A 144,179-nucleotide genomic window follows, 5' to 3' on the forward strand; every position below is an offset into this window, starting at 1 on the left:
CAGTTTTGGGAGACCCCACAATTTGGCCGTTCCTTCCCCTAACTTTGGGCTTCAACCCTTCGATTTTGGGGGGGGCTCCCCCCCTCTTATTTTGGCCTTCCGCCCTAATATTAGGCCTAACCCCTAAGAACCTTGACCCCTAAGCCTATGGCAACCACGGATCTAACCCTAACCCCTACCCCAACAAACCCTAGAAACCGTAACCCTAAAAACCCTTGCAGCCCTAACCCGATAAAATTTACCACACTAAACCCCTGAAGACTGTTCTGGGGGGTCCACATCCAATTCTGGAATTTCACACTTCCATTTAAGTCTTCTTCCCCCCAATTTGGGTGGGGGTTCCTCCCCTAATTTGGGGGGACACAACCAATTTTGGGGGGGTCCCCCCCAATTTTAGAGTCCCCCACCCTCCTTTTTTGGGTTCCCCCCTAATATTAAAGAGTTCTTCCGCCCAATTTTGGGGGACCCCACAATTTGGCCGTTCCTTCCCCTAACTTTGGGCTTCAACCCTTCGATTTTGGGGGGGGCTCCCCCCTTCTTATTTTGGCCTTCCGCCCTAATATTAGGCCTAACCCCTAAGAACCTTGACCCCTAAGCCTATGGCAACCACGGATCTAACCCTAACCCCTACCCCAACAAACCCTAGAAACCCTAACCCTAAAAACCCTTGCAGCCCTAACCCGATAAAATTTACCACACTAAACCCCTGAAGACTGTTCTGGGGGGTCCACATTCAATTCTGGAATTTCACACTTCCATTTAAGTGTTCTGCCCCCCCAATCTGGGGGTTCGCCCACCCAATTTTGGGGGTTCCTCCCCTAATTGGGGGGGACACAACCAATTTTGGGGGGGACACAACCAATTTGGGGGGGGACACAACCAATTTGGGGGGTCCCCCCAATTTTAGAGTCCCCCACCCTCCTTTTTTGGGTTTCCCCCAATATTAAGAGCTCTTCCGCCCAATTTTGGGGGACCCCACAATTTTGACGTTCCTTCCCCTAAATTGGGGCTTCGACCCTTCAATTTTGGGGGGGGCTCCCCCCTTAGTTTGGCCTTCCACCCTAATATTGGGCCTTACCCCTAAGAACCCTGACCCCTAACACTACGGCTCCCACGGATCTAACCCTAACCCCTACCCCAAAAAACCCTAGAAACCCTAACCCTAAAAACCCTTACAGTCCTAACCCGATAAAATTTACCACACTAGACCTACGCCTAAAAGCCCTAACCCTAAAAATTAAGACCCTCTAAACCCTAACCCAAAACGTAAAGATTCTCAAAGCCCTAACGCTGGAGACCCTAACCTTAAAAAAAAAAAATAAGACCTTAAAACCCTAACCCTAAATACCTGACCATAACTAAAACCCTAAGACCCTAACCCTAAAAACCCTATCAACACTAAAACCACAAAATACTTTAAAACCTTAACACACTAACCCCCAAACCCTAACCCTTATAACTCCAACCCTAACAACCTTAAAATCCTAACCCTAAACCCTGGAAACCCTAACCCTGAAACCCAACCCTAGTGCCTTAGCCCTGAAACCTTAAAACCCTAACACCTTATTAGAAACACTCTGTAACCAATACCATAGGCTCAGGCAAGTATCTCAGTGAGGTAGCATTTTTATTCACGATTGCAATGGCAGGCGTCCCACAAGCCACCTACTAGTTCCATAACACAGTTTATATAATTTTTTTTTTCCTCTCGGTGACCAGGACCCTCCCCAGTTTCCCCATTGACTGGGTAATCCATGTTCACAATCTATCCAGTGCTTCACAGAAAATACACAGCTGCTGGCCTGTTACTAGTCAATTTTATTTTTTTCTTGACTGTTTTCCTCTTTGAGGTGGTAATGTTTCTTACACCGTGATTTCCACCCAATTGCTCTAAGGATTCTGGTTGTCTGCATTTTACAAGGTTGTCTGTTAAGCTTTCTTATCACTGCAAGCATATATCAATACCACCTTCCTTCCCTCTAAACGATGTAACTCTGTGCAAAAACATTTTTATTCCCACAACCTTGATCCCCTTACCCTAAAATCCTTATTCTCTTTAACCCTAACAACTCTAACCACAACCCGTAACCCTTCATATCAACCCCCGACGCTAATGACACTGACTAATGATCCAAACCCCAAACCCCAGGCAACCAACAAAGAAACAGACACAAAGCTGAAAACTACAAAAAAGGCAAAACCCTGGATACAGACCCCAAATCACAAACACGCTACCAAAATGCTACAGAAAAGCCCCAGACGCAGGCCCCAAGCACTACAGCTAGGCCCCAGAAGCTCTAGACACATCCCAAAGCCAAAATGCAATCCCCAAACACTACAGAAAAGCCCCCAAACACCAGACACAGGCTGCAGAAGTCTACAAGCAGGCCCCAGCCACACCCGGATGCAGACCCCAACTGTCCACAAGCAGCTCCCAACCCACCCCCCCCATGAACTGGACCCCCCCCCACCACCACCCAGATGCATGCCCCAGGCCCCAGGCCTCAGCCCCAGCCCCCACACCCCAGACTCAGGCCCCAAAGGTGTACAACCAGCTCCCAACTGCCCCCCTCAAAGGGAGGCCCCAAAGCCTGCCAGAGGACCCTAGAGCGTACAAGCAGCTCCCAAACCCCCGGCACAGGCCCCAACCCCCCCCCCAGACACAGGCCCCAAAGGTGTACAAGCAACTCCCCATCCTCCCCAGAGGCACGCCCCAAAGGTGTACAAACAGCCCCAACCCCCCAAGACCCAGACCCCTACAGCGTAGAAGCAGCTCCCAACCCCATGCCCCCAAGGCACATGCCCCAACCCCTCCCCCAAGGCAGGCCCTAACAGTGTACAAGCAGCTCCCACCCCCCCCCCCAGACGCAGGCCCCAAAGGTGTACAAGCAGGCCCCTACAGTATACAAGCAGCTCACAACCACCCCCCCAAAGGCAGGCCCCAACCCCCTCCAGATGCAAGCCCGAAAGGTTAAAACCAGCTCCAACCCCCCAACCCCCCCCCCCCCCGCCCCGCGCAGACGCAGGCCCCAAAGGTGTACAAGCAGTTCCCAACCCCTCCAAGGCAGGCCCCAAAAGTGTACAGGCAGGCCCCTACAGTGTAGAAACGCTCCAACCCCCCCCGCTTCCACCTCGAGGGAGGCCCTCCCCCCCCCAGTATACACGAAGCTCCCAACCCCCTCTCAGAGGAATGCCTAAAAAAGTATACAAGCAGCTCCTAACACCCCCCCCCCCCCCCAAAAGAGGCAGTCCCCAAAGGTGTACAAGCAGGCCCTCAAATCCCTTAGGTGTACAAGCAGGCCCTTCAAATCCCTTAGCCCCTGCGCCAGCTTTATTGGCGAGCAGCGAGGCTGGGGGGGGGAGGGGGGCAAGACAGCCTTAAATAAAATACAAATATAAAAAGTGTTATAAATGGCTGTTATAAATCCAAATAGGATTACAATCAAAGTTTACAATTTATTAAACGAATAGAGGCAAGCAAGCAGCGCTGGGTGCGCCGGGAGTCTCTGCTCCCCCAGGACGCACACCTGTTACGTAAGGCGGCTGGTTTTGATGCTCCCAGGCTAATACATATTCATTACTACTTCGAGAAGAGGCAGGGTTATTAGAATTGGTTTCCGGAATCCAAAACCCCTCCCAGGGGCGCCTGCGTACCAGTCTCTGGTGGTCTCTCGGGGCTTGCTCGGGCTGAATGCTGGTTGTCTTCCTCTCAGGCTTTTGTCCTTCAATTGTCCTTCAGCTCCCCCTTCCTCCTCGTTTGGGAGCCTCTGCGCCGGATTTCAGAAACTCTAGCAACATCCCCTGCAGTACTCAGCACTTTTCCCTAAAAACCCCTTTGTTCTCTTATCACCTAGACCCGGGCCTCGATGGTAACCCTTCAAATCCCTTAGTGACACGAATTGCTGGACCATTCCTTACAAAAGTAAGGATAAAATATGTAGAGGAGCAATGGCACACGCGAAAGCCCAGCGCCGCGGGCAGAGGCAGCGAAGGTTGACGGCAGAACAGTGCTCGGTTTGAACACGGAGAGGGAAAGCGAGGGGAAGGTGGCCGAAGCCGGCCGCAGTCTCTGAGCTCTCCTCCTCCTGATTGTTTTCTCTCAAAGCCATTTCTGTGTGTGTGCGGGCACCCGGAGCCGGCAGAAGTCCCCGTGAAGTCCTTCGGCAGGACGGAGGGCTGCGTGGGCTCCAGTGAGAGAGGGAGTTAGGAGAATCTTATCAAGTAGAGATAGAGCGCTGACGGCGTTAAACTAGGATGCTACTTAGCGTCTTTGCTAACTATGGTGCATTGTGCCAATTAACTAAAGCAAGAAGCCTTGGGCCCCTTACCAAGGTCAGTCTCCTAATAAGAGAGTGAGCCTGTCTTAAGAAACTGGGAGAAACTGGTCCTGCAGATGGACAAGAGCCAAGGAGCAACTGAGTCTGTGCAAAGACAAGAGGTCAACTAGCGGTGACGAGGAAGAGTCATCAATCTTCATGCCCACGACCTCCCGTGCTGCCCAGCGCTGAATAAACATACCTACTTTACAATCTCACTGATTGTGGAGTCCCTTTTCCGCAAGTCACTAGCAGCGGTTTCTTCCGCAGAGGTTTTCCCAGAGCCGCTTCAAAGCTTCCCTCGCGGAGCTGGGGCGTCGCAGGGGGTCGTCAAAGCACGCACACACACACACACACACACACACACAGGCGTTGTTGTCCAAACAGAAAGTATTTACAACAAATTCGACAAGCGGTTTTCCTCTGCCAGCAGCAAATGCCTGAGGGCCCCTACAGCTTCACAAATCATAGCACAAAGAGCCTAAAGTTCCTCTAAAATTTAGGGAAATGATTCAAAATAGATCTGCTAGGGGAAAACGATCACTGGCGGCAGGGTACACAATACACGCGAGTCTCAGCTCTCCTCCGCAGGGTCAGTGCCCACGCCCAAGTGCGACGCTGATGGCACCCGAACATTTGCTGTAGCAGGCAGCAGAGCCAGCAGCTCAGGGGAGCAATTTTAAAAACCAGGAGGCACTTAAACCAACCCTTAATTGACCCAGTTACTGCAGGAGAGTCCCGACTACTCGCCCTGGAGTCCTACTGTCACCAGCAAAAAGCACCAACCAAAGCTTGGGGGAACTTTGGTACAGCACAAGAGAAGGGAGTGGGGGGTAGCGTAGCCGTATCGCAGAGCTGCTGCTTTTCACACCATTTTATCATCCCTGATAATTGAAAGTAAGGCCGGGTGGGCTGACCCCACCACCACCACTCCTGGCAGCATGTTTGGTCCACAACGCTAGAATAATTATTTTGCTCCCTCCCGCCCTTACAGCTTCATCATCTGAAAAGATTACAGTCAAAACAATGGCATACACAAATAAAAGTCAAGAGTTGACATAGTAACTCCGGGATTTGGGTATCAACTGTCCGAGAAATCAGAACACCCAGGCTTCACAATGTGCCCAACATCGAGCTGTGCCAAGGGGGGGCGGAAGGAAGAAGCTTTCCGTTTAAGCCTTCAGAGCATCGCTCCATCACTACGTCAATTCACAGCCACCACAGCGTGCCGATGGACATCTTTCTGTGCCAAAAGAAACAAGTGTTTTGTCCTCTTGATATCAAAGGTAGCCACCTATACTTACGGAACTATGCACAAGACCTTAACTCTGACCAGCAGGAAAACTTAGGACAACTGAGTGCAGATCCTGCCAATTTCTACCAGTTCCAACTGTGCTTTAAGTCTCATTGCAAAGCCTCAGTTAGAAAAAGGATCACCTCAGGGTATCCAACAAGAAGAAGAGTTGGTTTTTTTTTTTTTTTTTTTTTTTTTTTTTAATATACCATAGGACTATGCAGTTCAATCATCAATCATCTTGGAAAGCTCAAGGAGGAGGTCATCCTCATCCTTCCCTGGGTCCAAGTCGAGCTCGGCTTCCAGTATGCCGTCTGAGAGTTCCCAAAGTAGCATCTCTAAATCCTCGTCTACAGATACGGGCGCGTTGCCTGTGGAACTCAGCCGGCGTGTCCTTGCTTCTTCTAGCTGGGAAGAAGCTGAAGTTGAGCTTGAGAACTCCATTGGCTCCACGGATTCTGCCTGGCTTCCAAGATGTGCTTCAGGTCTTGGCAGAGCAAGGAAGAGAACAATCAGTATATGCCATTTCTTAACGGGAAATCCCTTTTCTGCAAACCGGCTCTTAAAACCGTAGCCAACCCCTCCTGCACTTCAATCTTACCCAGGGATTGTTATTCAATTAACCCAGGGCTACATTTAGAGCCCAATATATTAGCAGGTACATTTTTAAGTTTGGGGGTTTCTCTGTGAAGCCAGAGCACCCGGAGTCTAGCAAAGATGGGAAACCAACATGGCCTCCCGGAAGCCCAGTGTCCGAGAACTACATCTCCCGGCATGCTCTGGGAAAACAATATGGACTCCCGGAAACCCGGTGGCCAAGAACTACATTTCCCAGCACTCCCCAGAAAATTGAGCCTCGCAGCGTGCCGTAGGACGCCATTTTTTGCTCTGTTACATTACCGGTTTCGTGTTTATGGAGGGTTTTCCCGCCGTTTTGGGGGGTTTCCCCTCAATTTCGGGTTTTCAGCTCTCCATTTCAGAGTTCTTCCCCGCAATTTTGGGGTTCCTTCCCCTAATTTGGTGCTTCGCCCCCCCCCCCACTTTTGGGGTTCCCCCTCCATTTTGGGGATTCCCCCCAATTCCAAGCCCCCCACAATTTTGGAGGCCCCCACCATCCTTTCTTGGCCTGCCACCCTAATATTAAGGTTCTTTCCCCCAATGTTGGGGTTCTCACCACATGTTTGAGGTTCCTTCCCTTAATTTGGGGCTTAGCTCCCCGGGATCTGGGGCTTTAACCCCAATTTTGGGGGTCCCCCCCAAGTTTGGGGATTCCTCCCCAGGTCTGGGGGGGGTCCACATTCAATTCTGGAATTTCACACTTCCATTTAAGTCTTCTTCCCCCCAATTTGGGGGTTCACCCACCCAATTTTGGGGGTTCCTCCCCTAATTTGGGGAGACCCGAGGGTCCCCCCCCAATTGTAGAGTCCCCCACCCTCCTTTTTTGGGTTCCCCCCTAATATTAAAGAGTTCTTCCGCCCAGTTTTGGGAGACCCCACAATTTGGCCGTTCCTTCCCCTAACTTTGGGCTTCAACCCTTCGATTTTGGGGGGGGCTCCCCCCCTCTTATTTTGGCCTTCCGCCCTAATATTAGGCCTAACCCCTAAGAACCTTGACCCCTAAGCCTATGGCAACCACGGATCTAACCCTAACCCCTACCCCAACAAACCCTAGAAACCGTAACCCTAAAAACCCTTGCAGCCCTAACCCGATAAAATTTACCACACTAAACCCCTGAAGACTGTTCTGGGGGGTCCACATCCAATTCTGGAATTTCACACTTCCATTTAAGTCTTCTTCCCCCCAATTTGGGGGTTCGCCCACCCAATTTTGGGGGTTCCTCCCCTAATTTGGGGGGACCCGACCAATTTTGGGGGTCCCCCCCAATTTTAGAGTCCCCCACCCTCCTTTTTTGGGTTCCCCCCTAATATTAAAGAGTTCTTCCGCCCAATTTTGGGGGACCCCACAATTTGGCCGTTCCTTCCCCTAACTTTGGGCTTCAACCCTTCGATTTTGGGGGGGGCTCCCCCCTTCTTATTTTGGCCTTCCGCCCTAATATTAGGCCTAACCCCTAAGAACCTTGACCCCTAAGCCTATGGCAACCACGGATCTAACCCTAACCCCTACCCCAACAAACCCTAGAAACCCTAACCCTAAAAACCCTTGCAGCCCTAACCCGATAAAATTTACCACACTAAACCCCTGAAGACTGTTCTGGGGGGTCCACATTCAATTCTGGAATTTCACACTTCCATTTAAGTGTTCTGCCCCCCCAATCTGGGGGTTCGCCCACCCAATTTTGGGGGTTCCTCCCCTAATTGGGGGGGACACAACCAATTTTGGGGGGGACACAACCAATTTGGGGGGGGACACAACCAATTTGGGGGGTCCCCCCAATTTTAGAGTCCCCCACCCTCCTTTTTTGGGTTTCCCCCAATATTAAGAGCTCTTCCGCCCAATTTTGGGGGACCCCACAATTTTGACGTTCCTTCCCCTAAATTGGGGCTTCGACCCTTCAATTTTGGGGGGGGCTCCCCCCTTAGTTTGGCCTTCCACCCTAATATTGGGCCTTACCCCTAAGAACCCTGACCCCTAACACTACGGCTCCCACGGATCTAACCCTAACCCCTACCCCAAAAAACCCTAGAAACCCTAACCCTAAAAACCCTTACAGTCCTAACCCGATAAAATTTACCACACTAGACCTACGCCTAAAAGCCCTAACCCTAAAAATTAAGACCCTCTAAACCCTAACCCAAAACGTAAAGATTCTCAAAGCCCTAACGCTGGAGACCCTAACCTTAAAAAAAAAAAATAAGACCTTAAAACCCTAACCCTAAATACCTGACCATAACTAAAACCCTAAGACCCTAACCCTAAAAACCCTATCAACACTAAAACCACAAAATACTTTAAAACCTTAACACACTAACCCCCAAACCCTAACCCTTATAACTCCAACCCTAACAACCTTAAAATCCTAACCCTAAACCCTGGAAACCCTAACCCTGAAACCCAACCCTAGTGCCTTAGCCCTGAAACCTTAAAACCCTAACACCTTATTAGAAACACTCTGTAACCAATACCATAGGCTCAGGCAAGTATCTCAGTGAGGTAGCATTTTTATTCACGATTGCAATGGCAGGCGTCCCACAAGCCACCTACTAGTTCCATAACACAGTTTATATAATTTTTTTTTTCCTCTCGGTGACCAGGACCCTCCCCAGTTTCCCCATTGACTGGGTAATCCATGTTCACAATCTATCCAGTGCTTCACAGAAAATACACAGCTGCTGGCCTGTTACTAGTCAATTTTATTTTTTTCTTGACTGTTTTCCTCTTTGAGGTGGTAATGTTTCTTACACCGTGATTTCCACCCAATTGCTCTAAGGATTCTGGTTGTCTGCATTTTACAAGGTTGTCTGTTAAGCTTTCTTATCACTGCAAGCATATATCAATACCACCTTCCTTCCCTCTAAACGATGTAACTCTGTGCAAAAACATTTTTATTCCCACAACCTTGATCCCCTTACCCTAAAATCCTTATTCTCTTTAACCCTAACAACTCTAACCACAACCCTAACCCTTCATATCAACCCCCCGACGCTAATGACACTGACTAATGATCCAAACCCCAAACCCCAGGCAACCAACAAAGAAACAGACACAAAGCTGAAAACTACAAAAAAGGCAAAACCCTGGATACAGACCCCAAATCACAAACACGCTACCAAAATGCTACAGAAAAGCCCCAGACGCAGGCCCCAAGCACTACAGCTAGGCCCCAGAAGCTCTAGACACATCCCAAAGCCAAAATGCAATCCCCAAACACTACAGAAAAGCCCCCAAACACCAGACACAGGCTGCAGAAGTCTACAAGCAGGCCCCAGCCACACCCGGATGCAGACCCCAACTGTCCACAAGCAGCTCCCAACCCACCCCCCCCATGAACTGGACCCCCCCCCACCACCACCCAGATGCATGCCCCAGGCCCCAGGCCTCAGCCCCAGCCCCCACACCCCAGACTCAGGCCCCAAAGGTGTACAACCAGCTCCCAACTGCCCCCCTCAAAGGGAGGCCCCAAAGCCTGCCAGAGGACCCTAGAGCGTACAAGCAGCTCCCAAACCCCCGGCACAGGCCCCAACCCCCCCCCAGACACAGGCCCCAAAGGTGTACAAGCAACTCCCCATCCTCCCCAGAGGCACGCCCCAAAGGTGTACAAACAGCCCCAACCCCCCAAGACCCAGACCCCTACAGCGTAGAAGCAGCTCCCAACCCCATGCCCCCAAGGCACATGCCCCAACCCCTCCCCCAAGGCAGGCCCTAACAGTGTACAAGCAGCTCCCACCCCCCCCCCAGACGCAGGCCCCAAAGGTGTACAAGCAGGCCCCTACAGTATACAAGCAGCTCACAACCACCCCCCCAAAGGCAGGCCCCAACCCCCTCCAGATGCAAGCCCGAAAGGTTAAAACCAGCTCCAACCCCCCAACCCCCCCCCCCGCCCCGCGCAGACACAGGCCCCAAAGGTGTACAAGCAGTTCCCAACCCCTCCAAGGCAGGCCCCAAAAGTGTACAGGCAGGCCCCTACAGTGTAGAAACGCTCCAACCCCCCCCGCTTCCACCTCGAGGGAGGCCCTCCCCCCCCAGTATACACGAAGCTCCCAACCCCCTCTCAGAGGAATGCCTAAAAAAGTATACAAGCAGCTCCTAACACCCCCCCCCCCCCAAAAGAGGCAGTCCCCAAAGGTGTACAAGCAGGCCCTCAAATCCCTTAGGTGTACAAGCAGGCCCTTCAAATCCCTTAGCCCCTGCGCCAGCTTTATTGGCGAGCAGCGAGGCTGGGGGGGGAGGGGGGCAAGACAGCCTTAAATAAAATACAAATATAAAAAGTGTTATAAATGGCTGTTATAAATCCAAATAGGATTACAATCAAAGTTTACAATTTATTAAACGAATAGAGGCAAGCAAGCAGCGCTGGGTGCGCCGGGAGTCTCTGCTCCCCCAGGACGCACACCTGTTACGTAAGGCGGCTGGTTTTGATGCTCCCAGGCTAATACATATTCATTACTACTTCGAGAAGAGGCAGGGTTATTAGAATTGGTTTCCGGAATCCAAAACCCCTCCCAGGGGCGCCTGCGTACCAGTCTCTGGTGGTCTCTCGGGGCTTGCTCGGGCTGAATGCTGGTTGTCTTCCTCTCAGGCTTTTGTCCTTCAATTGTCCTTCAGCTCCCCCTTCCTCCTCGTTTGGGAGCCTCTGCGCCGGATTTCAGAAACTCTAGCAACATCCCCTGCAGTAGTCAGCACTTTTCCCTAAAAACCCCTTTGTTCTCTTATCACCTAGACCCGGGCCTCGATGGTAACCCTTCAAATCCCTTAGTGACACGAATTGCTGGACCATTCCTTACAAAAGGAAGGATAAAATATGTAGAGGAGCAATGGCACACGCGAAAGCCCAGCGCCGCGGGCAGAGGCAGCGAAGGTTGACGGCAGAACAGTGCTCGGTTTGAACACGGAGAGGGAAAGCGAGGGGAAGGTGGCCGAAGCCGGCCGCAGTCTCTGAGCTCTCCTCCTCCTGATTGTTTTCTCTCAAAGCCATTTCTGTGTGTGTGCGGGCACCCGGAGCCGGCAGAAGTCCCCGTGAAGTCCTTCGGCAGGACGGAGGGCTGCGTGGGCTCCAGTGAGAGAGGGAGTTAGGAGAATCTTATCAAGTAGAGATAGAGCGCTGACGGCGTTAAACTAGGATGCTACTTAGCGTCTTTGCTAACTATGGTGCATTGTGCCAATTAACTAAAGCAAGAAGCCTTGGGCCCCTTACCAAGGTCAGTCTCCTAATAAGAGAGTGAGCCTGTCTTAAGAAACTGGGAGAAACTGGTCCTGCAGATGGACAAGAGCCAAGGAGCAACTGAGTCTGTGCAAAGACAAGAGGTCAACTAGCGGTGACGAGGAAGAGTCATCAATCTTCATGCCCACGACCTCCCGTGCTGCCCAGCGCTGAATAAACATACCTACTTTACAATCTCACTGATTGTGGAGTCCCTTTTCCGCAAGTCACTAGCAGCGGTTTCTTCCGCAGAGGTTTTCCCAGAGCCGCTTCAAAGCTTCCCTCGCGGAGCTGGGGCGTCGCAGGGGGTCGTCAAAGCACGCACACACACACACACACACACACACAGGCGTTGTTGTCCAAACAGAAAGTATTTACAACAAATTCGACAAGCGGTTTTCCTCTGCCAGCAGCAAATGCCTGAGGGCCCCTACAGCTTCACAAATCATAGCACAAAGAGCCTAAAGTTCCTCTAAAATTTAGGGAAATGATTCAAAATAGATCTGCTAGGGGAAAACGATCACTGGCGGCAGGGTACACAATACACGCGAGTCTCAGCTCTCCTCCGCAGGGTCAGTGCCCACGCCCAAGTGCGACGCTGATGGCACCCGAACATTTGCTGTAGCAGGCAGCAGAGCCAGCAGCTCAGGGGAGCAATTTTAAAAACCAGGAGGCACTTAAACCAACCCTTAATTGACCCAGTTACTGCAGGAGAGTCCCGACTACTCGCCCTGGAGTCCTACTGTCACCAGCAAAAAGCACCAACCAAAGCTTGGGGGAACTTTGGTACAGCACAAGAGAAGGGAGTGGGGGTAGCGTAGCCGTATCGCAGAGCTGCTGCTTTTCACACCATTTTATCATCCCTGATAATTGAAAGTAAGGCCGGGTGGGCTGACCCCACCACCACCACTCCTGGCAGCATGTTTGGTCCACAACGCTAGAATAATTATTTTGCTCCCTCCCGCCCTTACAGCTTCATCATCTGAAAAGATTACAGTCAAAACAATGGCATACACAAATAAAAGTCAAGAGTTGACATAGTAACTCCGGGATTTGGGTATCAACTGTCCGAGAAATCAGAACACCCAGGCTTCACAATGTGCCCAACATCGAGCTGTGCCAAGGGGGGGCGGAAGGAAGAAGCTTTCCGTTTAAGCCTTCAGAGCATCGCTCCATCACTACGTCAATTCACAGCCACCACAGCGTGCCGATGGACATCTTTCTGTGCCAAAAGAAACAAGTGTTTTGTCCTCTTGATATCAAAGGTAGCCACCTATACTTACGGAACTATGCACAAGACCTTAACTCTGACCAGCAGGAAAACTTAGGACAACTGAGTGCAGATCCTGCCAATTTCTACCAGTTCCAACTGTGCTTTAAGTCTCATTGCAAAGCCTCAGTTAGAAAAAGGATCACCTCAGGGTATCCAACAAGAAGAAGAGTTGTTTTTTTTTTTTTTTTTTTTTTTTTTTAATATACCATAGGACTATGCAGTTCAATCATCAATCATCTTGGAAAGCTCAAGGAGGAGGTCATCCTCATCCTTCCCTGGGTCCAAGTCGAGCTCGGCTTCCAGTATGCCGTCTGAGAGTTCCCAAAGTAGCATCTCTAAATCCTCGTCTACAGATACGGGCGCGTTGCCTGTGGAACTCAGCCGGCGTGTCCTTGCTTCTTCTAGCTGGGAAGAAGCTGAAGTTGAGCTTGAGAACTCCATTGGCTCCACGGATTCTGCCTGGCTTCCAAGATGTGCTTCAGGTCTTGGCAGAGCAAGGAAGAGAACAATCAGTATATGCCATTTCTTAACGGGAAATCCCTTTTCTGCAAACCGGCTCTTAAAACCGTAGCCAACCCCTCCTGCACTTCAATCTTACCCAGGGATTGTTATTCAATTAACCCAGGGCTACATTTAGAGCCCAATATATTAGCAGGTACATTTTTAAGTTTGGGGGTTTCTCTGTGAAGCCAGAGCACCCAGAGTCTAGCAAAGATGGGAAACCAACATGGCCTCCCGGAAGCCCAGTGTCCGAGAACTACATCTCCCGGCATGCTCTGGGAAAACAATATGGACTCCCGGAAACCCGGTGGCCAAGAACTACATTTCCCAGCACTCCCCAGAAAATTGAGCCTCGCACCTTGCCGTAGGACGCCATTTTTTGCTCTGTTACATTACCGGTTTCGTGTTTATGGAGGGTTTTCCCGCCGTTTTGGGGGGTTTCCCCTCAATTTCGGGTTTTCAGCTCTCCATTTCAGAGTTCTTCCCCGCAATTTTGGGGTTCCTTCCCCTAATTTGGTGCTTCGCCCCCCCCCCCCACTTTTGGGGTTCCCCCTCCATTTTGGGGATTCCCCCCAATTCCAAGCCCCCCACAATTTTGGAGGCCCCCACCATCCTTTCTTGGCCTGCCACCCTAATATTAAGGTTCTTTCCCCCAATGTTGGGGTTCTCACCACATGTTTGAGGTTCCTTCCCTTAATTTGGGGCTTAGCTCCCCGGGATCTGGGGCTTTAACCCCAATTTTGGGGGTCCCCCCCAAGTTTGGGGATTCCTCCCCAGGTCTGGGGGGGGTCCACATTCAATTCTGGAATTTCACACTTCCATTTAAGTCTTCTTCCCCCCAATTTGGGGGTTCACCCACCCAATTTTGGGGGTTCCTCCCCTAATTTGGGGAGACCCGACCAATTTTGGGGGTCCCCCCCCAATTGTAGAGTCCCCCACCCTCCTTTTTTGGGTTCCCCCCTAATATTAAAGAGTTCTTCCGCCCAATTTTGGGAGACCCCACAATTTGGCCGTTCCTTCCCCTAACTTGGGGCTTCAACCCTTCGATTTTGGGGGGGGCTCCCCCCCTGTTATTTTGGCCTTCCGCCCTAATATTAGGCCTAACCCCTAAGAACCTTGACCCCTAAGCCTATGGCAACCACGGATCTAACCCTAACCCCTACCCCAACAAACCCTAGAAACCCTAACCCTAAAAACCCTTGCAGCCCTAACCCGATAAAATTTACCACACTAAACCCCTGAAGACTGTTCTGGGGGGTCCACATTCAATTCTGGAATTTCACACTTCCATTTAAGTGTTCTTCCCCCCCAATATGGGGGTTCGCCCACCCAATTTTGGGGGTTCCTCCCCTAATTGGGGGGGGACACAACCAATTTTGGGGGGGACACAACCAATTTTGGGGGGGACACAACCAATTTTAGAGTCCCCCACCCTCCTTTTTTGGGTTTCCCCCAATATTAAGAGCTCTTCCGCTCAATTTTGGGGGACCCCACAATTTTGACGTTCCTTCCCCTAACTTTGGGCTTCAACCCTTCAATTTTGGGTGGGCTCCTCCCCTCTTATTTTGGCCTTCCGCCCTAATATTAGGCCTAACCCCTAAGAACCTTGACCCCTAAGCCTATGGCAACCACGGATCTAACCCTAACCCCTACCCCAACAAACCCTAGAAACCCTAACCCTAAAAACCCTTACAGCCCTAACCCAATAAAATTTACCACACTAAACCCCTGAAGACGGTTCTGGGGGGTCCACATCCAATTCTGGAATTTCACACTTCCATTTAAGTCTTCTTCCCCCCAATTTGGGGGTTCGCCCACCCAATTTTGGGGGTTCCTCCCCTAATTTGGGGGGGACACAACCAATTTGGGGGGGGACACAACCAATTTGGGGGGTCCCCCCAATTTTAGAGTCCCCCACCCTCCTTTTTTGGGTTTCCCCCAATATTAAGAGCTCTTCCGCCCAATTTTGGGGGACCCCACAATTTTGACGTTTCTTCCCCTAAATTGGGGCTTCGACCCTTCAATTTTGGGGGGGGCTCCCCCCTTAGTTTGGCCTTCCACCCTAATATTGGGCCTTACCCCTAAGAACCCTGACCCCTAACACTACGGCTCCCACGGATCTAACCCTAACCCCTACCCCAAAAAACCCTAGAAACCCTAACCCTAAAAACCCTTACAGTCCTAACCCGATAAAATTTACCACACTAGACCTACGCCTAAAAGCCCTAACCCTAAAAATTAAGACCCTCTAAACCCTAACCCAAAACATAAAGATTCTCAAAGCCCTAACGCTGGAGACCCTAACCTTAAAAAAAAAAAAAATAAGACCTTAATACCCTAACCCTAAATACCTGACCATAACTAAAACCCTAAGACCCTAACCCTAAAAACCCTATCAACACTAAAACCACAAAATACTTTAAAACCTTAACACACTAACCCCCAAACCCTAACCCTTATAACTCCAACCCTAACAACCTTAAAATCCTAACCCTAAACCCTGGAAACCCTAACCCTGAAACCCAACCCTAGTGCCTTAGCCCTGAAACCTTAAAACCCTAACACCTTATTAGAAACACTCTGTAACCAATACCATAGGCTCAGGCAAGTATCTCAGTGAGGTAGCATTTTTATTCACGATTGCAATGGCAGGCGTCCCACAAGCCACCTACTAGTTCCATAACACAGTTTATATAATTTTTTTTTTCCTCTCGGTGACCAGGACCCTCCCCAGTTTCCCCATTGACTGGGTAATCCATGTTCACGATCTATCCAGTGCTTCACAGAAAATACACAGCTGCTGGCCTGTTACTAGTCAATTTTATTTTTTTCTTGACTGTTTTCCTCTTTGAGGTGGTAATGTTTCTTACACCGTGATTTCCACCCAATTGCTCTAAGGATTCTGGTTGTCTGCATTTTACAAGGTTGTCTGTTAAGCTTTCTTATCACTGCAAGCATATATCAATACCACCTTCCTTCCCTCTAAACGATGTAACTCTGTGCAAAAACATTTTTATTCCCACAACCTTGATCCCCTTACCCTAAAATCCTTATTCTCTTTAACCCTAACAACTCTAACCACAACCCTAACCCTTCATATCAACCCCCCGACGCTAATGACACTGACTAATGATCCAAACCCCAAACCCCAGGCAACCAACAAAGAAACAGACACAAAGCTGAAAACTACAAAAAAGGCAAAACCCTGGATACAGACCCCAAATCACAAACACGCTACCAAAATGCTACAGAAAAGCCCCAGACGCAGGCCCCAAGCACTACAGCTAGGCCCCAGAAGCTCTAGACACATCCCAAAGCCAAAATGCAATCCCCAAACACTACAGAAAAGCCCCCAAACACCAGACACAGGCTGCAGAAGTCTACAAGCAGGCCCCAGCCACACCCGGATGCAGACCCCAACTGTCCACAAGCAGCTCCCAACCCACCCCCCCCATGAACTGGACCCCCCACCACCACCACCCAGATGCATGCCCCAGGCCCCAGGCCTCAGCCCCAGCCCCCACACCCCAGACTCAGGCCCCAAAGGTGTACAACCAGCTCCCAACTGCCCCCCTCAAAGGGAGGCCCCAAAGCCTGCCAGAGGACCCTAGAGCGTACAAGCAGCTCCCAACCCCCCCGGCACAGGCCCCAACCCCCCCCCAGACACAGGCCCCAAAGGTGTACAAGCAACTCCCCATCCTCCCCAGAGGCACGCCCCAAAGGTGTACAAACAGCCCCAACCCCCCAAGACCCAGACCCCTACAGCGTAGAAGCAGCTCCCAACCCCATGCCCCCAAGGCACATGCCCCAACCGCTCCCCCAAGGCAGGCCCTAACAGTGTACAAGCAGCTCCCACCCCCCCCAGATGCAGGCCCCAAAGGTGTACAAGCAGGCCCCTACAGTATACAAGCAGCTCACAACCACCCCCCCAAAGGCAGGCCCCAACCCCCTCCAGATGCAAGCCCGAAAGGTTAAAACCAGCTCCAACCCCCCAACCCCCCCCCGCCCCGCGCAGACGCAGGCCCCAAAGGTGTACAAGCAGTTCCCAACCCCTCCAAGGCAGGCCCCAAAAGTGTACAGGCAGGCCCCTACAGTGTAGAAACGCTCCAACCCCCCCCGCTTCCACCTCGAGGGAGGCCCTCCCCCCCCAGTATACACGAAGCTCCCAACCCCCTCTCAGAGGAATGCCTAAAAAAGTATACAAGCAGCTCCTAACACCCCCCCACCCCCCCCCCCAAAAGAGGCAGTCCCCAAAGGTGTACAAGCAGGCCCTCAAATCCCTTAGGTGTACAAGCAGGCCCTTCAAATCCCTTAGCCCCTGCGCCAGCTTTATTGGCGAGCAGCGAGGCTGGGGGGGGAGGGGGGCAAGACAGCCTTAAATAAAATACAAATATAAAAAGTGTTATAAATGGCTGTTATAAATCCAAATAGGATTACAATCAAAGTTTACAATTTATTAAACGAATAGAGGCAAGCAAGCAGCGCTGGGTGCGCCGGGAGTCTCTGCTCCCCCAGGACGCACACCTGTTACGTAAGGCGGCTGGTTTTGATGCTCCCAGGCTAATACATATTCATTACTACTTCGAGAAGAGGCAGGGTTATTAGAATTGGTTTCCGGAATCCAAAACCCCTCCCAGGGGCGCCTGCGTACCAGTCTCTGGTGGTCTCTCGGGGCTTGCTCGGGCTGAATGCTGGTTGTCTTCCTCTCAGGCTTTTGTCCTTCAATTGTCCTTCAGCTCCCCCTTCCTCCTCGTTTGGGAGCCTCTGCGCCGGATTTCAGAAACTCTAGCAACATCCCCTGCAGTACTCAGCACTTTTCCCTAAAAACCCCTTTGTTCTCTTATCACCTAGACCCGGGCCTCGATGTTAACCCTTCAAATCCCTTAGTGACACGAATTGCTGGACCATTCCTTACAAAAGGAAGGATAAAATATGTAGAGGAGCAATGGCACACGTGAAAGCCCAGCGCCGCGGGCAGAGGCAGCGAAGGTTGACGGCAGAACAGTGCTCGGTTTGAACACGGAGAGGGAAAGCGAGGGGAAGGTGGCCGAAGCCGGCCGCAGTCTCTGAGCTCTCCTCCTCCTGATTGTTTTCTCTCAAAGCCATTTCTGTGTGTGTGCGGGCACCCGGAGCCGGCAGAAGTCCCCGTGAAGTCCTTCGGCAGGACGGAGGGCTGCGTGTGCTCCAGTGAGAGAGGGAGTTAGGAGAATCTTATCAAGTAGAGATAGAGCGCTGACGGCGTTAAACTAGGATGCTACTTAGCGTCTTTGCTAACTATGGTGCATTGTGCCAATTAACTAAAGCAAGAAGCCTTGGGCCCCTTACCAAGGTCAGTCTCCTAATAAGAGAGTGAGCCTGTCTTAAGAAACTGGGAGAAACTGGTCCTGCAGATGGACAAGAGCCAAGGAGCAACTGAGTCTGTGCAAAGACAAGAGGTCAACTAGCGGTGACGAGGAAGAGTCATCAGTCTTCATGCCCACGACCTCCCGTGCTGCCCAGCGCTGAATAAACATACCTACTTTACAATCTCACTGATTGTGGAGTCCCTTTTCCGCAAGTCACTAGCAGCGGTTTCTTCCGCAGAGGTTTTCCCAGAGCCGCTTCAAAGCTTCCCTCGTGGAGCTGGGGCGTCTCAGGGGGTCGTCAAAGCACGCACGCGTGCACACACACACACACACACACACACACACACACACACACAGGCGTTGTTGTCCAAACAGAAAGTATTTACAACAAATTCGACAAGCGGTTTTCCTCTGCCAGCAGCAAATGCCTGAGGGCCCCTACAGCTTCACAAATCATAGCACAAAGAGCCTAAAGTTCCTCTAAAATTTAGGGAAATGATTCAAAATAGATCTGCTAGGGGAAAACGATCACTGGCGGCAGGGTACACAATACACGCGAGTCTCAGCTCTCCTCCGCAGGGTCAGTGCCCACGCCCAAGTGCGACGCTGATGGCACCCGAACATTTGCTGTAGCAGGCAGCAGAGCCAGCAGCTCAGGGGAGCAATTTTAAAAACCAGGAGGCACTTAAACCAACCCTTAATTGACCCAGTTACTGCAGGAGAGTCCCGACTACTCGCCCTGGAGTCCTACTGTCACCAGCAAAAAGCACCAACCAAAGCTTGGGGGAACTTTGGTACAGCACAAGAGAAGGGAGTGGGGGTAGCGTAGCCGTATCGCAGAGCTGCTGCTTTTCACACCATTTTATCATCCCTGATAATTGAAAGTAAGGCCGGGTGGGCTGACCCCACCACCACCACTCCTGGCAGCATGTTTGGTCCACAACGCTAGAATAATTATTTTGCTCCCTCCCGCCCCTACAGCTTCATCATCTGAAAAGATTACAGTCAAAACAATGGCATACACAAATAAAAGTCAAGTGTTGACATAGTAACTCCGGGATTTGGGTATCAACTGTCCGAGAAATCAGAACACCCAGGCTTCACAATGTGCCCAACATCGAGCTGTGCCAAGGGGGGGCGGAAGGAAGAAGCTTTCCGTTTAAGCCTTCAGAGCATCGCTCCATCACTACGTCAATTCACAGCCACCACAGCGTGCCGATGGACATCTTTCTGTGCCAAAAGAAACAAGTGTTTTGTCCTCTTGATATCAAAGGTAGCCACCTATACTTACGGAACTATGCACAAGACCTTAACTCTGACCAGCAGGAAAACTTAGGACAACTGAGTGCAGATCCTGCCAATTTCTACCAGTTCCAACTGCGCTTTAAGTCTCATTGCAAAGCCTCAGTTAGAAAAAGGATCACCTCAGGGTATCCAACAAGAAGAAGAGTTGGTTTTTTTTTTTTTTTTTTTTTTTTTTTTAATATACCATAGGACTATGCAGTTCAATCATCAATCATCTTGGAAAGCTCAAGGAGGAGGTCATCCTCATCCTTCCCTGGGTCCAAGTCGAGCTCGGCTTCCAGTATGCCGTCTGAGAGTTCCCAAAGTAGCATCTCTAAATCCTCGTCTACAGATACGGGCGCGTTGCCTGTGGAACTCAGCCGGCGTGTCCTTGCTTCTTCTAGCTGGGAAGAAGCTGAAGTCGAGCTTGAGAACTCCATTGGCTCCACGGATTCTGCCTGGCTTCCAAGATGTGCTTCAGGTCTTGGCAGAGCAAGGAAGAGAACAATCAGTATATGCCATTTCTTAACGGGAAATCCCTTTTCTGCAAACCGGCTCTTAAAACCGTAGCCAACCCCTCCTGCACTTCAATCTTACCCAGGGATTGTTATTCAATTAACCCAGGGCTACATTTAGAGCCCAATATATTAGCAGGTACATTTTTCAGTTTGGGGGTTTCTCTGTGAAGCCAGAGCACCCGGAGTCTAGCAAAGATGGGAAACCAACATGGCCTCCCGGAAGCCCAGTGTCCGAGAACTACATCTCCCGGCATGCTCTGGGAAAACAATATGGACTCCCGGAAACCCGGTGGCCAAGAACTACATTTCCCAGCACTCCCCAGAAAATTGAGCCTCGCACCTTGCCGTAGGACGCCATTTTTTGCTCTGTTACATTACCGGTTTCGTGTTTATGGAGGGTTTTCCCGCCGTTTTGGGGGGTTTCCCCTCAATTTCGGGTTTTCAGCTCTCCATTTCAGAGTTCTTCCCCGCAATTTTGGGGTTCCTTCCCCTAATTTGGTGCTTCGCCCCCCCCCCCACTTTTGGGGTTCCCCCTCCATTTTGGGGATTCCCCCCAATTCCAAGCCCCCCACAATTTTGGAGGCCCCCACCATCCTTTCTTGGCCTGCCACCCTAATATTAAGGTTCTTTCCCCCAATGTTGGGGTTCTCACCACATGTTTGAGGTTCCTTCCCTTAATTTGGGGCTTAGCTCCCCGGGATCTGGGGCTTTAACCCCAATTTTGGGGGTCCCCCCCAAGTTTGGGGATTCCTCCCCAGGTCTGGGGGGGGTCCACATTCAATTCTGGAATTTCACACTTCCATTTAAGTCTTCTTCCCCCCAATTTGGGGGTTCACCCACCCAATTTTGGGGGTTCTGATTCAAAGATCATAAATCCAATTTCTTTAAGTGATTTATTCTTTATTGACGGCGCCGGATGCACGGGGGATCTTTCCGCCTATCGTGCATCCCGAGGTGAAAAGTCGTCCCAAATTTATACATCACAGTGATTAATATTTTATTAACGCCTATACATATTCATTATCTAACCCCGCCTACTCTCGCTTCTCATGCTAATCAGTTTTTTGTGTCCTGCGCCTGCGCAGATCCTCTCAGTGGTCTTGGGCAGGGGTCGTCGAGCTGTGGTCGGTGGTCTCAGAGAGGAAGGCCATAAGTCTTCCTCACAGTGTACTTTTCACCCTTGGTCAGGATTCTGCTGAATTAGCTTTCTTCCTAACCGCAAGGACTGTTTTTTCTTCGAATCTTCTGCTCATTATTTTCTTATCTTGGATTCCAATGTCTTGTTCGAGATATATTGCCCGTATGTCCTATTTTGAGATACATTGTCCGTACATCTGCTTCCTGCCCTACACCTAATGTTCTGTTCTCCTTTAATAGTTTCATTCTTAACCCTTTCTTATCTGGAATCGCCTCAGCTTCCCTAATCAATCCCCCCTTTTCTTTTCCCCATGCAAATTCTTTTGCATTGCATGCCCTTATCATTAGCAGTATCGCAGTGACATACATACAAATATTCCTACTACCAATAACATAACCAGATCATTAAAAACTTGTTCTAACTATTGAAAGTTGGGTAACCATGAAGTTAACTTATTCCATATTTCCTCAAAGCCCCATGAAATGTTATCCTTACTAATCTTATACAGAACCTTTGTTTGTTTCTATATTTCCTCTATGTCAGTAGAGACCTTTCCGAATACAAAAATTCTTCTTCCCAGCCTCTACGATATGTATCTCTCAATACCTTGCCATGTACTTTCGTCAGGGAGGCTAATATTGCCATTCGTTGTAACAATTTCCAATTCCAAACAAGTATTACAAAAGACAATATTAAACTTATACCAACTAACATCAATAGAACAATAATTGGGTGACACAATGTGTTCAAAATCCCAGTTGCAGTTGACGACCATCCAAAGAGTTTGTCCCACCAGCTATGATCTGTGTCTTGTTTTACTCTTTGCAAAACTCTGTTTATTTCTTTTGTATCATGGTGGACAGTGATTAAAGTCTTCTCTCCATCTTCCTGAATGCCTTTTAAAATTTTGATCAGGTCTTGGTGTTTAAGTAATTGCTTCACTAGCGTGAGGTTCATCCCAATAGGTGTGGGTAATAACTTGTGATACATTGTGTGGTTGGACTTGATCAACTGGTGGGATACCACTGGTGCTGAATATAAAAAATCACACCCGATGATTCTAACAAAGTTACAAATACAAAAGTTAGAGCGATTTTTGCTAGGTAGAGTTATGTTTTCCTCATCTACTTCTACAAAAGCACAAGCAGTTCTTAAACACACACAGCCTTGACCAATATATACAAGCACAGTCTTTTGACTAGTATTTGGATGAATTTCAAAGTGGCAAACACCTTGCTCAGTGTCAAGACAGACATCCTGAGCATCAATTGTGTTGCTCTCACAAATAAATCCTTGTCGTTCCCGGGTAACACATGATTCTAGATTCACAGACTGCCATTTCCCGTTCTTCATCCGGGCCCAGGTTCTATGCTCCGAAGGATAGAGCACTGTTTCCTCATGATTTAACCCTAGTGCAACAATGGGGTGGATAACATAAACTGTAGCATTACGTATAGTAAGCACAAAGGCAGTAGCCATGTTAATAATGGGATCATAGGTAAAATTTACCAGAGTCCACCAAGATTGGAACTTCTTTTCGAAATCATTGGCATTGTCCCAAACAATCTTTCGGACTTCAGCCGGAAAAATGCCTTCACTTCCTTCCCTAATGATCAAGGCAGCCGTTGCCTGCATCCATAACTGTACCTGTATACAACTAAGAGCTAAAGATACATTATCTTGTGCCATACTAAGTGCATCTATTATTAGTCTGTGGTCCTGGTCTTCAGCCTTTTCCCATATTGGTAACACCTTTGAAACTTGCCATTGGCTAGTTCCCAATGCCAGTAAGGATGATTGCAGGGGCTGTTTTAGTTTTGTCAAATCGCTTGTTGCTGTGGCTAGCTTATTCATTAGTATTTCTGAATCAATTCCAGTTAAAACTCCTAATCCTGTTCCTAGCATTCCAGTTAAGTCTCTTTGTGTTCTGCCCCTGAGGTGTACTTGCTTTTGTGACCATATTGTCCAGCCTTCTAATGATGTCTTTAGGAAAGGAGAACAGGCTGGTTGAACTGCTGAGATGTTAATTTGTATTAGCAATTCAACACGCTTGAGATTAAATAACAATTGTTGTTGGCCTGTGTTCCTTACTACATATGGGCCTGTTTCATAAATTTTGGGTTCCAGCTTGACTGGGGCTTGGGCATAGGTTGTAGGGGAAGGAAGTGCAATAGGGGGTCTCACTGTCGTAGGAAGTATAGCATATATTGTAAAATTTATCATGAGGCTCTCGCCTTCCTTGATCTCGAGCTTTTGACCATTATTAGTCCAAAAACAGTTAACTGCTACAGTCTGTGTTAATATAAAATTATACCAACAATCTAATTTACCTGGGCGGATACAACCTTCTTGTTGGCCACTTTTGGAAGTCGGTTTTACTAAAATCCCCGTTGCTTTCTCGTGGGCTGTTCCATTAATCATTCGGCACCCTATTTCAATTTCGTCCCCTACAGTTCTTTGGTGTATCCACCCTTCCCCTAAATTTTGCCATTCTGATAATGCATGTAAATGATCACCATTTGTTCGCCAAATAACCACAACAGCTAACTTTCCATTAATGTTCTTATCCTCCGTGGTTACGGCTTCAGACCAAGGCCACCCACCATTCTCTATCATCATAGAAGCACCTTCCAATTCTTGAATCACAATTACAACTATAAGCCACAGAAATAAAACAATTCTGTTAACTAAATTTCTGCTAACTACATTACTAAATACTCCTGACCATAGTGTCTTCATTTTGCTTGACTGAACTTTAGTTTCAGTTCACCGTCACCCAGCGTTACTTTCCAGGGGGCTTTTGGAGCTTTCTTCACTCTCGAATAATGGATCCAGGCCGTTTGCTCCTTAATCTTGATGGCGGTATGTGTTGTCAGCAGCACCTGGTATGGTCCCGTCCACTTTTCTTCCAAAGGGCGACCTGCAAATGCTTTTACATACACATAATCCCCAGGTTTAAAGGGGTGGATTGGTTGGTCCAGCCCTCTAGCCCTGGTTCCTGAGACAACTTTAGATATTTGATCCAACTGTTTTTGGAGTCCTATTAAATAATTATACAAGTATCCCGACCCCAGTTGCGTCAGGTCCTCCCCGCTGAACAAAAACTGATAGGGTCTTCCGTATAATATTTCAAAAGGGCTTAGATTTTCCTTTGTCCGTGGTTTTACTCTAATTCTAAGTAAAGCCAAAGGGAGAGACTGAGGCCATGATAAATTAGTCTCTTGTCCTATTTTGGCTATTTGTTGTTTGATTAGATGATTCATCTTTTCCACTTGTCCGCTTGCCTGTGGTCTGTAAGGGGTATGGAGTTGCCAGTCTACCCCTAAGACCTTACTTACTTCTTGAACTATTTGCGCACAAAAATGAGAGCCTCTATCCGAGGACATTGCTGCCGGAATTCCGAAACGCGGTATTATCTCATTCAGTAAAACCTTAACCACTTCTCTTGCCTTGTTGGTTCGACAGGGAAAAGCCTCCGGCCTCCCGGAAAAAGTATCTGTCAAAACCAACAAGTATCGATACCCCCCTTTTCTTGGCAGTTCTGAAAAATCTATCTGCCATTGTTGTCCTGGATAGTTTCCTTTACTGATTATTCCGAACTTTACCCTATTTTCTGTATTAGGGTTATGATGCAAACAAATACTGCATTGCTGGGTTACTTGTTTTACCATAGTATACAGATTTCTTCCCACCAAGACTCGACTCAGATTTTTATATAAGGTGTCTGCTCCCCAATGAGTCTTATTATGTTCTGCCATGACCGTAGGCCATATTAAATTAGAGGGTAGTACAACCCTATTATCTTTCAGGTATACCCATCCATCACTCCTTGCTTTTCCTCCCAGGTCCCCAATTAACTTTTGATCTTCCTGTGTGTACCTAGGTTCCTGTCCTTCACCTAAAGTTTGTATTTTACCGTCTGGTATTAAAGTGAGCGCTTCTGCCTCAGCCAATCCGGCCACCCTTTTTGCTTCTTGGTCAGCCAGTCGGTTCCCTACCTCGAAGTCAGCGGTTCCTTTTTGGTGTCCCCGGCAATGTATAACAGCCACCTTCTCTGGGTGCTTTACCGCTTCCAACAACTTCAAAATCTCCTCAGCATATTTTATTTGTTTTCCTTGGGCCGTTAATAATCCTCGTTCCTTCCAGATAGCCCCATGTGCATGCACCACACCAAATGCATACTTAGAGTCTGTCCAGATATTTACTTTCTTTCCTGCTGCTAGTTCCAATGCCCGCGTAAGGGCAACTATTTCTGCTTTCTGAGCAGACGTCCCAGGGGGTAATGGTTTCGACTCAATTACCTGTTGAGTGGTCGTCACCGCATACCCTGCTTTGCATTGTCCTTGTTTCACAAAGCTGCTTCCATCAGTATACCATGATTCATCCGCGTCTTCCAAGGGCTCCTCCTTGAGATCTGGTCGGCTAGAATACAGTTTCCATAGTTTCGATACAATCGTGGACCACTGGCTCGTCAGGAGCGTTACTAAGGAAAGAAGCTGGGTTCACAATGTTAGTAACCACAATTTCTACGTCATCTTGCTCCACCAGTATTGCTTGGTATTTTAAAAATCTTTGAGGGGATAACCAGTGTGCCCCTTTCTGCTCCAAGACTGCCGAGACAGTGTGTGATACCAGCACGGTTATCTTCTGTCCCATAGTGAACTTCCGAGCCTCCTGTATATTCATGATGACAGCGGCCACCGCTCGAAGGCAACCCGGCCAACCTTTACTTACTTCATCCAGTTGTTTAGAGAAGTAGGCCACAGCTCTCCTGTAGGGGCCCAGCTTCTGTGCCAGCACCCCCAGAGCCATCCCTTGTCTCTCATAAGAGTACAACCAAAAGGGTTTAGACAAGTCCGGTAGACCCAAAGCTGGTGCTCGCATTAACTCCAATTTAAGCTTCTTAAAGGCAGCCCGTGCTTCCCCCGTCCAGACCAATTTTGATTGGTTATTCTTGATGAGGTCATATAGGGGTTTTACAATTAGTCCATAATTATTAATCCATAGACGGCACCAACCTGTCATCCCTAGAAAAGTTCGTAATTCCTTAATGGTCTGTGGTTCTGGAGTATGGCAGATAGTTTCTTTCCGTTCTGTTCCTAACTCCCTTTGTCCCCCTGAAATCTCAAACCCCAAGTAAGTTACACGTGACTGAATCAGCTGAGCCTTCTGTTGAGAGACTCGATACCCATTCAAACCCAAAAAATTAAGGAGACTTATTGTCCATTGCATGCAGCTGCTCCTATTCTCAGTGGCTATCAAAAGGTCATCAACGTATTGCAGCAGAACTCCTTCGGTGTTTGGGGCCTCCCAAACCTCAAGCTCTTTTGCTAGTTGATTCCCAAAAATCGTGGGGCTGTTTTTGAATCCCTGCGGCAATATGGTCCAGGTCAATTGAGCCTTTCGTCCTGAGTCTGGATTTTCCCATTCAAAAGCAAAAAGCTTCTGACTTTCTAGGGCTAAAGTCAGACAGAAGAAGGCATCTTTTAAATCCAGTACGGTAAACCAAACTAAATTATCTTTTAATTTAGTCAGTAATGTGTACGGGTTGGCTACCACAGGGTGTATATCTTCAGTGATCTTATTTATAGCTCTTAAATCCTGCACTAATCTATAGTTCTTCCCATCTGGCTTCTTAATTGGTAGTATAGGAGTATTATATTCAGATTCACACTCAACCAGCAGTCCATGTTTTAAAAACTTATCCACTATCCCCTTAATTCCTTTCCTGTCTTCTAATCTTAGGGGATATTGCTTAATCTTAACTGGCCTTTCCCCTGGCTTTAATCTCACCACTATCGGGGCTGCATTTTTGGCTCGCCCAGGGATGTCAGTAGCCCAGACTCCTGGGTAAACTTGGTCTAAAATCTCCGAAGGTACTTTACCGATGGGGTCTGCTTGTATCAGCATTAAGCTTAGCGCGGTTATCAGCTTTTCTTCTCTCACTTTTAACCCCACCTTCCCTTTTTCAAAGACAATTTCCGCTTCTAATTGTTCTAGTAAATCTCGCCCCAGCAAAGACTTCGGGGATCCTGGTAAATATAAAAACCTATGTATTCCCATCTGTTTCCCTAACTTATATTTTAAAGGCCTTAGGAAAAAGGCTTTCTCGTGCTGGCCTGTAGCTCCTATCACCGTCACAAAATCCTCATCCTCTGGTATCAATTTCTGGTTTAACACAGAATGAGTCGCTCCTGTGTCAATTAAAAACTCCACTTCCTGTCCTGATTTCCCTAGCTTAATTTTAACCAGCGGATCTGCTAGGGTAGAATCCCCCGGTCCACTTCATTGATCGGGAGATACACTAGCTACCATCAATCTGTTCTTCTCCCGTTGTTTCGGACATTCCCTTTTCCAATGACCCACTTCCCTACAATATGCACACTGATTCAGTCTCAGGGGAGGCTTTACTGACCTTCCCCTTATCCCATTCCCTCTTCCTTTTCCCCGAAAAGGTTCTTCTTGCCTCTGTAAGGCCGCAACAGTTGCCGCAGCAATAGCCCTACCCAGCCTTTGTTTCTCATTCCCTTCTCGATTCCTAAATACCCTCCATGCCTCTTCCACCAGCCTTTCTAAATCTCTCACATCCGGCTCTTTCATTTTCTGAAGCTTCCGCCTTATATCGTCCGCAGACTGACCCAAGAACAATGATACTAGCTGGACTTTACCTTCCTCAGAAGAGGGGTCTATCGTTGTAAATTTTTGCATTGCTGTCCTTAGTCGATCGAGAAATTCTGACGGGGTCTCAGTTTGCCCCTGTTTTATGGTATATAACCTAGACCATTTTACAGACTTTGGTATCGCACTTTCCAAGGCGATCCTAATCCATTCCTGATATCTTTTTAATAACCTATAATCACCCTCATCATTATAGTCCCAGTTTGGGTCCACTCTGGGCACATATACCTCCACAGTTCCAGGTAAAACTCCTGACGTTACCTGGGTCTGTACTTGAGTTTGTGCATTCTTAATTACCAGTTGCTTTTCCGTTTCCTATAATGCTGCCAGCATTATCTCTATATCTTTCCAATCGGGATCTAAATTCTTTACAATCAGCTCAAACCTCCGGGACACTGATTCTGGATCATCCCGGTATCCTTTCACAGCTTCCTTCCATGAATCTAACTCAGCAGTTGTGAAAGGTACTTTTATCCGAGCTGGTCCGTTAGCCCCCATAGCCTGTCGTAACGGGGCTTGAATAATGGGCCCGACCTTACTTCGGGTTCGAGCCGTGATCGGGGTAAAGTCTCCATTCCCCCAACTCTCATTTTTCTTATCTATTCTGCCGTTTCCTGAGCTCGCCCCCACGTCTCGTTCTGTTATCTGGGGCGGGAGGACATAATCCTCCATTCTCTCCTCTGACTCATTCAATTTCAAACATCTCTGCCCGATACTGCACGCCGAACAACATCTTTTCATTTTTCCTGCCCCTTCCTTCTTCATATCCTTTTCTATTGCCAGGATCAAAGGATCCTGTGGGGCTAAGTTAATTCCACACTCCTTCTGCCATTCCGGGTGGTTTCTCAAAGTGAAAAACATATCTGCGTATGACACCTCATCCCACTTTCCTTCTCTCCTTAGAAACAACATTAACTGTAGTAAAGTATTATAATTTAAGGTTCCATTCAGTGGCCATTTTTCCTCACAATCCAACTTATAAAGTGGCCACCATTGATTACAATATTTTATCAACGTTTTCTTATTTTCAGTTCCACCGGGGGATCCCCCTATATCTTTCCAGTGACTCAAGATACATCCCAACGGGCTTTTCTTTGGAATCCCACTACTCTGCTGCCCCCCCATGTTACAGTTCAGAATGTTTCTTGTTACACAATACAAGCCGGCAGCTTTCCACAATAACACCAAGATCCTAGTAACGTTATAAAGAGTATAATCAAAATCCCAAAGACAATAGCCAAGGTCAAGTTCCACATTTAAACACAACGTAATACCAACCTCGCATGCAAAGGTTACTTGTTTCCCAACAGCAACTGAGTGCTTTCCAAAAAACCAAATGCCGTCCTGCAGAAAACTTTTACTTTCCGACTTACAGACGACCCCAATTGACCGGTCAACCAAATAAACCAAAATAAAGAATATAATCACTTACAATGATGGGGTCCGTGTCTGCCTCCGCAGTGATCCGTTGAGTCGAGGAGTCCCTCCGGGAAATCCCGGGGGTACCCTAGGGAGTCCTGTTCCCAGCGGGTCCTGCGGTCCGACAGAGAAGAAGTCCCATCTGGGTCGCCAGATTGATTCAAAGATCATAAATCCAATTTCTTTAAGTGATTTATTCTTTATTGACGGCGCCGGATGCACGGGGGATCTTTCCGCCTATCGTGCATCCCGAGGTGAAAAGTCGTCCCAAATTTATACATCACAGTGATTAATATTTTATTAACGCCTATACATATTCATTATCTAACCCCGCCTACTCTCGCTTCTCATGCTAATCAGTTTTTTGTGTCCTGCGCCTGCGCAGATCCTCTCAGTGGTCTTGGGCAGGGGTCGTCGAGCTGTGGTCGGTGGTCTCAGAGAGGAAGGCCATAAGTCTTCCTCACAGTGTACTTTTCACCCTTGGTCAGGATTCTGCTGAATTAGCTTTCTTCCTAACCGCAAGGACTGTTTTTTCTTCGAATCTTCTGCTCATTATTTTCTTATCTTGGATTCCAATGTCTTGTTCGAGATATATTGCCCGTATGTCCTATTTTGAGATACATTGTCCGTACATCTGCTTCCTGCCCTACACCTAATGTTCTGTTCTCCTTTAATAGTTTCATTCTTAACCCTTTCTTATCTGGAATCGCCTCAGCTTCCCTAATCAGTTCCTCCCCTAATTTGGGGGGACCCGACCAATTTTGGGGGTCCCCCCAATTGTAGAGTCCCCCACCCTCCTTTTTTGGGTTCCCCCCTAATATTAAAGAGTTCTTCCGCCCAATTTTGGGGGACCCCACAATTTGGCCGTTCCTTCCCCTAACTTTGGGCTTCAACCCTTCGATTTTGGGGGGGGCTCTGATTCAAAGATCATAAATCCAATTTCTTTAAGTGATTTATTCTTTATTGACGGCGCCGGATGCACGGGGGATCTTTCCGCCTATCGTGCATCCCGAGGTGAAAAGCCGTCCCAAATTTATACATCACAGTGATTAATATTTTATTAACGCCTATACATATTCATTATCTAACCCCGCCTACTCTCGCTTCTCATGCTAATCAGTTTTTTGTGTCCTGCGCCTGCGCAGATCCTCTCAGTGGTCTTGGGCAGGGGTCGTCGAGCTGTGGTCGGTGGTCTCAGAGAGGAAGGCCATAAGTCTTCCTCACAGTGTACTTTTCACCCTTGGTCAGGATTCTGCTGAATTAGCTTTCTTCCTAACCGCAAGGACTGTTTTTTCTTCGAATCTTCTGCTCATTATTTTCTTATCTTGGATTCCAATGTCTTGTTCGAGATATATTGCCCGTATGTCCTATTTTGAGATACATTGTCCGTACATCTGCTTCCTGCCCTACACCTAATGTTCTGTTCTCCTTTAATAGTTTCATTCTTAACCCTTTCTTATCTGGAATCGCCTCAGCTTCCCTAATCAGTTCCTCCCCTAATTTGGGGGGACCCGACCAATTTTGGGGGTCCCCCCAATTGTAGAGTCCCCCACCCTCCTTTTTTGGGTTCCCCCCTAATATTAAAGAGTTCTTCCGCCCAATTTTGGGGGACCCCACAATTTGGCCGTTCCTTCCCCTAACTTTGGGCTTCAACCCTTCGATTTTGGGGGGGGCTCTGATTCAAAGATCATAAATCCAATTTCTTTAAGTGATTTATTCTTTATTGACGGCGCCGGATGCACGGGGGATCTTTCCGCCTATCGTGCATCCCGAGGTGAAAAGCCGTCCCAAATTTATACATCACAGTGATTAATATTTTATTAACGCCTATACATATTCATTATCTAACCCCGCCTACTCTCGCTTCTCATGCTAATCAGTTTTTTGTGTCCTGCGCCTGCGCAGATCCTCTCAGTGGTCTTGGGCAGGGGTCGTCGAGCTGTGGTCGGTGGTCTCAGAGAGGAAGGCCATAAGTCTTCCTCACAGTGTACTTTTCACCCTTGGTCAGGATTCTGCTGAATTAGCTTTCTTCCTAACCGCAAGGACTGTTTTTTCTTCGAATCTTCTGCTCATTATTTTCTTATCTTGGATTCCAATGTCTTGTTCGAGATATATTGCCCGTATGTCCTATTTTGAGATACATTGTCCGTACATCTGCTTCCTGCCCTACACCTAATGTTCTGTTCTCCTTTAATAGTTTCATTCTTAACCCTTTCTTATCTGGAATCGCCTCAGCTTCCCTAATCAATCCCCCCTTTTCTTTTCCCCATGCAAATTCTTTTGCATTGCATGCCCTTACCATTAGCAGTATCGCAGTGACATACATACAAATATTCCTACTACCAATAACATAACCAGATCATTAAAAACTTGTTCTAACTATTGAAAGTTGGGTAACCATGAAGTTAACTTAAAACTCCTAATCCTCTTCCTAGCATTCCAGTTAAGTCTCTTTGTGTTCTGCCCCTGAGGTGTACTTGCTTTTGTGACCATATTGTCCAGCCTTCTAATGATGTCTTTAGGAAAGGAGAACAGGCTGGTTGAACTGCTGAGATGTTAATTTGTATTAGCAATTCAACATGCTTGAGAGACCATTCTGGATTAAATAACAATTGTTGTTGGCCTGTGTTCCTTACTACATACGGGCCTGTTTCATAAATTTTGGGTTCCAGCTTGACTGGGGTTTGGGCATAGGTTGTAGGGGAAGGAAGTGCAATAGGGGGTCTCACTGTCGTAGGAAGTATAGCTACAGTCTGTGTTAATATAAAATTATACCAACAATCTAATTTACCTGGGCGGATACAACCTTCTTGTTGGCCACTTTTGGAAGTCGGTTTTACTAAAATCCCCGTTGCTTTCTCGTGGGCTGTTCCATTAATCATTCGGCACCCTATTTCAATTTCGTCCCCTACAGTTCTTTGGTGTATCCACCCTTCCCCTAAATTTTGCCATTCTGATAATGCATGTAAATGATCACCATTTGTTCGCCAAATAACCACAACAGCTAACTTTCCATTAATGTTCTTATCCTCCGTGGTTACGGCTTCAGACCAAGGCCACCCACCATTCTCTATCATCATAGAAGCACCTTCCAATTCTTGAATCACAATTACAACTATAAGCCACAGAAATAAAACAATTCTGTTAACTAAATTTCTGCTAACTACATTACTAAATACTCCTGACCATAGTGTCTTCATTTTGCTTGACTGAACTTTAGTTTCAGTTCACCGTCACCCAGCGTTACTTTCCAGGGGGCTTTTGGAGCTTTCTTCACTCTCGAATAATGGATCCAGGCCGTTTGCTCCTTAATCTTGATGGCGGTATGTGTTGTCAGCAGCACCTGGTATGGTCCCGTCCACTTTTCTTCCAAAGGGCGACCTGCAAATGCTTTTACATACACATAATCCCCAGGTTTAAAGGGGTGGATTGGTTGGTCCAGCCCTCTAGCCCTGGTTCCTGAGACAACTTTAGATATTTGATCCAACTGTTTTTGGAGTCCTATTAAATAATTATACAAGTATCCCGACCCCAGTTGCGTCAGGTCCTCCCCGCTGAACAAAAACTGATAGGGTCTTCCGTATAATATTTCAAAAGGGCTTAGATTTTCCTTTGTCCGTGGTTTTACTCTAATTCTAAGTAAAGCCAAAGGGAGAGACTGAGGCCATGATAAATTAGTCTCTTGTCCTATTTTGGCTATTTGTTGTTTGATTAGATGATTCATCTTTTCCACTTGTCCGCTTGCCTGTGGTCTGTAAGGGGTATGGAGTTGCCAGTCTACCCCTAAGACCTTACTTACTTCTTGAACTATTTGCGCACAAAAATGAGAGCCTCTATCCGAGGACATTGCTGCCGGAATTCCGAAACGCGGTATTATCTCATTCAGTAAAACCTTAACCACTTCTCTTGCCTTGTTGGTTCGACAGGGAAAAGCCTCCGGCCTCCCGGAAAAAGTATCTGTCAAAACCAACAAGTATCGATACCCCCCTTTTCTTGGCAGTTCTGAAAAATCTATCTGCCATTGTTGTCCTGGATAGTTTCCTTTACTGATTATTCCGAACTTTACCCTATTTTCTGTATTAGGGTTATGATGCAAACAAATACTGCATTGCTGGGTTACTTGTTTTACCATAGTATACAGATTTCTTCCCACCAAGACTCGACTCAGATTTTTATATAAGGTGTCTGCTCCCCAATGAGTCTTATTATGTTCTGCCATGACCGTAGGCCATATTAAATTAGAGGGTAGTACAACCCTATTATCTTTCAGGTATACCCATCCATCACTCCTTGCTTTTCCTCCCAGGTCCCCAATTAACTTTTGATCTTCCTGTGTGTACCTAGGTTCCTGTCCTTCACCTAAAGTTTGTATTTTACCGTCTGGTATTAAAGTGAGCGCTTCTGCCTCAGCCAATCCGGCCACCCTTTTTGCTTCTTGGTCAGCCAGTCGGTTCCCTACCTCGAAGTCAGCGGTTCCTTTTTGGTGTCCCCGGCAATGTATAACAGCCACCTTCTCTGGGTGCTTTACCGCTTCCAACAACTTCAAAATCTCCTCAGCATATTTTATTTGTTTTCCTTGGGCCGTTAATAATCCTCGTTCCTTCCAGATAGCCCCATGTGCATGCACCACACCAAATGCATACTTAGAGTCTGTCCAGATATTTACTTTCTTTCCTGCTGCTAGTTCCAATGCCCGCGTAAGGGCAACTATTTCTGCTTTCTGAGCAGACGTCCCAGGGGGTAATGGTTTCGACTCAATTACCTGTTGAGTGGTCGTCACCGCATACCCTGCTTTGCATTGTCCTTGTTTCACAAAGCTGCTTCCATCAGTATACCATGATTCATCCGCGTCTTCCAAGGGCTCCTCCTTGAGATCTGGTCGGCTAGAATACAGTTTCCATAGTTTCGATACAATCGTGGACCACTGGCTCGTCAGGAGCGTTACTAAGGAAAGAAGCTGGGTTCACAATGTTAGTAACCACAATTTCTACGTCATCTTGCTCCACCAGTATTGCTTGGTATTTTAAAAATCTTTGAGGGGATAACCAGTGTGCCCCTTTCTGCTCCAAGACTGCCGAGACAGTGTGTGATACCAGCACGGTTATCTTCTGTCCCATAGTGAACTTCCGAGCCTCCTGTATATTCATGATGACAGCGGCCACCGCTCGAAGGCAACCCGGCCAACCTTTACTTACTTCATCCAGTTGTTTAGAGAAGTAGGCCACAGCTCTCCTGTAGGGGCCCAGCTTCTGTGCCAGCACCCCCAGAGCCATCCCTTGTCTCTCATAAGAGTACAACCAAAAGGGTTTAGACAAGTCCGGTAGACCCAAAGCTGGTGCTCGCATTAACTCCAATTTAAGCTTCTTAAAGGCAGCCCGTGCTTCCCCCGTCCAGACCAATTTTGATTGGTTATTCTTGATGAGGTCATATAGGGGTTTTACAATTAGTCCATAATTATTAATCCATAGACGGCACCAACCTGTCATCCCTAGAAAAGTTCGTAATTCCTTAATGGTCTGTGGTTCTGGAGTATGGCAGATAGTTTCTTTCCGTTCTGTTCCTAACTCCCTTTGTCCCCCTGAAATCTCAAACCCCAAGTAAGTTACACGTGACTGAATCAGCTGAGCCTTCTGTTGAGAGACTCGATACCCATTCAAACCCAAAAAATTAAGGAGACTTATTGTCCATTGCATGCAGCTGCTCCTATTCTCAGTGGCTATCAAAAGGTCATCAACGTATTGCAGCAGAACTCCTTCGGTGTTTGGGGCCTCCCAAACCTCAAGCTCTTTTGCTAGTTGATTCCCAAAAATCGTGGGGCTGTTTTTGAATCCCTGCGGCAATATGGTCCAGGTCAATTGAGCCTTTCGTCCTGAGTCTGGATTTTCCCATTCAAAAGCAAAAAGCTTCTGACTTTCTAGGGCTAAAGTCAGACAGAAGAAGGCATCTTTTAAATCCAGTACGGTAAACCAAACTAAATTATCTTTTAATTTAGTCAGTAATGTGTACGGGTTGGCTACCACAGGGTGTATATCTTCAGTGATCTTATTTATAGCTCTTAAATCCTGCACTAATCTATAGTTCTTCCCATCTGGCTTCTTAATTGGTAGTATAGGAGTATTATATTCAGATTCACACTCAACCAGCAGTCCATGTTTTAAAAACTTATCCACTATCCCCTTAATTCCTTTCCTGTCTTCTAATCTTAGGGGATATTGCTTAATCTTAACTGGCCTTTCCCCTGGCTTTAATCTCACCACTATCGGGGCTGCATTTTTGGCTCGCCCAGGGATGTCAGTAGCCCAGACTCCTGGGTAAACTTGGTCTAAAATCTCCGAAGGTACTTTACCGATGGGGTCTGCTTGTATCAGCATTAAGCTTAGCGCGGTTATCAGCTTTTCTTCTCTCACTTTTAACCCCACCTTCCCTTTTTCAAAGACAATTTCCGCTTCTAATTGTTCTAGTAAATCTCGCCCCAGCAAAGACTTCGGGGATCCTGGTAAATATAAAAACCTATGTATTCCCATCTGTTTCCCTAACTTATATTTTAAAGGCCTTAGGAAAAAGGCTTTCTCGTGCTGGCCTGTAGCTCCTATCACCGTCACAAAATCCTCATCCTCTGGTATCAATTTCTGGTTTAACACAGAATGAGTCGCTCCTGTGTCAATTAAAAACTCCACTTCCTGTCCTGATTTCCCTAGCTTAATTTTAACCAGCGGATCTGCTAGGGTAGAATCCCCCGGTCCACTTCATTGATCGGGAGATACACTAGCTACCATCAATCTGTTCTTCTCCCGTTGTTTCGGACATTCCCTTTTCCAATGACCCACTTCCCTACAATATGCACACTGATTCAGTCTCAGGGGAGGCTTTACTGACCTTCCCCTTATCCCATTCCCTCTTCCTTTTCCCCGAAAAGGTTCTTCTTGCCTCTGTAAGGCCGCAACAGTTGCCGCAGCAATAGCCCTACCCAGCCTTTGTTTCTCATTCCCTTCTCGATTCCTAAATACCCTCCATGCCTCTTCCACCAGCCTTTCTAAATCTCTCACATCCGGCTCTTTCATTTTCTGAAGCTTCCGCCTTATATCGTCCGCAGACTGACCCAAGAACAATGATACTAGCTGGACTTTACCTTCCTCAGAAGAGGGGTCTATCGTTGTAAATTTTTGCATTGCTGTCCTTAGTCGATCGAGAAATTCTGACGGGGTCTCAGTTTGCCCCTGTTTTATGGTATATAACCTAGACCATTTTACAGACTTTGGTATCGCACTTTCCAAGGCGATCCTAATCCATTCCTGATATCTTTTTAATAACCTATAATCACCCTCATCATTATAGTCCCAGTTTGGGTCCACTCTGGGCACATATACCTCCACAGTTCCAGGTAAAACTCCTGACGTTACCTGGGTCTGTACTTGAGTTTGTGCATTCTTAATTACCAGTTGCTTTTCCGTTTCCTATAATGCTGCCAGCATTATCTCTATATCTTTCCAATCGGGATCTAAATTCTTTACAATCAGCTCAAACCTCCGGGACACTGATTCTGGATCATCCCGGTATCCTTTCACAGCTTCCTTCCATGAATCTAACTCAGCAGTTGTGAAAGGTACTTTTATCCGAGCTGGTCCGTTAGCCCCCATAGCCTGTCGTAACGGGGCTTGAATAATGGGCCCGACCTTACTTCGGGTTCGAGCCGTGATCGGGGTAAAGTCTCCATTCCCCCAACTCTCATTTTTCTTATCTATTCTGCCGTTTCCTGAGCTCGCCCCCACGTCTCGTTCTGTTATCTGGGGCGGGAGGACATAATCCTCCATTCTCTCCTCTGACTCATTCAATTTCAAACATCTCTGCCCGATACTGCACGCCGAACAACATCTTTTCATTTTTCCTGCCCCTTCCTTCTTCATATCCTTTTCTATTGCCAGGATCAAAGGATCCTGTGGGGCTAAGTTAATTCCACACTCCTTCTGCCATTCCGGGTGGTTTCTCAAAGTGAAAAACATATCTGCGTATGACACCTCATCCCACTTTCCTTCTCTCCTTAGAAACAACATTAACTGTAGTAAAGTATTATAATTTAAGGTTCCATTCAGTGGCCATTTTTCCTCACAATCCAACTTATAAAGTGGCCACCATTGATTACAATATTTTATCAACGTTTTCTTATTTTCAGTTCCACCGGGGGATCCCCCTATATCTTTCCAGTGACTCAAGATACATCCCAACGGGCTTTTCTTTGGAATCCCACTACTCTGCTGCCCCCCCATGTTACAGTTCAGAATGTTTCTTGTTACACAATACAAGCCGGCAGCTTTCCACAATAACACCAAGATCCTAGTAACGTTATAAAGAGTATAATCAAAATCCCAAAGACAATAGCCAAGGTCAAGTTCCACATTTAAACACAACGTAATACCAACCTCGCATGCAAAGGTTACTTGTTTCCCAACAGCAACTGAGTGCTTTCCAAAAAACCAAATGCCGTCCTGCAGAAAACTTTTACTTTCCGACTTACAGACGACCCCAATTGACCGGTCAACCAAATAAACCAAAATAAAGAATATAATCACTTACAATGATGGGGTCCGTGTCTGCCTCCGCAGTGATCCGTTGAGTCGAGGAGTCCCTCCGGGAAATCCCGGGGGTACCCTAGGGAGTCCTGTTCCCAGCGGGTCCTGCGGTCCGACAGAGAAGAAGTCCCATCTGGGTCGCCAGATTGATTCAAAGATCATAAATCCAATTTCTTTAAGTGATTTATTCTTTATTGACGGCGCCGGATGCACGGGGGATCTTTCCGCCTATCGTGCATCCCGAGGTGAAAAGTCGTCCCAAATTTATACATCACAGTGATTAATATTTTATTAACGCCTATACATATTCATTATCTAACCCCGCCTACTCTCGCTTCTCATGCTAATCAGTTTTTTGTGTCCTGCGCCTGCGCAGATCCTCTCAGTGGTCTTGGGCAGGGGTCGTCGAGCTGTGGTCGGTGGTCTCAGAGAGGAAGGCCATAAGTCTTCCTCACAGTGTACTTTTCACCCTTGGTCAGGATTCTGCTGAATTAGCTTTCTTCCTAACCGCAAGGACTGTTTTTTCTTCGAATCTTCTGCTCATTATTTTCTTATCTTGGATTCCAATGTCTTGTTCGAGATATATTGCCCGTATGTCCTATTTTGAGATACATTGTCCGTACATCTGCTTCCTGCCCTACACCTAATGTTCTGTTCTCCTTTAATAGTTTCATTCTTAACCCTTTCTTATCTGGAATCGCCTCAGCTTCCCTAATCAGTTCCTCCCCTAATTTGGGGGGACCCGACCAATTTTGGGGGTCCCCCCAATTGTAGAGTCCCCCACCCTCCTTTTTTGGGTTCCCCCCTAATATTAAAGAGTTCTTCCGCCCAATTTTGGGGGACCCCACAATTTGGCCGTTCCTTCCCCTAACTTTGGGCTTCAACCCTTCGATTTTGGGGGGGGCTCTGATTCAAAGATCATAAATCCAATTTCTTTAAGTGATTTATTCTTTATTGACGGCGCCGGATGCACGGGGGATCTTTCCGCCTATCGTGCATCCCGAGGTGAAAAGCCGTCCCAAATTTATACATCACAGTGATTAATATTTTATTAACGCCTATACATATTCATTATCTAACCCCGCCTACTCTCGCTTCTCATGCTAATCAGTTTTTTGTGTCCTGCGCCTGCGCAGATCCTCTCAGTGGTCTTGGGCAGGGGTCGTCGAGCTGTGGTCGGTGGTCTCAGAGAGGAAGGCCATAAGTCTTCCTCACAGTGTACTTTTCACCCTTGGTCAGGATTCTGCTGAATTAGCTTTCTTCCTAACCGCAAGGACTGTTTTTTCTTCGAATCTTCTGCTCATTATTTTCTTATCTTGGATTCCAATGTCTTGTTCGAGATATATTGCCCGTATGTCCTATTTTGAGATACATTGTCCGTACATCTGCTTCCTGCCCTACACCTAATGTTCTGTTCTCCTTTAATAGTTTCATTCTTAACCCTTTCTTATCTGGAATCGCCTCAGCTTCCCTAATCAGTTCCTCCCCTAATTTGGGGGGACCCGACCAATTTTGGGGGTCCCCCCAATTGTAGAGTCCCCCACCCTCCTTTTTTGGGTTCCCCCCTAATATTAAAGAGTTCTTCCGCCCAATTTTGGGGGACCCCACAATTTGGCCGTTCCTTCCCCTAACTTTGGGCTTCAACCCTTCGATTTTGGGGGGGGCTCTGATTCAAAGATCATAAATCCAATTTCTTTAAGTGATTTATTCTTTATTGACGGCGCCGGATGCACGGGGGATCTTTCCGCCTATCGTGCATCCCGAGGTGAAAAGCCGTCCCAAATTTATACATCACAGTGATTAATATTTTATTAACGCCTATACATATTCATTATCTAACCCCGCCTACTCTCGCTTCTCATGCTAATCAGTTTTTTGTGTCCTGCGCCTGCGCAGATCCTCTCAGTGGTCTTGGGCAGGGGTCGTCGAGCTGTGGTCGGTGGTCTCAGAGAGGAAGGCCATAAGTCTTCCTCACAGTGTACTTTTCACCCTTGGTCAGGATTCTGCTGAATTAGCTTTCTTCCTAACCGCAAGGACTGTTTTTTCTTCGAATCTTCTGCTCATTATTTTCTTATCTTGGATTCCAATGTCTTGTTCGAGATATATTGCCCGTATGTCCTATTTTGAGATACATTGTCCGTACATCTGCTTCCTGCCCTACACCTAATGTTCTGTTCTCCTTTAATAGTTTCATTCTTAACCCTTTCTTATCTGGAATCGCCTCAGCTTCCCTAATCAATCCCCCCTTTTCTTTTCCCCATGCAAATTCTTTTGCATTGCATGCCCTTACCATTAGCAGTATCGCAGTGACATACATACAAATATTCCTACTACCAATAACATAACCAGATCATTAAAAACTTGTTCTAACTATTGAAAGTTGGGTAACCATGAAGTTAACTTAAAACTCCTAATCCTCTTCCTAGCATTCCAGTTAAGTCTCTTTGTGTTCTGCCCCTGAGGTGTACTTGCTTTTGTGACCATATTGTCCAGCCTTCTAATGATGTCTTTAGGAAAGGAGAACAGGCTGGTTGAACTGCTGAGATGTTAATTTGTATTAGCAATTCAACATGCTTGAGAGACCATTCTGGATTAAATAACAATTGTTGTTGGCCTGTGTTCCTTACTACATACGGGCCTGTTTCATAAATTTTGGGTTCCAGCTTGACTGGGGTTTGGGCATAGGTTGTAGGGGAAGGAAGTGCAATAGGGGGTCTCACTGTCGTAGGAAGTATAGCTACAGTCTGTGTTAATATAAAATTATACCAACAATCTAATTTACCTGGGCGGATACAACCTTCTTGTTGGCCACTTTTGGAAGTCGGTTTTACTAAAATCCCCGTTGCTTTCTCGTGGGCTGTTCCATTAATCATTCGGCACCCTATTTCAATTTCGTCCCCTACAGTTCTTTGGTGTATCCACCCTTCCCCTAAATTTTGCCATTCTGATAATGCATGTAAATGATCACCATTTGTTCGCCAAATAACCACAACAGCTAACTTTCCATTAATGTTCTTATCCTCCGTGGTTACGGCTTCAGACCAAGGCCACCCACCATTCTCTATCATCATAGAAGCACCTTCCAATTCTTGAATCACAATTACAACTATAAGCCACAGAAATAAAACAATTCTGTTAACTAAATTTCTGCTAACTACATTACTAAATACTCCTGACCATAGTGTCTTCATTTTGCTTGACTGAACTTTAGTTTCAGTTCACCGTCACCCAGCGTTACTTTCCAGGGGGCTTTTGGAGCTTTCTTCACTCTCGAATAATGGATCCAGGCCGTTTGCTCCTTAATCTTGATGGCGGTATGTGTTGTCAGCAGCACCTGGTATGGTCCCGTCCACTTTTCTTCCAAAGGGCGACCTGCAAATGCTTTTACATACACATAATCCCCAGGTTTAAAGGGGTGGATTGGTTGGTCCAGCCCTCTAGCCCTGGTTCCTGAGACAACTTTAGATATTTGATCCAACTGTTTTTGGAGTCCTATTAAATAATTATACAAGTATCCCGACCCCAGTTGCGTCAGGTCCTCCCCGCTGAACAAAAACTGATAGGGTCTTCCGTATAATATTTCAAAAGGGCTTAGATTTTCCTTTGTCCGTGGTTTTACTCTAATTCTAAGTAAAGCCAAAGGGAGAGACTGAGGCCATGATAAATTAGTCTCTTGTCCTATTTTGGCTATTTGTTGTTTGATTAGATGATTCATCTTTTCCACTTGTCCGCTTGCCTGTGGTCTGTAAGGGGTATGGAGTTGCCAGTCTACCCCTAAGACCTTACTTACTTCTTGAACTATTTGCGCACAAAAATGAGAGCCTCTATCCGAGGACATTGCTGCCGGAATTCCGAAACGCGGTATTATCTCATTCAGTAAAACCTTAACCACTTCTCTTGCCTTGTTGGTTCGACAGGGAAAAGCCTCCGGCCACCCGGAAAAAGTATCTGTCAAAACCAACAAGTATCGATACCCCCCTTTTCTTGGCAGTTCTGAAAAATCTATCTGCCATTGTTGTCCTGGATAGTTTCCTTTACTGATTATTCCGAACTTTACCCTATTTTCTGTATTAGGGTTATGATGCAAACAAATACTGCATTGCTGGGTTACTTGTTTTACCGTAGTATACAGATTTCTTCCCACCAAGACTCGACTCAGATTTTTATATAAGGTGTCTGCTCCCCAATGAGTCTTATTATGTTCTGCCATGACCATAGGCCATATTAAATTAGAGGGTAGTACAACCCTATTATCTTTCAGGTATACCCATCCATCACTCCTTGCTTTTCCTCCCAGGTCCCCAATTAACTTTTGATCTTCCTGTGTGTACCTAGGTTCCTGTCCTTCACCTAAAGTTTGTATTTTACCGTCTGGTATTAAAGTGAGCGCTTCTGCCTCAGCCAATCCGGCCACCCTTTTTGCTTCTTGGTCAGCCAGTCGGTTCCCTACCTCGAAGTCAGCGGTTCCTTTTTGGTGTCCCCGGCAATGTATAACAGCCACCTTCTCTGGGTGCTTTACCGCTTCCAACAACTTCAAAATCTCCTCAGCATATTTTATTTGTTTTCCTTGGGCCGTTAATAATCCTCGTTCCTTCCAGATAGCCCCATGTGCATGCACCACACCAAATGCATACCTAGAGTCTGTCCAGATATTTACTTTCTTTCCTGCTGCTAGTTCCAATGCCCGCGTAAGGGCAACTATTTCTGCTTTCTGAGCAGACGTCCCAGGGGGTAATGGTTTCGACTCAATTACCTGTTGAGTGGTCGTCACCGCATACCCTGCTTTGCGTTGTCCTTGTTTCACAAAGCTGCTTCCATCAGTATACCATGATTCGTCCGCGTCTTCCAAGGGCTCCTCCTTGAGATCTGGTCGGCTAGAATACACAGTTTCCATAGTTTCGATACAATCGTGGACCACTGGCTCGTCAGGAGCGTTACTAAGGAAAGAAGCTGGGTTCACAATGTTAGTAACCACAATTTCTACGTCATCTTGCTCCACCAGTATTGCTTGGTATTTTAAAAATCTTTGAGGGGATAACCAGTGTGCCCCTTTCTGCTCCAAGACTGCCGAGACAGTGTGTGATACCAGCACGGTTATCTTCTGTCCCATAGTGAACTTCCGAGCCTCCTGTATATTCATGATGACAGTGGCCACCGCTCGAAGGCAACCCGGCCAACCTTTACTTACTTCATCCAGTTGTTTAGAGAAGTAGGCCACAGCTCTCCTGTAGGGGCCCAGCTTCTGTGCCAGCACCCCCAGAGCCATCTCTTGTCTCTCATAGGAGTACAACCAAAAGGGTTTAGACAAGTCCGGTAGACCCAAAGCTGGTGCTCGCATTAACTCCAATTTAAGCTTCTTAAAGGCAGCCCGTGCTTCCCCCGTCCAGACCAATCTTGATTGGTTATTCTTGATGAGGTCATATAGGGGTTTTACAATTAGTCCATAATTATTAATCCATAGACGGCACCAACCTGTCATCCCTAGAAAAGTTCGTAATTCCTTAATGGTCTGTGGTTCTGGGGTACGGCAGATAGTTTCTTTCCGTTCTGTTCCTAACTCCCTTTGTCCCCCTGAAATCTCAAACCCCAAGTAAGTTACACGTGACTGAATCAGCTGAGCCTTCTGTTGAGAGACTCGATACCCATTCAAACCCAGAAAATTAAGGAGACTTATCGTCCATTGCATGCAGCTGCTCCTATTCTCAGTGGCTATCAAAAGGTCATCAACGTATTGCAGCAGAACTCCTTCGGTGTTTGGGGCCTCCCAAACCTCAAGCTCTTTTGCTAGTTGATTCCCAAAAATCGTGGGGCTGTTTTTGAATCCCTGCGGCAATACGGTCCAGGTCAATTGAGCCTTTCGTCCTGAGTCTGGATTTTCCCATTCAAAAGCAAAAAGCTTCTGACTTTCTAGGGCTAAAGTCAGGCAGAAGAAGGCATCTTTTAAATCCAGTACGGTAAACCAAACTAAATTATCTTTTAATTTAGTCAGTAATGTGTACGGGTTGGCTACCACAGGGTGTATATCTTCAGTGATCTTATTTATAGCTCTTAAATCCTGCACTAATCTATAGTTCTTCCCATCTGGCTTCTTAATTGGTAGTATAGGAGTATTATATTCAGATTCACACTCAACCAGCAGTCCATGTTTTAAAAACTTATCCACTATCCCCTTAATTCCTTTCCTGTCTTCTAATCTTAGGGGATATTGCTTAATCTTAACTGGCCTTTCCCCTGGCTTTAATCTCACCACTATCGGGGCTGCATTTTTGGCTCGCCCAGGGATGTCAGTAGCCCAGACTCCTGGGTAAACTTGGTCTAAAATCTCCGAAGGTACTTTACCGATGGGGTCTGCTTGTATCAGCGTTAAGCTTAGCGCGGTTATCAGCTTTTCTTCTCTCACCTTTAACCCCACCTTCCCTTTTTCAAAGACAATTTCCGCTTCTAATTGTTCTAGTAAATCTCGCCCCAGCAAAGACTTCGGGGATCCTGGTAAATATAAAAACCTATGTATTCCCATCTGTTTCCCTAACTTATATTTTAAAGGCCTTAGGAAAAAGGCTTTCTCGTGCTGGCCTGTAGCTCCTATCACCGTCACGAAATCCTCATCCTCTGGTATCAATTTCTGGTTTAACACAGAATGAGTCGCTCCTGTGTCAATTAAAAACTCCACTTCCTGTCCTGATTTCCCTAGCTTAATTTTAACCAGCGGATCTGCTAGGGTAGAATCCCCCGGTCCACTTCATTGATCGGGAGATACACTAGCTACCATCAATCTGTTCTTCTCCCGTTGTTTCGGACATTCCCTTTTCCAATGACCCACTTCCCTACAATATGCACACTGATTCAGTCTCAGGGGAGGCTTTACTGACCTTCCCCTTATCCCATTCCCTCTTCCTTTTCCCCGAAAAGGTTCTTCTTGCCTCTGTAAGGCCGCAACAGTTGCCGCAGCAATAGCCCTACCCAGCCTTTGTTTCTCATTCCCTTCTCGATTCCTAAATACCCTCCATGCCTCTTCCACCAGCCTTTCTAAATCTCTCACATCCGGCTCCTTCACTTTCTGAAGCTTCCGCCTTATATCGTCCGCAGACTGACCCAAGAACAATGATACGAGCTGGACTTTACCTTCCTCAGAAGAGGGGTCTATCGTTGTAAATTTTTGCATTGCTGTCCTTAGTCGATCGAGAAATTCTGACGGGGTCTCAGTTTGCCCCTGTTTTATGGTATATAACCTAGACCATTTTACAGACTTTGGTATCGCACTTTCCAAGGCGATCCTAATCCATTCCTGATATCTTTTTAATAACCTATAATCACCCTCATCATTATAGTCCCAGTTTGGGTCCACTCTGGGCACATATACCTCCACAGTTCCAGGTAAAACTCCTGACGTTACCTGGGTCTGTACTTGAGTTTGTGCATTCTTAATTACCAGTTGCTTTTCCGTTTCCTATAATGCTGCCAGCATTATCTCTATATCTTTCCAATCGGGATCTAAATTCTTTACAATCAGCTCAAACCTCCGGGACACTGATTCTGGATCATCCCGGTATCCTTTCACAGCTTCCTTCCATGAATCTAACTCAGCAGTTGTGAAAGGTACTTTTATCCGAGCTGGTCCGTTAGCCCCCATAGCCTGTCGTAACGGGGCTTGAATAATGGGCCCGACCTTACTTCGGGTTCGAGCCGTGATCGGGGTAAAGTCTCCATTCCCCCAACTCTCATTTTTCTTATCTATTCTGCCGTTTCCTGAGCTCGCCCCCACGTCTCGTTCTGTTATCTGGGGCGGGAGGACATAATCCTCCATTCTCTCCTCTGACTCATTCAATTTCAAACATCTCTGCCCGATACTGCACGCCGAACAACATCTTTTCATTTTTCCTGCCCCTTCCTTCTTCATATCCTTTTCTATTGCCAGGATCAAAGGATCCTGTGGGGCTAAGTTAATTCCACACTCCTTCTGCCATTCCGGGTGGTTTCTCAAAGTGAAAAACATATCTGCGTATGACACCTCATCCCACTTTCCTTCTCTCCTTAGAAACAACATTAACTGTAGTAAAGTATTATAATTTAAGGTTCCATTCAGTGGCCATTTTTCCTCACAATCCAACTTATAAAGTGGCCACCATTGATTACAATATTTTATCAACGTTTTCTTATTTTCAGTTCCACCGGGGGATCCCCCTATATCTTTCCAATGACTCAAGATACATCCCAACGGGCTTTTCTTTGGAATCCCACTACTCTGCTGCCCCCCCCATGTTACAGTTCAGAATGTTTCTTGTTACACAATACAAGCCGGCAGCTTTCCACAATAACACCAAGATCCTAGTAACGTTATAAAGAGTATAATCAAAATCCCAAAGACAATAGCCAAGGTCAAGTTCCACATTTAAACACAACGTAATACCAACCTCGCATGCAAAGGTTACTTGTTTCCCAACAGCAACTGAGTGCTTTCCAAAAAACCAAATGCCGTCTTGCAGAAAACTTTTACTTTCCGACTTACAGACGACCCCAATTGACCGGTCAACCAAATAAACCAAAATAAAGAATATAATCACTTACAATGATGGGGTCCGTGTCTGCCTCCGCAGTGATCCGTTGAGTCGAGGAGTCCCTCCGGGAAATCCCGGGGGTACCCTAGGGAGTCCTGTTCCCAGCGGGTCCTGCGGTCCGACAGAGAAGAAGTCTCATCTGGGGTGCCAGATTGATTCAAAGATCATAAATCCAATTTCTTTAAGTGATTTATTCTTTATTGACGGCGCCGGATGCACGGGGGATCTTTCCGCCTATCGTGCATCCCGAGGTGAAAAGCCGTCCCAAATTTATACATCACAGTGATTAATATTTTATTAACGCCTATACATATTCATTATCTAACCCCGCCTACTCTCGCTTCTCATGCTAATCAGTTTTTTGTGTCCTGCGCCTGCGCAGATCCTCTCAGTGGTCTTGGGCAGGGGTCGTCGAGCTGTGGTCGGTGGTCTCAGAGAGGAAGGCCATAAGTCTTCCTCACAGTGTACTTTTCACCCTTGGTCAGGATTCTGCTGAATTAGCTTTCTTCCTAACCGCAAGGACTGTTTTTTCTTCGAATCTTCTGCTCATTATTTTCTTATCTTGGATTCCAATGTCTTGTTCGAGATATATTGCCCGTATGTCCTATTTTGAGATACATTGTCCGTACATCTGCTTCCTGCCCTACACCTAATGTTCTGTTCTCCTTTAATAGTTTCATTCTTAACCCTTTCTTATCTGGAATCGCCTCAGCTTCCCTAATCAGCTCCCCCCCTCTTATTTTGGCCTTCCGCCCTAATATTAGGCCTAACCCCTAAGAACCTTGACCCCTAACGCTATGGCAACCATGGATCTAACCCTAACCCCTACCCCAACAAACCCTAGAAACCCTAACCCTAAAAACCCTTACAGCCCTAACCCGATAAAATTTACCACACTAAACCCCTGAAGACTGTTCTGGGGGGTCCACATTCAATTCTGGAATTTCACACTTCCATTTAAGTGTTCTGCCCCCCCAATATGGGGGTTCGCCCACCCAATTTTGGGGGTTCCTCCCCTAATTGGGGGGGACACAACCAATTTTGGGGGGGACACAACCAATTTTGGGGGGGACACAACCAATTTTAGAGTCCCCCACCCTCCTTTTTTGGGTTTCCCCCAATATTAAGAGCTCTTCCGCTCAATTTTGGGGGACCCCACAATTTTGACGTTCCTTCCCCTAACTTTGGGCTTCAACCCTTCAATTTTGGGTGGGCTCCTCCCCTCTTATTTTGGCCTTCCGCCCTAATATTAGGCCTAACCCCTAAGAACCTTGACCCCTAACGCTATGGCAACCACGGATCTAACCCTAACCCCTACCCCAACAAACCCTAGAAACCCTAACCCTAAAAACCCTTACAGCCCTAACCCGATAAAATTTACCACACTAAACCCCCGAAGACTGTTCTGGGGGGTCCACATCCAATTCTGGAATTTCACACTTCCATTTAAGTCTTCTTCCCCCCAGTTTGGGGGTTCGCCCACCCAATTTTGGGGGTTCCTCCCCTAATTTGGGGGGGACACAACCGATTTTAGAGTCCCCCACCCTCCTTTTTTGGGTTCCCCCCTAATATTAAAAGTTCTTCCGCCCAATTTTGGGGGACCCCACAATTTTGACGTTCCTTCCCCTAACTTGGGGCTTCAACCCTTCAATTTCGGGGGGGGGCTCCCACCCTCTTATTTTGGCCTTCCGCCCTAATATTAGGCCTAACCCCTAAGAACCTTGACCCCTAACGCTATGGCAACCACGGATCTAACCCTAACCCTTACCCCAACAAACCCTAGAAACCCTAACCCTAAAAACCCTTACAGCCCTAACCCGATAAAATTTACCACACTAAACCCCTGAAGACTGTTCTGGGGGGTCCACATTCAATTCTGGAATTTCACACTTCCATTTAAGTGTTCTGCCCCCCCAATCTGGGGGTTCGCCCACCCAATTTTGGGGGTTCCTCCCCTAATTGGGGGGGACACAACCAATTTTGGGGGGGACACAACCAATTTGGGGGGGGACACAACCAATTTGGGGGGGTCCCCCCAATTTTAGAGTCCCCCACCCTCCTTTTTTGGGTTTCCCCCAATATTAAGAGCTCTTCCGCCCAATTTTGGGGGACCCCACAATTTTGACGTTTCTTCCCCTAAATTGGGGCTTCGACCCTTCAATTTTGGGGGGGACTCCCCCCTTAGTTTGGCCTTCCACCCTAATATTGGGCCTTACCCCTAAGAACCCTGACCCCTAACACTACGGCTCCCACGGATCTAACCCTAACCCCTACCCCAAAAAACCCTAGAAACCCTAACCCTAAAAACCCTTACAGTCCTAACCCGATAAAATTTACCACACTAGACCTACGCCTAAAAGCCCTAACCCTAAAAATTAAGACCCTCTAAACCCTAACCCAAAACGTAAAGATTCTCAAAGCCCTAACGCTGGAGACCCTAACCTTAAAAAAAAAAAATAAGACCTTAAAACCCTAACCCTAAATACCTGACCATAACTAAAACCCTAAGACCCTAACCCTAAAAACCCTATCAACACTAAAACCACAAAATACTTTAAAACCTTAACACACTAACCCCCAAACCCTAACCCTTATAACTCCAACCCTAACAACCTTAAAATCCTAACCCTAAACCCTGGAAACCCTAACCCTGAAACCCAACCCTAGTGCCTTAGCCCTGAAACCTTAAAACCCTAACACCTTATTAGAAACACTCTGTAACCAATACCATAGGCTCAGGCAAGTATCTCAGTGAGGTAGCATTTTTATTCACGATTGCAATGGCAGGCGTCCCACAAGCCACCTACTAGTTCCATAACACAGTTTATATAATTTTTTTTTTCCTCTCGGTGACCAGGACCCTCCCCAGTTTCCCCATTGACTGGGTAATCCATGTTCACAATCTATCCAGTGCTTCACAGAAAATACACAGCTGCTGGCCTGTTACTAGTCAATTTTATTTTTTTCTTGACTGTTTTCCTCTTTGAGGTGGTAATGTTTCTTACACCGTGATTTCCACCCAATTGCTCTAAGGATTCTGGTTGTCTGCATTTTACAAGGTTGTCTGTTAAGCTTTCTTATCACTGCAAGCATATATCAATACCACCTTCCTTCCCTCTAAACGATGTAACTCTGTTCAAAAACATTTTTATTCCCACAACCTTGATCCCCTTACCCTAAAATCCTTATTCTCTTTAACCCTAACAACTCTAACCACAACCCTAACCCTTCATATCAACCCCCCGACGCTAATGACACTGACTAATGATCCAAACCCCAAACCCCAGGCAACCAACAAAGAAACAGACACAAAGCTGAAAACTACAAAAAAGGCAAAACCCTGGATACAGACCCCAAATCACAAACACGCTACCAAAATGCTACAGAAAAGCCCCAGACGCAGGCCCCAAGCACTACAGCTAGGCCCCAGAAGCTCTAGACACATCCCAAAGCCAAAATGCAATCCCCAAACACTACAGAAAAGCCCCCAAACACCAGACACAGGCTGCAGAAGTCTACAAGCAGGCCCCAGCCACACCCGGATGCAGACCCCAACTGTCCACAAGCAGCTCCCAACCCACCCCCCCCATGAACTGGACCCCCCACCACCACCACCCAGATGCATGCCCCAGGCCCCAGGCCTCAGCCCCAGCCCCCACACCCCAGACTCAGGCCCCAAAGGTGTACAACCAGCTCCCAACTGCCCCCCTCAAAGGGAGGCCCCAAAGCCTGCCAGAGGACCCTAGAGCGTACAAGCAGCTCCCAACCCCCCCGGCACAGGCCCCAACCCCCCCCCAGACACAGGCCCCAAAGGTGTACAAGCAACTCCCCATCCTCCCCAGAGGCACGCCCCAAAGGTGTACAAACAGCCCCAACCCCCCAAGACCCAGACCCCTACAGCGTAGAAGCAGCTCCCAACCCCATGCCCCCAAGGCACATGCCCCAACCCCTCCCCCAAGGCAGGCCCTAACAGTGTACAAGCAGCTCCCACCCCCCCCCAGACGCAGGCCCCAAAGGTGTACAAGCAGGCCCCTACAGTATACAAGCAGCTCACAACCACCCCCCCAAAGGCAGGCCCCAACCCCCTCCAGATGCAAGCCCGAAAGGTTAAAACCAGCTCCAACCCCCCAACCCCCCCCCCGCCCCGCGCAGACGCAGGCCCCAAAGGTGTACAAGCAGTTCCCAACCCCTCCAAGGCAGGCCCCAAAAGTGTACAGGCAGGCCCCTACAGTGTAGAAACGCTCCAACCCCCCCCGCTTCCACCTCGAGGGAGGCCCTCCCCCCCCAGTATACACGAAGCTCCCAACCCCCTCTCAGAGGAATGCCTAAAAAAGTATACAAGCAGCTCCTAACACCCCCCCACACCCCCCCCCCCAAAAAGAGGCAGTCCCCAAAGGTGTACAAGCAGGCCCTCAAATCCCTTAGGTGTACAAGCAGGCCCTTCAAATCCCTTAGCCCCTGCGCCAGCTTTATTGGCGAGCAGCGAGGCTGGGGGGGGAGGGGGGCAAGACAGCCTTAAATAAAATACAAATATAAAAAGTGTTATAAATGGCTGTTATAAATCCAAATAGGATTACAATCAAAGTTTACAATTTATTAAACGAATAGAGGCAAGCAAGCAGCGCTGGGTGCGCCGGGAGTCTCTGCTCCCCCAGGACGCACGCCTGTTACGTAAGGCGGCTGGTTTTGATGCTCCCAGGCTAATACATATTCATTACTACTTCGAGAAGAGGCAGGGTTATTAGAATTGGTTTCCGGAATCCGAAACCCCTCCCAGGGGCGCCTGCGTACCAGTCTCTGGTGGTCTCTCGGGGCTTGCTCGGGCTGAATGCTGGTTGTCTTCCTCTCAGGCTTTTGTCCTTCAATTGTCCTTCAGCTCCCCCTTCCTCCTCGTTTGGGAGCCTCTGCGCCGGATTTCAGAAACTCTAGCAACATCCCCTGCAGTAGTCAGCACTTTTCCCTAAAAACCCCTTTGTTCTCTTATCACCTAGACCCGGGCCTCGATGGTAACCCTTCAAATCCCTTAGTGACACGAATTGCTGGACCATTCCTTACAAAAGGAAGGATAAAATATGTCGAGGAGCAATGGCACACGCGAAAGCCCAGCGCCGCGGGCAGAGGTAGCGAAGGTTGACGGCAGAACAGTGCTCGGTTTGAACACGGAGAGGGAAAGCGAGGGGAAGGTGGCCGAAGCCGGCCGCAGTCTCTGAGCTCTCCTCCTCCTGATTGTTTTCTCTCAAAGCCATTTCTGTCTGTGTGCGGGCACCCGGAGCCGGCAGAAGTCCCCGTGAAGTCCTTCGGCAGGACGGAGGGCTGCGTGGGCTCCAGTGAGAGAGGGAGTTAGGAGAATCTTATCAAGTAGAGATAGAGCGCTGACAGCGTTAAACTAGGATGCTACTTAGCGTCTTTGCTAACTATGGTGCATTGTGCCAATTAACTAAAGCAAGAAGCCTTGGGCCCCTTACCAAGGTCAGTCTCCTCATAAGAGAGTGAGCCTGTCTTAAGAAACTGGGAGAAACTGGTCCTGCAGATGGACAAGAGCCAAGGAGCAACTGAGTCTGTGCAAAGACAAGAGGTCAACTAGCGGTGACGAGGAAGAGTCATCAATCTTCATGCCCACGACCTCCCGTGCTGCCCAGCGCTGAATAAACATACCTACTTTACAATCTCACTGATTGTGGAGTCCCTTTTCCGCAAGTCACTAGCAGCGGTTTCTTCCGCAGAGGTTTTCCCAGAGCCGCTTCAAAGCTTCCCTCGCGGAGCTGGGGCGTCGCAGGGGGTCGTCAAAGCACGCACACACACACACACACACACACACACACACACACAGGCGTTGTTGTCCAAACAGAAAGTATTTACAACAAATTCGACAAGCGGTTTTCCTCTGCCAGCAGCAAATGCCTGAGGGCCCCTACAGCTTCACAAATCATAGCACAAAGAGCCTAAAGTTCCTCTAAAATTTAGGGAAATGATTCAAAATAGATCTGCTAGGGGAAAACGATCACTGGCGGCAGGGTACACAATACACGCGAGTCTCAGCTCTCCTCCGCAGGGTCAGTGCCCACGCCCAAGTGCGACGCTGATGGCATCCGAACATTTGCTGTAGCAGGCAGCAGAGCCAGCAGCTCAGGGGAGCAATTTTAAAAACCAGGAGGCACTTAAACCAACCCTTAATTGACCCAGTTACTGCAGGAGAGTCCCGACTACTCGCCCTGGAGTCCTACTGTCACCAGCAAAAAGCACCAACCAAAGCTTGGGGGAACTTTGGTACAGCACAAGAGAAGGGAGTGGGGGTAGCGTAGCCGTATCGCAGAGCTGCTGCTTTTCACACCATTTTATCATCCCTGATAATTGAAAGTAAGGCCGGGTGGGCTGACCCCACCACCACCACTCCTGGCAGCATGTTTGGTCCACAACGCTAGAATAATTATTTTGCTCCCTCCCGCCCTTACAGCTTCATCATCTGAAAAGATTACAGTCAAAACAATGGCATACACAAATAAAAGTCAAGAGTTGACATAGTAACTCCGGGATTTGGGTATCAACTGTCCGAGAAATCAGAACACCCAGGCTTCACAATGTGCCCAACATCGAGCTGTGCCAAGGGGGGGCGGAAGGAAGAAGCTTTCCGTTTAAGCCTTCAGAGCATCGCTCCATCACTACGTCAATTCACAGCCACCACAGCGTGCCGATGGACATCTTTCTGTGCCAAAAGAAACAAGTGTTTTGTCCTCTTGATATCAAAGGTAGCCACCTCTACTTACGGAACCATGCACAAGACCTTAACTCTGACCAGCAGGGAAACTTAGGACAACTGAGTGCAGATCCTGCCAATTTCTACCAGTTCCAACTGTGCTTTAAGTCTCATTGCAAAGCCTCAGTTAGAAAAAGGATCACCTCAGGGTATCCAACAAGAAGAAGAGTTGGTTTTTTTTTTTTTTTTTTTTTTTTTTTTAATATACCATAGGACTATGCAGTTCAATCATCAATCATCTTGGAAAGCTCAAGGAGGAGGTCATCCTCATCCTTCCCTGGGTCCAAGTCGAGCTCGGCTTCCAGTATGCCGTCTGAGAGTTCCCAAAGTAGCATCTCTAAATCCTCGTCTACAGATACGGGCGCGTTGCCTGTGGAACTCAGCCGGCGTGTCCTTGCTTCTTCTAGCTGGGAAGAAGCTGAAGTCGAGCTTGAGAACTCCATTGGCTCCACGGATTCTGCCTGGCTTCCAAGATGTGCTTCAGGTCTTGGCAGAGCAAGGAAGAGAACAATCAGTATATGCCATTTCTTAACGGGAAATCCCTTTTCTGCAAACCGGCTCTTAAAACCGTAGCCAACCCCTCCTGCACTTCAATCTTACCCAGGGATTGTTATTCAATTAACCCAGGGCTACATTTAGAGCCCAATATATTAGCAGGTACATTTTTCAGTTTGGGGGTTTCTCTGTGAAGCCAGAGCACCCGGAGTCTAGCAAAGATGGGAAACCAACATGGCCTCCCGGAAGCCCAGTGTCCGAGAACTACATCTCCCGGCATGCTCTGGGAAAACAATATGGACTCCCGGAAACCCGGTGGCCAAGAACTACATTTCCCAGCACTCCCCAGAAAATTGAGCCTCGCACCTTGCCGTAGGACGCCATTTTTTGCTCTGTTACATTACCGGTTTCGTGTTTATGGAGGGTTTTCCCGCCGTTTTGGGGGGTTTCCCCTCAATTTCGGGTTTTCAGCTCTCCATTTCAGAGTTCTTCCCCGCAATTTTGGGGTTCCTTCCCCTAATTTGGTGCTTCGCCCCCCCCCCCCCCCCACTTTTGGGGTTCCCCCTCCATTTTGGGGATTCCCCCCAATTCCAAGCCCCCCACAATTTTGGAGGCCCCCACCATCCTTTCTTGGCCTGCCACCCTAATATTAAGGTTCTTTCCCCCAATGTTGGGGTTCTCACCACATGTTTGAGGTTCCTTCCCTTAATTTGGGGCTTAGCTCCCCGGGATCTGGGGCTTTAACCCCAATTTTGGGGGTCCCCCCCAAGTTTGGGGATTCCTCCCCAGGTCTGGGGGGGGTCCACATTCAATTCTGGAATTTCACACTTCCATTTAAGTCTTCTTCCCCCCAATTTGGGGGTTCACCCACCCAATTTTGGGGGTTCCTCCCCTAATTTGGGGGGACCCGACCAATTTTGGGGGTCCCCCCCAATTGTAGAGTCCCCCACCCTCCTTTTTTGGGTTCCCCCCTAATATTAAAGAGTTCTTCCGCCCAATTTTGGGGGACCCCACAATTTGGCCGTTCCTTCCCCTAACTTTGGGCTTCAACCCTTCGATTTTGGGGGGGGCTCCCCCCCTCTTATTTTGGCCTTCCGCCCTAATATTAGGCCTAACCCCTAAGAACCTTGACCCCTAACGCTATGGCAACCACGGATCTAACCCTAACCCCTACCCCAACAAACCCTAGAAACCCTAACCCTAAAAACCCTTACAGCCCTAACCCGATAAAATTTACCACACTAAACCCCTGAAGACTGTTCTGGGGGGTCCACATTCAATTCTGGAATTTCACACTTCCATTTAAGTGTTCTGCCCCCCCAATCTGGGGGTTCGCCCACCCAATTTTGGGGGTTCCTCCCCTAATTGGGGGGGACACAACCAATTTTGGGGGGGACACAACCAATTTTGGGGGGGACACAACCAATTTTAGAGTCCCCCACCCTCCTTTTTTGGGTTTCCCCCAATATTAAGAGCTCTTCCGCTCAATTTTGGGGGACCCCACAATTTTGACGTTCCTTCCCCTAACTTTGGGCTTCAACCCTTCAATTTTGGGTGGGCTCCTCCCCTCTTATTTTGGCCTTCCGCCCTAATATTAGGCCTAACTCCTAAGAACCTTGACCCCTAAGCCTATGGCAACCACGGATCTAACCCTAACCCCTACCCCAACAAACCCTAGAAACCCTAACCCTAAAAACCCTTACAGCCCTAACCCGATAAAATTTACCACACTAAACCCCTGAAGACTGTTCTGGGGGGTCCACATTCAATTCTGGAATTTCACACTTCCATTTAAGTCTTCTTCCCCCCAATCTGGGGGTTCGCCCACCCAATTTTGGGGGTTCCTCCCCTAATTTGGGGGGGACACAACCGATTTTAGAGTCCCCCACCCTCCTTTTTTGGGTTCCCCCCTAATATTAAAAGTTCTTCCGCCCAATTTTGGGGGACCCCACAATTTTGACGTTCCTTCCCCTAACTTGGGGCTTCAACCCTTCAATTTCGGGGGGGGCTCCCACCCTCTTATTTTGGCCTTCCGCCCTAATATTAGGCCTAACCCCTAAGAACCTTGACCCCTAACGCTATGGCAACCACGGATCTAACCCTAACCCCTACCCCAACAAACCCTAGAAACCCTAACCCTAAAAACCCTTACAGCCCTAACCCGATAAAATTTACCACACTAAACCCCTGAAGACTGTTCTGGGGGGTCCACATTCAATTCTGGAATTTCACACTTCCATTTAAGTGTTCTGCCCACCCAATATGGGGGTTCGCCCACCCAATTTTGGGGGTTCCTCCCCTAATTGGGGGGGACACAACCAATTTTGGGGGGGACACAACCAATTTTGGGGGGGACACAACCAATTTGGGGGGGTCCCCCCAATTTTAGAGTCCCCCACCCTCCTTTTTTGGGTTTCCCCCAATATTAAGAGCTCTTCCGCCCAATTTTGGGGGACCCCACAATTTTGACGTTTCTTCCCCTAAATTGGGGCTTCGACCCTTCAATTTTGGGGGGGGCTCCCCCCTTAGTTTGGCCTTCCACCCTAATATTGGGCCTTACCCCTAAGAACCCTGACCCCTAACACTACGGCTCCCACGGATCTAACCCTAACCCCTACCCCAAAAAACCCTAGAAACCCTAACCCTAAAAACCCTTACAGTCCTAACCCGATAAAATTTACCACACTAGACCTACGCCTAAAAGCCCTAACCCTAAAAATTAAGACCCTCTAAACCCTAACCCAAAACGTAAAGATTCTCAAAGCCCTAACGCTGGAGACCCTAACCTTAAAAAAAAAAAAATAAGACCTTAAAACCCTAACCCTAAATACCTGACCATAACTAAAACCCTAAGACCCTAACCCTAAAAACCCTATCAACACTAAAACCACAAAATACTTTAAAACCTTAACACACTAACCCCCAAACCCTAACCCTTATAACTCCAACCCTAACAACCTTAAAATCCTAACCCTAAACCCTGGAAACCCTAACCCTGAAACCCAACCCTAGTGCCTTAGCCCTGAAACCTTAAAACCCTAACACCTTATTAGAAACACTCTGTAACCAATACCATAGGCTCAGGCAAGTATCTCAGTGAGGTAGCATTTTTATTCACGATTGCAATGGCAGGCGTCCCACAAGCCACCTACTAGTTCCATAACACAGTTTATATAATTTTTTTTTTCCTCTCGGTGACCAGGACCCTCCCCAGTTTCCCCATTGACTGGGTAATCCATGTTCACAATCTATCCAGTGCTTCACAGAAAATACACAGCTGCTGGCCTGTTACTAGTCAATTTTATTTTTTTCTTGACTGTTTTCCTCTTTGAGGTGGTAATGTTTCTTACACCGTGATTTCCACCCAATTGCTCTAAGGATTCTGGTTGTCTGCATTTTACAAGGTTGTCTGTTAAGCTTTCTTATCACTGCAAGCATATATCAATACCACCTTCCTTCCCTCTAAACGATGTAACTCTGTGCAAAAACATTTTTATTCCCACAACCTTGATCCCCTTACCCTAAAATCCTTATTCTCTTTAACCCTAACAACTCTAACCACAACCCTAACCCTTCATATCAACCCCCCGACGCTAATGACACTGACTAATGATCCAAACCCCAAACCCCAGGCAACCAACAAAGAAACAGACACAAAGCTGAAAACTACAAAAAAGGCAAAACCCTGGATACAGACCCCAAATCACAAACACGCTACCAAAATGCTACAGAAAAGCCCCAGACGCAGGCCCCAAGCACTACAGCTAGGCCCCAGAAGCTCTAGACACATCCCAAAGCCAAAATGCAATCCCCAAACACTACAGAAAAGCCCCCAAACACCAGACACAGGCTGCAGAAGTCTACAAGCAGGCCCCAGCCACACCCGGATGCAGACCCCAACTGTCCACAAGCAGCTCCCAACCCACCCCCCCCATGAACTGGACCCCCCACCACCACCACCCAGATGCATGCCCCAGGCCCCAGGCCTCAGCCCCAGCCCCCACACCCCAGACTCAGGCCCCAAAGGTGTACAACCAGCTCCCAACTGCCCCCCTCAAAGGGAGGCCCCAAAGCCTGCCAGAGGACCCTAGAGCGTACAAGCAGCTCCCAACCCCCCCGGCACAGGCCCCAACCCCCCCCCAGACACAGGCCCCAAAGGTGTACAAGCAACTCCCCATCCTCCCCAGAGGCACGCCCCAAAGGTGTACAAACAGCCCCAACCCCCCAAGACCCAGACCCCTACAGCGTAGAAGCAGCTCCCAACCCCATGCCCCCAAGGCACATGCCCCAACCCCTCCCCCAAGGCAGGCCCTAACAGTGTACAAGCAGCTCCCACCCCCCCCCAGACGCAGGCCCCAAAGGTGTACAAGCAGGCCCCTACAGTATACAAGCAGCTCACAACCACCCCCCCAAAGGCAGGCCCCAACCCCCTCCAGATGCAAGCCCGAAAGGTTAAAACCAGCTCCAACCCCCCAACCCCCCCCCGCCCCGCGCAGACGCAGGCCCCAAAGGTGTACAAGCAGTTCCCAACCCCTCCAAGGCAGGCCCCAAAAGTGTACAGGCAGGCCCCTACAGTGTAGAAACGCTCCAACCCCCCCCCTTCCACCTCGAGGGAGGCCCTCCCCCCCCAGTATACACGAAGCTCCCAACCCCCTCTCAGAGGAATGCCTAAAAAAGTATACAAGCAGCTCCTAACACCCCCCCACACCCCCCCCCCCCCAAAAAGAGGCAGTCCCCAAAGGTGTACAAGCAGGCCCTCAAATCCCTTAGGTGTACAAGCAGGCCCTTCAAATCCCTTAGCCCCTGCGCCAGCTTTATTGGCGAGCAGCGAGGCTGGGGGGGGAGGGGGGCAAGACAGCCTTAAATAAAATACAAATATAAAAAGTGTTATAAATGGCTGTTATAAATCCAAATAGGATTACAATCAAAGTTTACAATTTATTAAACGAATAGAGGCAAGCAAGCAGCGCTGGGTGCGCCGGGAGTCTCTGCTCCCCCAGGACGCACGCCTGTTACGTAAGGCGGCTGGTTTTGATGCTCCCAGGCTAATACATATTCATTACTACTTCGAGAAGAGGCAGGGTTATTAGAATTGGTTTCCGGAATCCGAAACCCCTCCCAGGGGCGCCTGCGTACCAGTCTCTGGTGGTCTCTCGGGGCTTGCTCGGGCTGAATGCTGGTTGTCTTCCTCTCAGGCTTTTGTCCTTCAATTGTCCTTCAGCTCCCCCTTCCTCCTCGTTTGGGAGCCTCTGCGCCGGATTTCAGAAACTCTAGCAACATCCCCTGCAGTAGTCAGCACTTTTCCCTAAAAACCCCTTTGTTCTCTTATCACCTAGACCCGGGCCTCGATGGTAACCCTTCAAATCCCTTAGTGACACGAATTGCTGGACCATTCCTTACAAAAGGAAGGATAAAATATGTCGAGGAGCAATGGCACACGCGAAAGCCCAGCGCCGCGGGCAGAGGCAGCGAAGGTTGACAGCAGAACAGTGCTCGGTTTGAACACGGAGAGGGAAAGCGAGGGGAAGGTGGCCGAAGCCGGCCGCAGTCTCTGAGCTCTCCTCCTCCTGATTGTTTTCTCTCAAAGCCATTTCTGTCTGTGTGCGGGCACCCGGAGCCGGCAGAAGTCCCCGTGAAGTCCTTCGGCAGGACGGAGGGCTGCGTGGGCTCCAGTGAGAGAGGGAGTTAGGAGAATCTTATCAAGTAGAGATAGAGCGCTGACAGCGTTAAACTAGGATGCTACTTAGCGTCTTTGCTAACTATGGTGCATTGTGCCAATTAACTAAAGCAAGAAGCCTTGGGCCCCTTACCAAGGTCAGTCTCCTAATAAGAGAGTGAGCCTGTCTTAAGAAACTGGGAGAAACTGGTCCTGCAGATGGACAAGAGCCAAGGAGCAACTGAGTCTGTGCAAAGACAAGAGGTCAACTAGCGGTGACGAGGAAGAGTCATCAATCTTCATGCCCACGACCTCCCGTGCTGCCCAGCGCTGAATAAACATACCTACTTTACAATCTCACTGATTGTGGAGTCCCTTTTCCGCAAGTCACTAGCAGCGGTTTCTTCCGCAGAGGTTTTCCCAGAGCCGCTTCAAAGCTTCCCTCGCGGAGCTGGGGCGTCGCAGGGGGTCGTCAAAGCACGCACACACACACACACACACACACACACACACACAGGCGTTGTTGTCCAAACAGAAAGTATTTACAACAAATTCGACAAGCGGTTTTCCTCTGCCAGCAGCAAATGCCTGAGGGCCCCTACAGCTTCACAAATCATAGCACAAAGAGCCTAAAGTTCCTCTAAAATTTAGGGAAATGATTCAAAATAGATCTGCTAGGGGAAAACGATCACTGGCGGCAGGGTACACAATACACGCGAGTCTCAGCTCTCCTCCGCAGGGTCAGTGCCCACGCCCAAGTGCGACGCTGATGGCACCCGAACATTTGCTGTAGCAGGCAGCAGAGCCAGCAGCTCAGGGGAGCAATTTTAAAAACCAGGAGGCACTTAAACCAACCCTTAATTGACCCAGTTACTGCAGGAGAGTCCCGACTACTCGCCCTGGAGTCCTACTGTCACCAGCAAAAAGCACCAACCAAAGCTTGGGGGAACTTTGGTACAGCACAAGAGAAGGGAGTGGGGGTAGCGTAGCCGTATCGCAGAGCTGCTGCTTTTCACACCATTTTATCATCCCTGATAATTGAAAGTAAGGCCGGGTGGGCTGACCCCACCACCACCACTCCTGGCAGCATGTTTGGTCCACAACGCTAGAATAATTATTTTGCTCCCTCCCGCCCTTACAGCTTCATCATCTGAAAAGATTACAGTCAAAACAATGGCATACACAAATAAAAGTCAAGAGTTGACATAGTAACTCCGGGATTTGGGTATCAACTGTCCGAGAAATCAGAACACCCAGGCTTCACAATGTGCCCAACATCGAGCTGTGCCAAGGGGGGGCGGAAGGAAGAAGCTTTCCGTTTAAGCCTTCAGAGCATCGCTCCATCACTACGTCAATTCACAGCCACCACAGCGTGCCGATGGACATCTTTCTGTGCCAAAAGAAACAAGTGTTTTGTCCTCTTGATATCAAAGGTAGCCACCTCTACTTACGGAACCATGCACAAGACCTTAACTCTGACCAGCAGGGAAACTTAGGACAACTGAGTGCAAATCCTGCCAATTTCTACCAGTTCCAACTGTGCTTTAAGTCTCATTGCAAAGCCTCAGTTAGAAAAAGGATCACCTCAGGGTATCCAACAAGAAGAAGAGTTGTTTTTTTTTTTGGTTTTTTTTTTTTTTTTTTTTTTTTTTAATATACCATAGGACTATGCAGTTCAATCATCAATCATCTTGGAAAGCTCAAGGAGGAGGTCATCCTCATCCTTCCCTGGGTCCAAGTCGAGCTCGGCTTCCAGTATGCCGTCTGAGAGTTCCCAAAGTAGCATCTCTAAATCCTCGTCTACAGATACGGGCGCGTTGCCTGTGGAACTCAGCCGGCGTGTCCTTGCTTCTTCTAGCTGGGAAGAAGCTGAAGTCGAGCTTGAGAACTCCATTGGCTCCACGGATTCTGCCTGGCTTCCAAGATGTGCTTCAGGTCTTGGCAGAGCAAGGAAGAGAACAATCAGTATATGCCATTTCTTAACGGGAAATCCCTTTTCTGCAAACCGGCTCTTAAAACCGTAGCCAACCCCTCCTGCACTTCAATCTTACCCAGGGATTGTTATTCAATTAACCCAGGGCTACATTTAGAGCCCAATATATTAGCAGGTACATTTTTCAGTTTGGGGGTTTCTCTGTGAAGCCAGAGCACCCGGAGTCTAGCAAAGATGGGAAACCAACATGGCCTCCCGGAAGCCCAGTGTCCGAGAACTACATCTCCCGGCATGCTCTGGGAAAACAATATGGACTCCCGGAAACCCGGTGGCCAAGAACTACATTTCCCAGCACTCCCCAGAAAATTGAGCCTCGCACCTTGCCGTAGGACGCCATTTTTTGCTCTGTTACATTACCGGTTTCGTGTTTATGGAGGGTTTTCCCGCCGTTTTGGGGGGTTTCCCCTCAATTTCGGGTTTTCAGCTCTCCATTTCAGAGTTCTTCCCCGCAATTTTGGGGTTCCTTCCCCTAATTTGGTGCTTCGCCCCCCCCCCCCCCCCCACTTTTGGGGTTCCCCCTCCATTTTGGGGATTCCCCCCAATTCCAAGCCCCCCACAATTTTGGAGGCCCCCACCATCCTTTCTTGGCCTGCCACCCTAATATTAAGGTTCTTTCCCCCAATGTTGGGGTTCTCACCACATGTTTGAGGTTCCTTCCCTTAATTTGGGGCTTAGCTCCCCGGGATCTGGGGCTTTAACCCCAATTTTGGGGGTCCCCCCCAAGTTTGGGGATTCCTCCCCAGGTCTGGGGGGGGTCCACATTCAATTCTGGAATTTCACACTTCCATTTAAGTCTTCTTCCCCCCAATTTGGGGGTTCACCCACCCAATTTTGGGGGTTCCTCCCCTAATTTGGGGGGACCCGACCAATTTTGGGGGTCCCCCCCAATTGTAGAGTCCCCCACCCTCCTTTTTTGGGTTCCCCCCTAATATTAAAGAGTTCTTCCGCCCAATTTTGGGGGACCCCACAATTTGGCCGTTCCTTCCCCTAACTTTGGGCTTCAACCCTTCGATTTTGGGGGGGGCTCCCCCCCTCTTATTTTGGCCTTCCGCCCTAATATTAGGCCTAACCCCTAAGAACCTTGACCCCTAACGCTATGGCAACCACGGATCTAACCCTAACCCCTACCCCAACAAACCCTAGAAACCCTAACCCTAAAAACCCTTACAGCCCTAACCCGATAAAATTTACCACACTAAACCCCTGAAGACTGTTCTGGGGGGTCCACATTCAATTCTGGAATTTCACACTTCCATTTAAGTGTTCTGCCCCCCCAATCTGGGGGTTCGCCCACCCAATTTTGGGGGTTCCTCCCCTAATTGGGGGGGACACAACCAATTTTGGGGGGGACACAACCAATTTTGGGGGGGACACAACCAATTTTAGAGTCCCCCACCCTCCTTTTTTGGGTTTCCCCCAATATTAAGAGCTCTTCCGCTCAATTTTGGGGGACCCCACAATTTTGACGTTCCTTCCCCTAACTTTGGGCTTCAACCCTTCAATTTTGGGTGGGCTCCTCCCCTCTTATTTTGGCCTTCCGCCCTAATATTAGGCCTAACTCCTAAGAACCTTGACCCCTAAGCCTATGGCAACCACGGATCTAACCCTAACCCCTACCCCAACAAACCCTAGAAACCCTAACCCTAAAAACCCTTACAGCCCTAACCCGATAAAATTTACCACACTAAACCCCTGAAGACTGTTCTGGGGGGTCCACATTCAATTCTGGAATTTCACACTTCCATTTAAGTCTTCTTCCCCCCAATTTGGGGGTTCGCCCACCCAATTTTGGGGGTTCCTCCCCTAATTTGGGGGGGACACAACCGATTTTAGAGTCCCCCACCCTCCTTTTTTGGGTTCCCCCCTAATATTAAAAGTTCTTCCGCCCAATTTTGGGGGACCCCACAATTTTGACGTTCCTTCCCCTAACTTGGGGCTTCAACCCTTCAATTTCGGGGGGGGCTCCCACCCTCTTATTTTGGCCTTCCGCCCTAATATTAGGCCTAACCCCTAAGAACCTTGACCCCTAACGCTATGGCAACCACGGATCTAACCCTAACCCCTACCCCAACAAACCCTAGAAACCCTAACCCTAAAAACCCTTACAGCCCTAACCCGATAAAATTTACCACACTAAACCCCTGAAGACTGTTCTGGGGGGTCCACATTCAATTCTGGAATTTCACACTTCCATTTAAGTGTTCTGCCCACCCAATATGGGGGTTCGCCCACCCAATTTTGGGGGTTCCTCCCCTAATTGGGGGGGACACAACCAATTTTGGGGGGGACACAACCAATTTTGGGGGGGACACAACCAATTTGGGGGGGTCCCCCCAATTTTAGAGTCCCCCACCCTCCTTTTTTGGGTTTCCCCCAATATTAAGAGCTCTTCCGCCCAATTTTGGGGGACCCCACAATTTTGACGTTTCTTCCCCTAAATTGGGGCTTCGACCCTTCAATTTTGGGGGGGGCTCCCCCCTTAGTTTGGCCTTCCACCCTAATATTGGGCCTTACCCCTAAGAACCCTGACCCCTAACACTACGGCTCCCACGGATCTAACCCTAACCCCTACCCCAAAAAAACCCTAGAAACCCTAACCCTAAAAACCCTTACAGTCCTAACCCGATAAAATTTACCACACTAGACCTACGCCTAAAAGCCCTAACCCTAAAAATTAAGACCCTCTAAACCCTAACCCAAAACGTAAAGATTCTCAAAGCCCTAACGCTGGAGACCCTAACCTTAAAAAAAAAAAAATAAGACCTTAAAACCCTAACCCTAAATACCTGACCATAACTAAAACCCTAAGACCCTAACCCTAAAAACCCTATCAACACTAAAACCACAAAATACTTTAAAACCTTAACACACTAACCCCCAAACCCTAACCCTTATAACTCCAACCCTAACAACCTTAAAATCCTAACCCTAAACCCTGGAAACCCTAACCCTGAAACCCAACCCTAGTGCCTTAGCCCTGAAACCTTAAAACCCTAACACCTTATTAGAAACACTCTGTAACCAATACCATAGGCTCAGGCAAGTATCTCAGTGAGGTAGCATTTTTACTCACGATTGCAATGGCAGGCGTCCCACAAGCCACCTACTAGTTCCATAACACAGTTTATATAATTTTTTTTTTCCTCTCGGTGACCAGGACCCTCCCCAGTTTCCCCATTGACTGGGTAATCCATGTTCACAATCTATCCAGTGCTTCACAGAAAATACACAGCTGCTGGCCTGTTACTAGTCAATTTTATTTTTTTCTTGACTGTTTTCCTCTTTGAGGTGGTAATGTTTCTTACACCGTGATTTCCACCCAATTGCTCTAAGGATTCTGGTTGTCTGCATTTTACAAGGTTGTCTGTTAAGCTTTCTTATCACTGCAAGCATATATCAATACCACCTTCCTTCCCTCTAAACGATGTAACTCTGTGCAAAAACATTTTTATTCCCACAACCTTGATCCCCTTACCCTAAAATCCTTATTCTCTTTAACCCTAACAACTCTAACCACAACCCTAACCCTTCATATCAACCCCCCGACGCTAATGACACTGACTAATGATCCAAACCCCAAACCCCAGGCAACCAACAAAGAAACAGACACAAAGCTGAAAACTACAAAAAAGGCAAAACCCTGGATACAGACCCCAAATCACAAACACGCTACCAAAATGCTACAGAAAAGCCCCAGACGCAGGCCCCAAGCACTACAGCTAGGCCCCAGAAGCTCTAGACACATCCCAAAGCCAAAATGCAATCCCCAAACACTACAGAAAAGCCCCCAAACACCAGACACAGGCTGCAGAAGTCTACAAGCAGGCCCCAGCCACACCCGGATGCAGACCCCAACTGTCCACAAGCAGCTCCCAACCCACCCCCCCCATGAACTGGACCCCCCACCACCACCACCCAGATGCATGCCCCAGGCCCCAGGCCTCAGCCCCAGCCCCCACACCCCAGACTCAGGCCCCAAAGGTGTACAACCAGCTCCCAACTGCCCCCCTCAAAGGGAGGCCCCAAAGCCTGCCAGAGGACCCTAGAGCGTACAAGCAGCTCCCAACCCCCCCGGCACAGGCCCCAACCCCCCCCCAGACACAGGCCCCAAAGGTGTACAAGCAACTCCCCATCCTCCCCAGAGGCACGCCCCAAAGGTGTACAAACAGCCCCAACCCCCCAAGACCCAGACCCCTACAGCGTAGAAGCAGCTCCCAACCCCATGCCCCCAAGGCACATGCCCCAACCCCTCCCCCAAGGCAGGCCCTAACAGTGTACAAGCAGCTCCCACCCCCCCCCAGACGCAGGCCCCAAAGGTGTACAAGCAGGCCCCTACAGTATACAAGCAGCTCACAACCACCCCCCCAAAGGCAGGCCCCAACCCCCTCCAGATGCAAGCCCGAAAGGTTAAAACCAGCTCCAACCCCCCAACCCCCCCCCGCCCCGCGCAGACGCAGGCCCCAAAGGTGTACAAGTAGTTCCCAACCCCTCCAAGGCAGGCCCCAAAAGTGTACAGGCAGGCCCCTACAGTGTAGAAACGCTCCAACCCCCCCCCTTCCACCTCGAGGGAGGCCCTCCCCCCCCAGTATACACGAAGCTCCCAACCCCCTCTCAGAGGAATGCCTAAAAAAGTATACAAGCAGCTCCTAACACCCCCCCACACCCCCCCCCCCAAAAAGAGGCAGTCCCCAAAGGTGTACAAGCAGGCCCTCAAATCCCTTAGGTGTACAAGCAGGCCCTTCAAATCCCTTAGCCCCTGCGCCAGCTTTATTGGCGAGCAGCGAGGCTGGGGGGGGAGGGGGGCAAGACAGCCTTAAATAAAATACAAATATAAAAAGTGTTATAAATGGCTGTTATAAATCCAAATAGGATTACAATCAAAGTTTACAATTTATTAAACGAATAGAGGCAAGCAAGCAGCGCTGGGTGCGCCGGGAGTCTCTGCTCCCCCAGGACGCACGCCTGTTACGTAAGGCGGCTGGTTTTGATGCTCCCAGGCTAATACATATTCATTACTACTTCGAGAAGAGGCAGGGTTATTAGAATTGGTTTCCGGAATCCGAAACCCCTCCCAGGGGCGCCTGCGTACCAGTCTCTGGTGGTCTCTCGGGGCTTGCTCGGGCTGAATGCTGGTTGTCTTCCTCTCAGGCTTTTGTCCTTCAATTGTCCTTCAGCTCCCCCTTCCTCCTCATTTGGGAGCCTCTGCGCCGGATTTCAGAAACTCTAGCAACATCCCCTGCAGTAGTCAGCACTTTTCCCTAAAAACCCCTTTGTTCTCTTATCACCTAGACCCGGGCCTCGATGGTAACCCTTCAAATCCCTTAGTGACACGAATTGCTGGACCATTCCTTACAAAAGGAAGGATAAAATATGTCGAGGAGCAATGGCACACGCGAAAGCCCAGCGCCGCGGGCAGAGGCAGCGAAGGTTGACGGCAGAACAGTGCTCGGTTTGAACACGGAGAGGGAAAGCGAGGGGAAGGTGGCCGAAGCCGGCCGCAGTCTCTGAGCTCTCCTCCTCCTGATTGTTTTCTCTCAAAGCCATTTCTGTCTGTGTGCGGGCACCCGGAGCCGGCAGAAGTCCCCGTGAAGTCCTTCGGCAGGACGGAGGGCTGCGTGGGCTCCAGTGAGAGAGGGAGTTAGGAGAATCTTATCAAGTAGAGATAGAGCGCTGACAGCGTTAAACTAGGATGCTACTTAGCGTCTTTGCTAACTATGGTGCATTGTGCCAATTAACTAAAGCAAGAAGCCTTGGGCCCCTTACCAAGGTCAGTCTCCTAATAAGAGAGTGAGCCTGTCTTAAGAAACTGGGAGAAACTGGTCCTGCAGATGGACAAGAGCCAAGGAGCAACTGAGTCTGTGCAAAGACAAGAGGTCAACTAGCGGTGACGAGGAAGAGTCATCAATCTTCATGCCCACGACCTCCCGTGCTGCCCAGCGCTGAATAAACATACCTACTTTACAATCTCACTGATTGTGGAGTCCCTTTTCCGCAAGTCACTAGCAGCGGTTTCTTCCGCAGAGGTTTTCCCAGAGCCGCTTCAAAGCTTCCCTCGCGGAGCTGGGGCGTCGCAGGGGGTCGTCAAAGCACGCACACACACACACACACACACACACACACAGGCGTTGTTGTCCAAACAGAAAGTATTTACAACAAATTCGACAAGCGGTTTTCCTCTGCCAGCAGCAAATGCCTGAGGGCCCCTACAGCTTCACAAATCATAGCACAAAGAGCCTAAAGTTCCTCTAAAATTTAGGGAAATGATTCAAAATAGATCTGCTAGGGGAAAACGATCACTGGCGGCAGGGTACACAATACACGCGAGTCTCAGCTCTCCTCCGCAGGGTCAGTGCCCACGCCCAAGTGCGACGCTGATGGCACCCGAACATTTGCTGTAGCAGGCAGCAGAGCCAGCAGCTCAGGGGAGCAATTTTAAAAACCAGGAGGCACTTAAACCAACCCTTAATTGACCCAGTTACTGCAGGAGAGTCCCGACTACTCGCCCTGGAGTCCTACTGTCACCAGCAAAAAGCACCAACCAAAGCTTGGGGGAACTTTGGTACAGCACAAGAGAAGGGAGTGGGGGTAGCGTAGCCGTATCGCAGAGCTGCTGCTTTTCACACCATTTTATCATCCCTGATAATTGAAAGTAAGGCCGGGTGGGCTGACCCCACCACCACCACTCCTGGCAGCATGTTTGGTCCACAACGCTAGAATAATTATTTTGCTCCCTCCCGCCCTTACAGCTTCATCATCTGAAAAGATTACAGTCAAAACAATGGCATACACAAATAAAAGTCAAGAGTTGACATAGTAACTCCGGGATTTGGGTATCAACTGTCCGAGAAATCAGAACACCCAGGCTTCACAATGTGCCCAACATCGAGCTGTGCCAAGGGGGGGCGGAAGGAAGAAGCTTTCCGTTTAAGCCTTCAGAGCATCGCTCCATCACTACGTCAATTCACAGCCACCACAGCGTGCCGATGGACATCTTTCTGTGCCAAAAGAAACAAGTGTTTTGTCCTCTTGATATCAAAGGTAGCCACCTCTACTTACGGAACCATGCACAAGACCTTAACTCTGACCAGCAGGGAAACTTAGGACAACTGAGTGCAAATCCTGCCAATTTCTACCAGTTCCAACTGTGCTTTAAGTCTCATTGCAAAGCCTCAGTTAGAAAAAGGATCACCTCAGGGTATCCAACAAGAAGAAGAGTTGGTTTTTTTTTTTTTTTTTTTTTTTTTTTAATATACCATAGGACTATGCAGTTCAATCATCAATCATCTTGGAAAGCTCAAGGAGGAGGTCATCCTCATCCTTCCCTGGGTCCAAGTCGAGCTCGGCTTCCAGTATGCCGTCTGAGAGTTCCCAAAGTAGCATCTCTAAATCCTCGTCTACAGATACGGGCGCGTTGCCTGTGGAACTCAGCCGGCGTGTCCTTGCTTCTTCTAGCTGGGAAGAAGCTGAAGTCGAGCTTGAGAACTCCATTGGCTCCACGGATTCTGCCTGGCTTCCAAGATGTGCTTCAGGTCTTGGCAGAGCAAGGAAGAGAACAATCAGTATATGCCATTTCTTAACGGGAAATCCCTTTTCTGCAAACCGGCTCTTAAAACCGTAGCCAACCCCTCCTGCACTTCAATCTTACCCAGGGATTGTTATTCAATTAACCCAGGGCTACATTTAGAGCCCAATATATTAGCAGGTACATTTTTCAGTTTGGGGGTTTCTCTGTGAAGCCAGAGCACCCGGAGTCTAGCAAAGATGGGAAACCAACATGGCCTCCCGGAAGCCCAGTGTCCGAGAACTACATCTCCCGGCATGCTCTGGGAAAACAATATGGACTCCCGGAAACCCGGTGGCCAAGAACTACATTTCCCAGCACTCCCCAGAAAATTGAGCCTCGCACCTTGCCGTAGGACGCCATTTTTTGCTCTGTTACATTACCGGTTTCGTGTTTATGGAGGGTTTTCCCGCCGTTTTGGGGGGTTTCCCCTCAATTTCGGGTTTTCAGCTCTCCATTTCAGAGTTCTTCCCCGCAATTTTGGGGTTCCTTCCCCTAATTTGGTGCTTCGCCCCCCCCCCCCCCCCACTTTTGGGGTTCCCCCTCCATTTTGGGGATTCCCCCCAATTCCAAGCCCCCCACAATTTTGGAGGCCCCCACCATCCTTTCTTGGCCTGCCACCCTAATATTAAGGTTCTTTCCCCCAATGTTGGGGTTCTCACCACATGTTTGAGGTTCCTTCCCTTAATTTGGGGCTTAGCTCCCCGGGATCTGGGGCTTTAACCCCAATTTTGGGGGTCCCCCCCAAGTTTGGGGATTCCTCCCCAGGTCTGTTCTGGGGGGTCCACATTCAATTCTGGAATTTCACACTTCCATTTAAGTCTTCTTCCCCCCAATTTGGGGGTTCACCCACCCAATTTTGGGGGTTCCTCCCCTAATTTGGGGGGACCCGACCAATTTTGGGGGTCCCCCCCAATTGTAGAGTCCCCCACCCTCCTTTTTTGGGTTCCCCCCTAATATTAAAGAGTTCTTCCGCCCAATTTTGGGGGACCCCACAATTTGGCCGTTCCTTCCCCTAACTTTGGGCTTCAACCCTTCGATTTTGGGGGGGGCTCCCCCCCTCTTATTTTGGCCTTCCGCCCTAATATTAGGCCTAACCCCTAAGAACCTTGACCCCTAACGCTATGGCAACCACGGATCTAACCCTAACCCCTACCCCAACAAACCCTAGAAACCGTAACCCTAAAAACCCTTGCAGCCCTAACCCGATAAAATTTACCACACTAAACCCCTGAAGACTGTTCTGGGGGGTCCACATTCAATTCTGGAATTTCACACTTCCATTTAAGTGTTCTGCCCCCCCAATCTGGGGGTTCGCCCACCCAATTTTGGGGGTTCCTCCCCTAATTGGGGGGGACACAACCAATTTTGGGGGGGACACAACCAATTTTGGGGGGGACACAACCAATTTTAGAGTCCCCCACCCTCCTTTTTTGGGTTCCCCCCTAATATTAAAAGTTCTTCCGCCCAATTTTGGGGGACCCCACAATTTTGACGTTCCTTCCCCTAACTTGGGGCTTCAACCCTTCAATTTCGGGGGGGGGCTCCCACCCTCTTATTTTGGCCTTCCGCCCTAATATTAGGCCTAACCCCTAAGAACCTTGACCCCTAACGCTATGGCAACCACGGATCTAACCCTAACCCCTACCCCAACAAACCCTAGAAACCCTAACCCTAAAAACCCTTACAGCCCTAACCCGATAAAATTTACCACACTAAACCCCTGAAGACTGTTCTGGGGGGTCCACATTCAATTCTGGAATTTCACACTTCCATTTAAGTGTTCTGCCCCCCCAATCTGGGGGTTCGCCCACCCAATTTTGGGGGTTCCTCCCCTAATTGGGGGGGACACAACCAATTTTGGGGGGGACACAACCAATTTGGGGGGGGACACAACCAATTTGGGGGGGTCCCCCCAATTTTAGAGTCCCCCACCCTCCTTTTTTGGGTTTCCCCCAATATTAAGAGCTCTTCCGCCCAATTTTGGGGGACCCCACAATTTTGACGTTTCTTCCCCTAAATTGGGGCTTCGACCCTTCAATTTTGGGGGGGGCTCCCCCCTTAGTTTGGCCTTCCACCCTAATATTGGGCCTTACCCCTAAGAACCCTGACCCCTAACACTACGGCTCCCACGGATCTAACCCTAACCCCTACCCCAAAAAACCCTAGAAACCCTAACCCTAAAAACCCTTACAGTCCTAACCCGATAAAATTTACCACACTAGACCTACGCCTAAAAGCCCTAACCCTAAAAATTAAGACCCTCTAAACCCTAACCCAAAACATAAAGATTCTCAAAGCCCTAACGCTGGAGACCCTAACCTTAAAAAAAAAAAATAAGACCTTAAAACCCTAACCCTAAATACCTGACCATAACTAAAACCCTAAGACCCTAACCCTAAAAACCCTATCAACACTAAAACCACAAAATACTTTAAAACCTTAACACACTAACCCCCAAACCCTAACCCTTATAACTCCAACCCTAACAACCTTAAAATCCTAACCCTAAACCCTGGAAACCCTAACCCTGAAACCCAACCCTAGTGCCTTAGCCCTGAAACCTTAAAACCCTAACACCTTATTAGAAACACTCTGTAACCAATACCATAGGCTCAGGCAAGTATCTCAGTGAGGTAGCATTTTTATTCACGATTGCAATGGCAGGCGTCCCACAAGCCACCTACTAGTTCCATAACACAGTTTATATAATTTTTTTTTTCCTCTCGGTGACCAGGACCCTCCCCAGTTTCCCCATTGACTGGGTAATCCATGTTCACAATCTATCCAGTGCTTCACAGAAAATACACAGCTGCTGGCCTGTTACTAGTCAATTTTATTTTTTTCTTGACTGTTTTCCTCTTTGAGGTGGTAATGTTTCTTACACCGTGATTTCCACCCAATTGCTCTAAGGATTCTGGTTGTCTGCATTTTACAAGGTTGTCTGTTAAGCTTTCTTATCACTGCAAGCATATATCGATACCACCTTCCTTCCCTCTAAACGATGTAACTCTGTGCAAAAACATTTTTATTCCCACAACCTTGATCCCCTTACCCTAAAATCCTTATTCTCTTTAACCCTAACAACTCTAACCACAACCCTAACCCTTCATATCAACCCCCCGACGCTAATGACACTGACTAATGATCCAAACCCCAAACCCCAGGCAACCAACAAAGAAACAGACACAAAGCTGAAAACTACAAAAAAGGCAAAACCCTGGATACAGACCCCAAATCACAAACACGCTACCAAAATGCTACAGAAAAGCCCCAGACGCAGGCCCCAAGCACTACAGCTAGGCCCCAGAAGCTCTAGACACATCCCAAAGCCAAAATGCAATCCCCAAACACTACAGAAAAGCCCCCAAACACCAGACACAGGCTGCAGAAGTCTACAAGCAGGCCCCAGCCACACCCGGATGCAGACCCCAACTGTCCACAAGCAGCTCCCAACCCACCCCCCCCATGAACTGGACCCCCCACCACCACCACCCAGATGCATGCCCCAGGCCCCAGGCCTCAGCCCCAGCCCCCACACCCCAGACTCAGGCCCCAAAGGTGTACAACCAGCTCCCAACTGCCCCCCTCAAAGGGAGGCCCCAAAGCCTGCCAGAGGACCCTAGAGCGTACAAGCAGCTCCCAACCCCCCCGGCACAGGCCCCAACCCCCCCCCAGACACAGGCCCCAAAGGTGTACAAGCAACTCCCCATCCTCCCCAGAGGCACGCCCCAAAGGTGTACAAACAGCCCCAACCCCCCAAGACCCAGACCCCTACAGCGTAGAAGCAGCTCCCAACCCCATGCCCCCAAGGCACATGCCCCAACCCCTCCCCCAAGGCAGGCCCTAACAGTGTACAAGCAGCTCCCACCCCCCCCCAGACGCAGGCCCCAAAGGTGTACAAGCAGGCCCCTACAGTATACAAGCAGCTCACAACCACCCCCCCAAAGGCAGGCCCCAACCCCCTCCAGATGCAAGCCCGAAAGGTTAAAACCAGCTCCAACCCCCCAACCCCCCCCCGCCCCGCGCAGACGCAGGCCCCAAAGGTGTACAAGCAGTTCCCAACCCCTCCAAGGCAGGCCCCACAAGTGTACAGGCAGGCCCCTACAGTGTAGAAACGCTCCAACCCCCCCCGCTTCCACCTCGAGGGAGGCCCTCCCCCCCCAGTATACACGAAGCTCCCAACCCCCTCTCAGAGGAATGCCTAAAAAAGTATACAAGCAGCTCCTAACACCCCCCCACCCCCCCCCCCCCCCCCCCAAAAAGAGGCAGTCCCCAAAGGTGTACAAGCAGGCCCTCAAATCCCTTAGGTGTACAAGCAGGCCCTTCAAATCCCTTAGCCCCTGCGCCAGCTTTATTGGCGAGCAGCGAGGCTGGGGGGGGAGGGGGGCAAGACAGCCTTAAATAAAATACAAATATAAAAAGTGTTATAAATGGCTGTTATAAATCCAAATAGGATTACAATCAAAGTTTACAATTTATTAAACGAATAGAGGCAAGCAAGCAGCGCTGGGTGCGCCGGGAGTCTCTGCTCCCCCAGGACGCACGCCTGTTACGTAAGGCGGCTGGTTTTGATGCTCCCAGGCTAATACATATCCATTACTACTTCGAGAAGAGGCAGGGTTATTAGAATTGGTTTCCGGAATCCGAAACCCCTCCCAGGGGCGCCTGCGTACCAGTCTCTGGTGGTCTCTCGGGGCTTGCTCGGGCTGAATGCTGGTTGTCTTCCTCTCAGGCTTTTGTCCTTCAATTGTCCTTCAGCTCCCCCTTCCTCCTCGTTTGGGAGCCTCTGCACCGGATTTCAGAAACTCTAGCAACATCCCCTGCAGTAGTCAGCACTTTTCCCTAAAAACCCCTTTGTTCTCTTATCACCTAGACCCGGGCCTCGATGTTAACCCTTCAAATCCCTTAGTGACACGAATTGCTGGACCATTCCTTACAAAAGGAAGGATAAAATATGTCGAGGAGCAATGGCACACGCGAAAGCCCAGCGCCGCGGGCAGAGGCAGCGAAGGTTGACGGCAGAACAGTGCTCGGTTTGAACACGGAGAGGGAAAGCGAGGGGAAGGTGGCCGAAGCCGGCCGCAGTCTCTGAGCTCTCCTCCTCCTGATTGTTTTCTCTCAAAGCCATTTCTGTCTGTGTGCGGGCACCCGGAGCCGGCAGAAGTCCCCGTGAAGTCCTTCGGCAGGACGGAGGGCTGCGTGGGCTCCAGTGAGAGAGGGAGTTAGGAGAATCTTATCAAGTAGAGATAGAGCGCTGACAGCGTTAAACTAGGATGCTACTTAGCGTCTTTGCTAACTATGGTGCATTGTGCCAATTAACTAAAGCAAGAAGCCTTGGGCCCCTTACCAAGGTCAGTCTCCTGATAAGAGAGTGAGCCTGTCTTAAGAAACTGGGAGAAACTGGTCCTGCAGATGGACAAGAGCCAAGGAGCAACTGAGTCTGTGCAAAGACAAGAGGTCAACTAGCGGTGACGAGGAAGAGTCATCAATCTTCATGCCCACGACCTCCCGTGCTGCCCAGCGCTGAATAAACATACCTACTTTACAATCTCACTGATTGTGGAGTCCCTTTTCCGCAAGTCACTAGCAGCGGTTTCTTCCGCAGAGGTTTTCCCAGAGCCGCTTCAAAGCTTCCCTCGCGGAGCTGGGGCGTCGCAGGGGGTCGTCAAAGCACGCACGCGTGCACACACACACACACACACACACACACACACACAGGCGTTGTTGTCCAAACAGAAAGTATTTACAACAAATTCGACAAGCGGTTTTCCTCTGCCAGCAGCAAATGCCTGAGGGCCCCTACAGCTTCACAAATCATAGCACAAAGAGCCTAAAGTTCCTCTAAAATTTAGGGAAATGATTCAAAATAGATCTGCTAGGGGAAAACGATCACTGGCGGCAGGGTACACAATACACGCGAGTCTCAGCTCTCCTCCGCAGGGTCAGTGCCCACGCCCAAGTGCGACGCTGATGGCACCCGAACATTTGCTGTAGCAGGCAGCAGAGCCAGCAGCTCAGGGGAGCAATTTTAAAAACCAGGAGGCACTTAAACCAACCCTTAATTGACCCAGTTACTGCAGGAGAGTCCCGACTACTCGCCCTGGAGTCCTACTGTCACCAGCAAAAAGCACCAACCAAAGCTTGGGGGAACTTTGGTACAGCACAAGAGAAGGGAGTGGGGGTAGCGTAGCCGTATGGCAGAGCTGCTGCTTTTCACACCATTTTATCATCCCTGATAATTGAAAGTAAGGCCGGGTGGGCTGACCCCACCACCACCACTCCTGGCAGCATGTTTGGTCCACAACGCTAGAATAATTATTTTGCTCCCTCCCGCCCTTACAGCTTCATCATCTGAAAAGATTACAGTCAAAACAATGGCATACACAAATAAAAGTCAAGAGTTGACATAGTAACTCCGGGATTTGGGTATCAACTGTCCGAGAAATCAGAACACCCAGGCTTCACAATGTGCCCAACATCGAGCTGTGCCAAGGGGGGGCGGAAGGAAGAAGCTTTCCGTTTAAGCCTTCAGAGCATCGCTCCATCACTACGTCAATTCACAGCCACCACAGCGTGCCGATGGACATCTTTCTGTGCCAAAAGAAACAAGTGTTTTGTCCTCTTGATATCAAAGGTAGCCACCTCTACTTACGGAACCATGCACAAGACCTTAACTCTGACCAGCAGGGAAACTTAGGACAACTGAGTGCAGATCCTGCCAATTTCTACCAGTTCCAACTGTGCTTTAAGTCTCATTGCAAAGCCTCAGTTAGAAAAAGGATCACCTCAGGGTATCCAACAAGAAGAAGAGTTGGTTTTTTTTTTTTTTTTTTTTTTTTTTTTTTTAATATACCATAGGACTATGCAGTTCAATCATCAATCATCTTGGAAAGCTCAAGGAGGAGGTCATCCTCATCCTTCCCTGGGTCCAAGTCGAGCTCGGCTTCCAGTATGCCGTCTGAGAGTTCCCAAAGTAGCATCTCTAAATCCTCGTCTACAGATACGGGCGCGTTGCCTGTGGAACTCAGCCGGCGTGTCCTTGCTTCTTCTAGCTGGGAAGAAGCTGAAGTCGAGCTTGAGAACTCCATTGGCTCCACGGATTCTGCCTGGCTTCCAAGATGTGCTTCAGGTCTTGGCAGAGCAAGGAAGAGAACAATCAGTATATGCCATTTCTTAACGGGAAATCCCTTTTCTGCAAACCGGCTCTTAAAACCGTAGCCAACCCCTCCTGCACTTCAATCTTACCCAGGGATTGTTATTCAATTAACCCAGGGCTACATTTAGAGCCCAATATATTAGCAGGTACATTTTTCAGTTCGGGGGTTTCTCTGTGAAGCCAGAGCACCCGGAGTCTAGCAAAGATGGGAAACCAACATGGCCTCCCGGAAGCCCAGTGTCCGAGAACTACATCTCCCGGCATGCTCTGGGAAAACAATATGGACTCCCGGAAACCCGGTGGCCAAGAACTACATTTCCCAGCACTCCCCAGAAAATTGAGCCTCGCACCTTGCCGTAGGACGCCATTTTTTGCTCTGTTACATTACCGGTTTCGTGTTTATGGAGGGTTTTCCCGCCGTTTTGGGGGGTTTCCCCTCAATTTCGGGTTTTCAGCTCTCCATTTCAGAGTTCTTCCCCGCAATTTTGGGGTTCCTTCCCCTAATTTGGTGCTTCGCCCCCCCACCCCCCACTTTTGGGGTTCCCCCTCCATTTTGGGGATTCCCCCCAATTCCAAGCCCCCCACAATTTTGGAGGCCCCCACCATCCTTTCTTGGCCTGCCACCCTAATATTAAGGTTCTTTCCCCCAATGTTGGGGTTCTCACCACATGTTTGAGGTTCCTTCCCTTAATTTGGGGCTTAGCTCCCCGGGATCTGGGGCTTTAACCCCAAATTTGGGGGTCCCCCCCAAGTTTGGGGATTCCTCCCCAGGTCTGGGGGGGGTCCACATTCAATTCTGGAATTTCACACTTCCATTTAAGTCTTCTTCCCCCCAATTTGGGGGTTCACCCACCCAATTTTGGGGGTTCCTCCCCTAATTTGGGGGGACCCGACCAATTTTGGGGGTCCCCCCCAATTGTAGAGTCCCCCACCCTCCTTTTTTGGGTTCCCCCCTAATATTAAAGAGTTCTTCCGCCCAATTTTGGGGGACCCCACAATTTGGCCGTTCCTTCCCCTAACTTTGGGCTTCAACCCTTCGATTTTGGAGGGGGCTCCCCCCCTCTTATTTTGGCCTTCCGCCCTAATATTAGGCCTAACCCCTAAGAACCTTGACCCCTAAGCCTATGGCAACCACGGATCTAACCCTAACCCCTACCCCAACAAACCCTAGAAACCGTAACCCTAAAAACCCTTGCAGCCCTAACCCGATAAAATTTACCACACTAAACCCCTGAAGACTGTTCTGGGGGGTCCACATTCAATTCTGGAATTTCACACTTCCATTTAAGTGTTCTGCCCCCCCAATCTGGGGGTTCGCCCACCCAATTTTGGGGGTTCCTCCCCTAATTGGGGGGGACACAACCAATTTTGGGGGGGACACAACCAATTCTGGGGGGGACACAACCAATTTTAGAGTCCCCCACCCTCCTTTTTTGGGTTTCCCCCAATATTAAGAGCTCTTCCGCTCAATTTTGGGGGACCCCACAATTTTGACGTTCCTTCCCCTAACTTTGGGCTTCAACCCTTCAATTTTGGGTGGGCTCCTCCCCTCTTATTTTGGCCTTCCGCCCTAATATTAGGCCTAACCCCTAAGAACCTTGACCCCTAAGCCTATGGCAACCACGGATCTAACCCTAACCCCTACCCCAACAAACCCTAGAAACCCTAACCCTAAAAACCTTTACAGCCCTAACCCGATAAAATTTACCACACTAAACCCCTGAAGACTGTTCTGGGGGGTCCACATCCAATTCTGGAATTTCACACTTCCATTTAAGTCTTCTTCCCCCCAATTTGGGGGTTCGCCCACCCAATTTTGGGGGTTCCTCCCCTAATTTGGGGGGGACACAACCGATTTTAGAGTCCCCCACCCTCCTTTTTTGGGTTCCCCCCTAATATTAAAAGTTCTTCCGCCCAATTTTGGGGGACCCCACAATTTTGACGTTCCTTCCCCTAACTTGGGGCTTCAACCCTTCAATTTCGGGGGGGGCTCCCACCCTCTTATTTTGGCCTTCCGCCCTAATATTAGGCCTAACCCCTAAGAACCTTGACCCCTAACGCTATGGCAACCACGGATCTAACCCTAACCCCTACCCCAACAAACCCTAGAAACCCTAACCCTAAAAACCCTTACAGCCCTAACCCGATAAAATTTACCACACTAAACCCCTGAAGACTGTTCTGGGGGGTCCACATTCAATTCTGGAATTTCACACTTCCATTTAAGTGTTCTGCCCACCCAATATGGGGGTTCGCCCACCCAATTTTGGGGGTTCCTCCCCTAATTGGGGGGGACACAACCAATTTTGGGGGGGACACAACCAATTTGGGGGGGGACACAACCAATTTGGGGGGGTCCCCCCAATTTTAGAGTCCCCCACCCTCCTTTTTTGGGTTTCCCCCAATATTAAGAGCTCTTCCGCCCAATTTTGGGGGACCCCACAATTTTGACGTTTCTTCCCCTAAATTGGGGCTTCGACCCTTCAATTTTGGGGGGGGCTCCCCCCTTAGTTTGGCCTTCCACCCTAATATTGGGCCTTACCCCTAAGAACCCTGACCCCTAACACTACGGCTCCCACGGATCTAACCCTAACCCCTACCCCAAAAAACCCTAGAAACCCTAACCCTAAAAACCCTTACAGTCCTAACCCGATAAAATTTACCACACTAGACCTACGCCTAAAAGCCCTAACCCTAAAAATTAAGACCCTCTAAACCCTAACCCAAAACGTAAAGATTCTCAAAGCCCTAACGCTGGAGACCCTAACCTTAAAAAAAAAAAATAAGACCTTAAAACCCTAACCCTAAATACCTGACCATAACTAAAACCCTAAGACCCTAACCCTAAAAACCCTATCAACACTAAAACCACAAAATACTTTAAAACCTTAACACACTAACCCCCAAACCCTAACCCTTATAACTCCAACCCTAACAACCTTAAAATCCTAACCCTAAACCCTGGAAACCCTAACCCTGAAACCCAACCCTAGTGCCTTAGCCCTGAAACCTTAAAACCCTAACACCTTATTAGAAACACTCTGTAACCAATACCATAGGCTCAGGCAAGTATCTCAGTGAGGTAGCATTTTTATTCACGATTGCAATGGCAGGCGTCCCACAAGCCACCTACTAGTTCCATAACACAGTTTATATAATTTTTTTTTTCCTCTCGGTGACCAGGACCCTCCCCAGTTTCCCCATTGACTGGGTAATCCATGTTCACAATCTATCCAGTGCTTCACAGAAAATACACAGCTGCTGGCCTGTTACTAGTCAATTTTATTTTTTTCTTGACTGTTTTCCTCTTTGAGGTGGTAATGTTTCTTACACCGTGATTTCCACCCAATTGCTCTAAGGATTCTGGTTGTCTGCATTTTACAAGGTTGTCTGTTAAGCTTTCTTATCACTGCAAGCATATATCAATACCACCTTCCTTCCCTCTAAACGATGTAACTCTGTGCAAAAACATTTTTATTCCCACAACCTTGATCCCCTTACCCTAAAATCCTTATTCTCTTTAACCCTAACAACTCTAACCACAACCCTAACCCTTCATATCAACCCCCCGACGCTAATGACACTGACTAATGATCCAAACCCCAAACCCCAGGCAACCAACAAAGAAACAGACACAAAGCTGAAAACTACAAAAAAGGCAAAACCCTGGATACAGACCCCAAATCACAAACATGCTACCAAAATGCTACAGAAAAGCCCCAGACGCAGGCCCCAAGCACTACAGCTAGGCCCCAGAAGCTCTAGACACATCCCAAAGCCAAAATGCAATCCCCAAACACTACAGAAAAGCCCCCAAACACCAGACACAGGCTGCAGAAGTCTACAAGCAGGCCCCAGCCACACCCGGATGCAGACCCCAACTGTCCACAAGCAGCTCCCAACCCACCCCCCCCATGAACTGGACCCCCCACCACCACCACCCAGATGCATGCCCCAGGCCCCAGGCCTCAGCCCCAGCCCCCACACCCCAGACTCAGGCCCCAAAGGTGTACAACCAGCTCCCAACTGCCCCCCTCAAAGGGAGGCCCCAAAGCCTGCCAGAGGACCCTAGAGCGTACAAGCAGCTCCCAACCCCCCCGGCACAGGCCCCAACCCCCCCCCAGACACAGGCCCCAAAGGTGTACAAGCAACTCCCCATCCTCCCCAGAGGCACGCCCCAAAGGTGTACAAACAGCCCCAACCCCCCAAGACCCAGACCCCTACAGCGTAGAAGCAGCTCCCAACCCCATGCCCCCAAGGCACATGCCCCAACCCCTCCCCCAAGGCAGGCCCTAACAGTGTACAAGCAGCTCCCACCCCCCCCCAGACGCAGGCCCCAAAGGTGTACAAGCAGGCCCCTACAGTATACAAGCAGCTCACAACCACCCCCCCAAAGGCAGGCCCCAACCCCCTCCAGATGCAAGCCCGAAAGGTTAAAACCAGCTCCAACCCCCCAACCCCCCCCGCCCCGCGCAGACGCAGGCCCCAAAGGTGTACAAGCAGTTCCCAACCCCTCCAAGGCAGGCCCCAAAAGTGTACAGGCAGGCCCCTACAGTGTAGAAACGCTCCAACCCCCCCCGCTTCCACCTCGAGGGAGGCCCTCCCCCCCCAGTATACACGAAGCTCCCAACCCCCTCTCAGAGGAATGCCTAAAAAAGTATACAAGCAGCTCCTAACACCCCCCCACCCCCCCCCCCCAAAAAGAGGCAGTCCCCAAAGGTGTACAAGCAGGCCCTCAAATCCCTTAGGTGTACAAGCAGGCCCTTCAAATCCCTTAGCCCCTGCGCCAGCTTTATTGGCGAGCAGCGAGGCTGGGGGGGGAGGGGGGCAAGACAGCCTTAAATAAAATACAAATATAAAAAGTGTTATAAATGGCTGTTATAAATCCAAATAGGATTACAATCAAAGTTTACAATTTATTAAACGAATAGAGGCAAGCAAGCAGCGCTGGGTGCGCCGGGAGTCTCTGCTCCCCCAGGACGCACGCCTGTTACGTAAGGCGGCTGGTTTTGATGCTCCCAGGCTAATACATATTCATTACTACTTCGAGAAGAGGCAGGGTTATTAGAATTGGTTTCCGGAATCCGAAACCCCTCCCAGGGGCGCCTGCGTACCAGTCTCTGGTGGTCTCTCGGGGCTTGCTCGGGCTGAATGCTGGTTGTCTTCCTCTCAGGCTTTTGTCCTTCAATTGTCCTTCAGCTCCCCCTTCCTCCTCGTTTGGGAGCCTCTGCGCCGGATTTCAGAAACTCTAGCAACATCCCCTGCAGTAGTCAGCACTTTTCCCTAAAAACCCCTTTGTTCTCTTATCACCTAGACCCGGGCCTCGATGTTAACCCTTCAAATCCCTTAGTGACACGAATTGCTGGACCATTCCTTACAAAAGGAAGGATAAAATATGTCGAGGAGCAATGGCACACGCGAAAGCCCAGCGCCGCGGGCAGAGGCAGCGAAGGTTGACGGCAGAACAGTGCTCGGTTTGAACACGGAGAGGGAAAGCGAGGGGAAGGTGGCCGAAGCCGGCCGCAGTCTCTGAGCTCTCCTCCTCCTGATTGTTTTCTCTCAAAGCCATTTCTGTCTGTGTGCGGGCACCCGGAGCCGGCAGAAGTCCCCGTGAAGTCCTTCGGCAGGACGGAGGGCTGCGTGGGCTCCAGTGAGAGAGGGAGTTAGGAGAATCTTATCAAGTAGAGATAGAGCGCTGACAGCGTTAAACTAGGATGCTACTTAGCGTCTTTGCTAACTATGGTGCATTGTGCCAATTAACTAAAGCAAGAAGCCTTGGGCCCCTTACCAAGGTCAGTCTCCTGATAAGAGAGTGAGCCTGTCTTAAGAAACTGGGAGAAACTGGTCCTGCAGATGGACAAGAGCCAAGGAGCAACTGAGTCTGTGCAAAGACAAGAGGTCAACTAGCGGTGACGAGGAAGAGTCATCAATCTTCATGCCCACGACCTCCCGTGCTGCCCAGCGCTGAATAAACATACCTACTTTACAATCTCACTGATTGTGGAGTCCCTTTTCCGCAAGTCACTAGCAGCGGTTTCTTCCGCAGAGGTTTTCCCAGAGCCGCTTCAAAGTTTCCCTCGCGGAGCTGGGGCGTCGCAGGGGGTCGTCAAAGCACGCACGCGTGCACACACACACACACACACACACACACACACACACACAGGCGTTGTTGTCCAAACAGAAAGTATTTACAACAAATTCGACAAGCGGTTTTCCTCTGCCAGCAGCAAATGCCTGAGGGCCCCTACAGCTTCACAAATCATAGCACAAAGAGCCTAAAGTTCCTCTAAAATTTAGGGAAATGATTCAAAATAGATCTGCTAGGGGAAAACGATCACTGGCGGCAGGGTACACAATACACGCGAGTCTCAGCTCTCCTCCGCAGGGTCAGTGCCCACGCCCAAGTGCGACGCTGATGGCACCCGAACATTTGCTGTAGCAGGCAGCAGAGCCAGCAGCTCAGGGGAGCAATTTTAAAAACCAGGAGGCACTTAAACCAACCCTTAATTGACCCAGTTACTGCAGGAGAGTCCCGACTACTCGCCCTGGAGTCCTACTGTCACCAGCAAAAAGCACCAACCAAAGCTTGGGGGAACTTTGGTACAGCACAAGAGAAGGGAGTGGGGGTAGCGTAGCCGTATCGCAGAGCTGCTGCTTTTCACACCATTTTATCATCCCTGATAATTGAAAGTAAGGCCGGGTGGGCTGACCCCACCACCACCACTCCTGGCAGCATGTTTGGTCCACAACGCTAGAATAATTATTTTGCTCCCTCCCGCCCTTACAGCTTCATCATCTGAAAAGATTACAGTCAAAACAATGGCATACACAAATAAAAGTCAAGAGTTGACATAGTAACTCCGGGATTTGGGTATCAACTGTCCGAGAAATCAGAACACCCAGGCTTCACAATGTGCCCAACATCGAGCTGTGCCAAGGGGGGGCGGAAGGAAGAAGCTTTCCGTTTAAGCCTTCAGAGCATCGCTCCATCACTACGTCAATTCACAGCCACCACAGCGTGCCGATGGACATCTTTCTGTGCCAAAAGAAACAAGTGTTTTGTCCTCTTGATATCAAAGGTAGCCACCTATACTTACGGAACCATGCACAAGACCTTAACTCTGACCAGCAGGGAAACTTAGGACAACTGAGTGCAGATCCTGCCAATTTCTACCAGTTCCAACTGTGCTTTAAGTCTCATTGCAAAGCCTCAGTTAGAAAAAGGATCACCTCAGGGTATCCAACAAGAAGAAGAGTTGGTTTGTTTTTTTTTTTTTTGTTTGTTTTTTTAATATACCATAGGACTATGCAGTTCAATCATCAATCATCTTGGAAAGCTCAAGGAGGAGGTCATCCTCATCCTTCCCTGGGTCCAAGTCGAGCTCGGCTTCCAGTATGCCATCTGAGAGTTCCCAAAGTAGCATCTCTAAATCCTCGTCTACAGATACGGGCGCGTTGCCTGTGGAACTCAGCCGGCGTGTCCTTGCTTCTTCTAGCTGGGAAGAAGCTGAAGTCGAGCTTGAGAACTCCATTGGCTCCACGGATTCTGCCTGGCTTCCAAGATGTGCTTCAGGTCTTGGCAGAGCAAGGAAGAGAACAATCAGTATATGCCATTTCTTAACGGGAAATCCCTTTTCTGCAAACCGGCTCTTAAAACCGTAGCCAACCCCTCCTGCACTTCAATCTTACCCAGGGATTGTTATTCAATTAACCCAGGGCTACATTTAGAGCCCAATATATTAGCAGGTACATTTTTCAGTTTGGGGGTTTCTCTGTGAAGCCAGAGCACCCGGAGTCTAGCAAAGATGGGAAACCAACATGGCCTCCCGGAAGCCCAGTGTCCGAGAACTACATCTCCCGGCATGCTCTGGGAAAACAATATGGACTCCCGGAAACCCGGTGGCCAAGAACTACATTTCCCAGCACTCCCCAGAAAATTGAGCCTCGCACCTTGCCGTAGGACGCCATTTTTTGCTCTGTTACATTACCGGTTTCGTGTTTATGGAGGGTTTTCCCGCCGTTTTGGGGGGTTTCCCCTCAATTTCGGGTTTTCAGCTCTCCATTTCAGAGTTCTTCCCCGCAATTTTGGGGTTCCTTCCCCTAATTTGGTGCTTCGCCCCCCCCCCCCACTTTTGGGGTTCCCCCTCCATTTTGGGGATTCCCCCCAATTCCAAGCCCCCCACAATTTTGGAGGCCCCCACCATCCTTTCTTGGCCTGCCACCCTAATATTAAGGTTCTTTCCCCCAATGTTGGGGTTCTCACCACATGTTTGAGGTTCCTTCCCTTAATTTGGGGCTTAGCTCCCCGGGATCTGGGGCTTTAACCCCAATTTTGGGGGTCCCCCCCAAGTTTGGGGATTCCTCCCCAGGTCTGTTCTGGGGGGTCCACATTCAATTCTGGAATTTCACACTTCCATTTAAGTCTTCTTCCCCCCAATTTGGGGGTTCACCCACCCAATTTTGGGGGTTCCTCCCCTAATTTGGGGGGACCCGACCAATTTTGGGGGTCCCCCCCAATTGTAGAGTCCCCCACCCTCCTTTTTTGGGTTCCCCCCTAATATTAAAGAGTTCTTCCGCCCAATTTTGGGGGACCCCACAATTTGGCCGTTCCTTCCCCTAACTTTGGGCTTCAACCCTTCGATTTTGGGGGGGGCTCCCCCCCTCTTATTTTGGCCTTCCGCCCTAATATTAGGCCTAACCCCTAAGAACCTTGACCCCTAAGCCTATGGCAACCACGGATCTAACCCTAACCCCTACCCCAACAAACCCTAGAAACCGTAACCCTAAAAACCCTTGCAGCCCTAACCCGATAAAATTTACCACACTAAACCCCTGAAGACTGTTCTGGGGGGTCCACATTCAATTCTGGAATTTCACACTTCCATTTAAGTGTTCTGCCCCCCCAATCTGGGGGTTCGCCCACCCAATTTTGGGGGTTCCTCCCCTAATTGGGGGGGACACAACCAATTTTGGGGGGGACACAACCAATTCTGGGGGGGACACAACCAATTTTAGAGTCCCCCACCCTCCTTTTTTGGGTTTCCCCCAATATTAAGAGCTCTTCCGCTGAATTTTGGGGGACCCCACAATTTTGACATTCCTTCCCCTAACTTTGGGCTTCAACCCTTCAATTTTGGGTGGGCTCCTCCCCTCTTATTTTGGCCTTCCGCCCTAATATTAGGCCTAACCCCTAAGAACCTTGACCCCTAACGCTATGGCAACCACGGATCTAACCCTAAACCCTACCCCAACAAACCCTAGAAACCGTAACCCTAAAAACCCTTACAGCCCTAACCCGATAAAATTTACCACACTAAACCCCTGAAGACTGTTCTGGGGGGTCCACATCCAATTCTGGAATTTCACACTTCCATTTAAGTCTTCTTCCCCCCAATTTGGGGGTTCGCCCACCCAATTTTGGGGGTTCCTCCCCTAATTTGGGGGGGACACAACTGATTTTAGAGTCCCCCACCCTCCTTTTTTGGGTTCCCCCCTAATATTAAAAGTTCTTCCGCCCAATTTTGGGGGACCCCACAATTTTGACGTTCCTTCCCCTAACTTGGGGCTTCAACCCTTCAATTTCGGGGGGGGCTCCCACCCTCTTATTTTGGCCTTCCGCCCTAATATTAGGCCTAACCCCTAAGAACCTTGACCCCTAACGCTATGGCAACCACGGATCTAACCCTAACCCCTACCCCAACAAACCCTAGAAACCCTAACCCTAAAAACCCTTACAGCCCTAACCCGATAAAATTTACCACACTAAACCCCTGAAGACTGTTCTGGGGGGTCCACATTCAATTCTGGAATTTCACACTTCCATTTAAGTGTTCTGCCCCCCCAATCTGGGGGTTCGCCCACCCAATTTTGGGGGTTCCTCCCCTAATTGGGGGGGACACAACCAATTTTGGGGGGGACACAACCAATTTTGGGGGGGACACAACCAATTTTGGGGGGTCCCCCCAATTTTAGAGTCCCCCACCCTCCTTTTTGGGGTTTCCCCCAATATTAAGAGCTCTTCCGCTCAATTTTGGGGGACCCCACAATTTTGACGTTTCTTCCCCTAAATTGGGGCTTCGACCCTTCAATTTTGGGGGGGGCTCCCCCCTTAGTTTGGCCTTCCACCCTAATATTGGGCCTTACCCCTAAGAACCCTGACCCCTAACACTACGGCTCCCACGGATCTAACCCTAACCCCTACCCCAAAAAACCCTAGAAACCCTAACCCTAAAAACCCTTACAGTCCTAACCCGATAAAATTTACCACACTAGACCTACGCCTAAAAGCCCTAACCCTAAAAATTAAGACCCTCTAAACCCTAACCCAAAACGTAAAGATTCTCAAAGCCCTAACGCTGGAGACCCTAACCTTAAAAAAAAAAAATAAGACCTTAAAACCCTAACCCTAAATACCTGACCATAACTAAAACCCTAAGACCCTAACCCTAAAAACCCTATCAACACTAAAACCACAAAATACTTTAAAACCTTAACACACTAACCCCCAAACCCTAACCCTTATAACTCCAACCCTAACAACCTTAAAATCCTAACCCTAAACCCTGGAAACCCTAACCCTGAAACCCAACCCTAGTGCCTTAGCCCTGAAACCTTAAAACCCTAACACCTTATTAGAAACACTCTGTAACCAATACCATAGGCTCAGGCAAGTATCTCAGTGAGGTAGCATTTTTACTCACGATTGCAATGGCAGGCGTCCCACAAGCCACCTACTAGTTCCATAACACAGTTTATATAATTTTTTTTTTCCTCTCGGTGACCAGGACCCTCCCCAGTTTCCCCATTGACTGGGTAATCCATGTTCACAATCTATCCAGTGCTTCACAGAAAATACACAGCTGCTGGCCTGTTACTAGTCAATTTTATTTTTTTCTTGACTGTTTTCCTCTTTGAGGTGGTAATGTTTCTTACACCGTGATTTCCACCCAATTGCTCTAAGGATTCTGGTTGTCTGCATTTTACAAGGTTGTCTGTTAAGCTTTCTTATCACTGCAAGCATATATCAATACCACCTTCCTTCCCTCTAAACGATGTAACTCTGTGCAAAAACATTTTTATTCCCACAACCTTGATCCCCTTACCCTAAAATCCTTATTCTCTTTAACCCTAACAACTCTAACCACAACCCTAACCCTTCATATCAACCCCCCGACGCTAATGACACTGACTAATGATCCAAACCCCAAACCCCAGGCAACCAACAAAGAAACAGACACAAAGCTGAAAACTACAAAAAAGGCAAAACCCTGGATACAGACCCCAAATCACAAACACGCTACCAAAATGCTACAGAAAAGCCCCAGACGCAGGCCCCAAGCACTACAGCTAGGCCCCAGAAGCTCTAGACACATCCCAAAGCCAAAATGCAATCCCCAAACACTACAGAAAAGCCCCCAAACACCAGACACAGGCTGCAGAAGTCTACAAGCAGGCCCCAGCCACACCCGGATGCAGACCCCAACTGTCCACAAGCAGCTCCCAACCCACCCCCCCCATGAACTGGACCCCCCCCCACCACCACCCAGATGCATGCCCCAGGCCCCAGGCCTCAGCCCCAGCCCCCACACCCCAGACTCAGGCCCCAAAGGTGTACAACCAGCTCCCAACTGCCCCCCTCAAAGGGAGGCCCCAAAGCCTGCCAGAGGACCCTAGAGCGTACAAGCAGCTCCCAACCCCCCCGGCACAGGCCCCAACCCCCCCCCAGACACAGGCCCCAAAGGTGTACAAGCAACTCCCCATCCTCCCCAGAGGCACGCCCCAAAGGTGTACAAACAGCCCCAACCCCCCAAGACCCAGACCCCTACAGCGTAGAAGCAGCTCCCAACCCCATGCCCCCAAGGCACATGCCCCAACCCCTCCCCCAAGGCAGGCCCTAACAGTGTACAAGCAGCTCCCACCCCCCCCCAGACGCAGGCCCCAAAGGTGTACAAGCAGGCCCCTACAGTATACAAGCAGCTCACAACCACCCCCCCAAAGGCAGGCCCCAACCCCCTCCAGATGCAAGCCCGAAAGGTTAAAACCAGCTCCAACCCCCCAACCCCCCCCGCCCCGCGCAGACGCAGGCCCCAAAGGTGTACAAGCAGTTCCCAACCCCTCCAAGGCAGGCCCCAAAAGTGTACAGGCAGGCCCCTACAGTGTAGAAACGCTCCAGCCCCCCCCCGCTTCCACCTCGAGGGAGGCCCTCCCCCCCCAGTATACACGAAGCTCCCAACCCCCTCTCAGAGGAATGCCTAAAAAAGTATACAAGCAGCTCCTAACACCCCCCCACCCCCCCCCCCAAAAAGAGGCAGTCCCCAAAGGTGTACAAGCAGGCCCTCAAATCCCTTAGGTGTACAAGCAGGCCCTTCAAATCCCTTAGCCCCTGCGCCAGCTTTATTGGCGAGCAGCGAGGCTGGGGGGGGAGGGGGGCAAGACAGCCTTAAATAAAATACAAATATAAAAAGTGTTATAAATGGCTGTTATAAATCCAAATAGGATTACAATCAAAGTTTACAATTTATTAAACGAATAGAGGCAAGCAAGCAGCGCTGGGTGCGCCGGGAGTCTCTGCTCCCCCAGGACGCACGCCTGTTACGTAAGGCGGCTGGTTTTGATGCTCCCAGGCTAATACATATTCATTACTACTTCGAGAAGAGGCAGGGTTATTAGAATTGGTTTCCGGAATCCGAAACCCCTCCCAGGGGCGCCTGCGTACCAGTCTCTGGTGGTCTCTCGGGGCTTGCTCGGGCTGAATGCTGGTTGTCTTCCTCTCAGGCTTTTGTCCTTCAATTGTCCTTCAGCTCCCCCTTCCTCCTCGTTTGGGAGCCTCTGCGCCGGATTTCAGAAACTCTAGCAACATCCCCTGCAGTACTCAGCACTTTTCCGTAAAAACCCCTTTGTTCTCTTATCACCTAGACCCGGGCCTCGATGTTAACCCTTCAAATCCGTTAGTGACACGAATTGCTGGACCATTCCTTACAAAAGGAAGGATAAAATATGTCGAGGAGCAATGGCACACGCGAAAGCCCAGCGCCGCGGGCAGAGGCAGCGAAGGTTGACGGCAGAACAGTGCTCGGTTTGAACACGGAGAGGGAAAGCGAGGGGAAGGTGGCCGAAGCCGGCCGCAGTCTCTGAGCTCTCCTCCTCCTGATTGTTTTCTCTCAAAGCCATTTCTGTCTGTGTGCGGGCACCCGGAGCCGGCAGAAGTCCCCGTGAAGTCCTTCGGCAGGACGGAGGGCTGCGTGGGCTCCAGTGAGAGAGGGAGTTAGGAGAATCTTATCAAGTAGAGATAGAGCGCTGACAGCGTTAAACTAGGATGCTACTTAGCGTCTTTGCTAACTATGGTGCATTGTGCCAATTAACTAAAGCAAGAAGCCTTGGGCCCCTTACCAAGGTCAGTCTCCTGATAAGAGAGTGAGCCTGTCTTAAGAAACTGGGAGAAACTGGTCCTGCAGATGGACAAGAGCCAAGGAGCAACTGAGTCTGTGCAAAGACAAGAGGTCAACTAGCGGTGACGAGGAAGAGTCATCAATCTTCATGCCCACGACCTCCCGTGCTGCCCAGCGCTGAATAAACATACCTACTTTACAATCTCACTGATTGTGGAGTCCCTTTTCCGCAAGTCACTAGCAGCGGTTTCTTCCGCAGAGGTTTTCCCAGAGCCGCTTCAAAGCTTCCCTCGCGGAGCTGGGGCGTCGCAGGGGGTCGTCAAAGCACGCACGCGTGCACACACACACACACACACACACACACACACACAGGCGTTGTTGTCCAAACAGAAAGTATTTACAACAAATTCGACAAGCGGTTTTCCTCTGCCAGCAGCAAATGCCTGAGGGCCCCTACAGCTTCACAAATCATAGCACAAAGAGCCTAAAGTTCCTCTAAAATTTAGGGAAATGATTCAAAATAGATCTGCTAGGGGAAAACGATCACTGGCGGCAGGGTACACAATACACGCGAGTCTCAGCTCTCCTCCGCAGGGTCAGTGCCCACGCCCAAGTGCGACGCTGATGGCACCCGAACATTTGCTGTAGCAGGCAGCAGAGCCAGCAGCTCAGGGGAGCAATTTTAAAAACCAGGAGGCACTTAAACCAACCCTTAATTGACCCAGTTACTGCAGGAGAGTCCCGACTACTCGCCCTGGAGTCCTACTGTCACCAGCAAAAAGCACCAACCAAAGCTTGGGGGAACTTTGGTACAGCACAAGAGAAGGGAGTGGGGGTAGCGTAGCCGTATCGCAGAGCTGCTGCTTTTCACACCATTTTATCATCCCTGATAATTGAAAGTAAGGCCGGGTGGGCTGACCCCACCACCACCACTCCTGGCAGCATGTTTGGTCCACAACGCTAGAATAATTATTTTGCTCCCTCCCGCCCTTACAGCTTCATCATCTGAAAAGATTACAGTCAAAACAATGGCATACACAAATAAAAGTCAAGAGTTGACATAGTAACTCCGGGATTTGGGTATCAACTGTCCGAGAAATCAGAACACCCAGGCTTCACAATGTGCCCAACATCGAGCTGTGCCAAGGGGGGGCGGAAGGAAGAAGCTTTCCGTTTAAGCCTTCAGAGCATCGCTCCATCACTACGTCAATTCACAGCCACCACAGCGTGCCGATGGACATCTTTCTGTGCCAAAAGAAACAAGTGTTTTGTCCTCTTGATATCAAAGGTAGCCACCTCTACTTACGGAACCATGCACAAGACCTTAACTCTGACCAGCAGGGAAACTTAGGACAACTGAGTGCAGATCCTGCCAATTTCTACCAGTTCCAACTGTGCTTTAAGTCTCATTGCAAAGCCTCAGTTAGAAAAAGGATCACCTCAGGGTATCCAACAAGAAGAAGAGTTGGTTTGTTTTTTTTTTTTTTTTTTTTTTTAATATACCATAGGACTATGCAGTTCAATCATCAATCATCTTGGAAAGCTCAAGGAGGAGGTCATCCTCATCCTTCCCTGGGTCCAAGTCGAGCTCGGCTTCCAGTATGCCGTCTGAGAGTTCCCAAAGTAGCATCTCTAAATCCTCGTCTACAGATACGGGCGCATTGCCTGTGGAACTCAGCCGGCGTGTCCTTGCTTCTTCTAGCTGGGAAGAAGCTGAAGTCGAGCTTGAGAACTCCATTGGCTCCACGGATTCTGCCTGGCTTCCAAGATGTGCTTCAGGTCTTGGCAGAGCAAGGAAGAGAACAATCAGTATATGCCATTTCTTAACGGGAAATCCCTTTTCTGCAAACCGGCTCTTAAAACCGTAGCCAACCCCTCCTGCACTTCAATCTTACCCAGGGATTGTTATTCAATTAACCCAGGGCTACATTTAGAGCCCAATATATTAGCAGGTACATTTTTCAGTTTGGGGGTTTCTCTGTGAAGCCAGAGCACCCGGAGTCTAGCAAAGATGGGAAACCAACATGGCCTCCCGGAAGCCCAGTGTCCGAGAACTACATCTCCCGGCATGCTCTGGGAAAACAATATGGACTCCCGGAAACCCGGTGGCCAAGAACTACATTTCCCAGCACTCCCCAGAAAATTGAGCCTCGCACCTTGCCGTAGGACGCCATTTTTTGCTCTGTTACATTACCGGTTTCGTGTTTATGGAGGGTTTTCCCGCCGTTTTGGGGGGTTTCCCCTCAATTTCGGGTTTTCAGCTCTCCATTTCAGAGTTCTTCCCCGCAATTTTGGGGTTCCTTCCCCTAATTTGGTGCTTCGCCCCCCCCCCCCCCACTTTTGGGGTTCCCCCTCCATTTTGGGGATTCCCCCCAATTCCAAGCCCCCCACAATTTTGGAGGCCCCCACCATCCTTTCTTGGCCTGCCACCCTAATATTAAGGTTCTTTCCCCCAATGTTGGGGTTCTCACCACATGTTTGAGGTTCCTTCCCTTAATTTGGGGCTTAGCTCCCCGGGATCTGGGGCTTTAACCCCAAATTTGGGGGTCGCCCCCAAGTTTGGGGATTCCTCCCCAGGTCTGGGGGGGGTCCACATTCAATTCTGGAATTTCACACTTCCATTTAAGTCTTCTTCCCCCCAATTTGGGGGTTCACCCACCCAATTTTGGGGGTTCCTCCCCTAATTTGGGGGGACCCGACCAATTTTGGGGGTCCCCCCAATTGTAGAGTCCCCCACCCTCCTTTTTTGGGTTCCCCCCTAATATTAAAGAGTTCTTCCGCCCAATTTTGGGGGACCCCACAATTTGGCCGTTCCTTCCCCTAACTTTGGGCTTCAACCCTTCGATTTTGGGGGGGGCTCCCCCCCTCTTATTTTGGCCTTCCGCCCTAATATTAGGCCTAACCCCTAAGAACCTTGACCCCTAAGCCTATGGCAACCACGGATCTAACCCTAACCCCTACCCCAACAAACCCTAGAAACCCTAACCCTAAAAACCCTTGCAGCCCTAACCCGATAAAATTTACCACACTAAACCCCTGAAGACTGTTCTGGGGGGTCCACATTCAATTCTGGAATTTCACACTTCCATTTAAGTGTTCTGCCCCCCCAATCTGGGGGTTCGCCCACCCAATTTTGGGGGTTCCTCCCCTAATTGGGGGGGACACAACCAATTTTGGGGGGGACACAACCAATTTTGGGGGGGACACAACCAATTTGGGGGGGTCCCCCCAATTTTAGAGTCCCCCACCCTCCTTTTTTGGGTTTCCCCCAATATTAAGAGCTCTTCCGCCCAATTTTGGGGGACCCCACAATTTTGACGTTTCTTCCCCTAAATTGGGGCTTCGACCCTTCAATTTTGGGGGGGGCTCCCCCCTTAGTTTGGCCTTCCACCCTAATATTGGGCCTTACCCCTAAGAACCCTGACCCCTAACACTACGGCTCCCACGGATCTAACCCTAACCCCTACCCCAAAAAAACCCTAGAAACCCTAACCCTAAAAACCCTTACAGTCCTAACCCGATAAAATTTACCACACTAGACCTACGCCTAAAAGCCCTAACCCTAAAAATTAAGACCCTCTAAACCCTAACCCAAAACGTAAAGATTCTCAAAGCCCTAACGCTGGAGACCCTAACCTTAAAAAAAAAAAATAAGACCTTAAAACCCTAACCCTAAATACCTGACCATAACTAAAACCCTAAGACCCTAACCCTAAAAACCCTATCAACACTAAAACCACAAAATACTTTAAAACCTTAACACACTAACCCCCAAACCCTAACCCTTATAACTCCAACCCTAACAACCTTAAAATCCTAACCCTAAACCCTGGAAACCCTAACCCTGAAACCCAACCCTAGTGCCTTAGCCCTGAAACCTTAAAACCCTAACACCTTATTAGAAACACTCTGTAACCAATACCATAGGCTCAGGCAAGTATCTCAGTGAGGTAGCATTTTTATTCACGATTGCAATGGCAGGCGTCCCACAAGCCACCTACTAGTTCCATAACACAGTTTATATAATTTTTTTTTTCCTCTCGGTGACCAGGACCCTCCCCAGTTTCCCCATTGACTGGGTAATCCATGTTCACAATCTATCCAGTGCTTCACAGAAAATACACAGCTGCTGGCCTGTTACTAGTCAATTTTATTTTTTTCTTGACTGTTTTCCTCTTTGAGGTGGTAATGTTTCTTACACCGTGATTTCCACCCAATTGCTCTAAGGATTCTGGTTGTCTGCATTTTACAAGGTTGTCTGTTAAGCTTTCTTATCACTGCAAGCATATATCAATACCACCTTCCTTCCCTCTAAACGATGTAACTCTGTGCAAAAACATTTTTATTCCCACAACCTTGATCCCCTTACCCTAAAATCCTTATTCTCTTTAACCCTAACAACTCTAACCACAACCCTAACCCTTCATATCAACCCCCCGACGCTAATGACACTGACTAATGATCCAAACCCCAAACCCCAGGCAACCAACAAAGAAACAGACACAAAGCTGAAAACTACAAAAAAGGCAAAACCCTGGATACAGACCCCAAATCACAAACACGCTACCAAAATGCTACAGAAAAGCCCCAGACGCAGGCCCCAAGCACTACAGCTAGGCCCCAGAAGCTCTAGACACATCCCAAAGCCAAAATGCAATCCCCAAACACTACAGAAAAGCCCCCAAACACCAGACACAGGCTGCAGAAGTCTACAAGCAGGCCCCAGCCACACCCGGATGCAGACCCCAACTGTCCACAAGCAGCTCCCAACCCACCCCCCCCATGAACTGGACCCCCCACCACCACCACCCAGATGCATGCCCCAGGCCCCAGGCCTCAGCCCCAGCCCCCACACCCCAGACTCAGGCCCCAAAGGTGTACAACCAGCTCCCAACTGCCCCCCTCAAAGGGAGGCCCCAAAGCCTGCCAGAGGACCCTAGAGCGTACAAGCAGCTCCCAACCCCCCCGGCACAGGCCCCAACCCCCCCCCAGACACAGGCCCCAAAGGTGTACAAGCAACTCCCCATCCTCCCCAGAGGCACGCCCCAAAGGTGTACAAACAGCCCCAACCCCCCAAGACCCAGACCCCTACAGCGTAGAAGCAGCTCCCAACCCCATGCCCCCAAGGCACATGCCCCAACCCCTCCCCCAAGGCAGGCCCTAACAGTGTACAAGCAGCTCCCACCCCCCCCCAGACGCAGGCCCCAAAGGTGTACAAGCAGGCCCCTACAGTATACAAGCAGCTCACAACCACCCCCCCAAAGGCAGGCCCCAACCCCCTCCAGATGCAAGCCCGAAAGGTTAAAACCAGCTCCAACCCCCCAACCCCCCCCGCCCCGCGCAGACGCAGGCCCCAAAGGTGTACAAGCAGTTCCCAACCCCTCCAAGGCAGGCCCCAAAAGTGTACAGGCAGGCCCCTACAGTGTAGAAACGCTCCAACCCCCCCCGCTTCCACCTCGAGGGAGGCCCTCCCCCCCCAGTATACACGAAGCTCCCAACCCCCTCTCAGAGGAATGCCTAAAAAAGTATACAAGCAGCTCCTAACACCCCCCCACCCCCCCCCCCCCCCCAAAAAGAGGCAGTCCCCAAAGGTGTACAAGCAGGCCCTCAAATCCCTTAGGTGTACAAGCAGGCCCTTCAAATCCCTTAGCCCCTGCGCCAGCTTTATTGGCGAGCAGCGAGGCTGGGGGGGGAGGGGGGCAAGACAGCCTTAAATAAAATACAAATATAAAAAGTGTTATAAATGGCTGTTATAAATCCAAATAGGATTACAATCAAAGTTTACAATTTATTAAACGAATAGAGGCAAGCAAGCAGCGCTGGGTGCGCCGGGAGTCTCTGCTCCCCCAGGACGCACGCCTGTTACGTAAGGCGGCTGGTTTTGATGCTCCCAGGCTAATACATATTCATTACTACTTCGAGAAGAGGCAGGGTTATTAGAATTGGTTTCCGGAATCCGAAACCCCTCCCAGGGGCGCCTGCGTACCAGTCTCTGGTGGTCTCTCGGGGCTTGCTCGGGCTGAATGCTGGTTGTCTTCCTCTCAGGCTTTTGTCCTTCAATTGTCCTTCAGCTCCCCCTTCCTCCTCGTTTGGGAGCCTCTGCGCCGGATTTCAGAAACTCTAGCAACATCCCCTGCAGTAGTCAGCACTTTTCCCTAAAAACCCCTTTGTTCTCTTATCACCTAGACCCGGGCCTCGATGTTAACCCTTCAAATCCCTTAGTGACACGAATTGCTGGACCATTCCTTACAAAAGGAAGGATAAAATATGTCGAGGAGCAATGGCACACGCGAAAGCCCAGCGCCGCGGGCAGAGGCAGCGAAGGTTGACGGCAGAACAGTGCTCGGTTTGAACACGGAGAGGGAAAGCGAGGGGAAGGTGGCCGAAGCCGGCCGCAGTCTCTGAGCTCTCCTCCTCCTGATTGTTTTCTCTCAAAGCCATTTCTGTCTGTGTGCGGGCACCCGGAGCCGGCAGAAGTCCCCGTGAAGTCCTTCGGCAGGACGGAGGGCTGCGTGGGCTCCAGTGAGAGAGGGAGTTAGGAGAATCTTATCAAGTAGAGATAGAGCGCTGACAGCGTTAAACTAGGATGCTACTTAGCGTCTTTGCTAACTATGGTGCATTGTGCCAATTAACTAAAGCAAGAAGCCTTGGGCCCCTTACCAAGGTCAGTCTCCTGATAAGAGAGTGAGCCTGTCTTAAGAAACTGGGAGAAACTGGTCCTGCAGATGGACAAGAGCCAAGGAGCAACTGAGTCTGTGCAAAGACAAGAGGTCAACTAGCGGTGACGAGGAAGAGTCATCAATCTTCATGCCCACGACCTCCCGTGCTGCCCAGCGCTGAATAAACATACCTACTTTACAATCTCACTGATTGTGGAGTCCCTTTTCCGCAAGTCACTAGCAGCGGTTTCTTCCGCAGAGGTTTTCCCAGAGCCGCTTCAAAGCTTCCCTCGCGGAGCTGGGGCGTCGCAGGGGGTCGTCAAAGCACGCACGCGTGCACACACACACACACACACACACACACACACACACAGGCGTTGTTGTCCAAACAGAAAGTATTTACAACAAATTCGACAAGCGGTTTTCCTCTGCCAGCAGCAAATGCCTGAGGGCCCCTACAGCTTCACAAATCATAGCACAAAGAGCCTAAAGTTCCTCTAAAATTTAGGGAAATGATTCAAAATAGATCTGCTAGGGGAAAACGATCACTGGCGGCAGGGTACACAATACACGTGAGTCTCAGCTCTCCTCCGCAGGGTCAGTGCCCACGCCCAAGTGCGACGCTGATGGCACCCGAACATTTGCTGTAGCAGGCAGCAGAGCCAGCAGCTCAGGGGAGCAATTTTAAAAACCAGGAGGCACTTAAACCAACCCTTAATTGACCCAGTTACTGCAGGAGAGTCCCGACTACTCGCCCTGGAGTCCTACTGTCACCAGCAAAAAGCACCAACCAAAGCTTGGGGGAACTTTGGTACAGCACAAGAGAAGGGAGTGGGGGTAGCGTAGCCGTATCGCAGAGCTGCTGCTTTTCACACCATTTTATCATCCCTGATAATTGAAAGTAAGGCCGGGTGGGCTGACCCCACCACCACCACTCCTGGCAGCATGTTTGGTCCACAACGCTAGAATAATTATTTTGCTCCCTCCCGCCCTTACAGCTTCATCATCTGAAAAGATTACAGTCAAAACAATGGCATACACAAATAAAAGTCAAGAGTTGACATAGTAACTCCGGGATTTGGGTATCAACTGTCCGAGAAATCAGAACACCCAGGCTTCACAATGTGCCCAACATCGAGCTGTGCCAAGGGGGGGCGGAAGGAAGAAGCTTTCCGTTTAAGCCTTCAGAGCATCGCTCCATCACTACGTCAATTCACAGCCACCACAGCGTGCCGATGGACATCTTTCTGTGCCAAAAGAAACAAGTGTTTTGTCCTCTTGATATCAAAGGTAGCCACCTCTACTTACGGAACCATGCACAAGACCTTAACTCTGACCAGCAGGGAAACTTAGGACAACTGAGTGCAGATCCTGCCAATTTCTACCAGTTCCAACTGTGCTTTAAGTCTCATTGCAAAGCCTCAGTTAGAAAAAGGATCACCTCAGGGTATCCAACAAGAAGAAGAGTTGTTTTTTTTTTTTTTTTTTTTTTTTTTTTTTAATATACCATAGGACTATGCAGTTCAATCATCAATCATCTTGGAAAGCTCAAGGAGGAGGTCATCCTCATCCTTCCCTGGGTCCAAGTCGAGCTCGGCTTCCAGTATGCCGTCTGAGAGTTCCCAAAGTAGCATCTCTAAATCCTCGTCTACAGATACGGGCGCGTTGCCTGTGGAACTCAGCCGGCGTGTCCTTGCTTCTTCTAGCTGGGAAGAAGCTGAAGTCGAGCTTGAGAACTCCATTGGCTCCACGGATTCTGCCTGGCTTCCAAGATGTGCTTCAGGTCTTGGCAGAGCAAGGAAGAGAACAATCAGTATATGCCATTTCTTAACGGGAAATCCCTTTTCTGCAAACCGGCTCTTAAAACCGTAGCCAACCCCTCCTGCACTTCAATCTTACCCAGGGATTGTTATTCAATTAACCCAGGGCTACATTTAGAGCCCAATATATTAGCAGGTACATTTTTCAGTTTGGGGGTTTCTCTGTGAAGCCAGAGCACCCGGAGTCTAGCAAAGATGGGAAACCAACATGGCCTCCCGGAAGCCCAGTGTCCGAGAACTACATCTCCCGGCATGCTCTGGGAAAACAATATGGACTCCCGGAAACCCGGTGGCCAAGAACTACATTTCCCAGCACTCCCCAGAAAATTGAGCCTCGCACCTTGCCGTAGGACGCCATTTTTTGCTCTGTTACATTACCGGTTTCGTGTTTATGGAGGGTTTTCCCGCCGTTTTGGGGGGTTTCCCCTCAATTTCGGGTTTTCAGCTCTCCATTTCAGAGTTCTTCCCCGCAATTTTGGGGTTCCTTCCCCTAATTTGGTGCTTCGCCCCCCCCCCCCCCCACTTTTGGGGTTCCCCCTCCATTTTGGGGATTCCCCCCAATTCCAAGCCCCCCACAATTTTGGAGGCCCCCACCATCCTTTCTTGGCCTGCCACCCTAATATTAAGGTTCTTTCCCCCAATGTTGGGGTTCTCACCACATGTTTGAGGTTCCTTCCCTTAATTTGGGGCTTAGCTCCCCGGGATCTGGGGCTTTAACCCCAATTTTGGGGGTCCCCCCCAAGTTTGGGGATTCCTCCCCAGGTCTGTTCTGGGGGGTCCACATTCAATTCTGGAATTTCACACTTCCATTTAAGTCTTCTTTCCCCCAATTTGGGGGTTCACCCACCCAATTTTGGGGGTTCCTCCCCTAATTTGGGGGGACCCAACCAATTTTGGGGGTCCCCCCCAATTGTAGAGTCCCCCACCCTCCTTTTTTGGGTTCCCCCCTAATATTAAAGAGTTCTTCCGCCCAATTTTGGGGGACCCCACAATTTGGCCGTTCCTTCCCCTAACTTTGGGCTTCAACCCTTCGATTTTGGGGGGGGCTCCCCCCCTCTTATTTTGGCCTTCCGCCCTAATATTAGGCCTAACCCCTAAGAACCTTGACCCCTAAGCCTATGGCAACCACGGATCTAACCCTAACCCCTACCCCAACAAACCCTAGAAACCGTAACCCTAAAAACCCTTGCAGCCCTAACCCGATAAAATTTACCACACTAAACCCCTGAAGACTGTTCTGGGGGGTCCACATTCAATTCTGGAATTTCACACTTCCATTTAAGTGTTCTGCCCCCCCAATCTGGGGGTTCGCCCACCCAATTTTGGGGGTTCCTCCCCTAATTGGGGGGGACACAACCAATTTTGGGGGGGACACAACCAATTCTGGGGGGGACACAACCAATTTTAGAGTCCCCCACCCTCCTTTTTTGGGTTTCCCCCAATATTAAGAGCTCTTCCGCTGAATTTTGGGGGACCCCACAATTTTGACATTCCTTCCCCTAACTTTGGGCTTCAACCCTTCAATTTTGGGTGGGCTCCTCCCCTCTTATTTTGGCCTTCCGCCCTAATATTAGGCCTAACCCCTAAGAACCTTGATCCCTAACGCTATGGCAACCACGGATCTAACCCTAACCCCTACCCCAACAAACCCTAGAAACCCTAACCCTAAAAACCCTTACAGCCCTAACCCGATAAAATTTACCACACTAAACCCCTGAAGACTGTTCTGGGGGGTCCACATTCAATTCTGGAATTTCACACTTCCATTTAAGTGTTCTGCCCCCCCAATATGGGGGTTCGCCCACCCAATTTTGGGGGTTCCTCCCCTAATTGGGGGGGACACAACCAATTTTGGGGGGGACACAACCAATTTTGGGGGGGACACAACCAATTTGGGGGGGTCCCCCCAATTTTAGAGTCCCCCACCCTCCTTTTTTGGGTTTCCCCCAATATTAAGAGCTCTTCCGCCCAATTTTGGGGGACCCCACAATTTTGACGTTTCTTCCCCTAAATTGGGGCTTCGACCCTTCAATTTTGGGGGGGGCTCCCCCCTTAGTTTGGCCTTCCACCCTAATATTGGGCCTTACCCCTAAGAACCCTGACCCCTAACACTACGGCTCCCACGGATCTAACCCTAACCCCTACCCCAAAAAACCCTAGAAACCCTAACCCTAAAAACCCTTACAGTCCTAACCCGATAAAATTTACCACACTAGACCTACGCCTAAAAGCCCTAACCCTAAAAATTAAGACCCTCTAAACCCTAACCCAAAACGTAAAGATTCTCAAAGCCCTAACGCTGGAGACCCTAACCTTAAAAAAAAAAATAAGACCTTAAAACCCTAACCCTAAATACCTGACCATAACTAAAACCCTAAGACCCTAACCCTAAAAACCCTATCAACACTAAAACCACAAAATACTTTAAAACCTTAACACACTAACCCCCAAACCCTAACCCTTATAACTCCAACCCTAACAACCTTAAAATCCTAACCCTAAACCCTGGAAACCCTAACCCTGAAACCCAACCCTAGTGCCTTAGCCCTGAAACCTTAAAACCCTAACACCTTATTAGAAACACTCTGTAACCAATACCATAGGCTCAGGCAAGTATCTCAGTGAGGTAGCATTTTTATTCACGATTGCAATGGCAGGCGTCCCACAAGCCACCTACTAGTTCCATAACACAGTTTATATAATTTTTTTTTTCCTCTCGGTGACCAGGACCCTCCCCAGTTTCCCCATTGACTGGGTAATCCATGTTCACAATCTATCCAGTGCTTCACAGAAAATACACAGCTGCTGGCCTGTTACTAGTCAATTTTATTTTTTTCTTGACTGTTTTCCTCTTTGAGGTGGTAATGTTTCTTACACCGTAATTTCCACCCAATTGCTCTAAGGATTCTGGTTGTCTGCATTTTACAAGGTTGTCTGTTAAGCTTTCTTATCACTGCAAGCATATATCAATACCACCTTCCTTCCCTCTAAACGATGTAACTCTGTGCAAAAACATTTTTATTCCCACAACCTTGATCCCCTTACCCTAAAATCCTTATTCTCTTTAACCCTAACAACTCTAACCACAACCCTAACCCTTCATATCAACCCCCCGACGCTAATGACACTGACTAATGATCCAAACCCCAAACCCCAGGCAACCAACAAAGAAACAGACACAAAGCTGAAAACTACAAAAAAGGCAAAACCCTGGATACAGACCCCAAATCACAAACACGCTACCAAAATGCTACAGAAAAGCCCCAGACGCAGGCCCCAAGCACTACAGCTAGGCCCCAGAAGCTCTAGACACATCCCAAAGCCAAAATGCAATCCCCAAACACTACAGAAAAGCCCCCAAACACCAGACACAGGCTGCAGAAGTCTACAAGCAGGCCCCAGCCACACCCGGATGCAGACCCCAACTGTCCACAAGCAGCTCCCAACCCACCCCCCCCATGAACTGGACCCCCCACCACCACCACCCAGATGCATGCCCCAGGCCCCAGGCCTCAGCCCCAGCCCCCACACCCCAGACTCAGGCCCCAAAGGTGTACAACCAGCTCCCAACTGCCCCCCTCAAAGGGAGGCCCCAAAGCCTGCCAGAGGACCCTAGAGCGTACAAGCAGCTCCCAACCCCCCCGGCACAGGCCCCAACCCCCCCCCAGACACAGGCCCCAAAGGTGTACAAGCAACTCCCCATCCTCCCCAGAGGCACGCCCCAAAGGTGTACAAACAGCCCCAACCCCCCAAGACCCAGACCCCTACAGCGTAGAAGCAGCTCCCAACCCCATGCCCCCAAGGCACATGCCCCAACCCCTCCCCCAAGGCAGGCCCTAACAGTGTACAAGCAGCTCCCACCCCCCCCCAGACGCAGGCCCCAAAGGTGTACAAGCAGGCCCCTACAGTATACAAGCAGCTCACAACCACCCCCCCAAAGGCAGGCCCCAACCCCCTCCAGATGCAAGCCCGAAAGGTTAAAACCAGCTCCAACCACCCCCCCCCCGCCCCGCGCAGACGCAGGCCCCAAAGGTGTACAAGCAGTTCCCAACCCCTCCAAGGCAGGCCCCAAAAGTGTACAGGCAGGCCCCTACAGTGTAGAAACGCTCCAGCCCCCCCCCACTTCCACCTCGAGGGAGGCCCTCCCCCCCCAGTATACACGAAGCTCCCAACCCCCTCTCAGAGGAATGCCTAAAAAAGTATACAAGCAGCTCCTAACACCCCCCCACCCCCCCCCCCCCAAAAAGAGGCAGTCCCCAAAGGTGTACAAGCAGGCCCTCAAATCCCTTAGGTGTACAAGCAGGCCCTTCAAATCCCTTAGCCCCTGCGCCAGCTTTATTGGCGAGCAGCGAGGCTGGGGGGGGAGGGGGGCAAGACAGCCTTAAATAAAATACAAATATAAAAAGTGTTATAAATGGCTGTTATAAATCCAAATAGGATTACAATCAAAGTTTACAATTTATTAAACGAATAGAGGCAAGCAAGCAGCGCTGGGTGCGCCGGGAGTCTCTGCTCCCCCAGGACGCACGCCTGTTACGTAAGGCGGCTGGTTTTGATGCTCCCAGGCTAATACATATTCATTACTACTTCGAGAAGAGGCAGGGTTATTAGAATTGGTTTCCGGAATCCGAAACCCCTCCCAGGGGCGCCTGCGTACCAGTCTCTGGTGGTCTCTCGGGGCTTGCTCGGGCTGAATGCTGGTTGTCTTCCTCCCAGGCTTTTGTCCTTCAATTGTCCTTCAGCTCCCCCTTCCTCCTCGTTTGGGAGCCTCTGCGCCGGATTTCAGAAACTCTAGCAACATCCCCTGCAGTAGTCAGCACTTTTCCCTAAAAACCCCTTTGTTCTCTTATCACCTAGACCCGGGCCTCGATGTTAACCCTTCAAATCCGTTAGTGACACGAATTGCTGGACCATTCCTTACAAAAGGAAGGATAAAATATGTCGAGGAGCAATGGCACACGCGAAAGCCCAGCGCCGCGGGCAGAGGCAGCGAAGGTTGACGGCAGAACAGTGCTCGGTTTGAACACGGAGAGGGAAAGCGAGGGGAAGGTGGCTGAAGCCGGCCGCAGTCTCTGAGCTCTCCTCCTCCTGATTGTTTTCTCTCAAAGCCATTTCTGTCTGTGTGCGGGCACCCGGAGCCGGCAGAAGTCCCCGTGAAGTCCTTCGGCAGGACGGAGGGCTGCGTGGGCTCCAGTGAGAGAGGGAGTTAGGAGAATCTTATCAAGTAGAGATAGAGCGCTGACAGCGTTAAACTAGGATGCTACTTAGCGTCTTTGCTAACTATGGTGCATTGTGCCAATTAACTAAAGCAAGAAGCCTTGGGCCCCTTACCAAGGTCAGTCTCCTGATAAGAGAGTGAGCCTGTCTTAAGAAACTGGGAGAAACTGGTCCTGCAGATGGACAAGAGCCAAGGAGCAACTGAGTCTGTGCAAAGACAAGAGGTCAACTAGCGGTGACGAGGAAGAGTCATCAATCTTCATGCCCACGACCTCCCGTGCTGCCCAGCGCTGAATAAACATACCTACTTTACAATCTCACTGATTGTGGAGTCCCTTTTCCGCAAGTCACTAGCAGCGGTTTCTTCCGCAGAGGTTTTCCCAGAGCCGCTTCAAAGCTTCCCTCGCGGAGCTGGGGCGTCGCAGGGGGTCGTCAAAGCACGCACACACACACACACACACACACACACACACACACAGGCGTTGTTGTCCAAACAGAAAGTATTTACAACAAATTCGACAAGCGGTTTTCCTCTGCCAGCAGCAAATGCCTGAGGGCCCCTACAGCTTCACAAATCATAGCACAAAGAGCCTAAAGTTCCTCTAAAATTTAGGGAAATGATTCAAAATAGATCTGCTAGGGGAAAACGATCACTGGCGGCAGGGTACACAATACACGCGAGTCTCAGCTCTCCTCCGCAGGGTCAGTGCCCACGCCCAAGTGCGACGCTGATGGCACCCGAACATTTGCTGTAGCAGGCAGCAGAGCCAGCAGCTCAGGGGAGCAATTTTAAAAACCAGGAGGCACTTAAACCAACCCTTAATTGACCCAGTTACTGCAGGAGAGTCCCGACTACTCGCCCTGGAGTCCTACTGTCACCAGCAAAAAGCACCAACCAAAGCTTGGGGGAACTTTGGTACAGCACAAGAGAAGGGAGTGGGGGTAGCGTAGCCGTATCGCAGAGCTGCTGCTTTTCACACCATTTTATCATCCCTGATAATTGAAAGTAAGGCCGGGTGGGCTGACCCCACCACCACCACTCCTGGCAGCATGTTTGGTCCACAACGCTAGAATAATTATTTTGCTCCCTCCCGCCCTTACAGCTTCATCATCTGAAAAGATTACAGTCAAAACAATGGCATACACAAATAAAAGTCAAGAGTTGACATAGTAACTCCGGGATTTGGGTATCAACTGTCCGAGAAATCAGAACACCCAGGCTTCACAATGTGCCCAACATCGAGCTGTGCCAAGGGGGGGCGGAAGGAAGAAGCTTTCCGTTTAAGCCTTCAGAGCATCGCTCCATCACTACGTCAATTCACAGCCACCACAGCGTGCCGATGGACATCTTTCTGTGCCAAAAGAAACAAGTGTTTTGTCCTCTTGATATCAAAGGTAGCCACCTCTACTTACGGAACCATGCACAAGACCTTAACTCTGACCAGCAGGGAAACTTAGGACAACTGAGTGCAGATCCTGCCAATTTCTACCAGTTCCAACTGTGCTTTAAGTCTCATTGCAAAGCCTCAGTTAGAAAAAGGATCACCTCAGGGTATCCAACAAGAAGAAGAGTTGGTTTTTTTTTTTTTTTTTTTTTTTTTTTTTTAATATACCATAGGACTATGCAGTTCAATCATCAATCATCTTGGAAAGCTCAAGGAGGAGGTCATCCTCATCCTTCCCTGGGTCCAAGTCGAGCTCGGCTTCCAGTATGCCGTCTGAGAGTTCCCAAAGTAGCATCTCTAAATCCTCGTCTACAGATACGGGCGCGTTGCCTGTGGAACTCAGCCGGCGTGTCCTTGCTTCTTCTAGCTGGGAAGAAGCTGAAGTCGAGCTTGAGAACTCCATTGGCTCCACGGATTCTGCCTGGCTTCCAAGATGTGCTTCAGGTCTTGGCAGAGCAAGGAAGAGAACAATCAGTATATGCCATTTCTTAACGGGAAATCCCTTTTCTGCAAACCGGCTCTTAAAACCGTAGCCAACCCCTCCTGCACTTCAATCTTACCCAGGGATTGTTATTCAATTAACCCAGGGCTACATTTAGAGCCCAATATATTAGCAGGTACATTTTTCAGTTTGGGGGTTTCTCTGTGAAGCCAGAGCACCCGGAGTCTAGCAAAGATGGGAAACCAACATGGCCTCCCGGAAGCCCAGTGTCCGAGAACTACATCTCCCGGCATGCTCTGGGAAAACAATATGGACTCCCGGAAACCCGGTGGCCAAGAACTACATTTCCCAGCACTCCCCAGAAAATTGAGCCTCGCACCTTGCCGTAGGACGCCATTTTTTGCTCTGTTACATTACCGGTTTCGTGTTTATGGAGGGTTTTCCCGCCGTTTTGGGGGGTTTCCCCTCAATTTCGGGTTTTCAGCTCTCCATTTCAGAGTTCTTCCCCGCAATTTTGGGGTTCCTTCCCCTAATTTGGTGCTTCGCCCCCCCCCCCACTTTTGGGGTTCCCCCTCCATTTTGGGGATTCCCCCCAATTCCAAGCCCCCCACAATTTTGGAGGCCCCCACCATCCTTTCTTGGCCTGCCACCCTAATATTAAGGTTCTTTCCCCCAATGTTGGGGTTCTCACCACATGTTTGAGGTTCCTTCCCTTAATTTGGGGCTTAGCTCCCCGGGATCTGGGGCTTTAACCCCAAATTTGGGGGTCGCCCCCAAGTTTGGGGATTCCTCCCCAGGTCTGGGGGGGGTCCACATTCAATTCTGGAATTTCACACTTCCATTTAAGTCTTCTTCCCCCCAATTTGGGGGTTCACCCACCCAATTTTGGGGGTTCCTCCCCTAATTTGGGGGGACCCGACCAATTTTGGGGGTCCCCCCCAATTGTAGAGTCCCCCACCCTCCTTTTTTGGGTTCCCCCCTAATATTAAAGAGTTCTTCCGCCCAATTTTGGGGGACCCCACAATTTGGCCGTTCCTTCCCCTAACTTTGGGCTTCAACCCTTCGATTTTGGGGGGGGCTCCCCCCCTCTTATTTTGGCCTTCCGCCCTAATATTAGGCCTAACCCCTAAGAACCTTGACCCCTAAGCCTATGGCAACCACGGATCTAACCCTAACCCCTACCCCAACAAACCCTAGAAACCGTAACCCTAAAAACCCTTGCAGCCCTAACCCGATAAAATTTACCACACTAAACCCCTGAAGACTGTTCTGGGGGGTCCACATTCAATTCTGGAATTTCACACTTCCATTTAAGTGTTCTGCCCCCCCAATCTGGGGGTTCGCCCACCCAATTTTGGGGGTTCCTCCCCTAATTGGGGGGGACACAACCAATTTTGGGGGGGACACAACCAATTTTGGGGGGGACACAACCATTTTGGGGGGTTCCTCCAATTTTAGAGTCCCCCACCCTCCTTTTTTGGGTTTCCCCCAATATTAAGAGCTCTTCCGCCCAATTTTGGGGGACCCCACAATTTTGACGTTTCTTCCCCTAAATTGGGGCTTCGACCCTTCAATTTTGGGGGGGGCTCCCCCCTTAGTTTGGCCTTCCACCCTAATATTGGGCCTTACCCCTAAGAACCCTGACCCCTAACACTACGGCTCCCACGGATCTAACCCTAACCCCTACCCCAAAAAAACCCTAGAAACCCTAACCCTAAAAACCCTTACAGTCCTAACCCGATAAAATTTACCACACTAGACCTACGCCTAAAAGCCCTAACCCTAAAAATTAAGACCCTCTAAACCCTAACCCAAAACGTAAAGATTCTCAAAGCCCTAACGCTGGAGACCCTAACCTTAAAAAAAAAAAATAAGACCTTAAAACCCTAACCCTAAATACCTGACCATAACTAAAACCCTAAGACCCTAACCCTAAAAACCCTATCAACACTAAAACCACAAAATACTTTAAAACCTTAACACACTAACCCCCAAACCCTAACCCTTATAACTCCAACCCTAACAACCTTAAAATCCTAACCCTAAACCCTGGAAACCCTAACCCTGAAACCCAACCCTAGTGCCTTAGCCCTGAAACCTTAAAACCCTAACACCTTATTAGAAACACTCTGTAACCAATACCATAGGCTCAGGCAAGTATCTCAGTGAGGTAGCATTTTTACTCACGATTGCAATGGCAGGCGTCCCACAAGCCACCTACTAGTTCCATAACACAGTTTATATAATTTTTTTTTTCCTCTCGGTGACCAGGACCCTCCCCAGTTTCCCCATTGACTGGGTAATCCATGTTCACAATCTATCCAGTGCTTCACAGAAAATACACAGCTGCTGGCCTGTTACTAGTCAATTTTATTTTTTTCTTGACTGTTTTCCTCTTTGAGGTGGTAATGTTTCTTACACCGTGATTTCCACCCAATTGCTCTAAGGATTCTGGTTGTCTGCATTTTACAAGGTTGTCTGTTAAGCTTTCTTATCACTGCAAGCATATATCAATACCACCTTCCTTCCCTCTAAACGATGTAACTCTGTGCAAAAACATTTTTATTCCCACAACCTTGATCCCCTTACCCTAAAATCCTTATTCTCTTTAACCCTAACAACTCTAACCACAACCCTAACCCTTCATATCAACCCCCCGACGCTAATGACACTGACTAATGATCCAAACCCCAAACCCCAGGCAACCAACAAAGAAACAGACACAAAGCTGAAAACTACAAAAAAGGCAAAACCCTGGATACAGACCCCAAATCACAAACACGCTACCAAAATGCTACAGAAAAGCCCCAGACGCAGGCCCCAAGCACTACAGCTAGGCCCCAGAAGCTCTAGACACATCCCAAAGCCAAAATGCAATCCCCAAACACTACAGAAAAGCCCCCAAACACCAGACACAGGCTGCAGAAGTCTACAAGCAGGCCCCAGCCACACCCGGATGCAGACCCCAACTGTCCACAAGCAGCTCCCAACCCACCCCCCCCATGAACTGGACCCCCCCCCACCACCACCCATTTGCATGCCCCAGGCCCCAGGCCTCAGCCCCAGCCCCCACACCCCAGACTCAGGCCCCAAAGGTGTACAACCAGCTCCCAACTGCCCCCCTCAAAGGGAGGCCCCAAAGCCTGCCAGAGGACCCTAGAGCGTACAAGCAGCTCCCAACCCCCCCGGCACAGGCCCCAACCCCCCCCCAGACACAGGCCCCAAAGGTGTACAAGCAACTCCCCATCCTCCCCAGAGGCACGCCCCAAAGGTGTACAAACAGCCCCAACCCCCCAAGACCCAGACCCCTACAGCGTAGAAGCAGCTCCCAACCCCATGCCCCCAAGGCACATGCCCCAACCCCTCCCCCAAGGCAGGCCCTAACAGTGTACAAGCAGCTCCCACCCCCCCCCAGACGCAGGCCCCAAAGGTGTACAAGCAGGCCCCTACAGTATACAAGCAGCTCACAACCACCCCCCCAAAGGCAGGCCCCAACCCCCTCCAGATGCAAGCCCGAAAGGTTAAAACCAGCTCCAACCCCCCAACCCCCCCCGCCCCGCGCAGACGCAGGCCCCAAAGGTGTACAAGCAGTTCCCAACCCCTCCAAGGCAGGCCCCAAAAGTGTACAGGCAGGCCCCTACAGTGTAGAAACGCTCCAACCCCCCCCGCTTCCACCTCGAGGGAGGCCCTCCCCCCCCAGTATACACGAAGCTCCCAACCCCCTCTCAGAGGAATGCCTAAAAAAGTATACAAGCAGCTCCTAACACCCCCCCACCCCCCCCCCCCAAAAAGAGGCAGTCCCCAAAGGTGTACAAGCAGGCCCTCAAATCCCTTAGGTGTACAAGCAGGCCCTTCAAATCCCTTAGCCCCTGCGCCAGCTTTATTGGCGAGCAGCGAGGCTGGGGGGGGAGGGGGGCAAGACAGCCTTAAATAAAATACAAATATAAAAAGTGTTATAAATGGCTGTTATAAATCCAAATAGGATTACAATCAAAGTTTACAATTTATTAAACGAATAGAGGCAAGCAAGCAGCGCTGGGTGCGCCGGGAGTCTCTGCTCCCCCAGGACGCACGCCTGTTACGTAAGGCGGCTGGTTTTGATGCTCCCAGGCTAATACATATTCATTACTACTTCGAGAAGAGGCAGGGTTATTAGAATTGGTTTCCGGAATCCGAAACCCCTCCCAGGGGCGCCTGCGTACCAGTCTCTGGTGGTCTCTCGGGGCTTGCTCGGGCTGAATGCTGGTTGTCTTCCTCTCAGGCTTTTGTCCTTCAATTGTCCTTCAGCTCCCCCTTCCTCCTCGTTTGGGAGCCTCTGCGCCGGATTTCAGAAACTCTAGCAACATCCCCTGCAGTAGTCAGCACTTTTCCCTAAAAACCCCTTTGTTCTCTTATCACCTAGACCCGGGCCTCGATGTTAACCCTTCAAATCCGTTAGTGACACGAATTGCTGGACCATTCCTTACAAAAGGAAGGATAAAATATGTCGAGGAGCAATGGCACACGCGAAAGCCCAGCGCCGCGGGCAGAGGCAGCGAAGGTTGACGGCAGAACAGTGCTCGGTTTGAACACGGAGAGGGAAAGCGAGGGGAAGGTGGCCGAAGCCGGCCGCAGTCTCTGAGCTCTCCTCCTCCTGATTGTTTTCTCTCAAAGCCATTTCTGTCTGTGTGCGGGCACCCGGAGCCGGCAGAAGTCCCCGTGAAGTCCTTCGGCAGGACGGAGGGCTGCGTGGGCTCCAGTGAGAGAGGGAGTTAGGAGAATCTTATCAAGTAGAGATAGAGCGCTGACAGCGTTAAACTAGGATGCTACTTAGCGTCTTTGCTAACTATGGTGCATTGTGCCAATTAACTAAAGCAAGAAGCCTTGGGCCCCTTACCAAGGTCAGTCTCCTGATAAGAGAGTGAGCCTGTCTTAAGAAACTGGGAGAAACTGGTCCTGCAGATGGACAAGAGCCAAGGAGCAACTGAGTCTGTGCAAAGACAAGAGGTCAACTAGCGGTGACGAGGAAGAGTCATCAATCTTCATGCCCACGACCTCCCGTGCTGCCCAGCGCTGAATAAACATACCTACTTTACAATCTCACTGATTGTGGAGTCCCTTTTCCGCAAGTCACTAGCAGCGGTTTCTTCCGCAGAGGTTTTCCCAGAGCCGCTTCAAAGCTTCCCTCGCGGAGCTGGGGCGTCGCAGGGGGTCGTCAAAGCACGCACGCGTGCACACACACACACACACACACACACACAGGCGTTGTTGTCCAAACAGAAAGTATTTACAACAAATTCGACAAGCGGTTTTCCTCTGCCAGCAGCAAATGCCTGAGGGCCCCTACAGCTTCACAAATCATAGCACAAAGAGCCTAAAGTTCCTCTAAAATTTAGGGAAATGATTCAAAATAGATCTGCTAGGGGAAAACGATCACTGGCGGCAGGGTACACAATACACGCGAGTCTCAGCTCTCCTCCGCAGGGTCAGTGCCCACGCCCAAGTGCGACGCTGATGGCACCCGAACATTTGCTGTAGCAGGCAGCAGAGCCAGCAGCTCAGGGGAGCAATTTTAAAAACCAGGAGGCACTTAAACCAACCCTTAATTGACCCAGTTACTGCAGGAGAGTCCCGACTACTCGCCCTGGAGTCCTACTGTCACCAGCAAAAAGCACCAACCAAAGCTTGGGGGAACTTTGGTACAGCACAAGAGAAGGGAGTGGGGGTAGCGTAGCCGTATCGCAGAGCTGCTGCTTTTCACACCATTTTATCATCCCTGATAATTGAAAGTAAGGCCGGGTGGGCTGACCCCACCACCACCACTCCTGGCAGCATGTTTGGTCCACAACGCTAGAATAATTATTTTGCTCCCTCCCGCCCTTACAGCTTCATCATCTGAAAAGATTACAGTCAAAACAATGGCATACACAAATAAAAGTCAAGAGTTGACATAGTAACTCCGGGATTTGGGTATCAACTGTCCGAGAAATCAGAACACCCAGGCTTCACAATGTGCCCAACATCGAGCTGTGCCAAGGGGGGGCGGAAGGAAGAAGCTTTCCGTTTAAGCCTTCAGAGCATCGCTCCATCACTACGTCAATTCACAGCCACCACAGCGTGCCGATGGACATCTTTCTGTGCCAAAAGAAACAAGTGTTTTGTCCTCTTGATATCAAAGGTAGCCACCTATACTTACGGAACCATGCACAAGACCTTAACTCTGACCAGCAGGGAAACTTAGGACAACTGAGTGCAGATCCTGCCAATTTCTACCAGTTCCAACTGTGCTTTAAGTCTCATTGCAAAGCCTCAGTTAGAAAAAGGATCACCTCAGGGTATCCAACAAGAAGAAGAGTTGGTTTGTTTTTTTTTTTTTTTTTTTTTTTTAATATACCATAGGACTATGCAGTTCAATCATCAATCATCTTGGAAAGCTCAAGGAGGAGGTCATCCTCATCCTTCCCTGGGTCCAAGTCGAGCTCGGCTTCCAGTATGCCGTCTGAGAGTTCCCAAAGTAGCATCTCTAAATCCTCGTCTACAGATACGGGCGCGTTGCCTGTGGAACTCAGCCGGCGTGTCCTTGCTTCTTCTAGCTGGGAAGAAGCTGAAGTCGAGCTTGAGAACTCCATTGGCTCCACGGATTCTGCCTGGCTTCCAAGATGTGCTTCAGGTCTTGGCAGAGCAAGGAAGAGAACAATCAGTATATGCCATTTCTTAACGGGAAATCCCTTTTCTGCAAACCGGCTCTTAAAACCGTAGCCAACCCCTCCTGCACTTCAATCTTACCCAGGGATTGTTATTCAATTAACCCAGGGCTACATTTAGAGCCCAATATATTAGCAGGTACATTTTTCAGTTTGGGGGTTTCTCTGTGAAGCCAGAGCACCCGGAGTCTAGCAAAGATGGGAAACCAACATGGCCTCCCGGAAGCCCAGTGTCCGAGAACTACATCTCCCGGCATGCTCTGGGAAAACAATATGGACTCCCGGAAACCCGGTGGCCAAGAACTACATTTCCCAGCACTCCCCAGAAAATTGAGCCTCGCACCTTGCCGTAGGACGCCATTTTTTGCTCTGTTACATTACCGGTTTCGTGTTTATGGAGGGTTTTCCCGCCGTTTTGGGGGGTTTCCCCTCAATTTCGGGTTTTCAGCTCTCCATTTCAGAGTTCTTCCCCGCAATTTTGGGGTTCCTTCCCCTAATTTGGTGCTTCGCCCCCCCCCCCCCACTTTTGGGGTTCCCCCTCCATTTTGGGGATTCCCCCCAATTCCAAGCCCCCCACAATTTTGGAGGCCCCCACCATCCTTTCTTGGCCTGCCACCCTAATATTAAGGTTCTTTCCCCCAATGTTGGGGTTCTCACCACATGTTTGAGGTTCCTTCCCTTAATTTGGGGCTTAGCTCCCCGGGATCTGGGGCTTTAACCCCAATTTTGGGGGTCCCCCCCAAGTTTGGGGATTCCTCCCCAGGTCTGTTCTGGGGGGTCCACATTCAATTCTGGAATTTCACACTTCCATTTAAGTCTTCTTTCCCCCAATTTGGGGGTTCACCCACCCAATTTTGGGGGTTCCTCCCCTAATTTGGGGGGACCCGACCAATTTTGGGGGTCCCCCCCAATTGTAGAGTCCCCCACCCTCCTTTTTTGGGTTCCCCCCTAATATTAAAGAGTTCTTCCGCCCAATTTTGGGGGACCCCACAATTTGGCCGTTCCTTCCCCTAACTTTGGGCTTCAACCCTTCGATTTTGGGGGGGGCTCCCCCCCTCTTATTTTGGCCTTCCGCCCTAATATTAGGCCTAACCCCTAAGAACCTTGACCCCTAAGCCTATGGCAACCACGGATCTAACCCTAACCCCTACCCCAACAAACCCTAGAAACCGTAACCCTAAAAACCCTTGCAGCCCTAACCCGATAAAATTTACCACACTAAACCCCTGAAGACTGTTCTGGGGGGTCCACATTCAATTCTGGAATTTCACACTTCCATTTAAGTGTTCTGCCCCCCCAATCTGGGGGTTCGCCCACCCAATTTTGGGGGTTCCTCCCCTAATTGGGGGGGACACAACCAATTTTGGGGGGGACACAACCAATTTTGGGGGACACAACCAATTTTAGAGTCCCCCACCCTCCTTTTTTGGGTTTCCCCCAATATTAAGAGCTCTTCCGCTCAATTTTGGGGGACCCCACAATTTTGACATTCCTTCCCCTAACTTTGGGCTTCAACCCTTCAATTTTGGGTGGGCTCCTCCCCTCTTATTTTGGCCTTCCGCCCTAATATTAGGCCTAACCCCTAAGAACCTTGACCCCTAACGCTATGGCAACCACGGATCTAACCCTAACCCCTACCCCAACAAACCCTAGAAACCCTAACCCTAAAAACCCTTACAGCCCTAACCCGATAAAATTTACCACACTAAACCCCTGAAGACTGTTCTGGGGGGTCCACATTCAATTCTGGAATTTCACACTTCCATTTAAGTGTTCTGCCCCCCCAATATGGGGGTTCGCCCACCCAATTTTGGGGGTTCCTCCCCTAATTGGGGGGGACACAACCAATTTTGGGGGGGACACAACCAATTTGGGGGGGGACACAACCAATTTGGGGGGGTCCCCCCAATTTTAGAGTCCCCCACCCTCCTTTTTTGGGTTTCCCCCAATATTAAGAGCTCTTCCGCCCAATTTTGGGGGACCCCACAATTTTGACGTTTCTTCCCCTAAATTGGGGCTTCGACCCTTCAATTTTGGGGGGGGCTCCCCCCTTAGTTTGGCCTTCCACCCTAATATTGGGCCTTACCCCTAAGAACCCTGACCCCTAACACTACGGCTCCCACGGATCTAACCCTAACCCCTACCCCAAAAAACCCTAGAAACACCCTAACCCTAAAAACCCTTACAGTCCTAACCCGATAAAATTTACCACACTAGACCTACGCCTAAAAGCCCTAACCCTAAAAATTAAGACCCTCTAAACCCTAACCCAAAACGTAAAGATTCTCAAAGCCCTAACGCTGGAGACCCTAACCTTAAAAAAAAAAAATAAGACCTTAAAACCCTAACCCTAAATACCTGACCATAACTAAAACCCTAAGACCCTAACCCTAAAAACCCTATCAACACTAAAACCACAAAATACTTTAAAACCTTAACACACTAACCCCCAAACCCTAACCCTTATAACTCCAACCCTAACAACCTTAAAATCCTAACCCTAAACCCTGGAAACCCTAACCCTGAAACCCAACCCTAGTGCCTTAGCCCTGAAACCTTAAAACCCTAACACCTTATTAGAAACACTCTGTAACCAATACCATAGGCTCAGGCAAGTATCTCAGTGAGGTAGCATTTTTATTCACGATTGCAATGGCAGGCGTCCCACAAGCCACCTACTAGTTCCATAACACAGTTTATATAATTTTTTTTTTCCTCTCGGTGACCAGGACCCTCCCCAGTTTCCCCATTGACTGGGTAATCCATGTTCACAATCTATCCAGTGCTTCACAGAAAATACACAGCTGCTGGCCTGTTACTAGTCAATTTTATTTTTTTCTTGACTGTTTTCCTCTTTGAGGTGGTAATGTTTCTTACACCGTGATTTCCACCCAATTGCTCTAAGGATTCTGGTTGTCTGCATTTTACAAGGTTGTCTGTTAAGCTTTCTTATCACTGCAAGCATATATCAATACCACCTTCCTTCCCTCTAAACGATGTAACTCTGTGCAAAAACATTTTTATTCCCACAACCTTGATCCCCTTACCCTAAAATCCTTATTCTCTTTAACCCTAACAACTCTAACCACAACCCTAACCCTTCATATCAACCCCCCGACGCTAATGACACTGACTAATGATCCAAACCCCAAACCCCAGGCAACCAACAAAGAAACAGACACAAAGCTGAAAACTACAAAAAAGGCAAAACCCTGGATACAGACCCCAAATCACAAACACGCTACCAAAATGCTACAGAAAAGCCCCAGACGCAGGCCCCAAGCACTACAGCTAGGCCCCAGAAGCTCTAGACACATCCCAAAGCCAAAATGCAATCCCCAAACACTACAGAAAAGCCCCCAAACACCAGACACAGGCTGCAGAAGTCTACAAGCAGGCCCCAGCCACACCCGGATGCAGACCCCAACTGTCCACAAGCAGCTCCCAACCCACCCCCCCCATGAACTGGACCCCCCACCACCACCACCCAGATGCATGCCCCAGGCCCCAGGCCTCAGCCCCAGCCCCCACACCCCAGACTCAGGCCCCAAAGGTGTACAACCAGCTCCCAACTGCCCCCCTCAAAGGGAGGCCCCAAAGCCTGCCAGAGGACCCTAGAGCGTACAAGCAGCTCCCAACCCCCCCGGCACAGGCCCCAACCCCCCCCCAGACACAGGCCCCAAAGGTGTACAAGCAACTCCCCATCCTCCCCAGAGGCACGCCCCAAAGGTGTACAAACAGCCCCAACCCCCCAAGACCCAGACCCCTACAGCGTAGAAGCAGCTCCCAACCCCATGCCCCCAAGGCACATGCCCCAACCCCTCCCCCAAGGCAGGCCCTAACAGTGTACAAGCAGCTCCCACCCCCCCCCAGACGCAGGCCCCAAAGGTGTACAAGCAGGCCCCTACAGTATACAAGCAGCTCACAACCACCCCCCCAAAGGCAGGCCCCAACCCCCTCCAGATGCAAGCCCGAAAGGTTAAAACCAGCTCCAACCCCCCAACCCCCCCCGCCCCGCGCAGACGCAGGCCCCAAAGGTGTACAAGCAGTTCCCAACCCCTCCAAGGCAGGCCCCAAAAGTGTACAGGCAGGCCCCTACAGTGTAGAAACGCTCCAGCCCCCCCCCGCTTCCACCTCGAGGGAGGCCCTCCCCCCCCAGTATACACGAAGCTCCCAACCCCCTCTCAGAGGAATGCCTAAAAAAGTATACAAGCAGCTCCTAACACCCCCCCACCCCCCCCCCCCAAAAAGAGGCAGTCCCCAAAGGTGTACAAGCAGGCCCTCAAATCCCTTAGGTGTACAAGCAGGCCCTTCAAATCCCTTAGCCCCTGCGCCAGCTTTATTGGCGAGCAGCGAGGCTGGGGGGGGAGGGGGGCAAGACAGCCTTAAATAAAATACAAATATAAAAAGTGTTATAAATGGCTGTTATAAATCCAAATAGGATTACAATCAAAGTTTACAATTTATTAAACGAATAGAGGCAAGCAAGCAGCGCTGGGTGCGCCGGGAGTCTCTGCTCCCCCAGGACGCACGCCTGTTACGTAAGGCGGCTGGTTTTGATGCTCCCAGGCTAATACATATTCATTACTACTTCGAGAAGAGGCAGGGTTATTAGAATTGGTTTCCGGAATCCGAAACCCCTCCCAGGGGCGCCTGCGTACCAGTCTCTGGTGGTCTCTCGGGGCTTGCTCGGGCTGAATGCTGGTTGTCTTCCTCCCAGGCTTTTGTCCTTCAATTGTCCTTCAGCTCCCCCTTCCTCCTCGTTTGGGAGCCTCTGCGCCGGATTTCAGAAACTCTAGCAACATCCCCTGCAGTAGTCAGCACTTTTCCCTAAAAACCCCTTTGTTCTCTTATCACCTAGACCCGGGCCTCGATGTTAACCCTTCAAATCCCTTAGTGACACGAATTGCTGGACCATTCCTTACAAAAGGAAGGATAAAATATGTCGAGGAGCAATGGCACACGCGAAAGCCCAGCGCCGCGGGCAGAGGCAGCGAAGGTTGACGGCAGAACAGTGCTCGGTTTGAACACGGAGAGGGAAAGCGAGGGGAAGGTGGCTGAAGCCGGCCGCAGTCTCTGAGCTCTCCTCCTCCTGATTGTTTTCTCTCAAAGCCATTTCTGTCTGTGTGCGGGCACCCGGAGCCGGCAGAAGTCCCCGTGAAGTCCTTCGGCAGGACGGAGGGCTGCGTGGGCTCCAGTGAGAGAGGGAGTTAGGAGAATCTTATCAAGTAGAGATAGAGCGCTGACAGCGTTAAACTAGGATGCTACTTAGCGTCTTTGCTAACTATGGTGCATTGTGCCAATTAACTAAAGCAAGAAGCCTTGGGCCCCTTACCAAGGTCAGTCTCCTGATAAGAGAGTGAGCCTGTCTTAAGAAACTGGGAGAAACTGGTCCTGCAGATGGACAAGAGCCAAGGAGCAACTGAGTCTGTGCAAAGACAAGAGGTCAACTAGCGGTGACGAGGAAGAGTCATCAATCTTCATGCCCACGACCTCCCGTGCTGCCCAGCGCTGAATAAACATACCTACTTTACAATCTCACTGATTGTGGAGTCCCTTTTCCGCAAGTCACTAGCAGCGGTTTCTTCCGCAGAGGTTTTCCCAGAGCCGCTTCAAAGCTTCCCTCGCGGAGCTGGGGCGTCGCAGGGGGTCGTCAAAGCACGCACACACACACACACACACACACACACACACACACAGGCGTTGTTGTCCAAACAGAAAGTATTTACAACAAATTCGACAAGCGGTTTTCCTCTGCCAGCAGCAAATGCCTGAGGGCCCCTACAGCTTCACAAATCATAGCACAAAGAGCCTAAAGTTCCTCTAAAATTTAGGGAAATGATTCAAAATAGATCTGCTAGGGGAAAACGATCACTGGCGGCAGGGTACACAATACACGCGAGTCTCAGCTCTCCTCCGCAGGGTCAGTGCCCACGCCCAAGTGCGACGCTGATGGCACCCGAACATTTGCTGTAGCAGGCAGCAGAGCCAGCAGCTCAGGGGAGCAATTTTAAAAACCAGGAGGCACTTAAACCAACCCTTAATTGACCCAGTTACTGCAGGAGAGTCCCGACTACTCGCCCTGGAGTCCTACTGTCACCAGCAAAAAGCACCAACCAAAGCTTGGGGGAACTTTGGTACAGCACAAGAGAAGGGAGTGGGGGTAGCGTAGCCGTATCGCAGAGCTGCTGCTTTTCACACCATTTTATCATCCCTGATAATTGAAAGTAAGGCCGGGTGGGCTGACCCCACCACCACCACTCCTGGCAGCATGTTTGGTCCACAACGCTAGAATAATTATTTTGCTCCCTCCCGCCCTTACAGCTTCATCATCTGAAAAGATTACAGTCAAAACAATGGCATACACAAATAAAAGTCAAGAGTTGACATAGTAACTCCGGGATTTGGGTATCAACTGTCCGAGAAATCAGAACACCCAGGCTTCACAATGTGCCCAACATCGAGCTGTGCCAAGGGGGGGCGGAAGGAAGAAGCTTTCCGTTTAAGCCTTCAGAGCATCGCTCCATCACTACGTCAATTCACAGCCACCACAGCGTGCCGATGGACATCTTTCTGTGCCAAAAGAAACAAGTGTTTTGTCCTCTTGATATCAAAGGTAGCCACCTCTACTTACGGAACCATGCACAAGACCTTAACTCTGACCAGCAGGGAAACTTAGGACAACTGAGTACAGATCCTGCCAATTTCTACCAGTTCCAACTGTGCTTTAAGTCTCATTGCAAAGCCTCAGTTAGAAAAAGGATCACCTCAGGGTATCCAACAAGAAGAAGAGTTGGTTTTTTTTTTTTTTTTTTTTTTTTTTTTTTAATATACCATAGGACTATGCAGTTCAATCATCAATCATCTTGGAAAGCTCAAGGAGGAGGTCATCCTCATCCTTCCCTGGGTCCAAGTCGAGCTCGGCTTCCAGTATGCCGTCTGAGAGTTCCCAAAGTAGCATCTCTAAATCCTCGTCTACAGATACGGGCGCGTTGCCTGTGGAACTCAGCCGGCGTGTCCTTGCTTCTTCTAGCTGGGAAGAAGCTGAAGTCGAGCTTGAGAACTCCATTGGCTCCACGGATTCTGCCTGGCTTCCAAGATGTGCTTCAGGTCTTGGCAGAGCAAGGAAGAGAACAATCAGTATATGCCATTTCTTAACGGGAAATCCCTTTTCTGCAAACCGGCTCTTAAAACCGTAGCCAACCCCTCCTGCACTTCAATCTTACCCAGGGATTGTTATTCAATTAACCCAGGGCTACATTTAGAGCCCAATATATTAGCAGGTACATTTTTCAGTTTGGGGGTTTCTCTGTGAAGCCAGAGCACCCGGAGTCTAGCAAAGATGGGAAACCAACATGGCCTCCCGGAAGCCCAGTGTCCGAGAACTACATCTCCCGGCATGCTCTGGGAAAACAATATGGACTCCCGGAAACCCGGTGGCCAAGAACTACATTTCCCAGCACTCCCCAGAAAATTGAGCCTCGCACCTTGCCGTAGGACGCCATTTTTTGCTCTGTTACATTACCGGTTTCGTGTTTATGGAGGGTTTTCCCGCCGTTTTGGGGGGTTTCCCCTCAATTTCGGGTTTTCAGCTCTCCATTTCAGAGTTCTTCCCCGCAATTTTGGGGTTCCTTCCCCTAATTTGGTGCTTCGCCCCCCCCCCCCACTTTTGGGGTTCCCCCTCCATTTTGGGGATTCCCCCCAATTCCAAGCCCCCCACAATTTTGGAGGCCCCCACCATCCTTTCTTGGCCTGCCACCCTAATATTAAGGTTCTTTCCCCCAATGTTGGGGTTCTCACCACATGTTTGAGGTTCCTTCCCTTAATTTGGGGCTTAGCTCCCCGGGATCTGGGGCTTTAACCCCAAATTTGGGGGTCGCCCCCAAGTTTGGGGATTCCTCCCCAGGTCTGGGGGGGGTCCACATTCAATTCTGGAATTTCACACTTCCATTTAAGTCTTCTTCCCCCCAATTTGGGGGTTCACCCACCCAATTTTGGGGGTTCCTCCCCTAATTTGGGGGGACCCGACCAATTTTGGGGGTCCCCCCCAATTGTAGAGTCCCCCACCCTCCTTTTTTGGGTTCCCCCCTAATATTAAAGAGTTCTTCCGCCCAATTTTGGGGGACCCCACAATTTGGCCGTTCCTTCCCCTAACTTTGGGCTTCAACCCTTCGATTTTGGGGGGGGCTCCCCCCCTCTTATTTTGGCCTTCCGCCCTAATATTAGGCCTAACCCCTAAGAACCTTGACCCCTAAGCCTATGGCAACCACGGATCTAACCCTAACCCCTACCCCAACAAACCCTAGAAACCGTAACCCTAAAAACCCTTGCAGCCCTAACCCGATAAAATTTACCACACTAAACCCCTGAAGACTGTTCTGGGGGGTCCACATTCAATTCTGGAATTTCACACTTCCATTTAAGTGTTCTGCCCCCCCAATCTGGGGGTTCGCCCACCCAATTTTGGGGGTTCCTCCCCTAATTGGGGGGGACACAACCAATTTTGGGGGGGACACAACCAATTTTGGGGGGGACACAACCAATTTGGGGGGGTCCCCCCAATTTTAGAGTCCCCCACCCTCCTTTTTTGGGTTTCCCCCAATATTAAGAGCTCTTCCGCCCAATTTTGGGGGACCCCACAATTTTGACGTTTCTTCCCCTAAATTGGGGCTTCGACCCTTCAATTTTGGGGGGGGCTCCCCCCTTAGTTTGGCCTTCCACCCTAATATTGGGCCTTACCCCTAAGAACCCTGACCCCTAACACTACGGCTCCCACGGATCTAACCCTAACCCCTACCCCAAAAAAACCCTAGAAACCCTAACCCTAAAAACCCTTACAGTCCTAACCCGATAAAATTTACCACACTAGACCTACGCCTAAAAGCCCTAACCCTAAAAATTAAGACCCTCTAAACCCTAACCCAAAACGTAAAGATTCTCAAAGCCCTAACGCTGGAGACCCTAACCTTAAAAAAAAAAAATAAGACCTTAAAACCCTAACCCTAAATACCTGACCATAACTAAAACCCTAAGACCCTAACCCTAAAAACCCTATCAACACTAAAACCACAAAATACATTAAAACCTTAACACACTAACCCCCAAACCCTAACCCTTATAACTCCAACCCTAACAACCTTAAAATCCTAACCCTAAACCCTGGAAACCCTAACCCTGAAACCCAACCCTAGTGCCTTAGCCCTGAAACCTTAAAACCCTAACACCTTATTAGAAACACTCTGTAACCAATACCATAGGCTCAGGCAAGTATCTCAGTGAGGTAGCATTTTTATTCACGATTGCAATGGCAGGCGTCCCACAAGCCACCTACTAGTTCCATAACACAGTTTATATAATTTTTTTTTTCCTCTCGGTGACCAGGACCCTCCCCAGTTTCCCCATTGACTGGGTAATCCATGTTCACAATCTATCCAGTGCTTCACAGAAAATACACAGCTGCTGGCCTGTTACTAGTCAATTTTATTTTTTTCTTGACTGTTTTCCTCTTTGAGGTGGTAATGTTTCTTACACCGTGATTTCCACCCAATTGCTCTAAGGATTCTGGTTGTCTGCATTTTACAAGGTTGTCTGTTAAGCTTTCTTATCACTGCAAGCATATATCAATACCACCTTCCTTCCCTCTAAACGATGTAACTCTGTGCAAAAACATTTTTATTCCCACAACCTTGATCCCCTTACCCTAAAATCCTTATTCTCTTTAACCCTAACAACTCTAACCACAACCCTAACCCTTCATATCAACCCCCCGACGCTAATGACACTGACTAATGATCCAAACCCCAAACCCCAGGCAACCAACAAAGAAACAGACACAAAGCTGAAAACTACAAAAAAGGCAAAACCCTGGATACAGACCCCAAATCACAAACACGCTACCAAAATGCTACAGAAAAGCCCCAGACGCAGGCCCCAAGCACTACAGCTAGGCCCCAGAAGCTCTAGACACATCCCAAAGCCAAAATGCAATCCCCAAACACTACAGAAAAGCCCCCAAACACCAGACACAGGCTGCAGAAGTCTACAAGCAGGCCCCAGCCACACCCGGATGCAGACCCCAACTGTCCACAAGCAGCTCCCAACCCCCCCCCCCCATGAACTGGACCCCCCCCCACCACCACCCAGATGCATGCCCCAGGCCCCAGGCCTCAGCCCCAGCCCCCACACCCCAGACTCAGGCCCCAAAGGTGTACAACCAGCTCCCAACTGCCCCCCTCAAAGGGAGGCCCCAAAGCCTGCCAGAGGACCCTAGAGCGTACAAGCAGCTCCCAACCCCCCCGGCACAGGCCCCAACCCCCCCCCAGACACAGGCCCCAAAGGTGTACAAGCAACTCCCCATCCTCCCCAGAGGCACGCCCCAAAGGTGTACAAACAGCCCCAACCCCCCAAGACCCAGACCCCTACAGCGTAGAAGCAGCTCCCAACCCCATGCCCCCAAGGCACATGCCCCAACCCCTCCCCCAAGGCAGGCCCTAACAGTGTACAAGCAGCTCCCACCCCCCCCCAGACGCAGGCCCCAAAGGTGTACAAGCAGGCCCCTACAGTATACAAGCAGCTCACAACCACCCCCCCAAAGGCAGGCCCCAACCCCCTCCAGATGCAAGCCCGAAAGGTTAAAACCAGCTCCAACCCCCCAACCCCCCCCGCCCCGCGCAGACGCAGGCCCCAAAGGTGTACAAGCAGTTCCCAACCCCTCCAAGGCAGGCCCCAAAAGTGTACAGGCAGGCCCCTACAGTGTAGAAACGCTCCAACCCCCCCCGCTTCCACCTCGAGGGAGGCCCTCCCCCCCCAGTATACACGAAGCTCCCAACCCCCTCTCAGAGGAATGCCTAAAAAAGTATACAAGCAGCTCCTAACACCCCCCCACCCCCCCCCCCCCCCCCAAAAAGAGGCAGTCCCCAAAGGTGTACAAGCAGGCCCTCAAATCCCTTAGGTGTACAAGCAGGCCCTTCAAATCCCTTAGCCCCTGCGCCAGCTTTATTGGCGAGCAGCGAGGCTGGGGGGGGAGGGGGGCAAGACAGCCTTAAATAAAATACAAATATAAAAAGTGTTATAAATGGCTGTTATAAATCCAAATAGGATTACAATCAAAGTTTACAATTTATTAAACGAATAGAGGCAAGCAAGCAGCGCTGGGTGCGCCGGGAGTCTCTGCTCCCCCAGGACGCACGCCTGTTACGTAAGGCGGCTGGTTTTGATGCTCCCAGGCTAATACATATTCATTACTACTTCGAGAAGAGGCAGGGTTATTAGAATTGGTTTCCGGAATCCGAAACCCCTCCCAGGGGCGCCTGCGTACCAGTCTCTGGTGGTCTCTCGGGGCTTGCTCGGGCTGAATGCTGGTTGTCTTCCTCTCAGGCTTTTGTCCTTCAATTGTCCTTCAGCTCCCCCTTCCTCCTCGTTTGGGAGCCTCTGCGCCGGATTTCAGAAACTCTAGCAACATCCCCTGCAGTAGTCAGCACTTTTCCCTAAAAACCCCTTTGTTCTCTTATCACCTAGACCCGGGCCTCGATGTTAACCCTTCAAATCCCTTAGTGACACGAATTGCTGGACCATTCCTTACAAAAGGAAGGATAAAATATGTCGAGGAGCAATGGCACACGCGAAAGCCCAGCGCCGCGGGCAGAGGCAGCGAAGGTTGACGGCAGAACAGTGCTCGGTTTGAACACGGAGAGGGAAAGCGAGGGGAAGGTGGCCGAAGCCGGCTGCAGTCTCTGAGCTCTCCTCCTCCTGATTGTTTTCTCTCAAAGCCATTTCTGTCTGTGTGCGGGCACCCGGAGCCGGCAGAAGTCCCCGTGAAGTCCTTCGGCAGGACGGAGGGCTGCGTGGGCTCCAGTGAGAGAGGGAGTTAGGAGAATCTTATCAAGTAGAGATAGAGCGCTGACAGCGTTAAACTAGGATGCTACTTAGCGTCTTTGCTAACTATGGTGCATTGTGCCAATTAACTAAAGCAAGAAGCCTTGGGCCCCTTACCAAGGTCAGTCTCCTGATAAGAGAGTGAGCCTGTCTTAAGAAACTGGGAGAAACTGGTCCTGCAGATGGACAAGAGCCAAGGAGCAACTGAGTCTGTGCAAAGACAAGAGGTCAACTAGCGGTGACGAGGAAGAGTCATCAATCTTCATGCCCACGACCTCCCGTGCTGCCCAGCGCTGAATAAACATACCTACTTTACAATCTCACTGATTGTGGAGTCCCTTTTCCGCAAGTCACTAGCAGCGGTTTCTTCCGCAGAGGTTTTCCCAGAGCCGCTTCAAAGCTTCCCTCGCGGAGCTGGGGCGTCGCAGGGGGTCGTCAAAGCACGCACGCGTGCACACACACACACACACACACACACACACACACACAGGCGTTGTTGTCCAAACAGAAAGTATTTACAACAAATTCGACAAGCGGTTTTCCTCTGCCAGCAGCAAATGCCTGAGGGCCCCTACAGCTTCACAAATCATAGCACAAAGAGCCTAAAGTTCCTCTAAAATTTAGGGAAATGATTCAAAATAGATCTGCTAGGGGAAAACGATCACTGGCGGCAGGGTACACAATACACGCGAGTCTCAGCTCTCCTCCGCAGGGTCAGTGCCCACGCCCAAGTGCGACGCTGATGGCACCCGAACATTTGCTGTAGCAGGCAGCAGAGCCAGCAGCTCAGGGGAGCAATTTTAAAAACCAGGAGGCACTTAAACCAACCCTTAATTGACCCAGTTACTGCAGGAGAGTCCCGACTACTCGCCCTGGAGTCCTACTGTCACCAGCAAAAAGCACCAACCAAAGCTTGGGGGAACTTTGGTACAGCACAAGAGAAGGGAGTGGGGGTAGCGTAGCCGTATCGCAGAGCTGCTGCTTTTCACACCATTTTATCATCCCTGATAATTGAAAGTAAGGCCGGGTGGGCTGACCCCACCACCACCACTCCTGGCAGCATGTTTGGTCCACAACGCTAGAATAATTATTTTGCTCCCTCCCGCCCTTACAGCTTCATCATCTGAAAAGATTACAGTCAAAACAATGGCATACACAAATAAAAGTCAAGAGTTGACATAGTAACTCCGGGATTTGGGTATCAACTGTCCGAGAAATCAGAACACCCAGGCTTCACAATGTGCCCAACATCGAGCTGTGCCAAGGGGGGGCGGAAGGAAGAAGCTTTCCGTTTAAGCCTTCAGAGCATCGCTCCATCACTACGTCAATTCACAGCCACCACAGCGTGCCGATGGACATCTTTCTGTGCCAAAAGAAACAAGTGTTTTGTCCTCTTGATATCAAAGGTAGCCACCTCTACTTACGGAACCATGCACAAGACCTTAACTCTGACCAGCAGGGAAACTTAGGACAACTGAGTGCAGATCCTGCCAATTTCTACCAGTTCCAACTGTGCTTTAAGTCTCATTGCAAAGCCTCAGTTAGAAAAAGGATCACCTCAGGGTATCCAACAAGAAGAATAGTTGGTTTGTTTTTTTTTTTTTTTTTTTTTTTAATATACCATAGGACTATGCAGTTCAATCATCAATCATCTTGGAAAGCTCAAGGAGGAGGTCATCCTCATCCTTCCCTGGGTCCAAGTCGAGCTCGGCTTCCAGTATGCCGTCTGAGAGTTCCCAAAGTAGCATCTCTAAATCCTCGTCTACAGATACGGGCGCGTTGCCTGTGGAACTCAGCCGGCGTGTCCTTGCTTCTTCTAGCTGGGAAGAAGCTGAAGTCGAGCTTGAGAACTCCATTGGCTCCACGGATTCTGCCTGGCTTCCAAGATGTGCTTCAGGTCTTGGCAGAGCAAGGAAGAGAACAATCAGTATATGCCATTTCTTAACGGGAAATCCCTTTTCTGCAAACCGGCTCTTAAAACCGTAGCCAACCCCTCCTGCACTTCAATCTTACCCAGGGATTGTTATTCAATTAACCCAGGGCTACATTTAGAGCCCAATATATTAGCAGGTACATTTTTCAGTTTGGGGGTTTCTCTGTGAAGCCAGAGCACCCGGAGTCTAGCAAAGATGGGAAACCAACATGGCCTCCCGGAAGCCCAGTGTCCGAGAACTACATCTCCCGGCATGCTCTGGGAAAACAATATGGACTCCCGGAAACCCGGTGGCCAAGAACTACATTTCCCAGCACTCCCCAGAAAATTGAGCCTCGCACCTTGCCGTAGGACGCCATTTTTTGCTCTGTTACATTACCGGTTTCGTGTTTATGGAGGGTTTTCCCGCCGTTTTGGGGGGTTTCCCCTCAATTTCGGGTTTTCAGCTCTCCATTTCAGAGTTCTTCCCCGCAATTTTGGGGTTCCTTCCCCTAATTTGGTGCTTCGCCCCCCCCCCCCCACTTTTGGGGTTCCCCCTCCATTTTGGGGATTCCCCCCAATTCCAAGCCCCCCACAATTTTGGAGGCCCCCACCATCCTTTCTTGGCCTGCCACCCTAATATTAAGGTTCTTTCCCCCAATGTTGGGGTTCTCACCACATGTTTGAGGTTCCTTCCCTTAATTTGGGGCTTAGCTCCCCGGGATCTGGGGCTTTAACCCCAATTTTGGGGGTCCCCCCCAAGTTTGGGGATTCCTCCCCAGGTCTGTTCTGGGGGGTCCACATTCAATTCTGGAATTTCACACTTCCATTTAAGTCTTCTTCCCCCCAATTTGGGGGTTCACCCACCCAATTTTGGGGGTTCCTCCCCTAATTTGGGGAGACCCGACCAATTTTGGGGGTCCCCCCCAATTGTAGAGTCCCCCACCCTCCTTTTTTGGGTTCCCCCCTAATATTAAAGAGTTCTTCCGCCCAATTTTGGGGACCCCACAATTTGGCCGTTCCTTCCCCTAACTTTGGGCTTCAACCCTTCGATTTTGGGGGGGGCTCCCCCCTTCTTATTTTGGCCTTCCGCCCTAATATTAGGCCTAACCCCTAAGAACCTTGACCCCTAAGCCTATGGCAACCACGGATCTAACCCTAACCCCTACCCCAACAAACCCTAGAAACCGTAACCCTAAAAACCCTTGCAGCCCTAACCCGATAAAATTTACCACACTAAACCCCTGAAGACTGTTCTGGGGGGTCCACATTCAATTCTGGAATTTCACACTTCCATTTAAGTGTTCTGCCCCCCCAATCTGGGGGTTCGCCCACCCAATTTTGGGGGTTCCTCCCCTAATTGGGGGGGACACAACCAATTTTGGGGGGGACACAACCAATTTTGGGGGGGACACAACCATTTTGGGGGGTTCCTCCAATTTTAGAGTCCCCCACCCTCCTTTTTTGGGTTTCCCCCAATATTAAGAGCTCTTCCGCCCAATTTTGGGGGACCCCACAATTTTGACGTTTCTTCCCCTAAATTGGGGCTTCGACCCTTCAATTTTGGGGGGGGCTCCCCCCTTAGTTTGGCCTTCCACCCTAATATTGGGCCTTACCCCTAAGAACCCTGACCCCTAACACTACGGCTCCCACGGATCTAACCCTAACCCCTACCCCAAAAAAACCCTAGAAACCCTAACCCTAAAAACCCTTACAGTCCTAACCCGATAAAATTTACCACACTAGACCTACGCCTAAAAGCCCTAACCCTAAAAATTAAGACCCTCTAAACCCTAACCCAAAACGTAAAGATTCTCAAAGCCCTAACGCTGGAGACCCTAACCTTAAAAAAAAAAAAATAAGACCTTAAAACCCTAACCCTAAATACCTGACCATAACTAAAACCCTAAGACCCTAACCCTAAAAACCCTATCAACACTAAAACCACAAAATACTTTAAAACCTTAACACACTAACCCCCAAACCCTAACCCTTATAACTCCAACCCTAACAACCTTAAAATCCTAACCCTAAACCCTGGAAACCCTAACCCTGAAACCCAACCCTAGTGCCTTAGCCCTGAAACCTTAAAACCCTAACACCTTATTAGAAACACTCTGTAACCAATACCATAGGCTCAGGCAAGTATCTCAGTGAGGTAGCATTTTTACTCACGATTGCAATGGCAGGCGTCCCACAAGCCACCTACTAGTTCCATAACACAGTTTATATAATTTTTTTTTTCCTCTCGGTGACCAGGACCCTCCCCAGTTTCCCCATTGACTGGGTAATCCATGTTCACAATCTATCCAGTGCTTCACAGAAAATACACAGCTGCTGGCCTGTTACTAGTCAATTTTATTTTTTTCTTGACTGTTTTCCTCTTTGAGGTGGTAATGTTTCTTACACCGTGATTTCCACCCAATTGCTCTAAGGATTCTGGTTGTCTGCATTTTACAAGGTTGTCTGTTAAGCTTTCTTATCACTGCAAGCATATATCAATACCACCTTCCTTCCCTCTAAACGATGTAACTCTGTGCAAAAACATTTTTATTCCCACAACCTTGATCCCCTTACCCTAAAATCCTTATTCTCTTTAACCCTAACAACTCTAACCACAACCCTAACCCTTCATATCAACCCCCCGACGCTAATGACACTGACTAATGATCCAAACCCCAAACCCCAGGCAACCAACAAAGAAACAGACACAAAGCTGAAAACTACAAAAAAGGCAAAACCCTGGATACAGACCCCAAATCACAAACACGCTACCAAAATGCTACAGAAAAGCCCCAGACGCAGGCCCCAAGCACTACAGCTAGGCCCCAGAAGCTCTAGACACATCCCAAAGCCAAAATGCAATCCCCAAACACTACAGAAAAGCCCCCAAACACCAGACACAGGCTGCAGAAGTCTACAAGCAGGCCCCAGCCACACCCGGATGCAGACCCCAACTGTCCACAAGCAGCTCCCAACCCACCCCCCCCATGAACTGGACCCCCCACCACCACCACCCAGATGCATGCCCCAGGCCCCAGGCCTCAGCCCCAGCCCCCACACCCCAGACTCAGGCCCCAAAGGTGTACAACCAGCTCCCAACTGCCCCCCTCAAAGGGAGGCCCCAAAGCCTGCCAGAGGACCCTAGAGCGTACAAGCAGCTCCCAACCCCCCCGGCACAGGCCCCAACCCCCCCCCAGACACAGGCCCCAAAGGTGTACAAGCAACTCCCCATCCTCCCCAGAGGCACGCCCCAAAGGTGTACAAACAGCCCCAACCCCCCAAGACCCAGACCCCTACAGCGTAGAAGCAGCTCCCAACCCCATGCCCCCAAGGCACATGCCCCAACCCCTCCCCCAAGGCAGGCCCTAACAGTGTACAAGCAGCTCCCACCCCCCCCCAGACGCAGGCCCCAAAGGTGTACAAGCAGGCCCCTACAGTATACAAGCAGCTCACAACCACCCCCCAAAGGCAGGCCCCAACCCCCTCCAGATGCAAGCCCGAAAGGTTAAAACCAGCTCCAACCCCCCAACCCCCCCCGCCCCGCGCAGACGCAGGCCCCAAAGGTGTACAAGCAGTTCCCAACCCCTCCAAGGCAGGCCCCAAAAGTGTACAGGCAGGCCCCTACAGTGTAGAAACGCTCCAACCCCCCCCGCTTCCACCTCGAGGGAGGCCCTCCCCCCCCAGTATACACGAAGCTCCCAACCCCCTCTCAGAGGAATGCCTAAAAAAGTATACAAGCAGCTCCTAACACCCCCCCACCCCCCCCCCCCAAAAAGAGGCAGTCCCCAAAGGTGTACAAGCAGGCCCTCAAATCCCTTAGGTGTACAAGCAGGCCCTTCAAATCCCTTAGCCCCTGCGCCAGCTTTATTGGCGAGCAGCGAGGCTGGGGGGGGAGGGGGGCAAGACAGCCTTAAATAAAATACAAATATAAAAAGTGTTATAAATGGCTGTTATAAATCCAAATAGGATTACAATCAAAGTTTACAATTTATTAAACGAATAGAGGCAAGCAAGCAGCGCTGGGTGCGCCGGGAGTCTCTGCTCCCCCAGGACGCACGCCTGTTACGTAAGGCGGCTGGTTTTGATGCTCCCAGGCTAATACATATTCATTACTACTTCGAGAAGAGGCAGGGTTATTAGAATTGGTTTCCGGAATCCGAAACCCCTCCCAGGGGCGCCTGCGTACCAGTCTCTGGTGGTCTCTCGGGGCTTGCTCGGGCTGAATGCTGGTTGTCTTCCTCTCAGGCTTTTGTCCTTCAATTGTCCTTCAGCTCCCCCTTCCTCCTCGTTTGGGAGCCTCTGCGCCGGATTTCAGAAACTCTAGCAACATCCCCTGCAGTAGTCAGCACTTTTCCCTAAAAACCCCTTTGTTCTCTTATCACCTAGACCCGGGCCTCGATGTTAACCCTTCAAATCCCTTAGTGACACGAATTGCTGGACCATTCCTTACAAAAGGAAGGATAAAATATGTCGAGGAGCAATGGCACACGCGAAAGCCCAGCGCCGCGGGCAGAGGCAGCGAAGGTTGACGGCAGAACAGTGCTCGGTTTGAACACGGAGAGGGAAAGCGAGGGGAAGGTGGCCGAAGCCGGCCGCAGTCTCTGAGCTCTCCTCCTCCTGATTGTTTTCTCTCAAAGCCATTTCTGTCTGTGTGCGGGCACCCGGAGCCGGCAGAAGTCCCCGTGAAGTCCTTCGGCAGGACGGAGGGCTGCGTGGGCTCCAGTGAGAGAGGGAGTTAGGAGAATCTTATCAAGTAGAGATAGAGCGCTGACAGCGTTAAACTAGGATGCTACTTAGCGTCTTTGCTAACTATGGTGCATTGTGCCAATTAACTAAAGCAAGAAGCCTTGGGCCCCTTACCAAGGTCAGTCTCCTGATAAGAGAGTGAGCCTGTCTTAAGAAACTGGGAGAAACTGGTCCTGCAGATGGACAAGAGCCAAGGAGCAACTGAGTCTGTGCAAAGACAAGAGGTCAACTAGCGGTGACGAGGAAGAGTCATCAATCTTCATGCCCACGACCTCCCGTGCTGCCCAGCGCTGAATAAACATACCTACTTTACAATCTCACTGATTGTGGAGTCCCTTTTCCGCAAGTCACTAGCAGCGGTTTCTTCCGCAGAGGTTTTCCCAGAGCCGCTTCAAAGCTTCCCTCGCGGAGCTGGGGCGTCGCAGGGGGTCGTCAAAGCACGCACGCGTGCACACACACACACACACACACACACACACACACACAGGCGTTGTTGTCCAAACAGAAAGTATTTACAACAAATTCGACAAGCGGTTTTCCTCTGCCAGCAGCAAATGCCTGAGGGCCCCTACAGCTTCACAAATCATAGCACAAAGAGCCTAAAGTTCCTCTAAAATTTAGGGAAATGATTCAAAATAGATCTGCTAGGGGAAAACGATCACTGGCGGCAGGGTACACAATACACGTGAGTCTCAGCTCTCCTCCGCAGGGTCAGTGCCCACGCCCAAGTGCGACGCTGATGGCACCCGAACATTTGCTGTAGCAGGCAGCAGAGCCAGCAGCTCAGGGGAGCAATTTTAAAAACCAGGAGGCACTTAAACCAACCCTTAATTGACCCAGTTACTGCAGGAGAGTCCCGACTACTCGCCCTGGAGTCCTACTGTCACCAGCAAAAAGCACCAACCAAAGCTTGGGGGAACTTTGGTACAGCACAAGAGAAGGGAGTGGGGGTAGCGTAGCCGTATCGCAGAGCTGCTGCTTTTCACACCATTTTATCATCCCTGATAATTGAAAGTAAGGCCGGGTGGGCTGACCCCACCACCACCACTCCTGGCAGCATGTTTGGTCCACAACGCTAGAATAATTATTTTGCTCCCTCCCGCCCTTACAGCTTCATCATCTGAAAAGATTACAGTCAAAACAATGGCATACACAAATAAAAGTCAAGAGTTGACATAGTAACTCCGGGATTTGGGTATCAACTGTCCGAGAAATCAGAACACCCAGGCTTCACAATGTGCCCAACATCGAGCTGTGCCAAGGGGGGGCGGAAGGAAGAAGCTTTCCGTTTAAGCCTTCAGAGCATCGCTCCATCACTACGTCAATTCACAGCCACCACAGCGTGCCGATGGACATCTTTCTGTGCCAAAAGAAACAAGTGTTTTGTCCTCTTGATATCAAAGGTAGCCACCTCTACTTACGGAACCATGCACAAGACCTTAACTCTGACCAGCAGGGAAACTTAGGACAACTGAGTGCAGATCCTGCCAATTTCTACCAGTTCCAACTGTGCTTTAAGTCTCATTGCAAAGCCTCAGTTAGAAAAAGGATCACCTCAGGGTATCCAACAAGAAGAAGAGTTGGTTTGTTTTTTTTTTTTTTTTTTTTTTTTTAATATACCATAGGACTATGCAGTTCAATCATCAATCATCTTGGAAAGCTCAAGGAGGAGGTCATCCTCATCCTTCCCTGGGTCCAAGTCGAGCTCGGCTTCCAGTATGCCGTCTGAGAGTTCCCAAAGTAGCATCTCTAAATCCTCGTCTACAGATACGGGCGCGTTGCCTGTGGAACTCAGCCGGCGTGTCCTTGCTTCTTCTAGCTGGGAAGAAGCTGAAGTCGAGCTTGAGAACTCCATTGGCTCCACGGATTCTGCCTGGCTTCCAAGATGTGCTTCAGGTCTTGGCAGAGCAAGGAAGAGAACAATCAGTATATGCCATTTCTTAACGGGAAATCCCTTTTCTGCAAACCGGCTCTTAAAACCGTAGCCAACCCCTCCTGCACTTCAATCTTACCCAGGGATTGTTATTCAATTAACCCAGGGCTACATTTAGAGCCCAATATATTAGCAGGTACATTTTTCAGTTTGGGGGTTTCTCTGTGAAGCCAGAGCACCCGGAGTCTAGCAAAGATGGGAAACCAACATGGCCTCCCGGAAGCCCAGTGTCCGAGAACTACATCTCCCGGCATGCTCTGGGAAAACAATATGGACTCCCGGAAACCCGGTGGCCAAGAACTACATTTCCCAGCACTCCCCAGAAAATTGAGCCTCGCACCTTGCCGTAGGACGCCATTTTTTGCTCTGTTACATTACCGGTTTCGTGTTTATGGAGGGTTTTCCCGCCGTTTTGGGGGGTTTCCCCTCAATTTCGGGTTTTCAGCTCTCCATTTCAGAGTTCTTCCCCGCAATTTTGGGGTTCCTTCCCCTAATTTGGTGCTTCGCCCCCCCCCCCCCCCCACTTTTGGGGTTCCCCCTCCATTTTGGGGATTCCCCCCAATTCCAAGCCCCCCACAATTTTGGAGGCCCCCACCATCCTTTCTTGGCCTGCCACCCTAATATTAAGGTTCTTTCCCCCAATGTTGGGGTTCTCACCACATGTTTGAGGTTCCTTCCCTTAATTTGGGGCTTAGCTCCCCGGGATCTGGGGCTTTAACCCCAATTTTGGGGGTCCCCCCCAAGTTTGGGGATTCCTCCCCAGGTCTGTTCTGGGGGGTCCACATTCAATTCTGGAATTTCACACTTCCATTTAAGTCTTCTTTCCCCCAATTTGGGGGTTCACCCACCCAATTTTGGGGGTTCCTCCCCTAATTTGGGGGGACCCGACCAATTTTGGGGGTCCCCCCCAATTGTAGAGTCCCCCACCCTCCTTTTTTGGGTTCCCCCCTAATATTAAAGAGTTCTTCCGCCCAATTTTGGGGGACCCCACAATTTGGCCGTTCCTTCCCCTAACTTTGGGCTTCAACCCTTCGATTTTGGGGGGGGCTCCCCCCCTCTTATTTTGGCCTTCCGCCCTAATATTAGGCCTAACCCCTAAGAACCTTGACCCCTAAGCCTATGGCAACCACGGATCTAACCCTAACCCCTACCCCAACAAACCCTAGAAACCGTAACCCTAAAAACCCTTGCAGCCCTAACCCGATAAAATTTACCACACTAAACCCCTGAAGACTGTTCTGGGGGGTCCACATTCAATTCTGGAATTTCACACTTCCATTTAAGTGTTCTGCCCCCCCAATCTGGGGGTTCGCCCACCCAATTTTGGGGGTTCCTCCCCTAATTGGGGGGGACACAACCAATTTTGGGGGGGACACAACCAATTCTGGGGGGGACACAACCAATTTTAGAGTCCCCCACCCTCCTTTTTTGGGTTTCCCCCAATATTAAGAGCTCTTCCGCTGAATTTTGGGGGACCCCACAATTTTGACATTCCTTCCCCTAACTTTGGGCTTCAACCCTTCAATTTTGGGTGGGCTCCTCCCCTCTTATTTTGGCCTTCCGCCCTAATATTAGGCCTAACCCCTAAGAACCTTGATCCCTAACGCTATGGCAACCACGGATCTAACCCTAACCCCTACCCCAACAAACCCTAGAAACCCTAACCCTAAAAACCCTTACAGCCCTAACCCGATAAAATTTACCACACTAAACCCCTGAAGACTGTTCTGGGGGGTCCACATTCAATTCTGGAATTTCACACTTCCATTTAAGTGTTCTGCCCCCCCAATATGGGGGTTCGCCCACCCAATTTTGGGGGTTCCTCCCCTAATTGGGGGGGACACAACCAATTTTGGGGGGGACACAACCAATTTGGGGGGGGACACAACCAATTTGGGGGGGTCCCCCCAATTTTAGAGTCCCCCACCCTCCTTTTTTGGGTTTCCCCCAATATTAAGAGCTCTTCCGCCCAATTTTGGGGGACCCCACAATTTTGACGTTTCTTCCCCTAAATTGGGGCTTCGACCCTTCAATTTTGGGGGGGGCTCCCCCCTTAGTTTGGCCTTCCACCCTAATATTGGGCCTTACCCCTAAGAACCCTGACCCCTAACACTACGGCTCCCACGGATCTAACCCTAAACCCCTACCCCAAAAAACCCTAGAAACCCTAACCCTAAAAACCCTTACAGTCCTAACCCGATAAAATTTACCACACTAGACCTATGCCTAAAAGCCCTAACCCTAAAAATTAAGACCCTCTAAACCCTAACCCAAAACGTAAAGATTCTCAAAGCCCTAACGCTGGAGACCCTAACCTTAAAAAAAAAAAATAAGACCTTAAAACCCTAACCCTAAATACCTGACCATAACTAAAACCCTAAGACCCTAACCCTAAAAACCCTATCAACACTAAAACCACAAAATACTTTAAAACCTTAACACACTAACCCCCAAACCCTAACCCTTATAACTCCAACCCTAACAACCTTAAAATCCTAACCCTAAACCCTGGAAACCCTAACCCTGAAACCCAACCCTAGTGCCTTAGCCCTGAAACCTTAAAACCCTAACACCTTATTAGAAACACTCTGTAACCAATACCATAGGCTCAGGCAAGTATCTCAGTGAGGTAGCATTTTTATTCACGATTGCAATGGCAGGCGTCCCACAAGCCACCTACTAGTTCCATAACACAGTTTATATAATTTTTTTTTTCCTCTCGGTGACCAGGACCCTCCCCAGTTTCCCCATTGACTGGGTAATCCATGTTCACAATCTATCCAGTGCTTCACAGAAAATACACAGCTGCTGGCCTGTTACTAGTCAATTTTATTTTTTTCTTGACTGTTTTCCTCTTTGAGGTGGTAATGTTTCTTACACCGTGATTTCCACCCAATTGCTCTAAGGATTCTGGTTGTCTGCATTTTACAAGGTTGTCTGTTAAGCTTTCTTATCACTGCAAGCATATATCAATACCACCTTCCTTCCCTCTAAACGATGTAACTCTGTGCAAAAACATTTTTATTCCCACAACCTTGATCCCCTTACCCTAAAATCCTTATTCTCTTTAACCCTAACAACTCTAACCACAACCCTAACCCTTCATATCAACCCCCCGACGCTAATGACACTGACTAATGATCCAAACCCCAAACCCCAGGCAACCAACAAAGAAACAGACACAAAGCTGAAAACTACAAAAAAGGCAAAACCCTGGATACAGACCCCAAATCACAAACACGCTACCAAAATGCTACAGAAAAGCCCCAGACGCAGGCCCCAAGCACTACAGCTAGGCCCCAGAAGCTCTAGACACATCCCAAAGCCAAAATGCAATCCCCAAACACTACAGAAAAGCCCCCAAACACCAGACACAGGCTGCAGAAGTCTACAAGCAGGCCCCAGCCACACCCGGATGCAGACCCCAACTGTCCACAAGCAGCTCCCAACCCACCCCCCCATGAACTGGACCCCCCACCACCACCACCCAGATGCATGCCCCAGGCCCCAGGCCTCAGCCCCAGCCCCCACACCCCAGACTCAGGCCCCAAAGGTGTACAACCAGCTCCCAACTGCCCCCCTCAAAGGGAGGCCCCAAAGCCTGCCAGAGGACCCTAGAGCGTACAAGCAGCTCCCAACCCCCCCGGCACAGGCCCCAACCCCCCCCCAGACACAGGCCCCAAAGGTGTACAAGCAACTCCCCATCCTCCCCAGAGGCACGCCCCAAAGGTGTACAAACAGCCCCAACCCCCCAAGACCCAGACCCCTACAGCGTAGAAGCAGCTCCCAACCCCATGCCCCCAAGGCACATGCCCCAACCCCTCCCCCAAGGCAGGCCCTAACAGTGTACAAGCAGCTCCCACCCCCCCCCAGACGCAGGCCCCAAAGGTGTACAAGCAGGCCCCTACAGTATACAAGCAGCTCACAACCACCCCCCCAAAGGCAGGCCCCAACCCCCTCCAGATGCAAGCCCGAAAGGTTAAAACCAGCTCCAACCACCCCCCCCCCGCCCCGCGCAGACGCAGGCCCCAAAGGTGTACAAGCAGTTCCCAACCCCTCCAAGGCAGGCCCCAAAAGTGTACAGGCAGGCCCCTACAGTGTAGAAACGCTCCAGCCCCCCCCCGCTTCCACCTCGAGGGAGGCCCTCCCCCCCCAGTATACACGAAGCTCCCAACCCCCTCTCAGAGGAATGCCTAAAAAAGTATACAAGCAGCTCCTAACACCCCCCCACCCCCCCCCCCCCAAAAAGAGGCAGTCCCCAAAGGTGTACAAGCAGGCCCTCAAATCCCTTAGGTGTACAAGCAGGCCCTTCAAATCCCTTAGCCCCTGCGCCAGCTTTATTGGCGAGCAGCGAGGCTGGGGGGGGAGGGGGGCAAGACAGCCTTAAATAAAATACAAATATAAAAAGTGTTATAAATGGCTGTTATAAATCCAAATAGGATTACAATCAAAGTTTACAATTTATTAAACGAATAGAGGCAAGCAAGCAGCGCTGGGTGCGCCGGGAGTCTCTGCTCCCCCAGGACGCACGCCTGTTACGTAAGGCGGCTGGTTTTGATGCTCCCAGGCTAATACATATTCATTACTACTTCGAGAAGAGGCAGGGTTATTAGAATTGGTTTCCGGAATCCGAAACCCCTCCCAGGGGCGCCTGCGTACCAGTCTCTGGTGGTCTCTCGGGGCTTGCTCGGGCTGAATGCTGGTTGTCTTCCTCCCAGGCTTTTGTCCTTCAATTGTCCTTCAGCTCCCCCTTCCTCCTCGTTTGGGAGCCTCTGCGCCGGATTTCAGAAACTCTAGCAACATCCCCTGCAGTAGTCAGCACTTTTCCCTAAAAACCCCTTTGTTCTCTTATCACCTAGACCCGGGCCTCGATGTTAACCCTTCAAATCCCTTAGTGACACGAATTGCTGGACCATTCCTTACAAAAGGAAGGATAAAATATGTCGAGGAGCAATGGCACACGCGAAAGCCCAGCGCCGCGGGCAGAGGCAGCGAAGGTTGACGGCAGAACAGTGCTCGGTTTGAACACGGAGAGGGAAAGCGAGGGGAAGGTGGCTGAAGCCGGCCGCAGTCTCTGAGCTCTCCTCCTCCTGATTGTTTTCTCTCAAAGCCATTTCTGTCTGTGTGCGGGCACCCGGAGCCGGCAGAAGTCCCCGTGAAGTCCTTCGGCAGGACGGAGGGCTGCGTGGGCTCCAGTGAGAGAGGGAGTTAGGAGAATCTTATCAAGTAGAGATAGAGCGCTGACAGCGTTAAACTAGGATGCTACTTAGCGTCTTTGCTAACTATGGTGCATTGTGCCAATTAACTAAAGCAAGAAGCCTTGGGCCCCTTACCAAGGTCAGTCTCCTGATAAGAGAGTGAGCCTGTCTTAAGAAACTGGGAGAAACTGGTCCTGCAGATGGACAAGAGCCAAGGAGCAACTGAGTCTGTGCAAAGACAAGAGGTCAACTAGCGGTGACGAGGAAGAGTCATCAATCTTCATGCCCACGACCTCCCGTGCTGCCCAGCGCTGAATAAACATACCTACTTTACAATCTCACTGATTGTGGAGTCCCTTTTCCGCAAGTCACTAGCAGCGGTTTCTTCCGCAGAGGTTTTCCCAGAGCCGCTTCAAAGCTTCCCTCGCGGAGCTGGGGCGTCGCAGGGGGTCGTCAAAGCACGCACGCGTGCACACACACACACACACACACACAGGCGTTGTTGTCCAAACAGAAAGTATTTACAACAAATTCGACAAGCGGTTTTCCTCTGCCAGCAGCAAATGCCTGAGGGCCCCTACAGCTTCACAAATCATAGCACAAAGAGCCTAAAGTTCCTCTAAAATTTAGGGAAATGATTCAAAATAGATCTGCTAGGGGAAAACGATCACTGGCGGCAGGGTACACAATACACGCGAGTCTCAGCTCTCCTCCGCAGGGTCAGTGCCCACGCCCAAGTGCGACGCTGATGGCACCCGAACATTTGCTGTAGCAGGCAGCAGAGCCAGCAGCTCAGGGGAGCAATTTTAAAAACCAGGAGGCACTTAAACCAACCCTTAATTGACCCAGTTACTGCAGGAGAGTCCCGACTACTCGCCCTGGAGTCCTACTGTCACCAGCAAAAAGCACCAACCAAAGCTTGGGGGAACTTTGGTACAGCACAAGAGAAGGGAGTGGGGGTAGCGTAGCCGTATCGCAGAGCTGCTGCTTTTCACACCATTTTATCATCCCTGATAATTGAAAGTAAGGCCGGGTGGGCTGACCCCACCACCACCACTCCTGGCAGCATGTTTGGTCCACAACGCTAGAATAATTATTTTGCTCCCTCCCGCCCTTACAGCTTCATCATCTGAAAAGATTACAGTCAAAACAATGGCATACACAAATAAAAGTCAAGAGTTGACATAGTAACTCCGGGATTTGGGTATCAACTGTCCGAGAAATCAGAACACCCAGGCTTCACAATGTGCCCAACATCGAGCTGTGCCAAGGGGGGGCGGAAGGAAGAAGCTTTCCGTTTAAGCCTTCAGAGCATCGCTCCATCACTACGTCAATTCACAGCCACCACAGCGTGCCGATGGACATCTTTCTGTGCCAAAAGAAACAAGTGTTTTGTCCTCTTGATATCAAAGGTAGCCACCTCTACTTACGGAACCATGCACAAGACCTTAACTCTGACCAGCAGGGAAACTTAGGACAACTGAGTGCAGATCCTGCCAATTTCTACCAGTTCCAACTGTGCTTTAAGTCTCATTGCAAAGCCTCAGTTAGAAAAAGGATCACCTCAGGGTATCCAACAAGAAGAAGAGTTGGTTTTTTTTTTTTTTTTTTTTTTTTTTTTTTAATATACCATAGGACTATGCAGTTCAATCATCAATCATCTTGGAAAGCTCAAGGAGGAGGTCATCCTCATCCTTCCCTGGGTCCAAGTCGAGCTCGGCTTCCAGTATGCCGTCTGAGAGTTCCCAAAGTAGCATCTCTAAATCCTCGTCTACAGATACGGGCGCGTTGCCTGTGGAACTCAGCCGGCGTGTCCTTGCTTCTTCTAGCTGGGAAGAAGCTGAAGTCGAGCTTGAGAACTCCATTGGCTCCACGGATTCTGCCTGGCTTCCAAGATGTGCTTCAGGTCTTGGCAGAGCAAGGAAGAGAACAATCAGTATATGCCATTTCTTAACGGGAAATCCCTTTTCTGCAAACCGGCTCTTAAAACCGTAGCCAACCCCTCCTGCACTTCAATCTTACCCAGGGATTGTTATTCAATTAACCCAGGGCTACATTTAGAGCCCAATATATTAGCAGGTACATTTTTCAGTTTGGGGGTTTCTCTGTGAAGCCAGAGCACCCGGAGTCTAGCAAAGATGGGAAACCAACATGGCCTCCCGGAAGCCCAGTGTCCGAGAACTACATCTCCCGGCATGCTCTGGGAAAACAATATGGACTCCCGGAAACCCGGTGGCCAAGAACTACATTTCCCAGCACTCCCCAGAAAATTGAGCCTCGCACCTTGCCGTAGGACGCCATTTTTTGCTCTGTTACATTACCGGTTTCGTGTTTATGGAGGGTTTTCCCGCCGTTTTGGGGGGTTTCCCCTCAATTTCGGGTTTTCAGCTCTCCATTTCAGAGTTCTTCCCCGCAATTTTGGGGTTCCTTCCCCTAATTTGGTGCTTCGCCCCCCCCCCCCCCCCACTTTTGGGGTTCCCCCTCCATTTTGGGGATTCCCCCCAATTCCAAGCCCCCCACAATTTTGGAGGCCCCCACCATCCTTTCTTGGCCTGCCACCCTAATATTAAGGTTCTTTCCCCCAATGTTGGGGTTCTCACCACATGTTTGTCCCTTAATTTGGGGCTTAGCTCCCCGGGATCTGGGGCTTTAACCCCAATTTTGGGGGTCCCCCCCAAGTTTGGGGATTCCTCCCCAGGTCTGGGGGGGGTCCACATTCAATTCTGGAATTTCACACTTCCATTTAAGTCTTCTTCCCCCCAATTTGGGGGTTCACCCACCCAATTTTGGGGGTTCCTCCCCTAATTTGGGGAGACCCGACCAATTTTGGGGGTCCCCCCCCAATTGTAGAGTCCCCCACCCTCCTTTTTTGGGTTCCCCCCTAATATTAAAGAGTTCTTCCGCCCAATTTTGGGAGACCCCACAATTTGGCCGTTCCTTCCCCTAACTTTGGGCTTAAACCCTTCGATTTTGGGGGGGGCTCCCCCCCTCTTATTTTGGCCTTCCGCCCTAATATTAGGCCTAACCCCTAAGAACCTTGACCCCTAACGCTATGGCAACCACGGATCTAACCCTAACCCCTACCCCAACAAACCCTAGAAACCCTAACCCTAAAAACCCTTGCAGCCCTAACCCGATAAAATTTACCACACTAAACCCCTGAAGACTGTTCTGGGGGGTCCACATTCAATTCTGGAATTTCACACTTCCATTTAAGTGTTCTTCCCCCCCAATATGGGGGTTCGCCCACCCAATTTTGGGGGTTCCTCCCCTAATTGGGGGGACACACAATCAATTTTGGGGGGGACACAACCAATTTTGGGGGGGACACAACCAATTTTAGAGTCCCCCACCCTCCTTTTTTGGGTTTCCCCCAATATTAAGAGCTCTTCCGCTCAATTTTGGGGGACCCCACAATTTTGACGTTCCTTCCCCTAACTTTGGGCTTCAACCCTTCAATTTTGGGTGGGCTCCTCCCCTCTTATTTTGGCCTTCCGCCCTAATATTAGGCCTAACCCCTAAGAACCTTGACCCCTAAGCTTATGGCAACCACGGATCTAACCCTAACCCCTACCCGAATAAACCCTAGAAACCCTAACCCTAAAAACCCTTACAGCCCTAACCCAATAAAATTTACCACACTAAACCCCTGAAGACGGTTCTGGGGGGTCCACATCCAATTCTGGAATTTCACACTTCCATTTAAGTCTTCTTCCCCCCAATTTGGGGGTTCGCCCAACCAATTTTGGGGGTTCCTCCCCTAATTTGGGGGGGACACAACCGATTTGGGGGGGGACACAAACAACTTGGGGGGTCCCCCCAATTTTAGAGACCCCCACCCTCCTTTTTTGGGTTTCCCCCAATATTAAGAGCTCTTCCGCCCAATTTTGGGGGACCCCACAATTTTGACGTTTCTTCCCCTAAATTGGGGCTTCGACCCTTCAATTTTGGGGGGGGCTCCCCCCTTAGTTTGGCCTTCCACCCTAATATTGGGCCTTACCCCTAAGAACCCTGACCCCTAACACTACGGCTCCCACGGATCTAACCCTAACCCCTACCCCAAAAAACCCTAGAAACCCTAACCCTAAAAACCCTTACAGTCCTAACCCGATAAAATTTACCACACTAGACCTACGCCTAAAAGCCCTAACCCTAAAAATTAAGACCCTCTAAACCCTAACCCAAAACGTAAAGATTCTCAAAGCCCTAACGCTGGAGACCCTAACCTTAAAAAAAAAAAAAAAAGACCTTAAAACCCTAACCCTAAATACCTGACCATAACTAAAACCCTAAGACCCTAACCCTAAAAACCCTATCAACACTAAAACCACAAAATACTTTAAAACCTTAACACACTAACCCCCAAACCCTAACCCTTATAACTCCAACCCTAACAACCTTAAAATCCTAACCCTAAACCCTGGAAACCCTAACCCTGAAACCCAACCCTAGTGCCTTAGCCCTGAAACCTTAAAACCCTAACACCTTATTAGAAACACTCTGTAACCAATACCATAGGCTCAGGCAAGTATCTCAGTGAGGTAGCATTTTTATTCACGATTGCAATGGCAGGCGTCCCACAAGCCACCTACTAGTTCCATAACACAGTTTATATAATTTTTTTTTTCCTCTCGGTGACCAGGACCCTCCCCAGTTTCCCCATTGACTGGGTAATCCATGTTCACAATCTATCCAGTGCTTCACAGAAAATACACAGCTGCTGGCCTGTTACTAGTCAATTTTATTTTTTTCTTGACTGTTTTCCTCTTTGAGGTGGTAATGTTTCTTACACCGTGATTTCCACCCAATTGCTCTAAGGATTCTGGTTGTCTGCATTTTACAAGGTTGTCTGTTAAGCTTTCTTATCACTGCAAGCATATATCAATACCACCTTCCTTCCCTCTAAACGATGTAACTCTGTGCAAAAACATTTTTATTCCCACAACCTTGATCCCCTTACCCTAAAATCCTTATTCTCTTTAACCGTAACAACTCTAACCACAACCCTAACCCTTCATATCAACCCCCCGACGCTAATGACACTGACTAATGATCCAAACCCCAAACCCCAGGCAACCAACAAAGAAACAGACACAAAGCTGAAAACTACAAAAAAGGCAAAACCCTGGATACAGACCCCAAATCACAAACACGCTACCAAAATGCTACAGAAAAGCCCCAGACGCAGGCCCCAAGCACTACAGCTAGGCCCCAGAAGCTCTAGACACATCCCAAAGCCAAAATGCAATCCCCAAACACTACAGAAAAGCCCCCAAACACCAGACACAGGCTGCAGAAGTCTACAAGCAGGCCCCAGCCACACCCGGATGCAGACCCCAACTGTCCACAAGCAGCTCCCAACCCACCCCCCCCATGAACTGGACCCCCCCCCACCACCACCCAGATGCATGCCCCAGGCCCCAGGCCTCAGCCCCAGCCCCCACACCCCAGACTCAGGCCCCAAAAGTGTACAACCAGCTCCCAACTGCCCCCCTCAAAGGGAGGCCCCAAAGCCTGCCAGAGGACCCTAGAGCGTACAAGCAGCTCCCAACCCCCCCGGCACAGGCCCCAACCCCCCCCCAGACACAGGCCCCAAAGGTGTACAAGCAACTCCCCATCCTCCCCAGAGGCACGCCCCAAAGGTGTACAAACAGCCCCAACCCCCCAAGACCCAGACCCCTACAGCGTAGAAGCAGCTCCCAACCCCATGCCCCCAAGGCACATGCCCCAACCCCTCCCCCAAGGCAGGCCCTAACAGTGTACAAGCAGCTCCCACCCCCCCCCAGACGCAGGCCCCAAAGGTGTACAAGCAGGCCCCTACAGTATACAAGCAGCTCACAACCACCCCCCCAAAGGCAGGCCCCAACCCCCTCCAGATGCAAGCCCGAAAGGTTAAAACCAGCTCCAACCCCCCAACCCCCCCCCGCCCCGCGCAGACGCAGGCCCCAAAGGTGTACAAGCAGTTCCCAACCCCTCCAAGGCAGGCCCCAAAAGTGTACAGGCAGGCCCCTACAGTGTAGAAACGCTCCAACCCCCCCCGCTTCCACCTCGAGGGAGGCCCTCCCCCCCCAGTATACATGAAGCTCCCAACCCCCTCTCAGAGGAATGCCTAAAAAAGTATACAAGCAGCTCCTAACACCCCCCCCCCCCCCCCCCCCCCAAAAAGAGGCAGTCCCCAAAGGTGTACAAGCAGGCCCTCAAATCCCTTAGGTGTACAAGCAGGCCCTTCAAATCCCTTAGCCCCTGCGCCAGCTTTATTGGCGAGCAGCGAGGCTGGGGGGGGAGGGGGGCAAGACAGCCTTAAATAAAATACAAATATAAAAAGTGTTATAAATGGCTGTTATAAATCCAAATAGGATTACAATCAAAGTTTACAATTTATTAAACGAATAGAGGCAAGCAAGCAGCGCTGGGTGCGCCGGGAGTCTCTGCTCCCCCAGGACGCACGCCTGTTACGTAAGGCGGCTGGTTTTGATGCTCCCAGGCTAATACATATTCATTACTACTTCGAGAAGAGGCAGGGTTATTAGAATTG

The 144,179-nt window shown here is 49.7% G+C and overlaps 6 long non-coding RNA genes across 6 annotated transcripts; 1 reads left to right on the top strand and 5 right to left on the bottom strand.

The window, feature by feature from the left end:
• Positions 1-21,234: 21,234 nt before the first annotated feature.
• Positions 21,235-24,422, top strand: LOC308187305. Its single transcript, XR_013944597.1, has 2 exons — positions 21,235-23,672; positions 23,766-24,422. It is a non-coding gene; the product is annotated as an uncharacterized lncRNA (long non-coding RNA).
• Positions 24,285-30,313, bottom strand: LOC308187304. The gene is made up of 2 exons (XR_013944596.1): positions 29,444-30,313; positions 24,285-25,909 (listed from the first exon to the last, which is right to left on the bottom strand). It is a non-coding gene; the product is annotated as an uncharacterized lncRNA (long non-coding RNA).
• A 965-nt stretch (positions 30,314-31,278) lies between these two features.
• Positions 31,279-38,871, bottom strand: LOC308187302. Its single transcript, XR_013944594.1, has 2 exons — positions 38,002-38,871; positions 31,279-34,467 (listed from the first exon to the last, which is right to left on the bottom strand). It is a non-coding gene; the product is annotated as an uncharacterized lncRNA (long non-coding RNA).
• A 965-nt stretch (positions 38,872-39,836) lies between these two features.
• On the bottom strand, positions 39,837-47,432 carry LOC308187303. Its single transcript, XR_013944595.1, has 2 exons — positions 42,905-47,432; positions 39,837-41,532 (listed from the first exon to the last, which is right to left on the bottom strand). It is a non-coding gene; the product is annotated as an uncharacterized lncRNA (long non-coding RNA).
• Positions 47,433-53,628: 6,196 nt separating this feature from the next.
• LOC308187301 lies at positions 53,629-58,354 on the bottom strand. The gene is made up of 2 exons (XR_013944593.1): positions 55,571-58,354; positions 53,629-55,081 (listed from the first exon to the last, which is right to left on the bottom strand). It is a non-coding gene; the product is annotated as an uncharacterized lncRNA (long non-coding RNA).
• A 3,737-nt stretch (positions 58,355-62,091) lies between these two features.
• LOC308187307 lies at positions 62,092-64,613 on the bottom strand. The gene is made up of 2 exons (XR_013944598.1): positions 63,174-64,613; positions 62,092-62,684 (listed from the first exon to the last, which is right to left on the bottom strand). It is a non-coding gene; the product is annotated as an uncharacterized lncRNA (long non-coding RNA).
• Positions 64,614-144,179: the final 79,566 nt, after the last annotated feature.

Source organism: Anser brachyrhynchus, assembly GCF_964034855.1.
Source record: "Anser brachyrhynchus genome assembly, contig: SCAFFOLD_146, whole genome shotgun sequence".
NCBI lineage: Eukaryota > Metazoa > Chordata > Aves > Anseriformes > Anatidae > Anser > Anser brachyrhynchus.